The sequence below is a fragment of the Notechis scutatus genome, chromosome Z, assembly GCF_049901735.1.
Source record: "Notechis scutatus isolate UNSWTSFEM ecotype Mainland chromosome Z, rNotScu1.2, whole genome shotgun sequence".
Classification (NCBI taxonomy): Eukaryota; Metazoa; Chordata; class Lepidosauria; order Squamata; family Elapidae; genus Notechis; species Notechis scutatus.
This window is the reverse complement of record NC_142025.1, coordinates 98,028,191-98,172,369: the sequence shown is the minus strand read 5'-3', so window position 1 is coordinate 98,172,369 and position 144,179 is coordinate 98,028,191. Positions and strand designations below refer to the sequence as shown.

The 144,179-nt window shown below is 37.8% G+C and overlaps 5 protein-coding genes and 2 long non-coding RNA genes across 13 annotated transcripts; 3 read left to right on the top strand and 4 right to left on the bottom strand.

Annotated features, from left to right (window-relative positions):
* Positions 1 to 30,019: 30,019 nt before the first annotated feature.
* Positions 30,020 to 60,804, bottom strand: CDK5RAP3 (CDK5 regulatory subunit associated protein 3). 2 transcript variants are annotated; one of them, XM_026669764.2, is made up of 14 exons: positions 60,733 to 60,804; positions 57,474 to 57,519; positions 57,220 to 57,351; positions 56,941 to 57,041; positions 54,075 to 54,123; positions 49,754 to 49,932; positions 49,094 to 49,230; positions 48,287 to 48,431; positions 39,948 to 40,073; positions 39,161 to 39,227; positions 36,458 to 36,546; positions 35,110 to 35,315; positions 31,742 to 31,913; positions 30,020 to 30,341 (listed from the first exon to the last, which is right to left on the bottom strand). In XM_026669764.2, exons 1-14 carry the CDS (start codon positions 60,736 to 60,738, stop codon positions 30,276 to 30,278), a joined length of 1,521 nt encoding a protein of 506 aa, XP_026525549.1. In that variant the 5' UTR covers positions 60,739 to 60,804; the 3' UTR covers positions 30,020 to 30,275. The 2 variants fall into 2 exon arrangements, with proteins under 2 accessions (XP_026525549.1, XP_087801278.1); XM_087945152.1 differs by lacking the exon at positions 57,474 to 57,519.
* Positions 60,805 to 65,250: 4,446 nt separating this feature from the next.
* Positions 65,251 to 71,271, top strand: PRR15L (proline rich 15 like). The gene is made up of 2 exons (XM_087945153.1): positions 65,251 to 65,394; positions 69,019 to 71,271. Exon 2 carries the CDS (start codon positions 69,045 to 69,047, stop codon positions 69,366 to 69,368), a length of 324 nt encoding a protein of 107 aa, XP_087801279.1. The 5' UTR covers positions 65,251 to 65,394; positions 69,019 to 69,044; the 3' UTR covers positions 69,369 to 71,271.
* Positions 71,272 to 74,203: 2,932 nt separating this feature from the next.
* On the bottom strand, positions 74,204 to 79,829 carry LOC148129022 (uncharacterized). Its single transcript, XR_015745582.1, has 3 exons — positions 79,622 to 79,829; positions 75,521 to 75,619; positions 74,204 to 75,283 (listed from the first exon to the last, which is right to left on the bottom strand). It is a non-coding gene; the product is annotated as an uncharacterized LOC148129022 (long non-coding RNA).
* Positions 79,830 to 81,327: 1,498 nt separating this feature from the next.
* On the bottom strand, positions 81,328 to 91,520 carry PNPO (pyridoxamine 5'-phosphate oxidase). 3 transcript variants are annotated; one of them, XM_087945148.1, is made up of 7 exons: positions 91,126 to 91,520; positions 89,623 to 89,747; positions 89,434 to 89,533; positions 87,839 to 87,892; positions 85,937 to 86,065; positions 84,751 to 84,821; positions 81,328 to 83,728 (listed from the first exon to the last, which is right to left on the bottom strand). In XM_087945148.1, the coding sequence occupies exons 2-7, from the start codon at positions 89,676 to 89,678 to the stop codon at positions 83,563 to 83,565; spliced, it is 576 nt and encodes a 191-aa protein (XP_087801274.1). In that variant the 5' UTR covers positions 89,679 to 89,747; positions 91,126 to 91,520; the 3' UTR covers positions 81,328 to 83,562. The 3 variants fall into 3 exon arrangements, with proteins under 3 accessions (XP_087801274.1, XP_087801273.1, XP_087801275.1); XM_087945147.1 differs by having other exon boundaries at positions 90,910 to 91,250; XM_087945149.1 differs by lacking the exons at positions 89,623 to 89,747; positions 91,126 to 91,520 and adding an exon at positions 90,910 to 91,104.
* LOC148129021 (uncharacterized) lies at positions 84,939 to 85,832 on the top strand. Its single transcript, XR_015745581.1, has 2 exons — positions 84,939 to 85,055; positions 85,613 to 85,832. It is a non-coding gene; the product is annotated as an uncharacterized LOC148129021 (long non-coding RNA).
* A 3,146-nt stretch (positions 91,521 to 94,666) lies between the features above and the next one.
* LOC148129020 (uncharacterized) lies at positions 94,667 to 103,925 on the top strand. 2 transcript variants are annotated; one of them, XM_087945150.1, is made up of 5 exons: positions 94,667 to 94,800; positions 95,693 to 95,996; positions 97,085 to 97,147; positions 101,247 to 101,411; positions 103,698 to 103,925. In XM_087945150.1, exons 2-5 carry the CDS (start codon positions 95,891 to 95,893, stop codon positions 103,820 to 103,822), a joined length of 459 nt encoding a protein of 152 aa, XP_087801276.1. In that variant the 5' UTR covers positions 94,667 to 94,800; positions 95,693 to 95,890; the 3' UTR covers positions 103,823 to 103,925. The 2 variants fall into 2 exon arrangements, with proteins under 2 accessions (XP_087801276.1, XP_087801277.1); XM_087945151.1 differs by lacking the exon at positions 94,667 to 94,800 and having other exon boundaries at positions 95,753 to 95,996; positions 101,247 to 101,392; positions 103,698 to 103,816.
* A 6,170-nt stretch (positions 103,926 to 110,095) lies between these two features.
* On the bottom strand, positions 110,096 to 134,983 carry SP2 (Sp2 transcription factor). 3 transcript variants are annotated; one of them, XM_026669775.2, is made up of 8 exons: positions 134,898 to 134,958; positions 126,389 to 126,426; positions 125,909 to 125,984; positions 119,270 to 120,241; positions 118,559 to 118,880; positions 117,456 to 117,630; positions 115,550 to 115,743; positions 110,096 to 111,589 (listed from the first exon to the last, which is right to left on the bottom strand). In XM_026669775.2, exons 3-8 carry the CDS (start codon positions 125,969 to 125,971, stop codon positions 111,489 to 111,491), a joined length of 1,827 nt encoding a protein of 608 aa, XP_026525560.1. In that variant the 5' UTR covers positions 125,972 to 125,984; positions 126,389 to 126,426; positions 134,898 to 134,958; the 3' UTR covers positions 110,096 to 111,488. The 3 variants fall into 3 exon arrangements, with proteins under 3 accessions (XP_026525560.1, XP_026525559.1, XP_087801272.1); XM_026669774.2 differs by lacking the exon at positions 126,389 to 126,426 and having other exon boundaries at positions 134,898 to 134,983; XM_087945146.1 differs by lacking the exons at positions 126,389 to 126,426; positions 134,898 to 134,958 and adding an exon at positions 134,137 to 134,264.
* Between the last annotated feature and the right edge of the window lie 9,196 nt (positions 134,984 to 144,179).

The window sequence follows — 144,179 nt, the reverse complement described above, 5'->3', positions numbered from 1 at the left end:
GCCAAACAACCAAAGACCAAGACACCCCTAAGAACTCAGGAAAATCAAACTGAAAACTGTGGGGGTCAAAATAGCAGAAATCGATGGAACCACGAGCCAAGCACAAAGAGAAGTGAAACGCACCAGACAGTAATCGTGGGCCACTCAAGCATACCAAATGCCAAGAAAGTACATGTGCACATCACAATAGAAGGTGAACCATGTAAAATGGAAGTAGATTCCAGATCTCTTCTATCAATGGTGTTGTGGGACACCATCAAAAGAATAATTCCCCAACTGATAAAAATACAGCTGAAGGAACAAAAAATAACCCTAAAAGACTATCAAAGGAACAAGATTCCAGTCATTGGCATTGGAGAATTCAGAGTATCCTTCAGAAATTACTCTGGGATCCTGCTTTTAACCGCGGTCAACAGGGACCGACCAAGTCTGCTGGGGCTCGAGTGGTTCAAGCCATTGGGAATTGAATTCACTGGCATCCGCAACATCACTGACAGCAAGTGGGAGGACCAACTGATAGAGGAATTCCAGGATGTTTTTGATGGAAAACTAGGCAAGTACTTGGGGTCCCCTATTTCTTTTAATCTAGACACAAATATTGCCCCTATCAGACTAAAAACAAGGCGAGTCCCATTCGCATTTAAACCAAAAATAGATGAGCAGTTAGACAAGCTCATTTTCCAAGGGATTCTAGAACCCATAGATCATGCAAAGTGGGAAACCCCTTTAAAGCCAGTTAGATTTCTGTGCACTGTGCTGACCACCGAGCAACCCTTAACCGTGTTTTACAGCAGAGTGTGTACCCCATCCCAGTGGTGCAACACCTTTTGCACTCCTTGGGGCAGGGAAAGATATTCGCAAAATTAGATCTTGCACAAGCCTACCAGCAATGCTGGTAGATGCTGAAACGGCAGAAGCACAGACAATTGTGACACACAGAGGGGCTTTTAAATGAAACCGTTTGCAATTTGGGGTGAACATTGTCCTGGGACTATTCTAGAGCCTCATGGAATGCTTACTACATGGACTAAAGGGGGTGGTGCAATTACAAGATCGTTTGGGGGAAGTTTTTAACCATTTTAAGGAGGTGGGGCTTAAAGTGAAAAAAGAAAAATGCCAGCTAGCAGCTGATAGGATGGAATTCCTTGGATTTTCAATAGTCAAAGACAGCATGGACAGTAAAACCAAAGCAATCAAGGATGCCCCCAGACCAAATGGTAAAACTGAATTACAAGCTTTCCTGGGGCTAATTAACTTTTACCATATAGTCTTACCACAGAAGGCAACTGTGGTGGAACCGCTCCACAGACTGCTTGACAAGAAAGCAGCCTGGGTTTGGGGACATAGAGAAGAGGCAGCATTAAAGAAATAAAGAACTTAATTACATCAGAATGCGTACTGATTCAATATAATGAGACTTTACCAATAATAGTAACTTGCGATGCATCACAATTTGGGGTAGGCACAATACTCTGCCACCTTTTGCCAAATGGAAAGGAAGCCCCAATAGCATTTTATTCAAAGACATTATGCAAACTGGAACGGAATTATAGCCAACTAGACAAAAAAGCTTTAGCCACAGTCACTGGAATCAAGCAATTCCACGAATACATATATGGACAGAAGTTCACATTGGTCACAGACCACACACCCCTTTTGGGCATCATCGCGGGGGATAGAGCCATCCCAAACTTCGTGTCCCCCAGAATGACCCATTGGATAGAATTCTTCTCTGCATACAATTACAACTTGATCTATAAACCATACTGAAAGGTTGTGTATTGTGGGGTGATCAAATTATAATTCCAGCCATTTTAAGGGATGATATAATGGAAATGTTGCATGCAGAGCATCCGGGGATAGTTAAAATGAAATCATTAGCAAGGAGCTATGTGTGGTAGCCAGGGATGGATAAAGAAGTAGAGGCCTGGGTCTCCGCCTGCCAGGTTTGTCAGGAGAACGAACCAGCACCACCCATAGCACCCAAACATGAGTGGGAATCACCCAGGGGACCCTGGTCTAGAATACATATTGATTTTGCGGGACCAGTAAGGGGACACATGTTTCTTATCGTTGTGGATACATATTCTAAATGGCTGGAAGTCAGCATCATGCAGTCCATAATGACAGAGGCAGTAATAAAAACCCGAAGGAAACTATTTGCTACACACGGCCTTCTGGATGTAATAGTATCCAACAATGGACTTCAATTCACAGCCACACAGTTTGAGGGATTCCTAGCACAAAATGGAGTATGACATGCCCTCTTGGCACCTGGACATGTGTCCATGAATGGATTGTCTGAATGCATGGTCCGGCACACGAAAGAAGCACTTCAGAAATTAGGGCCAGGGGATGTGCAAGCAAAAGTAGATAAGTTATTAAGTATACAGCACATAACACCTAGCACATCAACAAATAAAAGCCCCGTGGAACTTCTTATGGGAAGGAAACTGAGATAACAATTAGACAGCGTACACCCCAGTTACACCCCAGAAAGACCACTAGATTCATCCAGCAAATGTCGGAATTTCAAAACGGGTGACTCGGTATATGCTAAAAATCTAACGGGAACTATTATGGGTACTGGCAACAGTGGTACAAGTAACGGGACCTCGTTCATACAGAGTCGAGACAATCAAAGGCAGATGTTGGAGAAGACACATTGATCAACTACGGAGCCAGGGGACAAAGGGAACAAATAGGGAGGAAGGGGGAGACCCTTCTTACAGATACATTACAAACAGAGAAGAAGGGGGAGACCCTTCAAATGCAGCCAACAATAACAGGGAGGAAGGGGAAGACCCCAACCACCCAGACCACATAAGGAATAACATTGAACAGGCCCTAACAACCCCAACAATTAAAAATAGCTCCGGAAGAACTGAACGGAAGTAACGGACACTCACCAGACACACATAGGCAGCGTCAAACCAAGGAAGGAAGCAAAAGGGCGGCATCTAGTGGAAGTAGAATGGCCACCATGATGAGAAAATTCCAGGAGGTTCCAAGGAGGGGAGCAGGAGAGGCGATAATTCCAACCGAGCAACTCAGAGACCAACCCATGACTGAGCTGCACAGGTCTGGTCACACCCATAAGAGTCCCGCCTACTTACGTGATTACATACAGTAGGGGGAACAGGATTGGGTGAGCTGACTAGGTGGGGAGGGGTGTTAGATATTTACATATATGCCCTGATTGGTTGGCCCGTGGTGGTGGGAAATTGAAGAGCTGTCACTGGTTGCAACCGCAGCAGCCTGGGGTAAAAAAGGAGCTGCCGCGGCTGCTGTTCTTTGTTCTGAATGACGTAATAAAGAAACTTAAATGGTCGGAGCCTCCCATGTCTTCTCTCACCCACAATCTAACAACTACCACAGGGAAAATAAGGAAAAGAATATATACTAAGACAAACGAAAAAGGCTACACTTATGATAATTTTGGGTTTGACAGTAGCATTGAGAAAATGTAGTCTGTGCTTGCTCAGAAATACTTCATTTATAAGTACATCACAGTTCCACTCTTGAATTAGGGTGCTTCTAACCTCTTGAATTTTGTATCTTATCTACCCTGAAAATTGTTAAAGGACAAAGTAAAGCACTTATGTGCATAGTGTACAATCATTTTAAAGACTATCTACTGCATACTTTTAGCATACTTCATGGCAGTCCAGCCTAGCTCTTGGAGAAGACAGACAAAAGCACCAAGCCACTGTTCAAACCTGCCAACTGGGCATCAATACAAGTTTCTGTCATCAGGTAGAGATTGACCAAGGCACCTGCAGCCCACTCCCTCCCTCCGCTAAATCCAGTCAGTACCCAGTAGGTATTTATGATTGCTTTAAAGAGGAGTGACAAGGTCTTTTAATAACCCTGACAGGCCTGTATGTTTTAATAGATTGGGGAGATGGAGGAGAGAGAGGCAAGCTGAATTGTCAAAGCCCTCTTTCCTTTACAGTTCCCCCCATCGACAATATGACACAATAAAAAATGGGACATGATACTTTCTTTTCTCCTTCACTTTAATGTACAGCCTGTCATCTTTCACTGCTAAACAAGCTCCTGGACCACTAAGTGCTTCTTACCTCTTCTGGCCAAATGACAGATGCCTAAGACTTAGAATGGGGAAATTCCTTCTGCATGCAAATGCATTTCCATCCTATGGGATTGTCTAACTTTTCTCTAAAACCTTGTAGGTAAGAGCTGGATTGTACAACAGACATTTGAGATAAATAGGTCTACCTGTATCTTTCGTGTGGTTTACATAATGCTGTGTCAGTTCATTTCTGTCCTAGTGAAACTATAATAGATTTTTCCAATGATTTTTCACTCTTCCTATTAGCAATTTTGGCATGTTTTAAAATCCCCATCCAACCACTACACAATGATATAGATGCACTCCCTAGCAATGGACGGTATTGGTTCTGACATGTTCTACAGAGGAATTATTGAGTCTATCATCTGCACCTCTATAATTGTCTGGTTTGGTTCTGCAACCCAACAGGGCAGACACAGACTTCAGAGGATAATTAGGACTGAATTACTACCCACCTGCCTTCAATTGAGGACCTACTGCACGAGTCAAAAAGAGGGCTGTGAAAATATTTACAGACCCCTCACATCCCGGAAATAAACTGTTTCAACTCTTTCCCTCAAAACGACGCTATAGAGCACTGCACACCAGAACAACTAGACACAAGAACAGTTTTTCCCCGAAAGCCATCATTCTGTTAAACAAATATTTCCCTCAACACTGTTCAACTATTTACAAAGTGTACATACTATTACTGTTAATCTTCTCATCATTCCTTATCACTCATCCCCTCCCACTTGTGATTGTAGGACTGTAACTTTGTTGCTTGTATCCGTTCGATTTACTGTTTCCTAGTATGATTTGATTGTTGATTGTACCCTATGACTATCATTAAGTGTTGTACGTTATGATTCTTGATTCTTAACAAATGTACCTTTTCTTTATGTGTATTGAGAGTATTTACGCCAAGACAAATTCCTTGTGTGTCCAATCACACTTGGCCAATAAAGTATTCTATTCTATTCTATTCTGTTCTGTTCTGTTCTGCTCTATTCATATGTCAATAGGCTGAAAGCATTTGTGGAAGGAACACATGTTCTTAGGAAAGTTTTCTTATACAAATTCTACCGAAACCAAAGGAAGCATAGAAAAGTGAAACCTTGAGGCAATTTCCTTGAATAAGAAAGACAATTTCTTCACAATGTGCCCATTTCTCATAAAATTTAATAAACTTGTATCTGATTGACTGTATCACTTTATATTGCAAACAAAATGTTTTCTCCACTTAAAAATTTAAGGAGCCTGTCAGAAGAAGGATTCTGACCAGAGGTGGTATTTAGCAGGTTCTGACCAGTTCTGGAGAACCGGTAGCAGACATTTTGAGTAGTTCAGAGAACCGGCAAATACCACCTCTGACTGGCCCCACTCCCATCTATTCTCTGCCTCCTGAGTCCCAGCTGATTGGCTGGGTCTTCTTTTGTTGCCCTGAACAGGAGAACCAGGCTGGAAAGCAGGTTAGTGGGGTGGGGAGGGAATGGGATTTTGCAGTAACTTTCCCCCTGGAGTGGGCTGGGAATGGAGATTTTACCGTATTCTTCCCCTGCCATGCCCATCAAGCCACACCCACCAAGCCATGCCCACAGAACTGGGGCAGCTGTTCCTCCGCCCGGGTGCATCAGCTTGCCATGGACTGGAGGAGGAGCTGCTCCGGGATGACCAAAGGGTCATCTACTACCGCAGCTCTGGAATATGGAACCGACTTTCCCACCATTGTCAGCAAGCCACCCCGGGGTGGATTTCCCTCCCCTGCCATTGGTCTTACCTTCCAGTTCCAGCTTGCGTAGCTCTAGGTAAGGTTTGTGCTCGGCCGAAGGGTGAGGGCCAGCGGGTGGGCAGGGAATGTGGGCGGTGCAGGCTGTTCTCACGCAGCCTGGATTAAGTGCTTTGGTGGAGGACATTTCTCTGCAGACCACCAAAATTTTCTCATGGACCACCAGTGGTCCCCAGCCCATCAGTTGGCGACCACTGGGCTAGAGAGTCATTGACACCATGACATTTTGGGCGACGTGCCAGGATTCACCAACGCCTTACAATTATTATCAAAAGAATACCTTGTTCTTGCACAATTGTTTCTCTTCTGTTGTTCTCTGTGAAGATCATGCCAGCTGAATCAAGTTAGCCATTTTCTGAGTTTTTGACATACCAAGCTCAAAAGGTTTGCCATCACTATTCTAGAGCTTCTTATATTGCTTCCAGTTTATGGAACATATGTTCTTAGTTATTTTAAAAATGATTTTATCATTTACTGTTCATTTTAAGTTGCCTTTTTAACATGTCATGTTCAAATTTTGCTTTTTAAGTTTTCATAGCTGCTTTGAATATTTGCCAGTAAAATTTCAGTAATAATGTATTACTGTCTGTAATTGTCTTATTTTTCTCTTAAGCTTTAGTCATCATATACTGTATTTAAAAAAAAAATTGGCCATTCTATTCCACTGTTCTTTTTTAAACTGTGTATATAATTATATTCATCTGTATCAAACATCTCCAAACTATTGTCTCAAGGACTCAGAATTCCAGCTCCAGTAATTCCCATCCAGCACATTAAGGCTGATTTATATTTGTATTTGTGAAATCTGAGATACACATCTTGCATCTAATGAAATAGACTGAGGTCTACAAAAGGTTATTTGTAACAGACTTTAAGACTTTTTGTTATGGGTATGCATGATGTGACAATAAAAATGTGTGCTTCACTATGCAGCCTTTAGCATGCTAAACATTCATGATCATAAATTTTCTCTCTGGCATAGTATCAACAAAACAAAAACTGCTGCATCTAGCTACTGAATGAATTAATGTAGGTTCCCCCTTATTTACCGTATTTGCCGGCGTATAAGGCGACCCGCGTATAAGACGACCCCCACCACCACCAGAAACGCCTCCAGAAATCCCGGGGCTGCAGCGGCAGGGCGGAGTGCCAGGGGCCGTGGGAAGAGCAGGAAGGCTGCAGCCTCGGGCGGAGCGAGGCGAGCAGGATGAAGCGGAAGCGACGCAGGGATCCGGGAAGCCAGAGGCGCCTTCTGCGCGTCAACAAGCATCCGAAAGCCGGCAGTGGATATACCGGCGTATAAGGCGACCCCCACTTGGAGGCATGTTTTTCGGGGCAAAAAAGTCGTCTTATACGCCGGCAAATACGGTAAATACAAATAATATTTCTGTCATTTCCAGGGTTAACATAGGGATTATGGAAATGGAATCAAACATTTCATGAGGACACCACACGGGAGAAAACTTGCAATCACCACCACAATGGGGAGGGGAAGGTTTTGGGGAAGAACTGAAACATGACAGGAAATATATATTTTAATTTTAATTGTTTCATTACAGCACTGATTTTACAGTAGCTTTATAGTAGATGATTCTCTGAGAGATTGTAGCTAGCTAGCAATCTAGATACTAAATACTGGATATAATATATAAGATATAATATAAGATATAATAATATTGATAGATAGATAGATAGATAGATAGATAGATAGATAGATAGATAGATAGATAGATGATAGATGATAGATAGATTGATAGATAGATAGATAGATAGATGATAGATAGATAGATAGATAGATAGATAGATAGATAGATAGATAGATGATAGATAGATAGATAGATAGATAGATGATAGATAGATAGATTGATAGATAGATAGATAGATAGATGATAGATAGATAGATGATAGATAGATAGATAGATAGATGATAGATAGATAGATAGATAGATGATAGATAGATAGATAGATAGATAGATAGATAGATAGATAGATAGATGATAGATAGATAGATAGATAGATAGATGATGATAGATAGATAGATAGATAGATAGATAGATGATAGATAGATAGATAGATAGATGATAGATAGATAGATAGATAGATAGATAGATAGATAAATGATAGATAGATAGATAGATAGATAGATAGATGATAGATAGATAGATAGATAGATAGATAGATAGATAGATAGATAGATAGATAGATAGATAGATAGATAGATAGATAGATAGATAGATAGATGATAGATGAATGGATAGATGGATAGATAGAGAGATGGATAGATGAGATAGATAGATAGATAGATAGATAGATAGATAGATAGATAGATAGATAGATAGATGATAGATAGATAGATAGATAGATAGATAGATAGATAGATAGATAGATAGATAGATAGATAGATAGATAGATAGATGATAGATAGATAGATAGATAGATAGATAGATGGATGGATGATAGATAGATAGATAGATAGATAGATAGATAGATAGATAGATAGATAGATAGATAGATAGATGATAGATGATAGATAGATTGATAGAGAGATAGATAGATAGATAGATAGATAGATAGATAGATGATAGATAGATAGATAGATAGATAGATAGATAGATAGATAGATAGATAGATAGATAGATAGATAGATAGATAGATAGATAGATAGATAGATAGATAGATAGATAGATAGATAGATAGATAGATAGATATGGATAAATAGATAGATAGATGATAGATGATTGATAGATAGATAGTAGATAGATAGATGATAGATAGATAGATAGATAGATAGATAGATAGATAGATAGATAGATAGATAGATAGATAGATAGATAGATAGATAGATAGATAGATAGATAGATAGATAGCTAGATAGATAGATAGATAGATGATAGATAGATAGATAGATAGATAGATAGATAGATAGATAGATAGATGATAGATAGATAGATAGATAGATAGATAGATAGATAGATAGATAGATGATAGATAGATAGATAGATAGATGAGATGATAGATAGATTGATAGATAGATAGATAGATAGATAGATAGATGATAGATAGATAGATAGATAGATAGATAGATAGATGATAGATAGATAGATAGATAGATAGATAGATGGATAGATAGATGATAGATAGATAGATAGATAGATAGATAGATAGATAGATGATAGATAGATAGATAGATAGATAGATAGATGATAGATAGATAGATAGATAGATAGATGATAGATGATAGATAGATTGATAGATAGATAGATAGATAGATAGATAGATGATAGATGATAGATAGATTGATAGATAGATAGATAGATAGATAGATAGATAGATAGATAGATAGATAGATAGATAGATAGATAGATAGATACTGTAGATAGATTATATAGAATATGGCATATCATATAAGTCATACATGTTATATATATTGTTTCATCTAAGTTAGTAAAATGATAAACTAGATAATAAACAGAAGATAGATGAGAGTGGGGGGTGAGAGAGAGAAAGAGAAAGAGAGGGAGGGAGGGAGAAAGTGATCACAGGAGCCAGGGACATTGCAACTGTCATAAATGTGTGCAGTTGCCAAGCATTTTAATTTTGATCACAGGACCATGGAGGTGCTGCAATATCATAAGTATGAAAAACAATCATTAAGTCATTTTTTTCAGTGGTGTTGTAACTTCAAACAGTCGCTAAATGAATAGTTATAAGTCGAGAACTACCTGTGCATATAAATTAGAGATAGGTGGTCCTTGATTTACAAACATTTGTTTAGTGACAATGGGGAAACCAGATTCTCTTAAAACCATATCACTAACTTAACAATTGCAGTGAACTACTTAACAATGTGGCAAAAAATAGGGCAAAACTCACATAATAATTTCTTGCTTAGGAATGGAAATTTTGGACTCAATTTTGATTGTAAACGGAGGACCACCTGTGTGCACATTTTATATAGATATGTGCTTTCCATCATTCCTTTCCATCCATCATTCATGGATTGAAAGCCAGAGTGGTTAATCAGAGAGAGAACAGAAGTTTATTTCTGAGCCCAGTAAAAAATTTGTTACTGAAATTAAAAAGACAAAGTTTTCACCAATTTTGCGCCATAAGCAAATTGGCTTGAGCTGAAACCATTCTTCAAATTCTGTTCTGAGGAGGTTTATGCCTATTTGCAGCACCGTTTTAACTCATTCAACTGTCACTACATTTCTGAGTGTTGTCACTGAATGCAATGTATTCATTTTCTACATCTGGTGATCAGTGTTATCCTCCCCCCCCCGCATATTTCTTAGCACTTGTAGTATTAGATTAGACTGTTGCTCCGCACACTGATCTTTGAAATCCATAGAGCGACAACTGAGCAATATTATGACTTTTGTGAGCACTTTTGCCTTTGTGGGCTCTTCCTTCCATAAAAATAATATTATCAAAATTATATAGGTAATCCTTGACTTACGACAACAATTGGAACCAGAATTTCCATTGTTGAACAAAGTGGTCGTTTAAGTGAGCGACACCTGATTTTACTGCAATCACTGCATTTGTTAAGTGAATCACATAGTCATTAAGTGGGCTTCCCCCACTGACTTTGTTTGTCAGAAGTCGACTGAGAAGGCCGTAAATGATGATCCCATGACCCCAAGACACTGCAACAGCTGAAGATATATGTCAGTTGCCAATCCATGCCCTTGACAAACAAGTTTGTGGGGTATCTTCAAGCAATGGCAAGAAGGCTATGTTGCTGAGCCCTTGGAAGCGGTGGTGGGATTAATTTTTTTTACTACCGGTTTTGGTGCCTTGGTGGGTGTGGCAGGGGAAGGATACTGTAAAATCTCCAGTCAGAGATGGTATTTGCCGGTTTTCCAAACTACTCAAAATTTCCACTACCGGTTTTCCGGAACTGGTCAGAAACAGCTGAATACCACCTCTGTTTGGAAGTAATAAGTAGACCTTCAACAAAATTTACAATTATTCAGAGATACCACAAGGCTGCCATATTCCTTTTTAGCATGGTTGCAGAAAAGCAAATTAAGTCAGTTAACATCTTCTCCTCAGTTTCCCATTTTTATTTTCCAGTGACATTCAGTGCTTTGCGTTTATAGAACATGCTCAGTCTTCATTTCCCTATTTATCTATAGACTATAGGAAGGTAATTTACTTTTTTAAAAACTGTACACCTGCAAATTTAATTTTTTCTCCAAATGTGGTGACATTTCCCTCTTTCTTCTTGGTAGCCTGTTTTGACCCCATTTCTTTTATTACCTGATCTTACAGTTTGATTGACAGAGATTTGGTGCTCATTCCTCCACTTGAGTTGTTCCTCACTCGGGAAGTCATCAGGTAATAAACTGCAATAAACATTGCCTTTGATGGATGACATCCGAACCTTCTCTTTGGGATACATTAGGCCAGGAATAGGCAGTCTTTTTGGACTGGTGGGTATACTTTAGCATTTTGAGAAGATGTCATGGGCGTTCTCACAAAACGACCAGTCACAAACCACACATTGACTAGGAGGCAAATTAGGAAGGTTGCTCCCTGCCACCCTTTTTAGCTTCTCTGAAAGTTTTCTTCCACCCATGCTTACCTTGGTCTTTTTGTTTTTTGCTCTGGTGGACACATTTCCAAACAAAGCACTGCAGCCACCCACCATTTTTATTTTCCAAGAATGCCTATGAGGCCTATGTGAATCGCAGAAGCATTATTGTAAATAAAGATGATGCTTCAGCTTGGTGCTTTGCTTTGCACATACCAGCTTCCCATTGTTTTTTAAATTGAAATAATCTAAAAATAACTAAAGTCTGGCAGGGAGGCTGCAGGTTCCAGAGAAGAAGGCTGTGGAATGTTGGTACTGAGGTTTCTGTCTCAGTCAGGCAGCTCTTATCCTTAAAGGCATCGTGAATATAGAAAAGTTGAGCTTTTTACCGCATTCCTGAATTTGTACATATGTTCCTAGTTTCTCACATTCTTAGAAGAAACTTTTGCAGTGGGAAAAGTTTTACATTTTTTGATACCCCCGTGTGAGATTAACTATAAAAGAAATTAGGTTTCATAAATTGCACAAGTAGAAAAATCTTGCAGGGGCAAAGTTTAGCCATGTTTAGCCATGTTACAATAGAGCTGACATTAAAGATAGCATCTATACATCCATAATGTGGCATGTCCTTACTTGAAGAGTAAGCCTTATAATGTCCATTCATGAACATATAAAATCCATCACCTCCTTCTTTTTCAGTAGCTGGATCTAGATAACATGTTAAATCTTAAGCCATTTGTAGTTCATATAACATGCTATTTTGAAATGAACTAACTTTATTATAGTGTAGTGTATTCATGTACATAGATTCATGTCTATTGGTTAGTCCACATAGCTTAACGATTGGTTAATAACGACAGTTTCGGATTGGCCGCCTAAGCGACGGGAAGTTTAAATAAATGCCATTGGTTGCGAGCCGCGAGCAGCCACTATAAAAAGGGCTGCTGCGGCTCGACTTCAGTTGAAGTTACTGGTTGCTAATAAAGAGCTGAATTCAACTCCACTCTTCGAGTCTGCTTTGTCCTGGCAATAGAACACTGGCGACGAAGGTGGGATCGGAGGAACAAAGACCGTAAGCACGTGGCAACGACAGCCGAAAGACCCACGAGATGGCCGGCAACAATTTGCCACCCGCACCTTTCAACCCAGCCGAAGAAGACTGGGAATCATATATTGACAGGTTCCTGATGTTTTTAGAAAGCAACGAACTGCAAGGAATCACTGACCAGAGGAAGAGAGCTGTATTCCTGACGCATTGCGGCCCGACAATTTTTAATATGGCAAAGGCATTAGCAAGACCTAATGATGTTAAACAGATGGCATGGCCAGACCTGAATCGAATGCTGAGAAACCATTACTCACCAGTCGTGTCCAATCTCATTAGAAGACATGAATTCTACAAGCGCGACCAACAAGAAGGCAAAAGTATTGGAGACTTTGTAGCAGCACTGAGGGACATTGGGGGGCATGCGAGTTCCTCAACATGGATGAAGCCATGAGGGATCGCATAGTCCTTGGATTGAGAGACACTACCCTACAGAGCAAACTGCTAAACCGACCCAACATCACCGCAAATGAGGCCATCGCTGAAGCAACTGCAGCCGAAGCAGCAAAGAAGTCTGCGGCAAAAATGAAGCAAATGAATACAACCAACAGCCCGAGCCAGAATAAAGAAAAGAAAACAGAGGGAGCCCAGAAATATACTACCACAACCTCTCACCATGAAGATATTGAATCATCAACCGACTCCGAAGAAGAAGACGAGGAGATAAACAGACTCCATGCAGAAAGGAACAGGAGAGAGAGACGAGGGAGAAAACCTGAATTTCAGTGTGAGGGATGTGGGGGAAATCACCCGCGTTCTGAGTGTCGTTTTTTGGATGCCATCTGCAGGCATTGTGAAAAATGGGGGCACATTGCAAGGGTCTGCCGAAACAAAAAGAGCTATAGTCCAAAAAGACGAGGCAGTACCCCCGCCCCCAGAACTAAGGAGAAGCCAACCGGAAGTCACTTGAGCCGGGAACATAGGAGTCAACGGCTCAATGAGAAGGAAGAGACACATCAGACAATCACTATTGGACGGCCAGAACAACAAACACTAAGAAGGTTCAAATCAATGTCCTGATAGATGGGGAGCCATGTGAGATGGAAGTAGACTCCAGTTCATACTTGTCAATGGTATCATGGAACATGATAAAAAAATTGATACCAGACATACAACGAAAAGAACTCGAAGAGCAAAGCCTGATCATCAAAGACTACCAGGGTAACAAGATACCAGTGGTAGGATTGGGACATTTCAAGTTAAAGTTTAAAAAACACACCAAAATTCTTCCATTAACCATCGTTGACCGAGATCGCCCCAGCCTGCTTGGTTTGGAATGGTTCGAACCTCTAGGAATCGAAGTAACAGGAATCAACAGCATCGCCATGATGGACTGGGAAAAAGACCTGATGGAGGAGTTCCATGATGTATTTGGCGGGACTTTAGGCAAGTACTGTGGGACCCCTATATCATCTAGCCTAAACCCAAACATAGCCCCTATCAGGCTTAAAGCCAGACGCATACCATTTGCATTAAGGCCAAAAATTGATGAGCAACTGAACAAGCTCATCGCACAAGGGGTGTTAGAGCCAACCGACCATGCAAGATGGGAAACCCCGATTGTGACCCCCATAAAACCAGACGGATCTGTGCGCATCTGTGGTGACTATAAGGCCACCCTGAACCATGCATTGCAACAGAGCGCATACCCCGTCACAGTAGTCCAACACCTGCTGCACTCATTAGGGAGAGGAAGGATCTTTGCGAAGCTCGATCTCGCACAGGCATATCAACAGTTACCAGAGACGGCAGAGGCACAAACTATCGTAACACATAGAGGAGCCTTTAAATGCAACAGATTACAATTCGGTGGCCCCTGGCATTTTCCAGAGCCTGATGGAATGCCTCCTCCAAGTTCCCTACTTCGATGATGTACTAATATCAGCCGAAAATAAAAAACAACTGAAAGACCGATTAAGGGCAGTCTTGTTAAAATTTAGAGAAGCAGGACTAAAAGTTAAAAAAGAAAAATGCCAACTTGCCACAAATCAGGTCGAGTTCCTAGGATACCTTATTGATGAAGCAGGAATCCACCCCACCAAAAAAAAAATACGAGCAATAAAAGAAGCTCTGAGACCCAAAAACAAAACGGATTTGCAGGCGTTTTTGGGACTCATTAATTTTTATCATGTCTTTCTGCCGCAGAAGGCAACAATAGTGGAACCATTGCATAGACTCCTCGATAAAAAAGCTATCTGGAAATGGGGCCACCAAGAAGAAACTGCATTCCAAAGAATCAAGGACTTAATCACATCTAAATCTGTATTGATCCAATACAGTGACACACTTCCCCTGACTGTCACCTGCGACGCTTCACCTTTCAGCGTAGGCGCAATACTTAGCTACACACTACCAGACGGCAGAGAAGCACCGATTGCCATTTATTCCAAAACGTTGTCCAAGACCAAAAGGAACTACAGCCAACTGGACAGGGAAGCCTTGGCCGCCATCTCGGGGGTAAAACGCTTCCACGAATACCTATACGGTAGGACATTTTCCTTAATTACCTACCACAGACCACTGCTAGGAATCCTGGCCGGAGACAGGGCCACCCCCAACATCCTGTCTCCAAGAATGACAAGATGGTCGGAATTTCTTGCAGCCTACAATTACAAGCTCATTTATCGACCAGGAAAAGCCATACCCCACACAGACGCATTAAGCCGTTCACCACTACCAGGTCACAATGACGATCCAGCTCCCACCACGCATACCCTGCAAATTGAAACGATTCTGAATTGGCCCATCACCACATCAGATATCGCAAGAGAAACAGCAAAAGATGCACTGATGGCCCGAATATTGAACTGGGTAGGACGGGGTTGGCCAGAAAATGAAAAAACCGAGACTTTTAAACCGTTTAAAAACCGGCAACCTGAATTGTCAATTGAGAAAGGATGCATATTGTGGGGAGATCGGGTGGTTGTTCCAAAAAAATTACAAGAAGACGTGCTAAACATGCTACATGAAGGACACCCGGGGATGGTAAAGATGAAGTCCCTGGCCAGAAGGTACGTCTGGTGGCCAGGAATAGATAAAGACATTAAAACCTGGGTCAAAACATGCAACAAATGCCAGTCATCCAGACCCACTCCCCCTTTGGCACCGGTCCTTGACTGGGAGACACCCAGAGGCCCCTGGTCAAGGATCCACATAGACTTTGCCGGACCCACAAAGGGATATACTTATCTAATCACTGTGGATGCCTACTCCAACTGGTTAGAAGTCAGCATCAAGAGTTCAACAACAACAGAAGCCGACACCAAACAACTCTAAGAAACTTTTCGCCACCCACGGTCTACCAGATGTAGTAGTATCAGACAATGGGCCACAGTTTACAGCTTTGGCTTTTGAACAATTCCTCGCAGAACAAGGAATAAGACATGCTCTGACAGCGCCAGCTCATCCAGCGGCGAACGGAAGGGCGGAATGCATGGTTCGTTACACAAAAGAAGCATTAGAAAAACTTGAAGGAAACAACATGCAAGAAAAAATCAACACCATGCTCACCATCCAACATATAACGCCATGCACAGCAACAAACAAGAGCCCAGCTGAACTGTTAATGGGAAGAAAGTTGCGCTCCTATTTGGACAGACTATACCCCACTTATAACCCCCAAAAGCCACCAGACTCTTCCAGTAAGTACCGCTCCTTCTTGCCAGGCGACCTGGTATATGCAAAAAATCTTACCGGAGAACCGTTGTGGTTACCGGCAACAATCACACAAATCACAGGTCCCCGATCATACCGACTAGTAACAACTGACGGCAGATTGTGGAAAAGACACATCAATCAATTACGGTCACGACACATCGAATGCAGCACTGTCACTTCCCGAAATATGGAACAAACACTTCCACAAACACCACCAGAAAGTAATAAAAAAACCAGAGGGGGGGGGGGAAACCTTTAAATAACAAAGGAAATGAAAACCCTCCAGTGACAAACCACCAACCAGAAACTGAAAACCCAGGAAAAAATAAAAATTGCTTACAATTAGATGATTTCGAAAAAAGAGAGCTGAAGGAGAACCAGGAAAGAAGCAGCCAAACCGACTCTACCTGCCCGCACACAATGCAGAGGAACAACGGAGACAGTCCAGTCAACCCAACAAGGCACGGCGGGAGTGGCATGGCTGAGGCACTCTTCCAGGAGGTTCCAAAGAGAAGAGCAGAAAGGACAGCAGGCCTGTCCGAACTGGCGGAGGCCAACACAGAGACTGAACTGCGCAGGTCAACAAGGACTCACAAAAGCCCCGCCTTCTTGCGCGACTACGTCACGTAACATTGGAGCAAACCAAGAGGAGAGGGGGTGTAGTGTATTCATGTACATACTTCTAATACCACATTTCTATTGGTTAGTCCACATAGCTTAACGATTGGTTAATAACGACAGTTTCGGATTGGCCGTCTAAGCGGCGGGAAGTTTAAATAAATGCCATTGGTTGTGAGCCGCAAGCAGCCGCTATAAAAAGGGCTGCCGCGGCTCGACTTCAGTTGAAGTTACTGGTTGCTAATAAAGAGCTGAATTCAACTCCGGTCTTCGAGTCTGCTTTGTCCTGGCGATAGAACATATAGGACTTAACATGATGATCTGGTTCATATAATATGTCCCAAAGCATACTGAAGCACAATCTATTTATTTGAGACTACTCTTGTGTAGTGTATAAACTTTTGACAGACTTGATAAAAGTCAAAATCCTCTTCACAGACTAGGAAAAAAAGGTGCAACTCTTGTTTCAAGGCAGAATTTCCCTAAATAGTGCTGGTGTCCAAGAATTGTTAAAACAGGCCTTTTGTAAAGGATGCATGGTTCTATAAGGCGCATCTTTTGGCAAGTAAAGAAAGTGTTAAAGGTGCTGCTTAATTCATCCGTTAATCACAGTTAAGAGGAGTGATGAGTAGCTCTCTGGAGCCTGGGTGTTTCTCCACAGATTAAGCACCAATTTACATAGTGCTTTTATTCATGTTCACCTTCCCCTGCAGTGGCACGGTGTCCTTTCAGAAACAGCCAAGCAGAGCTCACGGGAATGTTTGACAAATGGCTTTAGAGTGCAAAAGCTCCCCCCCCCTCTTTCTTTCCTTCTTTCCTCTTTTTTCCCCCAGTAAGCAGGGAGAAGTAGCGAAGTGTGGATGGTGCATTTGCAAGAAATGGCATGTTTCAGAGGTACTGGATATTAATGAATGAGGGTGATAAATTGGGATAACTTTTCATCTTTTTTTAATGGCTAAATCTCCATTCAAACATGTACATGCTCCATTTCACAGTACAATATAAAGAATGGAGAGGAGAAAACCCTTTGATTTGTTTGTCAACATGAATGTAACAATGATATACAACTATGGTGGGACTTATAAGGAAGAATATGAAGAGAGAGAAAAGTATTTGAATAAAGTTTTCATGAGTCCAAATTATTTTAATATTGTATTATCTAGTTATAACAATCCTGTAAGCCAGAGATAGGTATCAATAATACATATGGACATACAAAGCACATTAATTTTTATGTGTTTTGTCTTGTTTTTTTTAAAAAAATAAGGATTAAAACAAGAAGTCCCTGAATGGTAAATTGCTTCAATCTTAACCCTTAAACTTCCTTCCAAAAAACCTTGAAAACATTATACTACCCAGTTTGGAAATGGTTTACAAATATACATGGGAACTAACATACTATACCAGAGGATTTCCATATATATTCCCATACATCCCATCCTATTTGTTTGAAGTTGTATAAAATTCAGCTCAACCTCTTCAGATTATGCCACCATGTCTCTGGAAAGTTAGAAGCTTCTGATTCTTTGCACATTTCCCTTCCTGCTTTGGGGGCAAAGTGATGATACAGATGCAAAGCCTGCAAAAATTGATAAAATATATTGCATAAAGAGGCAGACTGACATTGCATGCATTCATGGCTACTTGAAAAAACAAACCTGAACATTCTTATCATCTCAAATCCTTCACATTTTAAGTCTCCGTTTCAAACATATTAGACATCCATCTATGCTAAACTTAGAAGTATTATTGTATTATTATTATTTTTAATTAAAAGCAATCAAAATAACCCAAGGAAGCTGGTTCAGTAGAAGTTCTTGCTGGATATTCTGGATTCTCCTAAGTTAGATGACACAGTTATGTAAATCAGGGGTCCCCAACCACCGGTCCCTGGACCGGTACCGGTCCGTGGATCATTTTTTACTGGGCCGCAAAGCTTGGGCGCCGCCATCTTGTTTCGACAGCGCTTCCGGGTTTCCGGTTGCTTCCAGGTTTTTGGTTGGAAAGTGCTTCCGGTTTTTCAGTTGGAAAGCGGCATTTGGGTGCTCGCGCCTTAGTTTCGTCGAAGGGGGGGGCGGCTTAGAACGAAGAGCCGTCCCGATGGCGGTGGAGTCTCACGTTACTCAGGTACCGGTCTGTGGAAGAATAAATAATCGTGAAACCGGTCCCTGGTTCGAAAAAGGTTGGGGGCCACTGATGTAAATGACAGAACTGTCCTTAGTCCTCTGACTAATCTGCTGTCTTCAGATATGATACAGAATGTTACTTGATCGTTGAAGCACAGCCAATACTGCATACAGATTGGGTACTACATTGATGTTTGCTTGTGCCAACAAGTTGATCATGATGTTATTGCCAAGTCTGGAGTTTATAACAGTCTGAAGTACTAGAGAAGTTATAAAGACCTCACACATCCTCCAACTTTTCATCTTGCCAGAAAGTAACATATCCAGCATGCCCTGTACAGTTTTTTTTTATTTTATTGATTCATTTCTTCTACTTTCTTCTCTATTTCTTCTGCCTCTTCCTGGTTTTCACTTGACATCCATTTTGATGAAAAGTATTAGTGAAATCGAATCCTTGCATATTGCTTTGGAGTATGTAAATTGTATGTATTTTTTCTTTTAAAGAAACTTTTTTTAAAATTAAAGAAACTGCAAGGGCAATTTTGGGTGAAGATTATATTGCTAAGCTCTGTCAAGATAATAAATAAGGCTATAATCCTGTATTCATTTACTTCAGAATAAGCCTCATTAAACTCAGAGATTTTGCTGTATATGGGACTGCACTGCATATGGGATAATAAGGAATATAACTCCACGGGAGACTTCTCATGCACAACCTCATTGAAATTAGTGAATTAATAAAGTTAACAGGTGTATAAAATATAAGATGAGGCATGTGCAGATGAATGACAACTAATAATTGTCAGCTGTACAACAAAATAAAATATCAGAATATATAATTAATCTGGAAACAAATTGCTTTGAGTGTACCTCAGGAAGTGTTTGAAATGTCAGTCTGAATTATACAAAATATGATTTTTTAAAAAGTAAACTTAGTTTCTTTATTTTTGATATCCTCTTCATCTTGCGTTATTAATGTGATTGGCCGATGCTGTTTTTAACATCACAGAAGTTCTGTGCTTCAACTCAGCTTTTTTCAAAAATGGTTTTAGCATGATTGTAAATTTCCAAAATGCCATGGACTCCATAAACATTGTCAGAAAAATGAAGATTAATTTCAATTTGGGCTTCTGTTTGACATTATCCAGCAAAAGAAAGAAAAAAGAAAAGAATGGTATGAGGTGGTATGGCTATGGTGATCATACATTGCCTTCTAGTAAAACGGATGCTGTTATGACTGAGCATTTCATTTTGTGGAAGTGCCAGCAATATGCTCTTGAAGTTCTGTCTGTGTTTATTTGCCAAGAAACATCAGATGATATTTGTGGCATATGATAATATAAAATAAGAAAGAATAGTAACTTTGCCAATTAGTCTATTTCATAAAATAATTACATTCTAGATTTGACTAATTTTAAAATATCCTATCATTGAAACAGCACTGCTGAATTGTTATGTACAATCTTCTCTCAACTCCCAGGACATTTTTTTAACTTCCCTAACTTAGCTTTGACTTTTTGGGGGGTTCAGAAAAGTAAACCCATCAACTGAATGCAACCACATCACAGTACTTTTTGAAATGCCTCTCACTCTACAGAGAGATATTATTGAAAATATTATCATGTTTAAAGCTTATCCTTATTTTTCAAATATATTAATTCTCCATTAAAAAAACTAAAGTTATTGTTTACAAAATCAGTGAAAGCAAAATACCTACTCAATATCTGTAAAAATGGCTGTGGGAATATGGGCACTCAAAGGCATCATTTGAAAACCCAAGCAATGTGAACACACATACATACAGCTTTTGCAAAACATAATTTAAATTTGATTTTTTTTAAAAGAATACCAGAAGAAAGTACCTCTATTCTCTCTATATCAAAACACAGGAACATGTTTATCCCTCTCTTTTAAGAGCAAGGGAAAGAAAAACATGCTATCAAAAGGAGGTGATGTTCCCTAGGTTAAAAAGGTTAAATTAATTTACAGTGGTTAAATTTTTTATGTGTATGTATGTATGTATGTATGTATGTATGTATGTATGTATGGTATTCAGCTTTGTTTGGGTATTTTCCCACATCATTATAGTTGTGCTTTTAAAGTTGTAGCAACGTTTCGGCAGAATCTCATCTGCCATCATCAGGCTTCTGTATTGCAATACAGAATACAGAAGCCTAATGATGGTAGATGAGATTCTGCCATTCTGTTGCTACAACTTTAAAAGCACAACTATAATGACGTGGGAAAATACCTGAACAAAGCTGAATACCATAGATAGATAGATGATAGATGATAGATAGATAGATAGATAGATAGATAGATAGATAGATAGATAGATAGATAGATAGATAGATAGATAGATAGACAGACAGACAGACAGACATAGACATAGATATAGATATACAAATAAAAATTGGCTAGTCAGCATATGTGAGTGGGAAGAAAATCTAGCACAGCGGTAGTCCAGATATTCTTCTATGAAAAATATTTTTCTTGACATCTTCAGTTAAAACTTTGGCAAAGTAGATTATAATAGATTTGATGGAGAAATAATTTATCTTGGAATAGTAAAATTATCTAATTGTGAGAACACCCTTCCTCACAAAAGTATTTTACTCTTAAATTGAGTGATGTCTATGTTCTATCTGTAAAGTGTTAATCTGTGACAGTTCTTTCACACAGACATAGAAAAGGAGCAACCTTACTATCTTTCTGAACTGTTGCACTTAGTTCAGCTCCACATTTTCCAACTGACAGGGCTACCAAGTGAACAGAGAAAGGTGGAAGGTGTATGTAGAGAGAACCAGGATTCAGAATTCTGAACTAGGGCATTGAAATCCCATAGGTGCTTTTTCAGGAGACAACTGGACTTCCTTTTTTGTTTCTTTTGAACCAAAAGATAGTTTCCCCACTATCCTGTCAGAGCTGAAGAAACTTCTTGAATGAGAAGTGAAACATCTTCAAAAGAAACAAACAAGAAAGTCCAGTTGCCTCCTGAAAAAGCACCTTTGGGACAACCAAACTCTACAGACTTTTAGTGACACAATTTGGGATGGACACCCTTTGAATGGTGTAGGAGTAGGAATGGAGGAAAAAATGCAGAGGACAGGAACCAGGAGCACTACTCAGGTGACACTGAGGACACAGATAAACCTCCAAGTGCTCCAATGACCCGCTAAAAGGATGCAAATGACCAGCTGTCTGCAAGGAATATAAATCCTTCCATTACGCATCATTCTGTCAGAGCTGAAGGAGCTTCTTGGATGAGAAGCGAAACGTCTTCAAAAGAAAAAAATGAGAAAGTCCAGTTGTCTCCTGAGAAAGCATCTTTGGCACAACCATGACCTGGATGACTGAGAATCTGTACAAACTTAGAGCACTGAAAGCTTTCAAATATTTTATCTGTAAAAAGAAAAAAAAAACCCGTGTTATTCTATGTGAGATATAAAGTGAATGAATTTTGAAATGATAAACTAATAACAGAAAAAAATCCCTTATTTTGTATTTTTATTTCATTTTCATTTTGTAATTAAAAGTAATTTTTAAAATATCATACTTGGATGAATTTCTTCTCATGCCTTATTAACAATTCTGATATTAGTCCAGAGGGTGCTAATTAGTCTAGATTAATTAATTCTGAATAAAGGTATGGTGATTAATACATTTCTTTAGGTCACTGCTTTTGTTCAAACAGGGCAACAGATGTCTGTTGAATACATGAATGAGAGAAAAGGCTAGATGTGTGAATGTGCTAGTTAATATTTGTAAATGTTCTACTCATTTTTAGCACTTTCCATTTAGTAATATTGAATTCTGCCAATAATTCTGTATAGAAGTATGTTCAGCTGATAGTCTGTTTTGGGAAATACCCTTCCTATGAACACCTTAATGCAAAATAGTGCAGGGAAATACTCCCAATATTGTACTAGGCACATGCATAATCAATCAATCAATTGTTCATAAAGAACAACTTCTAAAATGCAGCTTCCATAGGTCATTAAAAAAGATCCTGAGAAAAAGTAAGTAAAGAATATAACAATGAAACAAACAAAGTAAAATATAAAATACAATGCAATCTGTAAAAAATGACTGCACTTTTTGATATCTAAAGTAAAAGAAAACACTGAAATATTCACGAAGTTTTCTTGGTAATAATATGATGTATAGTATAGTGCCGTGTTGGTGAACCTATGCCACGCGTGCTGGAAGTGGCACACAGAGCCATTTCCCCTGGCACACGAGAGGTTGCCTGGAAGAGCCCCACTGCACATGCACGTGCACCGCCGCCCAACAGCTGAATGTCGGGTATCTGGTGCACATATGCAGGGGGTGGAGGGGGTGCGTGGGAGACGCATACACATGCGCAGATGTACTGTGTGCGAGGGGGAAGCACACGCACATGCACAGATGCACGGCACGCGAGCGGGAATTGTGCACACAGATCCGCAGCGCACAAGGGGGAATTGTGCACACATGCGCAGGGGACTGGGGGGGGCAGCATGCATTGCCTTCTGGGTGCTGGCACACAAGCGCGCGCACACACAATTATCAGCACAGGAGCCAAAAAAGGTTAGCCTCCACTGGTATAGTGTATAATGTACAGATAGACTTTGACTTACAGCAGTTCATTTAGTGACAGTTCGTAGTTACAACAGCACTGAAAAAAGTGACTTATGGCCATTTTTCACAATTACAATCTTTACAACATCCCCATAATCATGTGTTCAAATTCAGATGCTTAGTAACTGGTTCATATTTATGATCATGACAGGGTCCCAGGCTCATGTGATTCCCCTTTTGTGACCTTCTGACAAGCAAAGTCAATGGGGAAGCCAGATTCATTTAACAGCCATGTTTACTAACTTATCAATTGCAATGATTCACTTAACAACCATGGCAAGAAACATCGTAAAATTGGATAAAACTCACTTAACAAATGTCTCACAACAACAGTAATTTTGGGCTCAATTGTGATTATAAGTTAAGGACTACCTGTAGTTTAGTATATTAATAATATACTAAAATAATAAGAGCCTTCTTATTGCCTTTTTCCAATGTTTCAGATTGTCTGTCAAACTCCCATTCAACTATCAACCAGGCCTGGTATGGCTTTTATTCTGAAGTCTAGAGAAAAATCAACCAGATTTTGTCATTTAAATCAGGAAGAAAATCTTTAAATGTGGTTGCTTAAGAAATAACACTGAATTGATGGCATGTAAACAATAATCAATCAAAACACCTAAAATAAGGAAAAACAAATAGGCAAGCTACAAACCAAAGGACTGCCTTTGTGGGAACACTCATAATGTACACAAGGGGGAGGGAGACAAAATGATGGTATAGGTGTGGGATCTTTTTCAATCCATTCACTTGATTGGGCTTTCTGTTGATTCTGTAGTTTCTATTATTTGCATCAAATTATTCCTTACTTTTCTGTATGAAACATTCTCAAGGGAAAGAACAAAATGAAGTCAAAGGGGCCCCATTCAGAGATTAAAGGTAAACTAAGAAATTAATTTAGAAAACTTCTATGTTTTGCAAGTAATAGCAAAAAGCCTTGTTATTGGCACCTTTGGGGCATTTGTTTATTCCAAGCTTAGACATAGATCACTTGAACAGATTTCAGGTCATGAATGTTTTTAATCACACAAAAATGTTCTAAAAGGTGTCCAACTTTAGTATCTGCAGTATTATCACAGTATTTTTTAAAAAAATGCTTCTAAGCCTACATAGAACCAAGAGATATATTGTTATGTGTGTACCGTGTTATTTTCAGTAACCTAACAAACCTTCAGGCATCTTTGCAAATAAAGCACATTTCAAATTTTAAGTTCCTCAGGATGGCTCTGGTTTACTGTCACCTGAATTGTGGGCCAGAAGATTCTGCAGGCTTTTGAAATGGCTGTTACTGAGGGGTATTTGTCTAGTATCATCAATCTGAGTTTAACTGTAGGTCATCGCAGACATCCCCCCCTCCCCCCCAAAAAGATTCTGGAACTAGACTTGTCCATGGCAAGGACTTGAAGAAAAATGCTATACCTACCATGTAAAACAATATCTTTCCATGCATTTTATCTGGATGTCATGGGACGGAGGGAGGGAGGGAGGGAAGGAAGGAAGGAAGGAAGGAAGGTTGGTTCTAGATTTATTTTTATTGTATATCAATGTAAATTGTTGTTTTCTTAAACTCTGTACAGAAACTTGGAAATTATAAAAAGTAAATAGGCAATTAGCTCATACCTCCTTTCACTAGTTATTGCTCTAACTATCCACTTCATTCACCTCCAGTACCTCAGCAGATGTTGATGGTGACCCAGACAGATTCTATTCAATGAAAAAGTATGCACATTTTTTTTCCATTTAGGATTCTTAAATATGAAAAGAGCCTTAAATAATGGCACCATCCATGCTACACAGGGCTGGGATTCAAATTTTTAACAATCGGTTCTGTGGGCGTGACCTGGTGGTCATGTGACTGGGTGGGCATGGCTTGGTGTTATTGGCTGGGCGTGGCCAACTCAACATCACTCACATCAAGGCATGCATCTTCTCGCCTGCCTTTCACGACTGTGGGGATGCTGCAACAGTCGTAAGTGTGAAAATGGTCATAAGTCACTTTTTTCAATGCCATTTTCAATGCCACACAAGCAAAATACCAGCAAAGGAGGGGGAAAAAACTCCAGAGACGTTCCAGAGACAGGAAGTCTAGTCCTGCCAAGAATGTAATAAGGGTTAATGGAGAGGCAGTTTCTGTAAGCAACACCAGAATGTTTCCTTCCTGCCTTCCTTACAGGATTAGACCAGTAATTTCTTCTAACAACCGGTTCTCCGAACTGCTTAGAATGTTAACAACTGGTTCTAGCGAATAGGTGCGAACTGGTAGAATCCCACCCCTGATGCCACAAAAAAACAAAACCTTTCCAACCTTAGAAACTATTATAATTCTGGAGTCACTACTATATGTGATGGACTATTTTAAATTGCTTTACTCCCTCTGTAGAGGGACAATGTCACTCTAGAGCACAGTAATTATGATCTAATTTAAAAGTTGTCAAAAGAAATGTAAGACATTCTATGTGAAATACCTTGAAAGTGTGATATAAAAATATACAAACCATTAAGCAATTATCACAATTGATCTGGTTTTTCAGCACAACTATTTACCAAGGTTTTTCCTTGAATTTTTTTCTTTTCAGATCACTTGCATTTGATAAGTATATATGTTTATAGAATTACTGCTAGTGTACGTCAATGTCTGTGTTTATAGTTTAGTCAAAAGAAGAAGCTAATACTGCCTGATCACAGAAATATGTACAAAATACAGTTAATACTCTGGTTTAATACAGGATTAAAACCGAAGTATTATGATCTATTTTAGAAGAGAAAATAGTTACTATGTAAATTTGCAGGTAAAGCTAATTTCATTTGAAATCTCCACATCCATTTAGAATAAGCTCTGAGTCCATACAAGTTAACATTAGCTGGATCCATACAATCATGAAATATTTGTTGGCACAGCAAACATCTTTACATTAATAAAACCTTTATAAAACCAATGAATATGATGTTTCCTCATTGGCGGGAAATCTTATTTCAGTCATCTCCTGGCTCTTTTTCACAAAGCCTTTTTAATGCAACTTGGTCCCAGTGGATTATTAGTTGTGCTCTTGTAACTGCTCTGATCATCTGTGTATAACCAGAGAAATGCATAGGATATAAACAAAAATATGGAAAAAACAATGTACTGTCTTTTACTTTTGTGTGAAATGTACATAAGAGATTTTTTTTTTTTTACTTTGGGACTGGCAGTTGTTCATTAGCAAAGCACATATTCCTATTGATCAACTGGACAACAGTGATTGTCTCTTGATTTTCTCAACATTTCAAGACTGGCACACATGAAGATGAACACAGATCAGTTTTTGAGAGATTTGGGAGTAAAAATGGGGATGGTATGCAACTGGTGGGAGGGAGGAGAATCAAGAGTTTTAAAATGCTTCCTACTATTTGTTAAAAGAAACCATTTTAGACCAGAGCTAAGACAAATTACAAGATAAATGTTAATAAATACAACTGGTGAAAGTTAAGAGCACTAATGGAAAACTCTGAATTGAAAGAATTACTTGATTAATATTTGGAATAATACTTTTGGTATTCCACAAACAGAAATTTGTAGAAACAGAAGAAACTGAATGATAGTATTTGTGACACCAAATATTTTCTTAAATGTGGTTAAATATATAAACTTGAATAGTAATAATGAGATGTTTAAAATGTTTATATGTTTAAAATCAGCTGCCCTCATTAGAGTGACAAGGTCTTATTGGTGTTGAATTGGAATTGAAAGTTTTCTATCTCTGCTTAAACTCTTAAGAAACAGGTATTTTATTAAGTCTTAAATTTATAAAGTTTTAAATTACAAGTCCTGTTTGGATTTTAAAGTCTAATGCTGTCTAAAGTCTTTATTTTTATAATGGTGGGATTTTAGGGCCAAATTAAATATGACATTAAATGTCATATCCAAAAATATAACAAAGTTTTTCATTTTAACAACAACTATTAAGGTGCTTTTTACTGGACTGCAACATGAAATAAATTGTAACAATATAAATCCAACAATAAGTGCAATTGTACATTGTTGTTATTACAATAGATTAGTTTTATTTTTTATTCTGCTACATTCCAATTTCAATGTTCCCCATCAAATCTGTAATTACCAAATGAAGCAATTTTAGCGTCTCCCTTAATATAAGATTTTTGTGGGATGTATTTAGAGTCATGTTTGGATGCCTATATTAACTACCTTTTAAACAATTTTTACACTTTATATTATTCCTTGCGTCTCTGCATCAAAGCATTAAGCCAATGACATAGTTGACAAAACCCCAAAATATAGTCAGTTATGTTCAACAGCATAAAGTAAAAGTATAGCAAGTTTTCTGCAGGAATATAGGTAAAATAAGAGCACCTAGGCCTAGCCAACTGCAAATCAATGTCACATTGTGTTCAATTGGCTTTCATCTTAAATACAGTATATACTCATACCTTGATACAGGAATCATTCCACATTATCCAAGAAATTCATTTTTACCTGCAAATTTTGGGGTTCTGCCAAACATATTTGAAAGTCACCAGATTTTGCAGAGCTGAAATGTATCAACCAAGAGGTGAATCATAAATGATCCTTACAATCAGAATGTGTTTGTAGTGGCCAGTGAATTTTAGAGAGATATGTCAAACAAAGAGGGCTTGGAGGTGGCAAATAAGATGGAAAAACAGAAACTTTTCCCTTTGGAAAAGCAATGGCATAGCAATGGCAATCCAATTACAATCTAAACAACCTAGGAGGCTACCGAGCTTTAATGAAAAAAGTGAGGTTTTTGCTCAGTTTCCAGCTGATGGTCCAAAAAGGTAAAGTCCGTTTGTTTTTCCTCTCTTGCTCCTCCTCACCCCACCCAAAACAACTACCTCTACAGCCACAAGAGGGTGAAAGCAAAGAATGAAGGAGGGGCCAGAGTCCCACTTGACGTTAATGGATTGTAGCGGCTGTTGGTGCCTTATCTCTCTCTCCTTCTCTGCTGGGTAGCGTGTGTCCACCAGAGTCCGCAGGGTCGGTGATTAATAGGGCCCATCACTCACTGTCCAGAATGGTTGAAAGGCTGCGTGGGGGGGAGGGGGTAGCCCTCCCCCCACTGCTGAGATAACAAGCAGCAGGAATAATGAACGCTGTCATTCCACTTTTCATTTTGATGGGAAGTCATTACGAGAGTCAACACCACCGACAAAGAGCAATGAATCAACTGCTCTCCTATGAAATTAAAATCGAATCACCTCCCCCCATACCCCAAAACAATCTCTCTCTCTTCATCCCCACCCCCAACAAATAAGAGAGAAAAAGGGGTGGTACTGGTACTCTTATCATCTGCCAGGGGAAAGGACAATGGGCACAGACTTGAGGCCACTCACACAGTGACTTGCTGGCTTCGCTGTCTATCCACAGCTTAGGGATGACTTGATTTAGCCTCTTCCAGGGTGCCAACTTTGAACGGAAAGAAGGAAAGGGCTGATTCACTATGTGAATGGCTACTGTACCATTTAGTTATCATTCAAAGCTGAATCACAGATGGACAACATGGAAATGGGAGACTTGACAGAAAAACATCTGTTGATCACACCTGATGCAAATATTTCAACAGGAATAGAAGGTATATAGCTAGGGCTTTGTCTCAGTTTGGGGCACACCCTGTATTCCAGATGCATTGTATGTATGAACAGATGCTATTTGGAGTTAGGTGCGTACCTGGAATCATGAAATATAAAGGTAGCAACCCAAAATGCATTTGCTTCCTGTGCAGAAATGGAAGTCTCTTGAAAAGTGGAAGCAACTTGCATAACAACCGGACTCTTTTCTACAGTCAAAATTGGAACCATAAAAATTAGAATGTATAGCTGAAAGTAGATTGAATGCAAATTCCTTCATAGTCTTAAGGGTGCTTTTTCTAAAATACAACTGAACCTTCCTGGGTTTGTTTTTTTGATAATGTTTCGCTTCTCATCCAAGAAGCTTCCTGAGTTAACGGAAGAAGCTTCTTAGATAAGAAGTGAAATGTGTTTTTGTTTTTTTTAAACCAAGAAGGTCCAGTTGCCTTTTGGAAAAAGCACTTTGGGGAGAATCATGATCTGGATGATTGGGAATTTCTATAGATATAAGCTCCTTCATACTTTGTGTGAAGCCACTGAAATAAGTGGCAGTATAAAAGTGTAGAGGACAATGGCAATGATATTATTCACAGACGTTTCTTCCTTAGGATAACTGAAAGTTGAATAAATATCACACAAATAGAGACAAGGAAACTTATTTGTTAAAGATATTAAACAAGAGAAATAGCAGATGGCTTTATAACAATGGGTACAGTATTTCCCTCAGTTCTTTGATCAAGCAAAAAACTAATCATTTACTGGCATTCACAGAATATTCCTGCTACCAAGTAGTGAGTGCAGAAAATTTCCCCAGAAAGCAAGGAAAAATTAAAAATGCAATTAGGACTCCAGAGAAACAATAACAGGGAGATAGTTTTTATCTTCCTCAACCAGAGAATACATAAACAAGAAATTTGGTATTAAAACATCAGCTTTATTGACTCATTAGAAATTATTAAGAAGTGTTTAAAGCTGATACAAAATGGAATCAGAGCATCTTTTCCATTACAGGTCCCAAACTCCTGGAACTTGGTCAGTGGTAGTCCTTGTCCTTAATTCTTACGCTTTTTGATACTTGTCCTTTTCCCCAATTTTCTTCTTCTATTTGAGGTGATGCTTGACACTTTGCTGCTTGGAAGGCTGTCTCTGGCATGTTTGAGGAGGAATAATCAAAGAGAGGAACCCATCAAGTTCACAGGTCGACCGTTATACCGCTTAGAGATGTCAGCTTTTATCTGAAACAAGGCTTCTATCAGTTATAAAATATCCTGGATTTTAAACATACAAATTATATACCTATTGCTACTGAATTAAAGAGGCACAATCTTTCATAAAATTATGGCTGCCATAGCTAACCAATTACCATCTCTCAGTCTCTAATTTATATGTCCTACCCCTCCTTTCAACCTTGCAACACTGTTCTAAATCAGAGTTCTCAAACTCAAATAATCATGAGGGACATATGAGGTTAGATTTGGCAAGCAGACTTATGCAGTAGTCTGGATTCAATCTAGAACAGGGCTGTCAAACTCACGGCCCACGGGCCGGATGCGTCACATGCTGGCCATGCCCACATGCGGTTTAGCAATATACGTCATGCGATGCCACCATGACGACATGAGTTTGACACCCTTGTTCTAGAAAATTGGAACAAAGATTCCTGCAGTGGCACAATCCTGGAAAATGATATGGTTGTTTTTAATGGGTCTCAAAGTGGAACTGCCTTAACACTCCCACATATTCTGATTTACCTCTTATAAGACAAATTCAGACACTCTCAGCGTGTTCAATAACTCTCAGACATGCTACTAATATAAACTTTTATCAGGTTTCTATATTTAACAGGCCCAGAAGAAACTGGTCTAAATGTTAATGGTCTAAATTGTTCACTGCAGTACAAGCATTCAATTGTAGTTTCCAAAAAAAAAAAAAAAAAAAGGAAAACTGAATTCAGTCTAAGGATTTTCACATCTCCCCCAAAAAAAAAAAAAATTTGTCCTTAGAAGCAAGGGTCATGAAAATATCTGGCAGAACTTGTGTGCGAAAGGGCAGATCAAAGAAGTAAAGGAACATGTGGCCTTGCAGCCTGCCATCAATTCGTTAATCATGATTAAATATATTTTCTCCAGAGGCACCAGCAGTTGCTCAGAGAGGGCCAGTTTTCAGTCATAAATAAGTACATAAATAAACAAGTAAATGATGAGGCAGGGTTAATTCAAATTTTAATTCAAACAAACCCAATAATTTCTCCAGAAAGCATAAAATATTTTTTTAAATGTCATTTCAACCCGTTTCATCTTTCATATTGAAGGCAAAACTGCTCTGACTGGTATTTCACTTCCCAGATTCTCAGCTTCACTTTTATACATACACATTTAGTCACATACTAGCTTAATGCATTTCTGTTCTTTGTGGCCTAACAGAATACCTTCTGTTTGCAAAGCTTTCCTAAAAATATCAGGTAATGTTGGTTTACATTTTCTTTTCATTTTTCAGGGATATTATGACCCAGGAGGAAGATGCAGTTTATGGTAGAAATGTAAGATATAGTAAATAAAGAAATAAACTGTATGCTGAACTACACAAAAACACAAATGATCTAAAGATCTTATCACATGACTTCCTGGGTACTCACCAGTTTCTGCAAATCTCTGGTTTTTTCTAGAAGTAAGTCAACTTTTGGCTCCAGGTTAGCTTGCTCTTCTAGTGCCTCCTTCTGCTTCTGCATCATTACCTCCTTCTTCAGGAGCAATAGATTTGCTTGCTTCAATTTTTGGTGCAGGAGCTCAGTCACTCGGTCCACATACCTGAATCATAATGACATCCATATAATACCTACAAACCAATTCTTACCCGCTATATGTCTAACTACTTTTAGAATGAAATTTCAATTTAACAGACCTCCATTTACCAGACTTTGGATTCAATGGGCCACGTGTTTGTTTTAATGTCGTCAAAATTACAGACCATTTTTACTTGAAATGGTCTGAAGAAAGCGGCTATATTTGCATTGTTTTTATTTTAACACAATATACATATAACAACATCACATACATAACATAAAATAATGCATTGACCCAGTGTATAACTAATAGACAGCCTCTGCTGTACCACTGGCCTTCCGGAACATTCACTCCCAAAGTTCCATCCCCTTTAATGTTTAGAAAGTCCCTAAAAATCTGATTATGTCATCAGGCTTGGGAGTCCCAGGGAACCAGCAACATTTTGGAAGTTACTCTCCTATTGAGGATGGTGTGGTTAATATAATTACTCTCTCCATTAATGATTTATATACTTTATTTTTAAATAATATTTTAATGTTTAATAACAAATGTTCATATTTTTATATTGATTGTTTTTATATATCATTATTTTATTGCAATGTTGTATGTTGCCCAGAGTCATGTCTGCTGATGTGGGTGGCTATATACCTTTGATAAATAAATATATTCAGTAGTAACAGAAACCCCTACCCAACAAATCAAAGTTCCATTGTATCATTGTGATATCTCAGAATCAGAATATTTGACAAGTCTGGCTGATCAGTCAAACCATAAAACTATCAGTAGACATCAGAGCATTCAATTTAAGTGTGGGAACCACGTCATATTTTTGTTTTGTTTCATAGAAGTGATAAAATAAATAACCTGACAACTGAAAATAGGCAGGGGATGGTCTTAGTTTAGTTTAGTTTACTTTATTGTCATTGCACCTGTACAACAAAATCCAACACCATCTTCAGTGCACATCATGACCATGAGCATAAAAATAAACACAAACACATAATCCTTCACACACTGAACCCTCGACACCACACCAACACTGCACTATACAGCAGAATTCAAAAGAGCTACTACCCTGGGATAGAAGCTGTTTTTCAGCCTATTTGTCCTTGTTTTTATTATTCTGTACCATCTGCCAGATGGTAATAGTTCAAAAAAAGGGTTCCCAGGATGACATGGATCTTTGAGAATGTTTTGAACTTTCTTAAGGCAGTGGGAGTTATAAAGCTCTTCCAAAGAGGAGAGAGGACAACCAATGATCTTCTGGGCAATGACATTAACCCTCTGGAGTGCTTTCCTATCTGCCACTGTGCAATTGGCAAACCATACAGAGGTGCAGTATGTTAAAATGCTCTCTAGGGTGCAGCACTAGAAGATCACCAGCAGTTTTTCATTCAGTTGTTGTTTTCTGAGAAGTCTCAGGTAGTATAATCTCTGCTGGGCCCTTTTGACCAGGGCTGCAATGTGGGCACCCCAAGTCAGGTCCTCTTTTAAGGTAACGCCCAGAAACTTAAAACTGGCCACTTGCTGCACTCGGTCTCCATTGATAAGCAAGGGCTGGATGTCTGATCAGTTCCTTCTATAATCCACTATAAGCTCCTTGGTCTTATTGGTGTTGAGGACCAAGTTGTTGTCTCCACACCACGAAAGCAACCGGTCCACCTCATCTCGGCAGGCCGACTCATCCCTCCCCCGGAGATAAGTCCCTTAGAAGTAACCTATGCCAGAATAATTTCTTTGAAGTAGCTATAAGAACAAAGGAAAAGGAGAGGAAATGCAAAAAATGTTGGTTTAATATTTGGAATGGAGAAACACATTTTAATCTATTGACTGAGATAATCCAATGAACTAATAACTTGACCATAAAGATATTTACATGAATATAAGATCTACTTGGTTCACCAGAATGAATTTCTAGCCAAGTATATGTTAATGCTGAATAACTGGCAACACAGGTTGTTTCCAGTTCGTGACTTGGCAGAAACTCAAGATTCCAGCCACTCTTCCAAGAAAACAGAGTATATATGATTAACTGATTATATATGCACTGTGGTTGTTATCCCCCCAAAAATACACAGCAATGCACACGTAGGAGATTGTGGCACAGTTTACCAATGTTTTATTTGTCTGAGAAGCACTTTGGTGTGCAGATAGTTTTCAATTTACAACTATTTGTTTACCTATTTTCAATGTTGCAACAGCACTGAAAAAATGAACTTACTTATGATGATCTTAGCATCCCCATGGTCACATGATCAAAATCCAGGTACTTGAAACTTGGATGTATTTATGGGTGTGGCAGCATCCTGGGTCACATGATCTCCATATGTAACTTTCCCAGTGGGCTTCTGACAAGCAAAGTCAACGGGAAAGCCAGATTTGCTTAATGACCATGTGGTTCAATTAACAACCGGGGTGCTTAACTTAATAATCATGGCAAAAAATGTCATTAAAATGGGCATAATTCACTTAACAACCACCTCATTTAGAAATTCTAGTCCCAACTGTAGTCTTTAGATGAGGACTCCCGTACCACTTGTATAAGAAAAAAAAATCCCCTTGCCATAAAGAAGACTTAAAAAAAAATGAGTCTGAAGCACAAAGCCATATAAATCACAATTCAGTCCATAACACACAGGACTCTCCTAAGTAACACTGTATTTTTTCCCAACAATATAAATGAATACTAGAAAATTGTTTTTCTCCCCATGACACCAGAACTTCTACATAAGTTTAAATTCCAGATTATAGAAATATTTGATCTGCATTTAGCTATTATCCCAACCAAAGTTCAATTGTGAGAACATTGGGTAAAGGTAAAGGTTCCCTCGCACATATGTGCTAGTCATTCCCGACTCTAATGGGTGGTACTCATCTCCGTTTCAAAGCCAAAGAGCCAGTGCTGCCCGAAGACATCTCCGTGGTCATGTGGCTGGCATGACTAAACACCAAAAGCGCTTGGAACACTGTTACCTTCCCACCAAACACTGTTACCTTCCCACCATTTTTCTACTTGCATTTTTCATGTGCTTTCAAACTGCTAGGTTGGCAGAAGTAATGGAAGCTCACCCCGTTACCCAGCACTAGGGATTCAAATCGCTGAACTGCTGACCTTTCTGATCGACAAGCTCAGCGTCTTAGCCACTGAGCCACGATTAAGCACAATTAATTTGACCAACCATTATTATCAGGATTGGAATAAAAATATTAGTTTACCTACCTTGGAGAAGCAAGGATCATAAAAAGATGTTGCATTCTCAGGTTTGTTAACTGTCCTATTAGATTCTGGATGACTGCCATCATGGCTTCTAACCTCTCTTTGGTCTGGTCTTGCAAGATAGGTGGCGCTTGCTGGAACTGACTCACAGATAGAATATCTGCCTCTTCACTCATCTCAATAATGCGCTGGGAAAGGAAGATCTCCAGCTGGGAAAGCAAAAGAAAAGTAAGAAATTAAAAAAAAGTCACTGCCATTATAAGAAGCTTTTCACACTTGGTTCAATTCTTAGAAATAAGGTATATGGTGTGACTGCGGTGGAAGATGGCATTCTCTTTCTCTACTGTATGCATTTTTTTCTCTATGGTAGAGGGGAAAAGCTCTTGCCAGACATTTGAACAATGTCTGCATCTGATATTAAGGAAGCACACTGATTGCCTTAAGTTGCCATTCTCAAATTCTATTCTATGATCTTAAGGATGGGCACTACTTTGTTCAAAATTGAACCAGCACATACAACCTCAGGAACACTGACAGAAAAGGGAAAAGGTAACCTTTTATTAACCTATTAACCTTTAATTTTGTCAGTCCGCCTACCACCGCAAACTGGAAATTCAACTAGAGATGTCAAGTACCTGACTGCATGTTCAAATCATTTTGACTTTAAAGTCAGGATGCACCGCTTCCCAAGTCCTCATTCACATGACTGGCAAGTAAAAACATATCTTAGCTGTTTTTGCATAAATCACTGTTGATCCAAAAACAAATGTTCATCTGCATTAGATGAAATACAGGTTTTCATTTCAGTGAGAACTATTCTATGAGAGCATTAAAATAAGAAAAAACAAAAGGGTTTTTCAGAGGCTGACACAGAAGGAATTAGGAAGCAAGGTTCCTGAATTTCCTTCAGAATAATTAACAAAAAGAGACATTTATGCTCCTTGCTTTACCCAAAGATTAACATTTTCAGATATCCTCATGCAACATTACACAGTCTATCAAAATATTCCAATAGGTGAAATCCTGCAAGAAACCAATCATCTGACATTCTAATTTTTCATAACCTATATTATTTCTTTTTTAAAAAATCTAGTGAGATTTGTATGAATTCCATAGATTTTACAGGATTTAGCAATACTACAAGATTGCAGCTGTTTTAAAAAACAAAAATTGAATTATAATTATATATAGATATTTATTTTAGGGCATCTTGGGTGTCACTTATCTTGAAAGGCAAGGAAACCGAAGAAACTAGGAAAGTAAGACACAGATGGCAAAGATAGTTCCAGGATGGCTTTACAACATTAAAGAATGGAGGCAAAAGGAATAAATTAAAAATATCAACCATTACCTCCATGAGTTCGTCAATGAACTGATTACGAGTCTCTGGCATTTCCAGAAGTGTGAAAGCATCAGGACCTCGTGCAACTCCTTCAAGGTCTAGATAAAAATAATACGGGACATAGGTAAAAGAGAAAAATACCATTTGTTGCTTTTTATATATAAAATTCCAAAACCTATGACACCAAAGCTTAGTTTCCTTCTGTGTCCATTTCCCACAATCAAATTCAGAATTCATTCATTCTAAAAGGTCCCAAGCAATTTCAGTATTCTACCTAGCTCCATGCCCCCTCTAAATCGCCAATGGAAGTTGCAGACAGCAAGTGCTGTACAAAGAGGGGAACTAATATGAGTGAATTATTCTGTCTGAGCTTACTGCCTAATGTCTAATTCTCGTGAGAATCATATACATCTGTTTAAAGCCTCTAGTGAATATTAGAAACCAAATGAAGTGGGTTATGATGCTTTATCCATTCATATGAGCAAAAACAAATGCAAAATTCTGTATGCTTAATTCTGTATCATAAGGATTGTGGATTCCAGCTTTCTTGGTGTGGAATCTGAATTAACAATTCCCAAATTTAAATATTATGTACCATATAAGAACATAATTTCTGATTATCATAAAAAGAATGCACAAGGAAATCCTATTTCTACTTAGTAACTGGGAAGGATTTTGTACATATTTTAGATTTTCTTTGCAAACATCGCTTGAAAGCTGGCTGGGTGACTTTGGGCCAACCACTCCCTCTAAATCCAATCTATTTTATAGGGCTATTATAAGAAAGAAATATTATGCATGTTTTTTACCTTGAGTTACTTATAAAGTAATAAAAGTGAGATAAAAATCTAATAAAATAAATAAAACCTGCTATTAATTCAGATAGAAACTTGTATTAATGGATATCAGAGGTGAATAACAGAATGACAGAGTTGATAAGGACCTTGAAGGTCTTCTAGTCCAACCCCAGTGCTCAAATAGCAAACCCTATACCATTTCAGAGAAGTCACTGTCTAGTTTCTTTTTAAAAGCTTCCAGTTTTGAACATTCATAACTTCTGGAGGCATGTCATTCCAGTGATTAATTGTTGTAAATGTCAGGATTTTTTTCTTTAGTTCTTGGTTGCTTCTCTCCTTGGTTAGTTTCCATCTATTGCTTCTTGTCCTGGCCTCAGGTGCTTTGGAGAATAGACTGACTTCCCTCGTCTTTGTAATAGGCCCTGAGATATTGGAACACTGCTATCATGTCACTCCTAGTCCTTATTTACATTAAACTAGACTTAGTCAATTCTTGCAACTGTTCTTTTTATGTTTTAGCCTCCAGTCCCCTAAGTCAGTGATCCCCAACCTTTTTTACGCCGTGGCCTGGTATCCCCAACCTTTTTTATGGCGCGGCCCGGTACCGACATCAGCTGGGCGCTGCCATCTTGTTTTGATGAAAAAGTGCTTCCGGTGAGCTCACCGGAAGCACTTTTTCATCAAAACAAGATGGCGGCGCCCAGCAAGCCAGCGGCCCGGTAGGACTTGTTCCACGGACCGGTACCGGTCCACGGACCAGTGGTTGGGGACCTCTGCCCTAAGTGATACCAATAAATTGTCTGTGGTCATTTCCAACCTGCTTAGCTTTTATCCCTCCTTCTAACATTGCGTAGATCGATAGTCCATCGGCAAAATTCTGACCTAGAAAAAGTGTTCCATTCTCAGATTGTGAGAAAACATCAATGCCAAATCAACTCCACTTCAAGTAGTACACTTCCACTTTTTTTTTTTTTTTTTGAGAAAACCAATGTCAATATAAAAGCTTGCATTTTTGGCAAGTCTTTTGTGATTGCAAATTAGCTAGTATAAGGAATTTTGACCCCTATTTGATATTGGTTTCAAATGACATTTTGAATTCATTTGAATTCAGATTTCTCAGGCTGCTGTTTTAAGAGGCAAATTAGCAGATTAACAGCAAATTAGCAGATTAATCGGTCTACGTATGACTGGAAACCTACCCTGTTCTTAACCAATCAGCCATCTCTACCTGGTGACCTTCAGATGTGTTTGAATCTATCATCCCCAATCATCATAACCAAAGACAAGTGGAACTATATCATAACCTCATATATTATGAATGATGACTTCATGTAATAAATCCAGCATTGAAAGAAGCAGCCCCCAAACAACTCAATTAGATGTTTCTAGTTCATAAACTGGCAAGAGAAAATCCACTTTTGATGAGTCAAGGTGTTATCACCTGCAATTTCAAAACTACCAGCAAAAATCCTAGCATTGATAGTTATATCTCTGTATCACCAATGGATAAAGCAAGGAACAACCAGCACAACATGAGAATAAATAGAAGAAATACAAAAAGGATCTTTAGATAAGGATCCCACAACAGGAACAAGAATCGCATATCCAATACCGCCCTCTTGTGTCTAACTTCTTCACTTCTCTTTCACATCAGGCCCTCTTAAATAAAATTTCACAGATCTTTTTTCAGGAAGAAAGCTAGAAGTGCCTCACGAAAGGATGAATTGTTCAAGGAAATGGTTCATAATGCTTCCATGTCTGTCAATTCTTACCTTCAAATGGCCCTGGGGTTGAGAAGTTTCCTCATTGAGGCCAGTTTTGGAGGGGGAAGACTTTTTCAGTTTGTTCCCCAATGAGTTTCATTCTAGCTCATATGAACATATATTGCTCTCCTCTTAGCAAAACAGACACTTACCCTCACTTAAAACTTGAGCCATATCATCCTTCATATCTCCCCAGTCAATACCTGAAGAGCTGCTCTCCTATGGGAAGGAAGGTATAGGCTATTTCAGTGGACCTGGTTCTGCAAAGATGCCACAAGCAGGTGATGTTGATGTGTGGCAACAATATACAAGGCTAACAGATTCACAATCAAAAGTGTTAGTTTGCATTCCTGGCCGATTGCTATACGGATGCACATAATGTCTGCAGGGAATATGGGCCAGTTCATATGTAGAAACAAGGTCTCCGTCATTCGGTTCAACAAAAAAGATTTAAGTCTTCCATTTAAATTTAAACCTATCATCCTTTACAATTGTTGATCCAATTTTAAGTATGGCTTAGGTATATTACAATCTAGTATAATTCTGGCTTGTTTATGTATTTCACCCATGAATAAATTGGCAATCACAATCCCCTGGCTGTCTCAAAGGATATTTGCAGCTTGTTTAATAAACATGGTTAAAATAAACCCCAGCCTTGTGCTGTATTGCAGGGGTGTCATACATGCGCCATCATGTGACGTATCGTGACTTTTTTCTCCTTCGCTAAACTGGGTATAGGCGTGGCCACTTCATGACACATCTGGCCCATGGGCTGCAAGTTTGACAGCTTTGCTGTATTGGAATACATTCCTTCTTAAAATTGTGTGGCTACGCACCAATAGCATCCACATAAAATGCACAGTCAACATGTTTTGACACAGTGAAACTTGCACGAATACAAACTTAATATACAAACTGGCAAATATGGGAGACACCCACTTGAGCCTCTGGTTCCAAAGAAATTCCCCAATCTATCTCTTCACTTCCTCCTTCAACTGAGATACCATAATCTGTTGCCTCAGAGACAGATACTGTTTCTTCTGTTCCAAAGTCACCCCAGTCAATCTGCAACAGGAAAACAAAGCACAGGATCTGTCACTAAATAATTTTGAAGATATCTTATGATTTTAAGATGTTTTTCCCCTTTCAAATCAACTCCTATGCTTTAAACTCTTATGTGTCTTCTTTTTGAACTCCTATACACAGTTACATGGCCATGAATTTCATGCTTCTTACTCTTGTTTACAGAACATGAAAATACAAAATACATCCCTTAACAATTGAAAGCTTGGGACTTTCTGCGCTGGCCACTTAGAATGTTGATTATCTGGGCACCCATCTGGCCAATAAAATTAGACAAATTTCAGATATATGAGGACAACGTGGGACTATTGTAGGATAATTATTTCTACAGATGCTGCATTTCTGTTACAGTAAGGATTCTTCTTTGTGAAATACCGTTTCCTTAGAGATTAAACCCTCTACCATTTTTATTACAATTCTGGCACATATTTTTATTCATTTCTGCATCTGATACCTCATGATGGTAATCCTCTGTTAGTCATAACTACTGATTTATATTGTTTGCATATTTTAATATATTTTAATCTCTTTAATGTTACATCAGTTTTATGACATTTTAAATTATGTAACAGTTAGTATAAATACCTTTTTTTGTGCAAAACATATTTTAATATTTAATAGTGCCTGGAATTGTATGGGTGGCCTGTAAGCATGGCTGAGCTGAAGTCCTGCATTCTTCTTCTTTTTCCCATTAGCAGATGTATATAAATCAATAAAAGCATTCAAAGGTTTCCATTCACATTTCGTCTAAACACAGAACTGAAACATGTAGGCATTGAAGGAGAGGAAGACCAGGTAAAAGGACAGGTCAATAGAAATGGCAACTAAAGAGACAGAGGAAGAATTGAATGGCCAATGGCACATTCAACATCTAAAAGCAGCATAGTGAGTGCAGAGATGGGGGTCATGTGAAGGAGGGGAAAGAGGGCCGAGGGCCGAGATGTTCAAGCCTTCTTCTACTCACCTCTGGATTTATTATCACCAATGCCCAGTAAAACAAAGTTGGTTTGGGTTTAAGTTTGGCCAGACTGAAATCCCCTCTCAGAATGCTCTGGCCAAACTTCTGAGTCCTAATACCGTGTTTCTCATATAATAAGGCCGGGTCTTATTTTTTTTTTGAGCCCCGAAAAAATGGCTAGGCCGTCTTTTGGGGGGTGACTTAATTCCCCCTCCTTGCATCTTCGGGCGGGCGGGCAGCGATGGCTTGAATGTTGACCTCGGCGTTGGTGGGGCACTTCATATTGGGGGTCAATGCAGGCAGCACCATATCCGGGTGTGCAACAAAAGTACTTCCTAACGGCAAGCCCCCCCACCATTCCCTCCATTTCGCATGTTTTAATATAGGCCTTAATTTGGGGGGAGGGGCTTAATTTCATTTCATGCCTATAAAACATGCTGGGACTTCCTATTGGGGGAGGCCGTATTGTTGGAGAAACAGGGTAGATTCATTTTGTCAATGGAACAAAACACATTTTTGTATTTATAGGCACACCCCTACAAATCATACATTGTATTTTGCGAAAAAGAAGAAAATTCTGAATTTAAAGCAGACCTTCAAAATGGACAGAAAAGAATTTATATCAAAAACATAATATTTTAAAGATTAATTTGATTAACTTAGGGGGGAGATAGAAAGGCATCATACTCTGATTAATGATTTCAGGAGAAACTGATTTTCTTTTTTTTTTATAAGGGATGAGACAAAGGGATGATAAAAAATGGACAAAAGATACAAATATAATGATTCAAACTAAGATGATTAATTAAGGTAGAATTAAGAAGTGTGAAATATGTGGAGAAGTTAATATAGAAGGCTTAGAATGGTAAATAAAATAAGTAATGATATGTAAGATGAGCATGAATATAATTGAAGTCCATGAAGAGAGAGACACCTGGGTCCAAGTTACTTTCCAAAAAGATATTTTTTATGTTTTGTGTGTTGTGTGTATATGTCTTTTTTGGGGGGAGAATTGGTAAAAACTTGTAGAAATATAGAATGAGAATAATGGTAACTAAGTCAGAAAGAAACAGATGAAATAATAATAATGATATTGAATAAGAGTAAAGAGAAGTAAAGAGAAATTGAATAAGAGGTTTTGGTATATTATATGGAAATGGTTTAAAACAGAATCATAATTTATCTGACTTGTTAAATTTATAAGGGAAAAAGGTTTAAACATGTAATGAATAATGATAATTTGTGTGTTTTAAAAATTAATAAAACTTGTTTAAAAAAAAAAAAAAAACATAATATTTGGTGGAGAGAGAAAGAGGTGTTTTTCAGATAGTTTCAGTATATGTTATCATGTCCCTTCAGACAGTATATGTTATCTTGTCCTTTCAGACATACCGCTTCCTGTGATGGTAAATGGAGATATGACTGAAAAGGTTAATATTAAGAAGGGTACAAGACAAGGATGTCCTATGTTGCCATTATTATTGGTATTGACTTTGGAAGTATTGAATAGAAATATTAGACAAGATAGGAAGATAAAAGGCATGGAAATAAAACAGGAAGAGTGTAAGTTACAGGCATTTGCAGATTGCAGTTTTTATTGTAGACGATCCACAAAAAACATGGTTGAAACTAATGGAAAAAATAGAAGAATATGGGGATGTGGCAGGACTGAAAATAAACAGAGAAAAAACTTTTAGTGAAGAATATCACAGATAAGCAAAAAAAAAGAGTTAATGAAGAGATTAGATATTCAGATTACCAAGAAAGTTGAATATTTAGGCATCCAATTAACAGCAAGATGTGTAACGATTAAAGAAGATAATTATTATAAATTGTTACAACAAATTAAGATAGACTTGGAAAAATGGAACCGTTTGCAACAATCGTTAACAGGAAGAATAGCTACAATTAAAATAAATATACTACTGAGATTATTGTATCTGTTTCAAACAGTCCCGATAAAGGTGGAAAAAAATATTTTGAGGATCTAAATAAAATAATATTAAAATTTATATGGCAAAGGAAAACAGCAAGAATTAACTTAAAAATGCTACAGGATAAAAGAACAAGGGGAGGTTTGGACTGCCAAATTGGGAACTATACTATCAGGCAGCGGTGCTAACATGGATGAAAGAATGTGTTGTACTGAGGAACACAAGACCTTGGAGGGACATGATTTGCAACTGGGCTGGCATGCCTTTTTATGATATGGGAAAAATAAGGTACATGGTTACTTTTAAAGACACTATATAAGAAATGCTTTATTGCTTTTGAATTGGACTATGCTAATATATTTATAATGGGAGATTTTAATGGAATTGTAGACAATGAATTGGACTATACAGCAAAAATAACACGACAAAATAGGAAGACCCTCCCTAAATCCTTTTTTGAAATGATAGAGGAACTAAATTTAAAAGATATATGGAGGGAAAGAAATACTAAAACTCAACAATATACTTTCTATTCGAATAGACATTCATCATGGTCCAGAATAGATATGATTTGGACGTCAACAGAATTATTATCTAATATTCAAGAAATAAATATTGAAACAAGTACATGGGCAGACCATAACCCAATGACAATTAAATGGAAAGGACAAAAAAGAAGATCTAGATGGACATTAAATAATACTATTTTAAAGGAAAAAGATTTTACACAATGGATGGAAAAAGAACTGGCCTTCTTCTTTAATGAAAACAGAAAAGAAGATACTTCAATACAGAATGTTTGGGACACAATGAAGGCATATGCAAGAGGATTGATAATGGATTATACAAAGAAAAAGAATATTAGGAAGAGGCAAATGATTAAAACTTTAGAAGATGATTATAAAAAATTGGAAAAAGAATTACAGAGAACGCCACAGAAAAAAGATATTAAATTTAAAATGGACATAATCAAACATAAAATGGATCAAACAGAGAAAGAAGAATTGGCGCAAAAAATCAGAAGCGTTAAACAGAACTACTTTGAGGATGCAAACAGGCCAGGTAGATGGTTAGCATACAAACTGAGAAAAGAGAAAGAATCAAGGAGAATAATACAGTTAATGGACGAACAAGGTCAAGTTTGTCATGGTAATAAGGAGAAAAAGAGAATTATTCGAGACTTTTATGCACAATTATATAAGCAGGAGGATTTTGATGAGGGGAAAATCAAACAGTATTTACAAAATGCCAACCTACCTAAGATACCTGATGAAACTGGGAAAATGTTAGAAAATCCTATAACAATGATGGAATTAACTGAAGCACTCAATAGGCAGAATAACGGGAAAGCACCAGGACCAGATGGTTTCCGGCAGAATTTTATAAAACATTACAAGAATCGTTGAGTATTTCATTGTTAGAAATTATGAATGAAGCTATGATAAATAAGAAAATATCTAAAACATGGTCAGAAGCTTATATTACGCTTATTCCAAAAGAAGGGGCTGACCCATCACAAATTAAGAACTATAGACCTATTTCTTTACTGAATGCAGATTATAAAATATTTGCTTCAATTTTGGCAGAAAGGCTTAAAAATACCTAAATAATTTTATCCATCCTGATCAGAATGGATTTCTACCAAAGAGACAAATTAAAGACAACATGAGAGTAATTTTGGACACTTTGGAATACTATGAGGCACACCCTGAAAAAACAAATGGCTTTGATATTCTTAGATGCCCAAAAGGCATTTGATAACGTGAATTGGAAATTTATGTTATTATTATTGGAACAGATGGGCTTTGCTAGAAAATTTATTCAAGCAATAGAAGCCATATATTACAAGCAAACAGCAAAAGTGATGATAGACGGAGAATTTACAGACCCTATCAATATTAAAAAAGGCACAAGACAAGGATGTCCATTATCCCCTTTGTTATTTGTATTGACTTTGGAAGTGTTAAATAGAAATATTAGAGAGGATACAAATATAAAAAGGAATGAAAGTTAAAAAGGAGGAATTTAAATTGCAAGCCTTTGCGGACGACTTGGTCTTTATTCTGGAAGACCCTCTAGAGACAGCTTTAAAATTACTGGAAAAGATAGAGACGTATGGTGAGATGGCTGGCTTGAAAATAAATAAAAACAAAACAAAGATTCTGACAAAAAATATGTTATTAAGGCAAAGAGAAGAGTTGGCAGACCTATTGAAAATTCAAGTTACGAATAAAGTTAAATACTTGGGGATATTTTTGACGTCAAGATGTACTACACTGAAAGAGAATAACTATATTAAACTTAAACAGCAGATAGTATCTGACTTGAAAAAATGGGAAAACCTACAATTATCTTTGATAGGTAGAATTTCAACAATTAAAATGAATATTTTACCCAGAATTTTATATTTGTTTCAAACAATACCAATTAGGCTTGGCAAAGACTACTTTGATGAATTAAATAAAATTGTGTTGAAGTATATATGGCAAGAAAGAAAGCGAGAATAAAAATAAAACTTTTACAGGATGCTAGAACTAGAGGAGGATTTGGCCTTCCTAATTGGGAGTTGTATTATCAAGCTGCAAACTTAATGTGGGCTAAAGAATGGATAACGTTAAGAAAGTCTAGATTACTGGCATTGGAAGGACATGACTTATTATTGGGTTGGCATGCTTTTTATGGTATAAGGGAACTAAATCGCAGGGTTATTTCAGAAGGCACTATATCACGGGAATCGTTATGGTTGAATTGGGAGAAAATTAAGAAACAATGTTATTTGAAAATACCAGTTTGGTTATCAACTATCGAAGCTTTTTCCTATCCCATAATTTATAAGAAGGAACAAACAGTTAGATATGGGGAAATACTGGATGAAAAGGGTGAACTTAAAACGATGCAAAAGTTAGAAGAACAAGATATAAAGATGAATTGGTTTTCATATGCGCAAATACACTCAAGGTATCTTAAAGATTCTAAAACAGAAGGATTTTATGATAAATTGACTGATTTAGATAGGATTTTGACAGGTTCTGATGAAAAAGTGATTTAAAAACTATATAGTTATTTGTTGGAAATTAAATTAGAGGAAGAACAAGTCAAAGAAACAATTATTGTTTGGGGGAAGAACTTTGGATATGGGATTGATTTAGAGAAATGGCAAAAATTGTGGTCTCAAAATTATAAAATGACAATGTCAGTAGCATATAAAGAAAATTTGTATAAAATGTTTTACAGGTGGCATTTTCCCCTGACAAGAATAGCAAGAATGTTCAAGAACAAATCTGAAAAGTGCTGGAAATGTCATCAGATCCCTGGCTCATATTACCATATGTGGTGGACTTGTGAGGAGGCCAGGAAATACTGGACTAGAATTCGCATATGGTTGGAAGAAATGACAAAAGATTTGAAACCAGAGATTTTTCTATTGGGAATCTTACCTGATACATTTAATAAAAACTTAAAGTATTTGATTGTAAATGTGTTAACAGCGGCTAGGATTGTATTTGCTAAAAATTGGAAGAGTGAGAAAATACCATTAGAGGAAGAAATTATTAAGAAAATACTGGAGTGTGCTGAAATGAGTAGATTGACATTTGAAATTAGAGAACAAGAAGATAAACAATTTTATGAAGTTTGGGATCTTTTTTATCAATGGTTAGATAATACAATATAATAATAGAATATTTAGAAATCTGGGAAATAATGAATATACATTTTTTTTGGTTTTGATAACATTTTTAGAATATTTTATTAAGATAGATTTGGTATGATTTTACGATCTGTTATAAAATAAATTAACTAAATTATAGTTATCTCACTTAAGTATGAATTAGTAAAATTATAGTCAAATGATTGTTTAATAATGATATTAGGATATATAATTGTTGATTGATAATATGAGTTATTATGTAACATAATTATTATGATGACTATGAAATGGATGCACAAAAAGGAGTGGTAAACCAACCGATACACTGTCTGTAAATTTATGAAGAATGATGATGTTCTTATGTTATGTTTTATGTTTTATGTGTTTTTATTTGTTGTTAAAATCAATAAAACTTTTACCAAAAAAAAAAAAAAATGCTTTATTGCTAGGGTGGGAGAAAATTAGAGAACAGCACTATTTGAAAATACCAGTTTGGCTTTTAACAATGGAAGCACTTATTCATTCAAATGTTTTTAATATTGGAAATTTGTTAGATATAAAGATATTTTGAATGAAAAGAGTGAGCTCAAAACTAAACAAGAATTGGAGGAGCAAGGGATTGAAGTGGCTTGGTATTCACACATGCAAATACAATCTAGATATAAAGAAGATACAGAACTATATGGTTTCTACAGAGAATTGGCAGAATTGGACAAGATACTAACAGGAACAGAAGAAAGATTGATTAAAAAATTGTATAGTTATTTGTTGGGCATTAAATTAGAAGAGGAACAAGTGAAGGAGACAATGATAGCATGGGAAAAAAAATTGGTTATACAATTGAAATAGATAAATGGCAGAAATTGTGGGATAGAAATTATAAGTTAACAATGTCAATTGCATATAAAGAAAACTTGAATAAGATGTTTTATAGATGGCACTTAGCACCAACAAGGTTGGCAAGGATGTTTAAAGACAAATCAGCTAAATGTTGGAAATGTCACCAAATACCTGGGTAATATTCTCACATGTGGTGGACATGTGTAGAAGCCAAAAAATACTGGACAAAAATACACATGTGGTTGGAAAAGATGATACAACAGCATATTTATTTAAAGCCTAAAAATTCCTGTTGGGGATCTTACGTGAAATTTATAGTAAGGAGAATATATACTTGATTATTCATGTACTAACTGCAGCTAGAATTGTATTTGCTCAAAATTGGAAAAGTGAAGATTCCTACTGAAGAAAATGTGATCAGAAAATAATATTAGAATGTGTAGAAATGAATAGATTAATACTTGCAATTAAAGAGAAGGAGCAAATATTACCAGATATGGGAACTATTTTATCGATGGGTAGAGAAAAAATATAAAAGCTAGAAATAGCTAACAGACTAGTGAAATACAGAAAATATGTTAATAGAATTAAACATGTTAAGAAGAGGAGTGTTATAGTAATAGAAATATTACATATATCAATAAGAATAAAGTAAGAATAGAGAATTGATATCAAAGCAATAAATATGGTTGTAAAAATTAACTGTTATTGCACAAGGTATTTGTACCCAGATGACACACCATTAAATGAAAGATGAATTGTATGTATTTTAAATAAAATACTTAAAAATATTATTATTAAAAAACAGACATACTGCTTCCTCCTCGACCATTTCTTTCACTTCCTCTGTCTTTGGCCGTTCCACCGATATTGGTTTGACTCCTCGCCTCCACTCATATACGGTGGTGTTGCCTTGAGCCTGCACATGTCTCAGTAATGGGACTACTTGTTCTGTAGAACTAGAATGCACAAAAGAAGCCTCAGTTTGCCCTTTGCTAGAGTTTGTAGAAGCAAAGATGATTGTCACCCTCCTGGAAATACATCTAACTTTACAAATGGAAGTAGCTGTAAAAATAACTCTACATGTAGGTTGTGGGGTGCTTGCAAACTTCATCCCAGGATCACAGGGATTCGTTACACGGCTCAAATAAATGGATCAGCTCAAATACTTTTTAAGGGGGGGACGGGACTCTAACTAATACATGTTTATCTAATTAGCAAATCATTGACCAGGTCAACATTTCCCAGGGTTTCTGACAACAGCCTTTCTAACTTAGCTTGAATATGCCTATATTTTTCTTCTGAAGTACAGCCTCTCTTTTCAACCACATACATTACATCATACAACCTGATCTATCTGAATTGGACCACTGGGTTACCTAAATCTATGCAGTCTTTTCTAGCCAGCCTCTTCAAGCTGGACATTTTTGCAGTCCTCTTAATTCAGATTTTTTTTTTTACATGGAGACCCTAAAAGCAGTGCTTCACATTTTTGGCACCTCGTGTTTTGGCATAGAGTTACTGTCCCTTTCCAGTTGCATCAGCAGATTTTAAGTAGTGAGGAAGACTGTGTAACTCTCCCAAAGTTATTCCAGACCATTTTCAGCTTAGAAGCACCTACCCCTCACAAACAAATTGTACACAGGCCTGGTATAGGTTGATGGCTTCCAAAAGTCCCTTGGCACCACCTCCAATCTCTTCCAGTTGTGATGGCAAGTCTTTCACTAAAGCCAGGAGCTCTTGGTGTATATCATCCCCCTGATAAAAATGGGACATATAAGAACAAATGGATAATATTCAAAAGAAGGTTTGCCAAGGCCTCGTGCGTTTAATTTTGAAGCTGCAATAATTTAGCCTCTGAGCATTATTCATTCATGAGAAATAAACTTGATCCCTGAACTTTCTGCCTTATCTCCCAATTCTTTAGTGGGAAGGGATCCTGAGGTAAGGTGACTGTGGGATCATAGCACATGTCTGCAGGGAGTCCAGAGTTTCCAATCAGCCCTATATTCTAAATGTAATTTACTTATTTTTTTAAAATATATATATAATCTGTCCCACCTTCAATACACCCAGATACATCACAAGAAGAGGATGCAATCAAATTTAAAAAATACATCAAGAGCCATTTTTCTCTACTGCAGAAAAACAACCATAACAACTCAATACATTAGTTGAACTGGGGGGAAACTTTCAAGGTTTTAAGCAGTCTCCATCTCGTGCCAAAATGTTCAAGGTAGACTAAAAGTCTGGGCTTGGGGGAGGGCATCCCCCTTTATACCGAAATTCCATACTGCTTGCAGGAGCTGCAGAAACGTTCCCGCATCTCAGCAGCCGCCAGCTGACACTCTTCCTCCTTCCGGATGTATTCTTGTTGCAGTTGCTGACATTTGCTGATCTGTTTCTTGAGGGAAGGGATCTCGTAGTTGACATTTCGCACCAGAAGGCTGGACAGTTCCACTGCAGGAGAAAATAAAAAAAGACGCGGTGTGTTTCACCCTGCTTCTGAGCAGAATGATGTTATAGTACACAAACTGTACACACTCAAAGCAATACAGAACAGGAACAGGCAATTTTTCATTGGCCAGGAAATATACCTATGAAAAGCACCATGTTTTTCAGCTGAAGGCTACAGCAGGTGGAGTGCAAAGATTTACAAGAAAGGAAGACCACTCTGATTTTAAGTCCACCACTACAAGAAATGAAGAGTGTAGTGAAAAAAAAAATGATTAAACAGAAAAAAGCACAGGACAACACCCAGCTTCCTTAACTTGTCAAAACTCAATTGCCAAGGCTAAATGCAACTAATATTAGAGATACCTAATCAAGGGGAAAGTGTGCATTTGTATATATTTATAAATGCATGATGAACATTCCAGAAGCCATGCCCCCCCCACCCAAAAAATGGCAAAGCTGGACCAACATACACATACCTCCCACACACATGAATTAATAACTACCAATTAAAATTAATTGCCTATAAATAATACACTCCCTTTATAGAATTAATTGATCTCCATCTGTATATACCAACCTACTCCCGTAGTCTACTCACATGGCTGTGCACAAGCACCTTCTAGTATAAAGGAGCAATAAAAAGAATGGATAGTTGCATTGAGACAGGAAAGAAAAGAGGTTGTGCAAATGGGGGTGAAGCGAGGGAAGCATAACTGGACTGGGAGAAAAAAACAGGGAGAAAAGCTCTGTCCATATGGTACGCAAGAAATTCCAATTTACAGCATAATCATCCCCTGCCAAGAAAAGACTAATCTTCAAGGGAGTCATACTTTCCAGTACTGGTAATTTGAACCTCCTATCCACGACAGTTGGTTAATATAAACAACTGAATACAGAACTAGCCATTTAGTAAGAATAAAACAGATGCTGCTTTAACTTTCATGACAAGCATACTAGAAAAAGAATTGAGGTGGGTTAATTTAACTCTGCCTATTTCTTCTTCTTTGAAGAAACAAACTTATTAATGAGAATTTGGGGAAGGGGGAGCTAAGCCACGAAGCTTACTTTTAACCAATATGTTAAATGATAAATTCCCAAATATATTTCTAGAAATGAAAAGTCACCTTCTAAACTCAAGACAGAATCTGACTCATGGAAAGATACACAAAATAAATCTCTTGTAAATTTACATTGAGTTGTTTCTAAGGCCTTTAAATCCTTGAACACACAACCATTAGATATAAACCAACGGCTCAATACCTTGGCCTTAAAGAATTTTATTGCTGCAGGGAGAAAATTAATACCCATGCAAACTGTTGGGATATCTCTGAGGCTTGAATGAATCTTTCATTTGGTTCTTCAAATATTAAGAAAGATTGGAAGATAACTCCAAATATTTGAATTGTTTATTCATTCAATACTGATTCAGTTATCTTATAATTATGTCTACAGTTATCCTTTGAACAGAATCAGGGAAAATTTTAGTTCTGGAATAATTATTGTCCTCTTTTGCTTTGCTTAGGCCTATCTGAGTCAAAAAAAAAACCCCTGCTTTGTAGGTATATAAAAATATTGAAAAGGTTTACCTGCCAAACACAGAGTATGGGTGATGGTTTTTTGCTAGTATGCATGCAGAATTACTGTAATAATTAATACAGTAATAAGAAAAGAAACCTTATTTAAAATTGGGGGGCTTTACTGAGTTGAATAAGTTTTCAGGAGAGGCACATCAATGGCAACTGGGATATCTTTAAGGGTTAGATTCTGGATTTGTTTTCAAGACACTCAAATTCTAAATTAATCCTTGCTGCTGAATTTAACATGAGAATTACCCTCTTCACTCCCTGTTATAATAATTTGCACCTCTTGACCAACACACTCCCATACTTTAGGACATGTAATGCAAAGGACAATGAAATTAACAAAGAAGAATAGAGGTTGGCCTTGATAACTTTGAAAGTTGGTCTCCTCATCCTAAATATATACAGATTATTTCGGATACTGAAGGGGAACATGTAGAGAAAGGGACCCGAAAGAATTGACAAAAGGAAATGAGAATCATCTATATATTTTGTGTATCACCTCTATAACCTGACTGAATTGTCAACTGCAACTTCTCATATAGAGCTTATTATTTATAAATCTTTCCATATTAATTAAAACATGTCTTCAGCAATATATGGTGCTGCTTAGAAAATCTCCAGCCCTTTTGAACTGCTGTCCCCCAGACATATTGGAACAATATTCATAATTCTTGTTCAATATGGCTGAATTGAACAATATGTTCCAGGTGATCCAATATATCTAGGGAGCACCACACTGAGGAAAATTTTCTCAGAAATCAAAAGAATCCATGTGGCAATGTTTCAGCTAGGCAACAGAATAGTTAATTCTATTCTAATACAATAGTTATTATTAGTTCATACTATAATTAATAGTTAATACTATTGTAATATTATAATTAGTACTCCATAGGAAATACCAATCACTTAAGATTAGTATTCCCTGTGGAGAAACGATCATTCACATATAAACTGCATAAACCTGTAGGATCCCAACCCCAAATAATATGACAAATAGTGAAGGAATGACAGAATGACAGAGTTGGAAGGGAACTTGGAGGTCTTCTAGTCTAACCCTCTGCTCAGGCAGGAAGCAATGTATCATTTCAGATAAATGGTTGTCCAATCTCTTCTTAAAAACTTCCAGTGTTGGAGCTCAACTTCTGGAGGCAAGTTGTTCAAGGAATTTAAATATGTATTCTGTAACATAAAGAATGCCACAGAATGTTCCTACTCTGATGCAGAACTTACTAAACAAGAATCAGAGGCTTGAAGATAATGAAAATATTCCGGAAATGTGCAGATTTGCAAAATTATAAATATCTAGTTATCTCTATTGAAGATATATTTCTACTCTGGCTAGGAACCCAAAAAAGCCACTTGTCACTAAGAAAACCTGTAAGACCTGCAAAAAATATTGAGCCTAAAAAGGTAATTCATAGGCTGATATAAAACAATAGACAAGAAAAAGCTAAAACTCAAGCTTTCAGGCAGGGTGTAACTTTCAGGTAGGGTAGAAGAAGTCTTGCCGCTGACCCTAGAACAGCCTTCTATAGTCTGGACTCCTACCAGATAGCAATAGCACTTAAGACTTATATACCGCTTCACAGTGCTTTACAGCCCTCTCTAAGCACTTTATAGAGTCAGCAAAATGCTCCCCAAAATCTGGGTCCACATTTTACCGACCTCTGAATGATGGGAGGCTGAGTCAGCCTTGAGCCAGTGACATTCAAACTGCTGAACTGCTAGCAATTGGCAGTCAGCAGAATTAGCCTGCAATATTACATTCTAACCGTTGCGCCATCCCAGCTCTTATATGTAGATTCTCTATTCAGGGTGGATGTAGGAGATAATTTGGAGACCTGAAGTTTAATAAAGGCACCTAGATTGGAAACGGCTGCTCTAAAACCCTTGTATCTTTTTAAAGCCTCAAACTCCTCTGTGCTTGGGGACTGCAGACATTAAGGAAACGCTACCAAAGGAGAGAATGTACTCTAGATCAGGGGTGTCAAACTTGATTTCATTGAGGGCCGCATCAGAGTTGTGTTTGACCTCGGAGGGCCGGGGTGGGGGGACAGAGTAGGCTTGGCAAGGATAAGCGTGGCCAGCTCACTCGGCTCTCTGGGGCTCAGTTTTTGGCCACAACAGCCTCCTGCAGCCCTCTGACAGCAAAAAGTCAGTTTTCACTGGCAGAAGCCTGCAGGAAGCTGTCGTGGCTGAAAACGGAGCCTCTAAGGACTGCACGTGATCCTCCTGAGCTCTGTTTTCACTGTTTCCAGAGCGGGCCTGTGGGCCAGATCTAAGCACCCCGCAGGCCGGATCTGGCCCACGGGCCTTGAGTTTGAGACTCCTGCTCTAGATTAAGAAAGGACAATATGAATATGGAAAGCTTTTGGAGTGATCTTCAAATGTTAAACCTTCTGATCTCTGAAGGTGTTTCTAAGAGGGAGAAACGTGATTTTAATTGCTGGTAGGCAAGTAATGTAAAAACCTGAATTTATATAGCCTTAATTGCAGGCTAAGGAGTGGACTTAAACTCATTATGAGAATTGTGCAATGCATGGAGGCTGCCTTTTGCCTTACCCAAGTAAGTGTTATCCTTTTCATATAGTGTTACAATTTCTTGCCAATCCTGTAAAAGAGGAGCAGAAAAGACAATGAAATGAGAATATTGCTCTGACATACAGTTTGCATCCCATTTTCCAATCATTCTAAGGGCCAGAATGCAATCTCTCAGAGATGGGAAAGTATAGATACTACAGCATCTCTTGCACTTTGCCAAAACTGAAAAAACCCAGAAGATGCTTAAATAGAAAATAAACCAGGAAGAAAAACTTAATATACTGAATGAATAAATGAAAATAATTCAAAATTATAAGAAGTTGAGCTAGCTCTTTGAGGATTCCCAAAGCACTATTAAACCAAGCAATAATAGCTCGCTGCTTTATCTAAATAGACTGAAACTCATGTAAATTAGATTACTTTCTCTTTCAAGTTTGTTCAAATATTTTAGGCTTATCGGTTATCTATGGAAGGGAGGGTGTTACACCAATCTGCACCCATTGCAATATAACTTGATTCATACACAGCCTTAATCTATGATTTATCTAATAATGGTTTGTTGAACAGTGATCTGATTCACATTCAATGCTCAAGTTTAACCCATGTTACATGCTATACTGAGCATATTTTCATTAATAAAAACTATGTGAGTGCTGTGGATTTTAGGTCTCCCCTCACCCAAATATCTAATGGTATGCCATATTTATGTTTGGCAGGAGCTCCACTCTTCTGGGGTTCTCTTGGACTCACAGCTCCTGATCAAATGAGAAAATGGCAGAAATGAGAAAATGGCAGTTGAGGCTTGAGGCCTTTGCACAAGTATACTCTGAGGGCCAGTTACCCCTTCTTGGTTGGGAAGTACTGCTCAGTCACCTATGGAATCATCTAATTCTAACCCAACTTGCTGTACAAGTGGTCTTCGACTTACAACCACAAATTGAGCCCAAAATTTCCATTGTTAAGCAAGGCAGTTGTTAAATGAGTTTTGTCCCATTTTATAATCTTTCCTGCTACAGTTAAGTGAATTACTGCAGTTGTTAACTTAATAACACAGTTTAAATGAATCTGGCTTCCCGCTGACTTTGCTTGACAGCAGGTTGTAAAAAGTGATCACATGAAGCCAGGATATTGCAACCATCATAAAATATATAATAGTTGACAAGCACTGAATTCTGATTACCTGACCATGGGGATGTCCAGTATGAAAAATGGTCACAAGTCGCTTGTTGTACCCTCAGTCACTAAATGAATTGTTGCTAACTCAAGGACTACTTATACATTGGACTACCATTCAAGTTTGCAATCTGCATCTGTCCAGAAGGCAGTGACATAGACCAGTGATCCCCACCTTTGCAGCTTGGTGGCCCCAAGGGGGAGTGTAGAGGGGCATGTGCAGTTCCATTCATGAAAGAGACAAGAGAAACCTTTGGGGCACTGTTTTGTGCTCCTTCAACCTTCTCCATGACAAAAGCTTTTACAAAGGGACAGAAGGCCTGAAGCAGCGTGAAGTCACTTCCCCAAAGCTTCTTGTACATTTCCAAAAGCTTTTGGCGCACAGAAGCCTTCGGGGGCACTCTGCTTCTTCAGATCACCAAAAGTGGATTGGGCAACCTGCACAGGCAGCCTCAGTGAGTCAGCAAAGCTGAGCAGGGCGCCCTCATCCCAGTCAGTCTCTGATATCACTGCTTCACTTTTGGAGTATTGGAGCAGGCATCTTTGTGGCCTAGCTGGGGAGGGAGAGGAGAAACAGACCATGTGAGTGGTGAGCCAGCATGTATGCGCACAGCTCCTCTCATGCGAGAGAAGCCTTTAGGGCACTGCTTGCGCAAGTGGAGCTGTATGCACGCAACGTGCACATGATCCGCCTCTTATGTGGCTGTTTCTAAACACCCCACGCCTGGGAGTTGGGGACCCCTGATATAGGCAGTTGTGAGCAAATTATAGCATACCCACATAATTGTTGAATGAGCTGCAATGACTCCCATTAAGCTTCCAGATGCAATTCAAGGAATTGATCATCACCTTTAAAGCCTTACATATGACGCCAGGCTAGTTTTAGGACCACTTATCCCCACTGGTTTCTGCCTGTCACACCAGATGTTTGGGTTGGCATGCTCCAAGACTCCTTGGTGTTACCTGGTGAGGCCTGGAAAGCACGTGTTCTCTGACATGCACATGCCTTATGAAACAATCTCCTGCAGAGATACAGATGGCGCCAATCTCTTCAGGAAACCAAAGAAAACCTGGGTTTTCCCCGATACTGGGTCCAAGATTTGGTGGGCCAGGCTATCGTAGTTAATGAATGCAAGTTTATTTATGCCTCAGTGTTGTGGGGTTTTTTGTTCTAATTTGATTGTGTTTCTTATTATTTTTATCAAAGTAGATAAATGAACCATATAAGTTTGCTTAATAATAAATACTGTATAAATAATATTTCAGATGCAAAAGTTCTCCACATTGTGTTCTGAAAGATGTTATATTTTGGTATAACTTCTTGGACAGTCTTCCATCCAGAGTGTGTTTCTGTCTAGATTTATTGGATTACTATGGCTTTCATCTCTGATTCAATTTAACCAATACTTTTGTTGGAAGTGGATAAGAACACTGGCATTCTTGATTCAGCTGTTGAAAAATCCAAGGTTAGTAAATTGCTCTTATTGAAGGAACTTTAACAAACAATAGAGTTCATGTGTCATGTGAAACTATATGAGGTTCTTTTGGTTTAGCACGAAGAAGTGAATCTTAGTTAATTAAACTTTAATGTTTTGTATTTCATGGGTATAAGTTTGCAGAAGTAATAAAGAGGGGACAGCCAACACTTGGAAAATGTAGAGTTCATTGAACAGTGGATGCAAACTATGCTGTTCTCCTCCTCTGATTTACTCACTTTCATTCGCTGCGAAGAATAGCGACCAAATATGTTTTTAGAAGAGGCTTCAGTCCTTTTGAGGATCTCCACAATTCTGAGGCAATGAAAATAGTGAATATCTGGAATCAGAGACAGAAGGACTGTGAGATTTTGATTAACACATTTTATTCTGTAAATCTCTTATTTTTCTTTTAAAAATAAACAGCAAAAATCCAAAGCTTATTATTTAAAGTTAATTATGTATTCTAAATACAAGGTTAATTATACATTCATTTAACAACTTTCATAAATACTCACAGGAACCAGAAAGAAGACATTTGATCTCTTCATTTTCTGGCATGTCCTGGATAGCCAAAGCAATTTTTTCACGGATGATGCGGACCTGAGCCTGCCATTTCAAGCTGCAATGTCGCCTATCCACCAGCCAATCTTCAAAAAGAAAAAAATACACATCCAAAAAAAGCCAGAAAGATCACATACCTATTCCAAGTCATATTTAAAGTAGTCACTTGTTTCAACAGGGCAAGTAAAGAACACAAAGAAAGACCTACCAAGCAACTTGCTGGTCTGTATATCAATTGGCAAGTTCTGATAGTCCTGTTGAAACAGAAACAGAGTGATTTAACAAGAGTCTCAAAGAGATTTAACTTAGTGAAATTACTACGTCAATAATATGCTATACCCCCCCAACATATTAACTCACTGAAGATCTAAAGGAAATAACATGTCCAATAATATTAGCCAATTAAACTTATATTAAAATATATTGAACTAAAATGATCATTACATGCTTAATTCTTGCTCCAATTACAGTTCAATTACTGGTGTCACAGACTATGATATGCCAGTTGTTGTTTTTTTAGCAATGTTGACTTCAATAGGTTACAATTAGTTCGGCTTACACAACACACAAACCTATATCCATGACTTACAAAACATACCATGGTTCACTTCTTTGTGCTAAACCAAAACAACCTTATATGGTTTAATGTGACATGTGAACTCTACTGATGATTAAAGATTTTACATTATTCATAGAAAATGAGAAATATTTTGATGCAGTTAAATCATTGCTATAGGATGCAGCAATAAAAGTGAAAATAAAAGTGAATTTAGCAAAATCATGCCTAACTCTTCAGTTCTGTGCTTAATTTTCAAAATGAACACCTTTCAAAGCTTATGACAGAAACATCTTTAGTTAAATAGCTGTATAGATTTTTAATATCTGGAAATTCATATGTGCTAAAGAAGGTTGTAGCTTACACCCACTACGTGAATTATCTGTCTTTCCTCCAAATGCCTTAGAATTCTGTGACCATATTAGCAACCTGCATGCTTACACTACTGTTTCTCAACCTCAGCAACTTTTAAGTTGTGTGCATTTCAACTCTCAGAATTTCCTAGTCAGAATTCCCCCCAGCCAGCAATTTGGGGAATTGAAATTCACACATTTTAAAGAGGCCTTGGTTGACACTGTATTACCCAAATGTGAATAAAGCCTTTAAGAATCTGCAGCTTCCAGGGTACAGTATTTTAATTAATTAAATAAGAAGGGAAGATGCCTCTGTCACGGACAATAAAATAGCAATTTTAAAAAGTAGAGCGGCTTTGAACAGGAAAGGTTTTGGAACCTCGAAGTGGAAGACTGCCTCTACAGATAGAAAACCCTGAATGAAATCAGAGGTCTTCGTTTGAGCAAGAGCCTTCCTTAGACTTTCTGAAAGATTTGTCTTAAGAATAAGTGTTTCCAAACGTGTTATATTAGTAATTGCATCCAGGGAGCTAGAATTGATCTAATACATATTACATATCTAATACATATTACATATTAGAAATGATCTAATACATATCGATTTCACAGAAGACAATGTTGAAAAAGCACTACGCAACCTAAAACCATCTCTATCTATTGGACCGGATGGAATATGTGTCTACTTCTTAAGAAAGCTATCCACTGCCATAGCCAAACCTCTAAGCATAATCTTTGAAAAATCTTTCAGAACCAGCTCCTTGCCTAACCTATGGTCACAAGCCACAGTCATCCCCATCTTCAAAAAGGGAGACCCAAGCCTAGTTGAAAATTACAGGCCAATCTCCTTATGCTGCGTCACCTGTAAAGTCATGGAATCAATTATTAACCAATCCATCATCCTCCACTTAGAGACAAACAACCTACTCTCCAATAAACAATTTGGTTTCAGAAAAAAACTATCCTGTAATCTGCAACTCTTACACTGCAAAAACATATGGACGACACAACTCGACCAGGGCAAAGCAATAGACGCAATCTACATAGACTTCTGTAAAGCCTTTGATTCAGTGGTACACGACAAACTACACCTAAAAATAAAATCCTATGGTATCTCTGGACAACTGAATAACTGGATAGAAGCATTCCTGTCAAACAGACAACAAATGGTCAAAATCGGGAGCGTACTATCAAATCCAGTACCTGTCAATAGTGGTGTTCCCCAAGGCAGTGTTCTAGGACCAACTCTCTTCATACTCTACATAAACGACCTCTGTGATCATATTAAGAGCAATTACGTTCTCTTCGCTGATGATGTAAAGCTGTTCAATACCACAGACAATACTGCTACCCTACAAAAAGATCTTGACTATGTATCAGAGTGGTCAAACAAATGGCAACTTCAAATCTCAACAAATAAACGCTCTGTCTTACATATTGGCAAAAAAAATCAGAAAATAAAATACAAGCTGAATAGTCAAGATCTTGTTGATGACTCAAGCTCTGTAAAGGACCTTGGAATACTCACCTCTAATGATCTAAGTGCTAGAGCCCACTGCAACTACATAGCCAAAAAGGCATTAAGAGTTGTTAACCTAATCCTACGTAGCTTTTTCTCTGGTAATATCACACTACTAACCAGAGCATACAAAACATTTGCTAGACCAATACTCGAATACAGTTCATCAGTCTGGAACCCACACTACGTATCTGATATTAGCACAATTGAGAAAGTCCAGAAATATTTCACAAGAAGAGTTCTCCACTCCTCTACTCGTTGTAGAATACCTTATGCCACCAGACTTGAAATTCTAGAACTTGAAAACCTTGAATTACGCCGTCTTCGGTCTGACTTAAGCATGGTATATAAAATCATACATTGCAATGTTCTACCTGTCAATGAATACTTCAGCTTCAACCATAACAACACAAGAGCACACAATAGATACAAACTCAAAGTAAACCGCACCAAACTTGATTGCAGGAAATACGACTTCAGCAATAGAGTGGTCAATGTCTGGAATACTCTACCCGACTCTGTAGTTTCTTCCCCAAACCCCAAAAACTTTAACCTTAGACTGTCTACTATTGACCTCACCCCTTTCCTAAGAGGCCTGTAGGGGGCGTGCATAAGCGCACCAACGTGCCTACCGTCCCTGTCCTATTGTTTCTCTTATTCTTCTTTTATTTTTCTTATATGTACCCATTTCATGTATTCACAACTATGTATACATTTATACTTATTATCTTGTAAACAATTGGCAAATCAAATAAATAAATAAATAAATAAAATAAATTAGAAGAATTAACGGAGGAAAGTACGTGGCATTCATGTTAGAATTAAACAAGGGGAGTTTATTGTAGGTGCAAAATAGGGTCTCCTGCTTGAGTGAAGAGTTGGACTAGAGGACCTCTAAGGTCCCTTCCAACCCTGTTATTCTCAAGTCTAGAAATAGTGATTGCGAAATAATCGCAAGACGAGGTAATTACCTACCCACCCCAAATAACCCAAATGCTGTTTTCCACCAACTGCCCCGTTATCATTACATGTTCTTTCCCACCTGCATAATTTTTATTGCCTCCGCAGCCAAAAGAACTCGTTTTTCTTCACGATACTACTCTTCCGCCTCAACAACCAATCGACGCAGACGCAGGACAGAGTTCTTCCGCCGTAGCCAATAACGAACGCAAGTTCCAACACGCAGAGCCCGCCTTCTGTGGGAAGTGAAATGAAGGAGCTGTACAAGGCCACGCATCATTTTTGTGATTGGCCAGCAGAAACTCACACCGTAAAAAATTCACCTATACCAGAAACGGCGGGGAGCGGGGGGGTTGCGGTCGGAGCGAGTGAGGATAGAGGAAAGGGAGTTAGGAAATGATAGTGGTCGGCAGGTGGCGCTCAAAATTTGCAGACAGATTCAGATTCTTTGACGAGGCTATTTTTGCATGAGCTAATTGTGCACGTGTGAATTGGAACCCTACATTTATTTATTTATTTTTATTTACTTGATTTGTTAATCGCTTACAAGATAATAAAGATAAGAATAAAGTATAAATACGGAAAATAGGTACGAATAATTGTGAACAATAAGACAGGAATGGTAGGCACGATGGTGCGCTTATGCACGAATGTAGATGAAGTGGAAATGCTAAACCGTTTCAGCTAAGGACATGGCCAGTGGTAAAAGGATTATCTGCATACGAAAGTTATAAGTCAATCCGCAAATTCTCTTAAGGCTAAAAATTATCTTTTATTTCCTAGAAAACCTGTCAGAGAATAGTACAGTATTCAGAAATTCGACAGCTCGAGATAAAACGATAGTCTAATTCCTTCATATTGTATAGTAATTCCAAGGCTGCCTACTACATCAGCTATTTAATAGTTAGATGCTGAGAAATTATTACACAATGAGATTGCCTTCAAGTAAATTAAAGAATAACATAAGTACAAGGTCACATTGGAAAATTAACTACTAATATTTTTGTTTTTCAAAATTAGCCATTTCTTCCAACCAGAAGTTAATGTTGGAGTGGCATAACCTAGTAATAATAATAGTAATAGCAAACAATGCAAAAATATCTATTCCTCAAGTCGAATTGTCCAGCAATTCTAATGTTTTATGTACATGGTAGAATATTTGGCACCGAAGTGTATAGTAAATTTCCAAATTGAACTGTGAATATTTTCAGCTTTTGTTTTAGTAACACTATTTTAAGATGAGGCTGCCTTTGATGAAAAGGTGAAATTACAGAGCTTGACATTCAGTTCATGTGTTTGCCTATAGTAAAGGTCATAAACCTCTCATAAATGGCTTACTAGACCACATACAAGAAATTTTATTATAAGCAATTATTTTATATTTCAGAATCTGAGTGAGAATTAAGTACATTTTGACATTCTAGATCAAGGGTCTTCAAACTTGGCAAGTTTAAGACTTTGTGGACTTCAACTCCCAGAATTCCTGAGCTAACATGAGTGGAGGAGAAATTCTGGGAATTGAAGTCCATAAATCTTAAAGCTGTCAAATTTGAAGACCCCTGTTCTAGATAGTCTCCAATCTCACTACTATTTATAACTTCCAGGCAGATGACGGGGAGACAGATATTCCTTGTATGACGTGTGTCAGTTTTCTCCAGTCATGCTTTCCTGTAGATATATTAGATTATATAATTTTTTCCTCTTAAAAGCTCCAACATATCTAGGGCATCAGGCAGTGGAAAGCAAATTTATAGTAACAAAAACATTTTGCCAACTATTATTGCTATATCCCAGATTGTTGGTGTTGAGTTTGGACTTAAACATGCCTGGAAAATAGATCTTAAAATCAGTGGAACTTCCACTTGATTTGGAAGGGCTTCTCTAAAAGGTTTGGATTTAACCCATTAAACATATATACTGTCCAGGGCTCAGAGAATTTTGGTGATATTATATTTAACTAATGGCCCATTCTTTTGAATGGAACATAAATGGAGTTAAATTTGTCTGGAATTAGAGTAGTGGCAACAAATTTAAGAATGCTTAAATAAAATCCAAGCTGGAAATAAATTAGTATGTGGGTTATTGATGAGTGAAGGAAACCCAATCTTTCTCACATTACCTTTGCCTTACCTCTAGTTTCCGAAGTTAGAAGGATCATGATTTTATTATGATTAGGAATGGGTAACCAAGTGGCTTTGGAATTTCACTAAGATTCAGTCGCAAAATGGTGCGCTGATATAAACTTGAATTACTGGAAATAGATTCAGTTCTGAACAATTCCTCCTATAGATTATTTTCCACTTTATATATTGTACAATGTTCACCTCTTGGAAAGATATGCTGTTTTGGGAGAATGATTTGCCTGGGAAAACAACTGAATGGTCTCTAACCTGGATTACTGGAAGCTGTTGGCAGTTGAACAGGAAAAGGAACAAATTATTCCCCCTCACCCCAACACAGAAAGAGAAAGAAAAGAAAAGAAAAGAAGTCTAAACCGGTCTGATGAGTGCCTGAGCCAGAGTCTAGTCTGACTAATCCTCCAAAGAAAAGAATAGGTGTAAAAGAACCAATCTAGTAAGAACTAGAGATGTTAACCCTTTCGTTTCAATGAAGGATAAAGAAATAGAAGTAGAAGATTGTTTGGCACTGGTAAGAACTAGAACCAGGAAGCTCCACCTGTTCATATCAATTTAAATGTCAGTTTAAGAGTTATTTTGTTTTATTTTAACAAGGAGTTCTTTGTTTGGTGGATTAACCTGAGAATTAGTGAGTGGCTCCTAGTTTTCCAGTGGGTATATTCTGTTGTTCCCATATTGCTCTGACATCTAGAAAATTACATTTTGTATCCCACAAAATTGGATTTGGAGGATTGCATAGATGAATAAATCGGTCCCAATTAATCAGAACCTTTTATTGGGCTTATCTGTCTTGGGAATTTTAGCCAGGAAAGGATTGGAGTTTTTTTTTTCTGTTGTCCAGTTTAGACTGGAAGCACTTTGGAAACTCAAAACTATATTTTTATTGGTGTATTTATACTGTTCCACGAAGAACCAGTACCTTGAGACACTGTATAAATAACAAATAGCCACAATTGTTGAAAGCTTTGCAAACATCATGGTAGTAGCAGGCAAGACTTATTTCCTTATTTAAAAAAACAACAACCTCCAATTAACCTTTCCCAGTGTTCCAGAGGCCCAAGCCCCAGCATGAACTGAAGCAGAGCACTTGCAAATCTCTGGAGGGAAAATTTTTCTCCCTTTCTTAAAATCTTCAGGTGAAAAAATTATTTTAGGAAGAAGCTTTTCATGTGGTCAAATCAGCTTAATATTTATTTATTTGAAAATGAATTAATACCTACAAAATTAGAGGATATGCCAGTGGCATCCTTCCCATCTCCTTGAAGCCCACAACCACCATTATAAAAGCTTAAAACTTTAGTAAGGCTTTTTGGAATACCCTAAATATTCAAGGCAAGTTTCCAAAGGTATTTATTACTCCACCAATTCATGAATAGAACTATGTGACTAATCTCTAAATTTTGCCTTCAAACATTTTGTTTAGTGTAATAAAATATGACCAACAGGAGGTTTACACGCTATGCTACAACTATAAATACCTAACACATTATTTTTCATTTCCTTGCCTACCTATATTGCTGGGTGATTAGAAGGATAAAAGAAGTGTCCGATTATAATAAATACAGTAACTGGAACTAGAAGTCACAAAACAAGTATTTATAAAACACTAGTTCATACATGTCGTTTATTATTTGATTACTGTAATATAAAATTATATGTATAGTATATATGACTCTGGATTAAAACTCACAGAAGAAGTTTGGTGAATTTTCAATTAACTGTATAATTGACATGGTTTTCAGTGATTGATTCCCACATTTGATTCTGGCAGAAAAAATAAATAAACCAGCCAGATTACTAAAAATTGACCTTGACGGAAATTATCTTCAATAGATTGACACTGTATTATGAATGAAAATGGGTTTTACTTTCCTGAAGAATAATCGTGTTCCCATTTGAGAATTTGCACCCTGCAGGACCAGGTATCTGGGTGCAATTCTTTATAATCTTGGTGTTTTAAATTTTGCCTTGTTAACTCAGTTTGGGTTATAAAGTCTGAGCCTCTGTGGGCATGTGCATTCAGTAATGCATTTATTGCCTGTGGTTATCAACACAATCCACCTGAGGAAGTAAAGTGTTTCCCTTTTTAAAACTTTGACTCAGTAAATAAACATCTAAGGCTTTAAGGGATGCATTCCCAACATCCAAAAGAGCTGAAATTCTAGAATTTAACCCCCCTCCCTTTTTTTTTGAAATACCACCTCTTCCTTCTCCACAGGTAAAGTCAAATGAAATTGCTCTAAGCCAGCAAAGGTCTCAGCTTAGATTTCCCTCATCATGAATATTCAGATCTGTCCCTGCTCAGCCACTGTTCACTCCTGTTTACTTTATGCAGGAGTGGCTCAGTCCCTGGCTAACCTTGACATACAGAGGGAGGGAGGGAGAGAGAAGTGAAGCACAAATAGGTATGTGGCACCTCCACACACCTGAGATATGAGAATCACATTTTTACCGGTTGCCAAAGCCAACTCTGCCAGTTTTGCACAAAAGTAACAACGTCTAACTCAGTGTCTCGTTCTACCTCACGTTTTCTCCATATTGATCTTTGCCCACAAGAGTTGAAGATACTGTTCAGTGACGAACAAATCAGACATCAGACGAAACAGGTATGTTGTTAACGGCACTTTTAAGGGAAGAGGGGAAGGAAACTCACTCCACACCTGGGAAAACTGAGTTTTATAGCCTTCACAAATGTTTAATCAATCACCATAGCAGATGTAAAGATGTAAAGATAAAATGAATAGAACTTCAGTGGATAATAGTTTTGAATCTAGATGGGGCAAACACATGTTTTCATCCATACTTACTCCTAATCTCTGGATGATATCAGACCAAGATACAATTTCTTGCTCTAATCTTTTGCAAGATTGTTGTAAGCATAGAACAAGAAGGAACAACTTTATTCGGCTTTCAAATAAGGGAAACAAAAACATTGCAGATGATCTGCTGAGTAGCTATCTGTTTTGCATATTTCACTTTTACAAACCTGAGTTACTGCTAAAATACACTTATCAGAGAATCTTTAGCTCAGAGGTTAGGCAAATTGATAATTTTAGGTGAATGAGAATTTCAGTTCTCATTCACCTCCAACCAAAATAGCAAATTATTAAGGATCATAAGAACTGTAGTCCAAAACATGTGAAGAGCATTAGTTTGTTCAATTCTGTCTTGATATATTTATTTAGTTAACTGACTATTTTAAAGGTGTCCATCAATTTGTGAGTTTTAAAAATGTTCTGCTTTCTGTTATTCATGTAAAACATTGAATTAGAGTCAAATATTGTCATGCCATTCCAATAAAGAGGTTTTTTTTTCCTGGCAAATGAATCCTTCTCGCTCTCTTTATATGGAAAAAAGGAAGGAGAAAATGAAAAGATATATCTGTGCAGAATACTTCAGTTTTTGATCTCTTAGACCTATTAGATTCCTCTCAAGGATGGATGAAATCAAATGCTGTATTGGGTGCCCAAAGAAGGGCACATCTAACACCTCCATGAACTATATTGGGTGCCAGTTTGCTTTGATTCAAGATGTTGCTTATGACCTATAAAGCCCTACATAAGCATAGAGCAAGGCTGCCTACAGACCTAGCTTCATCCCACTCAGTCCGGCAAGGAAGGTATGTTGTAGACCCCCTCCCAATCAAAGAACTCCGATTGGCAGGGTCTAGGAGAGAGCCTTCTCTGCCATTAACTCCACTCTATGGAAGTAGTTAATATTTGGTGTGAGGACATGGTAATTTATCTAGTTACCTAAGATTCCCACTAAAAGATGGGTCATGAACCTCTCCTTCCTTCCTTTTCCCAATCTGCTACCCTCTACGTCTGTTGGAACAACTCCCATAATTCTGAGCCAGCATTGAAGTCTTAACACTTTGGGGGGGGGGGGCATTACTAGGTTGATGGACAAAGAGAACATGAGTGGAAAATGAAGTAGATCATGTGCTTCAGAGAAACATTAAATGTCTTAAAATAAAGTTTAAGCATGGTTTTGGAGATAGCATAATTGAATCTGTAACTTAGTGGCCAAGCATAAAAATAATCCAAAGCACCTGGAGAACGCTGGTACGAGTGATATAGTAATTGTTAGATTAGAGATTACCATTCATCTATGTTTCTAATATCACTTTCTGGTGCCACGTCTGAGCTGGAAGATAAAGTTAGATTTTAACAGCTCCCACAGAAATCTATGGACAGAGTGAATGGGCTCCAATATTGGACATACATGGATGGGATGGAAGAAAGGCTGTTTCTCATCCTTTTTGCTTGGCTCATAGGGAATAGACAGGCCTTAAAACAGGGGGTTGCATTCAGTCTGTCTTTCAGTGAGGTGTTGTCTATTTATAAACTATTATCATGGTATCTCAAGCTACAGTATCCTTAGATCATACACAGGAAACAAATGTTTTAATGTAGAATAAACAAAATCACCTACATACAGTAGTTCCTGCTCTTGCTCTTGATCTGAATAGATTCAGAACAAGAAGTTACACCTTGAGCAAATATAAAACCCTGAGACAAGCTAGAAGCTATGAAGTAAAATAATAAAATGCATAATAATAATTTAAAAATAAAGATTCTTCCAAGTTGAATTTTTCTGCTGAATAAGCATTCCATGCAGTTTTGTTCCCTATTCCTTTTTAAGGATTTTTTTCAATATTTCACAGTCTAGCCTTAAAGTATCCTGGTGGTCTCCAAATGCTAACCAGTTGTAATTCTACTTAATTTTTCAAGTTACAACCTAGATGGAAAGAATAAAAATTCTTGTAGTTCTTTATGGACATTTTTGTTATTCAGCAAGAAGATATAACTGTTCTTCTATTAACTATTTTCCTCTTATCCAAGGCTGGCCCATATCTATCATTTAAAAGGATTCATAAGACACACTGGTGTTAGCACTTCAAGGTACACTGGATTAGGAAACCAATGTCATGCATGCAACACTACTTTCATTAGATTATAGGAACAGAATATTGTGAGTCTGAATGTCCTTCCCTCCCCTCCATCCCCCCATTATTATTTTGAGAAATCAGAAGAACCTTGTCTGATGTGATTTCTCAATTCTGGCCCGGCCTCAGATTTCTTTTATCTGACTTGTTTTGATTGTGGCTCTTCCTCCTATTCCTTAAGGTTATTACTTCTGCCCATTATAACTGGCTTGAGTTGTTTAGTTTAGCATAATGCATGAATTCAATCAACATGGTTCTTGGGAATACTGTAAATTGTTCTCAAACCAAATGTGGCTTAGTAAAATGTATGGATCCAAGAACAGGAATCTGAGAAGCACATTTGGCAGTGCCTAAGTGCCAGAAAGAACTTTGCTCTGCCTACAATGCAACATTTATATAGTGCATTTAATTTTTTTCACAATGATAACAATAAGTTCATGAACAGATGGAAGAATTTAGGCACAGACGAATTGGCTGAGCTAAGATCATTCAGACGTATGCAAACAAGTTAAGCTTTATCCAATATTTTCCTGACTTAATATTGATACTTTAACAGTATGTATACTGTGTCTCTGCCACCATCAGTGGGGGATAAACACAACTAGAGTGTGAAGCAACTGAAAACAAAGGGGGGAAAAGATAAGATGCTCCATGTTTTAAAGGGAAAGCTTAAATGAAGTGTTTAATTTCTCTTAACATTTTGAAAAAAGGTGGGGGGAGACATTCAAACCAAGTAATCTTTTAAGCAACATCTCATCATTTTAAGTACTCCTTGCAAGCAATATATGTTAGCAATGTGGTGGCTGTGGGCTTTATAAATTGTCTTTAAAGTTGACTTTTAAAGATGCCCAGAGGTTGCCATTCTCTACAAGTAGCCCAGGTAAAGAAACTATTCTCAATTTCAATCTTTCCCTTCCAACTGAAGCTTCAATACCTGCACTTTAAACATCAAAAACATCTGAAAATAAATCTTTCCCACATACAAGGAGTTTGATTTTGTCCTCATTATTTGTATTACACTTTTTTTTCTCTAAGGCACTAAGGGCATAGGCACAGATCAAGAGAGAAAGTTCATAGTTTCTTGCTTATATTATCCATCTAACTTCCATGATTTATTTTTGGAATGAAAATAGGGATTTGGGGTGAGGTGTTTATTATGTGTACATGAGGAATATGAAGCTCAGAATTCTAAATATGGTCTTCTTGACCATTTAGGGGGGAAGAAGAACCAGCCAATGTCACAAGATCATAACAGATATGTGCTTTTTTCTCCTTTCCCAAGAGTGACTGATCCTTCCTGTTGGCTCCATGGCAGAAAATAATTATAGCTGGTGGAAGTTAACCTTCCTTCGAAAGAAAAAATCAACTCCAAAGGTATTGTATGAACGTCCAGATATTTATGGAGTGGCCAATGATGAGAGTCTACAAGAGGGCATGCCAGCAGATGGGAGCAGTGGAAGCCGCAATGAGCAGGAATTCAATGCCCGGCTAGAGAAAATTGTGGACAAAAGCACCAAAGGGAAACATGTCAAAGTTTCCAATTCTGGACGCTTCAAAGAAAAGAAGAAAATCAGGGCTACTTTGCCCGAAAACCCCAATTTCTTTTCTGATGGGGAACGGGAAGAAAAGTAATGGCCAAGTGAAGGAGATGCTTTTCATAAGCCCTTTTCTGAGGACATTTCTCTGCTGAAGAGAAGCTGATGTTGACAGATCAGGTTCATTACATTTGCTAATGAAGTTAACGAGGGAGTCCTCGGAAACTCTAGGATCAGATCCTGATTTTCATGTAAAGTTTCCCCAAAGGATGAACATTGTTCTGTTTTGTTTTCCTCTTTTTTAATTTAAGAAACAAACAATACAAGATTTGTATTAAACACAAGTTTATGAGGGACTTATAAATGAGAAAGGAAAATTGAGAGGTAGAGAACATACACAGAATAGGGAACATACACAGTACTGCTAAATTCAGATAAATTACCCCTCCTTAGCTACCTTGTTAACCTTTCTAATCGGAGTAAATAGAAAATGTTTGTTTTTGCCTCTCAGGCTGCCCAGCTCTTGGCACACTTGGGCAGCTGCTCTGATAGGCCTCATTGGTACTGGTACCTGCTTTCATCTTCCTACTCTCCTCCCTGCTGAAAGCTTTCTTGCAACAGCAGTTGAATCTGACCATCACTGAAAATTATCCAAACATTCACCTTATATAGTTGTGTTCTAAATCACGATAGAAAATGTAGATGGGAAATGTTTTTTATAGATTAAGTTGCTTCTGCTAGGTAAGCTTTGGTCGCCTCTTAGATACCAATAACTAAGGCCAATAAATCTGATGTACATGGAAAGATTCTACAGCAGTTCATACAAATCTTTATTTTTAAGAAACTTGAAAACTATCTGCTAATTACCAGCACTCAGCATGACCTGTCAAAAACAAACCTTGCCAAATGAACTTAAGTAAAGGTTTTGTTTAGACAGAATCCTTAGATTGAGGGAATGCTGGAGATGTAGTTTAAATTAATTGCAGAAACAGCACTTTACAAAACAGCCCATATTCTGTCTAGCATGCTACTTGAATGTGAACAGGATGGGTGGCTACGCACCTGACTCAAAAATTGAGCTCAGAGTACTAATAAGTGGTTCCTTATCAAATTGGAATAAGGTACTATAGGAAGAAAAATCCAGTCCAGTTCCAAGCCAGGAGAAAGGCACTGGAAATAAAATGGAGGCTGATTGGCTGAAAGGAAAGAAGGTTCATTTGGTTTCTAGAAACTTCAGTGACAACAGCAATGTTTCTGGGTTGGCAGATCCCTTGGCTGAATGAATGGATGGATCTTTATAGGGTTCTGGGATTTTGTGATTGAGATGTTCTAGGGCAGGGATGTCAAACTTGCATCCTCATGTCATCATGTGACGTATAGCGACTTTTCCCCCCTTCACTAAACCGGGGATGGGAGTGGCTAGTGCTTGATGCACCTGGCCCGTGGACCTTGAGTTTGACGCCCCTGCTCTAGGGGTATGTGCAATGTAGTGACTTGCTAGTCTAATGATGGTGGGTTAATCCTAAAAGTGATGTCCTGTCTTTAGAATTAATAATAAAGAACATTAATAATAAAGAATATTTTAATCTGGGAAAGGAGGGCTTCCTACAGTACCATGTGTGTGTGGGGAATATCCTAGATCCTGAACTCTGAAATATTTTTATTACTTGGATAAAGAGACGAAGGGAATACTTTCCTGAATTTACTGACGATATAAAACTGAATATGATATCTTTCAGAACAGAAATAAAATGTACTAGTTTTTATAAAAGAAATGGGATAAAAATATTAATATTATTTAATAGAGATATTGCAAAATTATTTTCTAAGGAAGCAAAAATTCTATGGACAAATTACAGTACTAATAAATTGTAAACTGAATATGGGATTTGGGTCAACAATGTGATATGCCTGAGGGAAAAAAAACCAAACCAAAAGGCAAATATAATTTTAGGTAGCATATACAGAAATACAGTTTTTAAATTAAAATTCTACTTGCACTTTGTTCTGCATTTCATATGTCCACTCTACCTTGAATACCATGACTAATCTTGGCTTCTGATTCAGGCAATCTTTAACATTTTAAAGTATACCAATAAGGATAATAGGTGGCTGGGAAGAGAGATATAATCAGTGATTTTCAAACTATCGGCAATGTAGACTTCAGTTCCCATAATGGACTTCACATATTTGTGAATTCTGGGAGTTGAAGTCCATGCATCATGAAGTTGCAAAGTTTGAAAAACACTGGATTAAATGAAGAGGGATGGTTATCTTTGAGCAGAGACTAACAAGAGCTTTGGTCATGTTTTTTTAAATACTTGACAGGATATAACATAAAATAGGGCACTGAATAATGGATTTAAATTACAGGAACAGAGATTCTGATTGAATATGTATGAGGGATAAAATTACTTCTGAATTGTAAGCGCTGTTTGACAGTGGAATCTCCCCTTCGTTGGATGCGTTCAGATGAAGATTAGATAAATGACCTATCAGGTGAAGATTAGAGAAAATTATCTATAATTGAAACAATGGACTGGAACCTGTTGGCTTAATAGCATCTACCATAGTATGGCTCTTGAACGTGATGCGTGTGGACAGCATCACATTACCAATTTACCAAAAGGCAACGGAGATTCATCTAGTAATTTTGAGTATAGTCTTTGACTTATGACATACTACATAATGAAGCCTGTTCATAATGGTTGTAAGTCATGATAGTCATTTAGCAGGTTGATCATATAACCAAGACAATTTTACAACTTAAAAATTGTGGCAATAATTAAACAAACACCATGGTCATTAAGTAAATCAATGGTTTGCTTTGGGCCCAGTTTTACAAAAACCCTGAAATAAATGAGGGTGGAAGTTCTTTCTCTGAGCTTGAGGGTTGGTTTCCGAACGTTTCATTACCAGGCAAGGTAATCTCTTCACAGAGTTAATAGAATACCCTAAATTCCACTGAAGATGTTGCCTAGTCTGATAATAAAACATTTGGAAACCAACCCACAAGCTCAGAGAAAGAATCTTCACCCTCATCCTACACCCAAGCAACAGATATTTGTCATTGAAAGTAAATGCTGGTTTTCAGCAAAATTATCATAAAATGTAATTATATGATTGTAAGATGCTGGAGCCAAGTTGTTGAACACCCAAAGTTCTGTCACATGACTGTTGGAACTTTGAATCCAGGTTGTACATAGCCCTGAGGTAGGACCATTATAACTTTGAATGATCACTAAGCAACTGATCGTAAGTCAAGAGCTACCTGTACATTATTAAGTTTTCTGGTACATGAGCTGCCTAAGTGTGAGGTCCACCAACCCAGCTGTTCAGTCCATACTGTGCATTGCAATGTATATACAATCCTGTTTATGTTTTATACTCCTAGCAAGAAAGAGGGATACTGATCTTAATGCAGGCCAACAAATAAGTAGGGTCATGGGGACACTGGTCCCCAAAATATATAAACTTGCATTCAAATAAAATGGGGTGAAACTGTGGCCACACTTTTATGAACCCCAAGGCCAGTGTTTTTGAAGGACAAAATGACAGCTTGTCTCAGACAGGTTTCATATAATCCACTAGGTGATGTGATTGTTTGGTGTTGTTTTAGCATAATGTGTGAACCAAGACACAGAAACTTATAAACCATGTTTTATAGTTCAAAACCATCCTTTATAGTACAAAACCAATATGTGTTTATTAAATAACTATGGCTTAATATAATATATGAATCCAATCACTATAAGGTTGAGAAGTAGGGTCTCTTAAGAGGGCAGATATTTGGTTTCATTTATTAATCACATTTACAGTCAGAGAAAATGAGACTCTGCTTTTGGATCCCACCAAATTTTTCTGCTGTCCTGTAATATAATGAAATTTATTATTTCTCCAACTTTGAAGTAAAAAATTTAACTGTAAAATCTGTTGGATCTAGTCTATAAACTGGGAAGAGAAGGCTCTTGTGCTCTGCATCAGGTGGTAAAAATGCTGGATTTGTCCTGCAGAATTACATGGATCCGATACAAAACACCATCTTGATACCAATGTACAAATAATATTCATCTTCAAGCTCTATTAACTTCTTATATTATTTTTTATTCAGACAATAATTTATATTGGACCAGATCCAAATGTGACTCAACAGACTATCAGGGATTTATATCAACACCACATGAAAAAGAGCCAACTAAAGAGGGAACTGTAATAGGTGAATTGGTGCCCCATTAAAATTCCCCTAACTTTGATTACAAAGTCCCCTTTTATGATCCTCAGTTTCCTTCTAGTGCAGTATTACATTGTTTGAAGCTATTAAAATATTACATTGTTTTAACATCTCCTTTGATTTGCTGGCTGGGGAATTCTTGGAGTTGAAGTCCACTGGTATATACCAAGGTTTCTTGAAACAGAAGTAGTTCCTTTCCAGCTCAAACTGAACAGCAATTTCAATGTAAAAGATTTCCTCCTCCTCTAAATATAATGTATTTTATTAGCTTTAGTCGTCAAAGACTACTTTTGCAAATCTTTCCTCATTTTGTACCACAGTATCCAGGGTTGAATAGCTTGTGTGGGGTTTTTTCCTTGATGTGTCAGTGAAAATTCTGAGGTGAGGGGGTTGGTGTTGGATTGGCTGTTCTTTCTTATACAGAAAGTTAATTAGGAACTTTATATTGTAATTCATTTGTTATATTCCAGAAAGGGTGTTGTTAAATATAAGGAATCAAAAATAGCTTTGTTTTTGTCTCTCTCACTCCGTAACTCAGAATTCTTTAAACTACCTAGAATAACTTCTTCAGAATTTCCCCAATATCTCTTGTTAGATATCAGCAGGGATAATATTTGAAAAGAAGATTTGAACGTTTTCCCATGCATTTATAAATTCAGCCTCAAGCTTTATCTTTATTCCATATTCACACCTGAAATTCCATTTCCTATGCATCATTTCAATGATGGCAATCATTAATTTACCTCTGATTTTGTAATTCTGATTCACTAAATCAGTAGAAATGCCTTTAAAATATTTGCTTGCTACATATGTTCAGTTCAAGGTTGTTCTTTTCCCACATTTATTGCAATAGCCTTCAGGCTATTTCCTTTCAAATTTGTCCAGCAAGCCACATGAACTTTAGCTGCCAAGAACTACATTAATAACTCATCCATCAACCTCATTTTGCACTTGTAAAAGTTACAATTTTGATAAACTTTGAACAGCAGTTTTGTTGAACTCTGTAACAGTTTGTCTTATAATCTGGCAAAAATCACGTGCTATGTACAATTTGTTCCAATTGTCCTAAATGGATTTATTAAGCAAACAATTAAAAAGTGGCCTATTTTGTCAGAATTATTAATGCAAACTCCAAAATTAGCTGTTTTTGCAATAAAAGAGATCATTTGTATCTCAGGGTTGAAATGAGAGGTCCTAGAGCATGGTTGTTTTCTTGATGACTTTTCACTACCAAATCATATCATCAGTGCTAATAGGGAGTGGGGTGTGCTCTGTTTATATTCTACTGACTTGCCCTGCTAAGTATTGGTGGGTTTGTGGCTGGGGTGTGTGTTTACTGTTGGCTGATTGGGCAGTTCTTTAATTGGAATATTGTTCACTTCTTGACTGTTGATCTGATGTCACTCTTGGTGTTAATCTATGCTCATCTAGCTCTCAACTGCTTTTCGGATGTATTTTGGTTTTTTGCTCCTTTTTTTGGCCTGTTGATCAGCATATAAATGTTATTGAAATCTGTTGATGGATCAGTTGCCAGAATGCCAACTTCCAGGGATTCTCTAGGGTTTTTGGATGTGGCTTGGTCTCAAATGGTCACGATTTCCACTTCAGATTTAAGAAAATTATATGGAGAGAGTTGGTATGAGAGGCCTTTTGATGTGGTGGTTAAGGTGCCAGATTAGACCTGGAGAAACCCAGTTTTAATTTTCTCTGGGAGTCAGCTAGGTGATCTTCAGCCAGTCACTTTTCTCAATCCAAAACAGGGGCTGGCTATGACAAGCTGGCTGAAAAACAAAACATCTACAATATCCATCAGATACTGATGACTTTGTTGTACAAATTGAGCAAGTGTGGTACCAACAAATAGACCCTGCATTGAGTGAGACAAATGTAAGAGGGGAGGAGGAGGAAGGGAAACATAGTCAAAGATGCCTGTACTTAATATCAAATCCTGCCTTATGTTACAGCCCATATGTCAATATTACATTTATCTACAGGTGGCAATACTTAACCAAACTTACCTGATCTCAAAAACAAGCCAGGTAGGGGATGGTTGGGATTTCAACAGGATATTGCCAGGAAATCCTGCGCTGTAGGGAAATTGAAGTGTGAAATAATTCCTGGAAGAGGGCAAGGGAATGATAGCTGTACAACTGGTTTGATTATTTATAGCAATGAAAGAGAAGAAAATGACAGTCTAATTAAGCACGTATAGGGTGTTTTTATGTGAACACAGTTCTCACATTTCTGACTGAATTTTTCAGAATTTCTCCACTGAGAAATAGCAAGGGCCATATGTTTCTTACTGAGTTAGCAGGGGGTAGCATGGCATGGCATGGCGGGACAGTGCTGATGTAAAAAAAATGGAATGGATTGTATGGCAAACAGATGACAGCAAAAATGATTCTGATGGTTGTCTGGATTTTAGCAGCCCAGTTGTGGTCACCCTAGGTCTAATTATAATCTAACTTTCACAAATCTGCCAAAATTTGGTGCAACAGATTACTCCTTTTAGGAGTATGGTTTATAGCTTAGTACAATCTAGGAACTTTCACTTTCGCCAGCAATGAACTGCTGGCACTAATTCTGTGTTACTATAATACAGGAGACACTGGGTACCCAAGCTCCAGTTATTTCTTGTGCTTTATAAAATATGTTTTAATTTTTTCACTTGCCTTCTTCTAATCCAAAAAGGCTACCTTTCCAGGCAGTAAAGAAGGATGATGGACTCATTCTAGGACAAAGCAATCTCTTATTTTGATAATAGATAAGGAGAATGGGAAATAAAGAAAATGCATGGAATTCCCTTGGGGAAAACTTGGAGCCAGTAAAAAACACAAGTTCATACAATGTAGTCTTTGTTCATAGTGAAATATCCCTGCTTTATTGCTCATTCATTTCAGAAATGGATGCACCATTTTAAGTGTTTAAAATAGGCTCTTTATGTAGCTATTCCTGTTTTGGATCAGCACTTATAAAGGAACCTACCCACTTGCATATGAAATTATCTTCCTACTTATTTCTCTTCTCTGTTTTGATCAAAAAGCATCTAGGCTATCAGCAATATGATGCTTTTCAATGATCATGTTGGATGAGAATGACATTATTTCTTGTTCATTTACCAAAAGTGGTTTAGGTATAAAGAGTTTATTTCACAGTCATTTCTCATCCTGCTAAGAGAAGACGGCTATTAAGCTTCTGGAAGGTTTTCTTAAAAAGAAAAACAAAAGCCACCAAGCCTTCAGTTAGAATCACTATTACCCCAAGGTCTGACAACTATGTTCAACCATATATTTACTTGAAAGGAAATGCATAGTCCCCACCCTACCCACTACTGCCTGGCCATTTACTCCTAAAGTCCTTGTATTTTCTAATACATTACAGACAGATTAGCTTTTTTGCTTTTGCTTTTCAAGGAGTGGGAAGCACTGTCTTCAATTAAATTTAGAGTAATCTTTCTTTTGATTCAGAACAACACATGGATATGAATCCTTTACTAATCTAAAGTCTATTCTTGTCCTTTGCAATGGATGCAATCACTTCTATTCAAGGCACCCGACCTGATTATAATTCTTCCACTCAGATGTAAAACGCCACCTGTGTTTCTGCTTAGTAGATCCAGTTACACAGAGATACAATAACTCAAGGGCAAATGTGATGTTTATACCACATGTCACCATTTTTAACAGTGATTTTACAATTTAAACCTAATCTTGTAAAGGTTAGTTTCGTTCCGAAGTTGTCTTGTTAAGCAGAAGTTTGTGATGAAGAATCCTACGGTCAAGGTCCAAGACAGATTGAATGTCCAACTGACATAAATTAGAACAAGATTCCTCCTCCCCATCAAAATAAGAATTTTTAAAAATCTATCAAATTTCATGACAATAGGGCTGAAGGTCTTTAGTTGGGCCTTTAAAGATGGCTTTTTCTTCTGAATTGCATCTAATCCCACCAAACTATCAAGAAAGAAATACTTCAAGTTATAGAATCCAGTTTGAAAAGCCCATTCATGCCATTCAATTAGTCTACATCTCTGTCCAAAATGTAATACCATCTCCCAGGCCCATAATTGAAATCTTTCTTTCCAAAATTGGACTCTCTTGGTATAGAGCAGAAGTATGGACTTCATCTTCCAGGATTCCCCACCTAGCCATTCTGGAAGTTGAAGTCCACATATCTAAAGGCTCTGAGATTTGTGTGGATAAATGATAGTTTTTTTTTAAAGGGATTCGAAAGAGAGTGGGGAAACCTATTACATTTAATTGGAGAGGAAATCTCATCTGATTTTTTTAAAGATAGATTGGCTTTGGAAATTGGATTTATTCTATGTAATCAATCAGCAATTGAAAAGAAATGTTATTAAGAAATATAGGTATTTGATCCAGGACCAAGTCACTTTAATATTTTGGGATGATTTTTGAAGACATGGTAAATTTTCTAGAAGTTGATTATATTGAGTTTGTTAACAGAGTTTTGGAATTTTAAATTGTCTTTTGATTATTATTGATAATCTTTATTATTTTTATATTCCTATACATTATTAAGATTACTTTTCCTTTAACTATTTTGTTTATTGATATAGTATATAGATGACAGGCTAACAATTTGTAAACAGATTTAGTAGTTTAAATAGTTTAAAATTCTTTTAGCCTGTTTTGTAAGTGGTAGGAGATTAATATTGTTGTATTAATCAGCATTCTGCTAGGGAGGATGTTATGTGTATAAGTGTTAATCTTTTTTTTCAATACACTTTTTAAACATTTGCTGTTTTTTGTTTTTAATGTTTTGTATTTTAACTTTTCTTGAATAAATTAAATGTTATTCTATTCTTAAAGTCTCTGAGATTGAGAAACATGGTATAGAGCAGGGGTGTGAAACTCGTGTCCCGTCATCACATCGTCATGTCATTACATGACATATCACAACTTTTTTTCCCTTCACTAAACAGGATGGGCATGGCCAGCACATGACACATCTGGCATTTGACATCCGGTATAGAGGAACCACAGTTCTCAAAATTCCAAGATGAAGACCAGATTAGGGAAGCAGATTGGCTTGGGAATTCTGGGAGATGAAGTCTCTTAGAGCAGGGGTGTCAAACTCAATTTCATTGAAGGCCGCATCAGGATTGTATTTTACCTCGGAGGGCCAGAGTGGCGTGGCCAGAGTGGGTGTGGTCAGCTCGACATCACTCATGTCAGGGGTGCCTGTGGTGGTCCGAGCCCTCTGCCAGAGAAAACAGGCTCCTGAGCTCTATTTTCGGCTGCAACGGCCTCCTGTAAGTAACCCTCTGCCAATGAAAACAGAGCTCAAGAAGGCTGTGTGCAGCCCACCCGAGTTCTGTTTTTGCTGGCAGAGGCCAGTCTTTCGCCATTTCCAGGGTGGCCCTGCGGGCCAGATCTAATCACCCCGGGGGCTGGATCGGGCCCCCGGGCCTTGAGTTTGACGCCCCTGTCTTAGATGCTCTGAGACTGAGAAATACCAATATAGAAGAACTACAACTCTTAAAATGTGAAGATGAAGATTACCATATTAGGGAAATCAATATCTCTTATCACTATGATAATCCCTTAATCCCTTATGTACCAAGATAAATTCCTTGTGTGTCTAATCACACTTGGCCAATTCATTCATTCACTAAATTGTTGTAGCCCAATATTTGGAGCCTCAAACTTGAAAAAGGTTCCCCGCTGATCTTGTGATATGCTTAGTGTAAGAAAAAAGGTTGATCTATGGAAAAGCTGGCATCACAGCAGATGACTCAAGGTTCACACCCCTCTGTAAACCGCAAACCAACCCCACAGGCATTTGCACAACTAGGATAACAAGTGATTGGCTTGTTTGTGTTCCTACCTGTCAGAGTACAGCAATATGTTCCTTTCTAAAATCAATAGCACTAGTTCAACTGGGAAGCCAGGCGGACCTCTTTTACAATCCCTAATATATAATGGAGGAGGTGAGAACTGCTTCCAATTGCTCAGCTGCTTACTTGTTCTGCACATGGGCAGAGGCAGAGTTTTCTTCATTACCAGGAATAGGAGACTGACTTGCAAGCCAAGAAGCCACAGGCTAAAAGAGGAAAGTAGATATCCAGGAAACATTCCACAAAGCAGGGGACTCACCTGTCCTTTAGGGAATCCCATCATTCAAAGGACTTTTCTGCAAGAGATCCTGACTTGTGATTAGAAAACAAAAGAGCAGTGACTCAGAAGGCAAATACATTCCGGAAGCTCAGCAAGGGCAAAAGGTTATCATAGCTGCAGTTTCACTGGGACACAACCCAAGAGAACCGATACTCTTGAACAGTCCCTAGAAATCTTCTAGCGCCACCTGGTGGAAAACAAATTTAAGGCACTCTTTTCCCTTTTTCTCTAAGCTGTTACAACTTACCACCACAACTGAGCCCAAAATTTCTGTTGTTAAATGAGACATTTGTTAAATGAATTTTGCCCCATTTTAAGACCTTTCTTGCCACTGTGGTTAAGTGAATCACTGCAGTTGATAAATTAGTAATCTGTTTGTTAAGTGAATCTGATTTCCCCATTGACTTTGCTTATCAGGCTGCAAAAGATGATCACATGACCTTGGGACACAGCAACGGTCGTAAGTGTGAACCAGTTGCCAAGCATTTGAATTTTAGATCACATGATCATGGGGATGCTGCAAAGGCCGTAACTTTGAAAAATGATCATAAGTCATTTTTTCAGTGCATTGTAACTTTGAATGGTTACTTAATGAACTGTTGTAAGTCAATGACTATCTTTATTAAAATAACGATTTTCTATAATTTTTTTTTTTTGGATCTTGATTTCAAAACATTCTGCAAAACACAAAAAGCATTGTAGTTGTTCCATTCTTTTGCCCTTCTCAGGTTCCGAATCCCAAATTCTAGACATGGGTGTATCTTAGAAGACAGATAGAGCTAGAAGTAACAACTTGATTTTTGCCCTTCATACTATACGTTGCCAAATAGGTTTCCATAACTGTGGGAGAGATGGCTGCATCATCGAGGAGTTAAAACTTCTATTAGCTGCCTGACATTTTGGAACCATTATATTGCTGAGATTTTGAGACTTCTCCTTAATGGATAGATCAATAGATAAATAGGTCTCTTTAGAATGTAAGTAGCTTACTTATGTTAGGTAAAACCATTTATTCTTTTGTTCCAATGTTGTCTTATTCTTAGTAGCAACATTTTTCCAGAATTCTGTAATAGCAGCATTAGTTTCACCAGCTTCTGTGTACTGTTTTCTCGGATGAAATCTGGGACTGGATTTCACCCAAAATTTGCTGCACTCTACAGACAAGGCACCTACCTTTGAGCCTTTCTTTGGAAAAAGTTGTATGTAAATGATACTAGTTAAAAATGTAAGAAAGGCAAATGTTTTTAGGATAAGGATATCTAAAAGTATGTATCTGATACTCTTATTATGCTGGCTGGGAAATTCTGGAAGTTGAAGTCCACACATCTTAAAAGATTCCAAGGTTTAAAAATATGGCTCTATTATAAGAAGGAAAACAACCACAAAAAAGGATTGTTAATAGTAGCTGATCCAGCCGAGTTTAGTTTGGAGTATGGCTGATATAAAGTCTCAGAGCAGAGGTAGGCAATTAATTTTTCCAAGAGGCCACATGAAAAACAGGTTGTGGAGAGCTGCTTCTGCCTCCCCTGCTTCAGTGAAAGAGCAGATGTAACCCAAGGGCCATAAAATGTCCAGATCTGTCTTAAGAGCATATGAAATACAGAAGACACATCCTTCTGTACTGAGAAAATTAAGAAAGCAATAAAACAGGACAAAGTTAATATTAAACTATGCTCACCTTCAACTATCATTCACTAACTTTTATTGTCCAAATGTACATAGTCACATAATCAACTAAGTACATAAGAGCACAAAGATAGGTCAGTCAGACAGAACAACAATTATTAAGGTAATAACACCACTTAAATTTTTTTTTTTTACAAATAACATTAACACAAAGTGCATAGAACCCCCCGACCCACAATAACTGCTTGCTGATGTAGAACTTGCACATCCAGTTCTAGCATGAAAGAATCACATTTCTGAAAACAAAAGCATACGAAGTGCTTATAATAGTGGAGAGAAAAGTATATGGAGACCAAAGAAGGTGGTTTCCTTGTTAACTATTACTGCAGGATGGATTCAGTGATTGTGATTCTATTTTTTCCTGTGCAAATTGAACACAACTGTTCAGAAAACAAGGCTCTTCAGGTTCAACTTTCTTGTAGTAATTTCCAATATCACTGAAAAACTCTTGGGCTTGGAAAGCACTCTGAGTGATGCAACACAAGTAGTCCTCAATACTTACAACCATACCTTGGGGCAGGAATTTTTGTTGTAAGTCATTGTGGATGTAAGTCAAGAACGACCCAATTTTATAACAAAGTTTACAGTAGTCATTAAGAGAATCCAACTTCTCCAATGGGTCTTTTGTCAGAAATGGGGGGGTGGTGGGGAGAGCACAAATTGCAATCATGTGACCACAGGATGCTGCAACCAGTCTTAAATGTGAACTGTTTGCCAAGACTCTGAATTGCAATTATTTGATTTGGGGAAGTGGGGATGGTAGTTAAGTGCGAGTACAGATCATGTCGTTTTTTCTAAGGCTGTCATATTTTGAAACATTGTTAAATAGTTGTAAGTCAAGGACTACCTGTGTGGTGATTTGCAGATGGAAACAGAGATGCAAGATCTACCCTTGCATATTGTTTCCAAGGAACAACTAGAAATTATAGAAATTGGATATCCATTTTCACTTTTCAATGTCTCTATTTTTTAAGAAAGCATCTCTCTTCTAACGCATAGTTGGCTGAATAAACTGTCAGTGGCCAACAGCTACTTCTAACAAAGCTGAAGACTATGGTTGGCAGGCTAATTATGCAAAACACACAGAAACATGCTGCATATCTTGCCAAAGTTGGAAATTCCTGCTTTTTCTAGGTTTGAGTCTTGCCTTTTAAAAATATGCTGAATTAGGGTTTACATTACTGTGTATTTCTTAATTCAGACTGGTAGGAAACTATGATCAATCTTCAGCAATTCTAGTGAGAAGGGATTTCGTTACCTCAACCCTCTTGAAAAGGTCGCAAAGTTTAAAAACATAGGCAGTGAAAGTTCAGGAGCAAAAAGGCTGACCTTTCGGTTGTTATCCCCTCCCCCATATTTTTAACTTTACAGCTAGTTATAGTCTTGTTTATTTTATAAATGTCAATTGTTTCATTTGGCACTGATGATCTGATCTTGTTTTTCCATTAGTTCTAATTATGGCTCCAGAGTTCACATTGCTTCCAATGCATCTTAAATTCTGGTTTGAATCAAAAGCAGGTGCTTTAGAATTGATTTTTTCTTTTTCTTTTAATACCTTCCAATAAGTCTGACTTCCTGGGATTGCCTGGATAAGTTTATGCATTTTTCTTGGCAACATTTTCAGAAATGGTTTTCCATTGCTTTCTTCCTAGGACTGACTAAGCATGACTAGCACCAAGTCACCCATTAGTTTCTCCTAGTTTCTGGCTCAGAAACCCCTTTAACCATTACATCAAACTGTCTCTCCAGTACAGAACACTTTAAATATCCTAGATAATGTAATGAACTTTTTGAAAGCCAAATCCAATCTATTTATTACAATTAAATGCAGAATTATACAGATTTAACTGCAAAATATATACTATAAAACTAGGCCACTCTGTTATGTTAATCCACTAGGACTACTCCACATCTCTGGAACGTTGTTTTTTTTGGGGTGGTGGTGGTATGGTTGTTGATAATTCAATCCTTTTTCATTAAGATTCCTCCATTCTTACATGACCTTAGGATAGTTTGTACTGGAGAAACCCTCAATCTGTTCTTACAAAAACTGTGACATGAAATAGCTTAAGGACTAATCCAAAGTTACTTATGGTTGGCAGAAATCTGAATCCAGGTCTTCTTATAGCAGATGCAGGATTTTATCCTCTTGGTTCTTCATCTGTTCTGTCTCAAGGGAAAGTTGGGATCAGATATATTGCCGTGTATATTTAAAGACAAACCCTGCAAGCTGTTTAAGGAGAGAGTCTCTCATATACCCAGTTGCCTTCCCCTCTGTGAGTCATAGGGTCCAAGGATGTGCTGCTATCCTGGAGATGTCGGAAGACGATGCGGTCATGCAAGCGGTTGGTCTGGCCCTGCCAGAACTCTATGACTTCTGGCTTTAAAATGTATCCTCCCCTGGAAAAAGAAAAGAGGACCACAGCTAGTTGCTGGACAATAAAAGTTAGGCTGATCTACAAGCTGCAAGTCCAGGCTAGGCTGAACAACTCAGGCCAGAAGGTCACATCCAATAAGACAATGGGTTGAAGGCCAAATGAGCATGCCCACAAAGGCTTCCTCCGGCTCAAGTAGGGAAAATTTATCTCCTTTTAACAGAGATGGACCAAGGGGTGGGACATAAGCAGGGAGGAAATGGCCATCTTATCAGGATCTCTGGACAAGTATAGATACTTTCAGCATTACTCCTCTTGGCAAACTTAAGGAAAGTATTTTGTAGTCTCTTGCTCCGTGTAACTAAAGTAGCAAGGAAAAGAATGTAGAGGGAAGGAGAAGCATAAAAAAAGTCCAAAGGCTGCACTCAGTCAGCAGATTGTCCATGCCATAAAGGGGCAAGCTTCATAAGATAGTCAGTCTTAACTTAATAAAAGCAAGCCATGGCAATATGACTTTATCACTCATCATTAACCCAGAACTAGAGGCATGACCCACAAAAACACTTGTCAATGACAATATTGAACCCTGGAGAAAAACTATCCAAGAATCCCTGTATTGTTGGACACAGAATATTGCACTAAGGCTAGAACTCAGTTATCCTTTAACCTTAAATTCCTATTTTGAAATAAAATAAGTTTCCTGGTCCCTGTGGTGAAAAAAATACTTGAAACAGATGACAGTGAGTACTGTGCTTAAATATGAATTAGAATAAATTGGAATTTGTTTTTATATTCCTCTTATGTCTATCATAAAATTATACAAAACAGAAATGACAGAGTTATATAAATATGTTAATTTGACATAATTATAAAAGTTTGTAGCTTCCCCTGAAGTGGAATCTGAATTGCAAAAATATGGAGTTGAGGACTCTATCTAGGAAGTACAGATATACCCAAATGACAATCCAAGAGAATGGCTATAGCACAATTTTTCATATTCACAGTAGAAACACCCATTGCCAAAATGCACATGAAGGTCCAACTCACCAGTATACTGGCTTAGTCACTTTGGCATCTCGATATATTTCCTCTAGTTCTGCATTCTTCTTCCTTAAATACTAACAGAAGGGACAGTACTATAAAGTCTTTAAAAAGATCATCACAACAAGCAAAGAAGAAGAAGCTTGGTATTATGTTTAAGTTGCTAACAAAGACTTCTGCATATATTCTCATAGATTATTGAGGTGCAAATTTACTTTTCAAAACCATAATAGAAGAGTAGAAGAGTTTACACTATTTTGCAAAAGCATGTATGTGCTCATTCTTTTACACGGATTTCCTGGCCACAGATGGTAAGCAAGCATGTTCTGCTATCAATAGGTCTTGGTATGTTTTTAACTTTTAAGACGCTGACTAACATCCATTAAATCTGTTTACATTAAATTCAACATTCTGAACTTTCTAATTTTTTTTTTTGGCGGAGTCATATGCATGAAAAATTATATCTCTCATATCTTTCATGTTTAGCCTGTCTTTCTATGTTCCAGCCATTACCTAGTTACAGTGACTATCTACACAAGCACAGATAGGCAACCTATCATCCATACTTTGGATATAACTTCCATCCCACCCAACCAACAAGGACTATTTAGGTTATAACATCTGAAGGGTGTCAGATTACCAACTATATCACAAAGTGATTCAGATTTCACCATTTTTTCCATAGACCGATGTTTAAAATGTAATTCAATCATTTTGATGAAGAATATTCAATCTGAACAACTCAACATTTATATGCATTTGATGTACATCCAGTTTGCTTTTGGAATTATCTCAATCCTTCAAGCTTATTATAATTAGTTTTTATCCCATTTTTAAATATATCCTTCTTCCTCCTATTTTCCCACAGCATCAACTCTCTGAGAGGAGTTGGGACAAGAGAAAGAATGACTTGTCCAAAGTCACTCAGCTTGCTTTCAATGCCTAAGGGAGACCTAGAATTCAATCTCATGGTTTGTATGCCAACAGCTTCACCACTATACCAAACTAGCTCTCTTATTATGAAAGTTTTATAATGAAAAGAATCATGGCAAACAAATTCAAGGAGACTGACTGAATATGTGATTGGGGGGGAAATGTAATCATACATGTAAAGGCAGAAATGTTTCAGTGTTGGTTATCCCTTTTTTCTCAAAAGTCTGTAGCTGAAAAACATAGCACTACCATTCCTCACCTCTCTGTCTGCAATCACTGTACTTTGACGGCTCACAACAGCCCCAATTTGACTACTTTTTGGACGTGAATGAAAGTATTTCTCTGATTCCTGTTCTGGAAGCCTTTCTACAGAGCCTTCAATCCGTACCTGCAGGAAGTACAGTTCAAGGGGTGAAAGAGAAGCAGAGTAAGGCTGTGCTTCTGTTACAGGACAGGGAGATTTCTATGTGGTTAAAATTATAGCTCACCTCAAGTTTTCTCAGTACTACAAATGAAAAGGGAATGAAGCCTTCCCCATCACCAGAGCTTAAGTAATTAAGTAGGGAAATCCATTGAGATCAAGCTTTAATCTTTATAGTCCTAAAGTTACAATTTTAATGGCATCAGAATTTCCATCAATAATCACTGTACTCATAAAGTTTGATGTCACATGACCACATCATTTAGCAATAGCAGAATCCCTGTTGCTATTGTTAACTGAATCCCACTGGTCATTAGCAGAAGACTTGTCTCAATCCAGACCATTTCTGGCTTGGTCCTTCCCAGACTCAACCTCCTTTTCTATCCAAGTAATGAACTACATCCCTTACTTCAACCCCCGTAAACTGCCTATTCCTTCTAGCCATCTCTGGCTTTTGGCCACCCTGCATCCCGTTTTGCATGGTGGAATGCAGCCATAGAAACCCATGGCTCTTGGACTGCTTGCCACACTGCAGTTCAGAGGATTCTGGCCACCTGGGCTTTGGGGCTGCAAGACACTCCTGAGCCAAAGCTGCTCCAAGAAGCTGCAGCCCCACCCTCCACCCACCTCAGTCCAGGCCATTTGTTAATGTGAACCCTCAGCAACCCTAGCCCAACAGTATGACACAAAACCCCAGTCCCAGCACCCCTATGTTCTGCAGCCCCATTTAACTTTTGTTGTCTTCCTTCTCCCACTGCTGATGAGGAATGCCCAACCAGGCCCTCAGTGAGGGAGCTGCTGGCTATCTCCAGGCATTGCGAGGAAACTGCCACACATGAAGGGGCTAGCAGCTGCTTCACAAAAGGCCAAGCCAGGTACACTAAGTCAGCACAGAAAAAAGAAGATGGAAAGGTCTGTTGGGGGATGGTGGAGTAGAGGGTGTGCAGCTCAGGGGGACCAAAAAGAAAGAGATGGGGGAGAGATAGGTGTGTGGGGGGGGGGGCAGAAGAAATATCCCTATGGTCATAAGTGCAGGCAGGCTGCCAAGTGCCCAAAGTTTGATCACATGACCATTGCAATTTCCATAATTTCAGAGACCAGGTTAAGTACCATACATTCAGCACCACCATAACTTTGAACTGTTGCTGAACAAATGGTTTTAACTCAAGGACTACCTTTTTTTGCCACAGAGAAATATCCTTTGCTTCTAAACTGATTCCCTAAAATGAACTAACTATTCTCCAAAACTCCAGCCTGTCAATTATGGATACTATCTCTTGGCTTGTTATGTTTTCAGGGCAAAGAAAGATAAAATAAACAGTTCTTTGGTCCCATATACTTTCTGAAGACTAACATTAGATCCAATCAGCAGAATCATTACTCTATTTTCAAATTACCCCAGTCAGATCAAGAAGAGTAAGAAGTTTCTTCCCATATTTCTCTTAAATGATGGTTTCACTGGCACCAGGCTAAGAAATTCTGAAGCAATCTCAAGTATCAACATCTCAAACTCATCACCATCTCCAGCTCTGGAAACACAAATGCAATTCCCTAATAAAATTAGGAGTCAACTTTCCACATTGAATAAATCAGAGGGAAACTACAAAGAAAGGTAAGATTGAAAGGACAATCTGTGATAACCTTTCCTGAAGTTTTAGCCTTCAAAAAGTTCAAGTGTGACTACCAGATACTTCCCTTTCCCCTGCTACCTATATTAAAATAAAAAAATACACACTTTACCTGGCGATTGAGAGGCTCCCAATAGAAGACCATTGAAGCAAATGGGTTGGAATCCTGTAAATAATGGGGGAAAGAGCAATACAAAACAATTGGGAGGGGAAACTATTATTGTCCTTTGAATAAAAGACACCTCTGAAATCTCTAAAGTGAAATCGAGATGATAATTGATTTTTTTTGCTTTTTTTTTTGCTGTTTTGATGGAAGGCCTGTGCTAAGAAACATAAAAAGAAGTATAGATAGAAGCATATCTGCCTTTCTTGTTTGTTTTGCACATAGAAAAATCCTTGCTGTTAGAAAACAATATTACCCTTGGTTAGCTCTAATTAGCTCTTGGCTAATTAGAACAACAGTTGTTATAAAGTGAAGGATTCAAAAGACAGAAATGGTTTCTGTGATATCTCCAATAGCACTGCAGCCTTTTTGTTTCTGGTGTTTAAAACCCAGAAAAAGACAGGAGATGCTGCGCCTGAACTCAGCATTTAATGAGCATGTCAGTTCATTGAAGCCTCCTTCCTTTTAGCATTTTATAGTTAAAGGTCGCTAGCCAGCAAGTACATGCACACTCATTTTATTATCTTTACATTATCTTTATTATATTTAAATATTTATCATATTTAAAGAGAATTACATTCTCTCACACCTTAAGTAAGTTTAGAATTTGTGAAACTAGAGCAAATATCCATAGAATTATTTACCTAACATTGTAAGCACGTACTCGGAGCACAGCTCCCCACTGTGTGTTGTCCAAGTAAATTTGGACAACTCTCATTACAATTAGCCAAGATGGAAATTACAAGAACTGTGGTCCAATGCATCTGTAGCCCAACACGCTGCAGAAAGGCTGCTATAGCATATGTAGAATGTAAAATATGGAAATGAGAGAAATAAATCTCACAACTTCAGTAATAACAAATGGGGGAAGCTCTGGTTAGACCAATACCATTCCGGTTCTAGAGCAGGTGTATCTAACCCCCGGCCCATGGACCTCATGAGGTCCTGGAAGTTTATGGATCATAAACTTCTTACACTATTATGTGATTTATATAAATTAAAATCCCCTTTTTTAATGATCCTATAGTCCCTATTTAGAGTAGAGTCAGAGAAACTGGATGGATCTCAGCATTTACTGGCCAGAAGCCCTTCCTGATGCTTACATGGAGTTCGCAGCAGATATTTCTTCTTTGTGCCCTAGGAGATAATCGTCTGCCCCTACAGTATCTAGGATTGAACTCTCAGCCTTCTGAGCGGGAAGGCCACCATGTCGCTCTTGTGATTTATACATATTAATTATATTATATATTTTATATGCGGCTCAAGGTAATTCCTGTTCATTCAATGCGGCCCAGGCAAGCCAAAAAGTTGAACATTCATGTTCTATAGTGCCTTCATGGAATCATGACTAACAAAAACAGAAATATGGAAAATAAGCAAGTTCTCATCTTTCCTTGAACTGCATACAATAACTGGAACAAAATTCTGACTAATTTGTTACTTCCCTTCCTCATCCCTGTTCACAATGCATACATAATTAAGACTTTTAGCATATGAGCTTCAGTCTTTCTCCAATAATTATTCTTCATTAAGACAACACTCACCAGTTCCCTTCCTTTCCTGCTCTCATGATTGGTAAAGAAAAGAAAGCCTTCTTGGTTAAATCCCTTCAAAAGCAGCATCCGAGCAGAAGGTCTCCCCTCCCTGAGAAGAGGTAAAAATCAGGTAACAGAAAGAAAAATAAAACACAGATAGAGCAGCAGAAAGACAAGCCATAAGAATGCAAACCTTACTTGGTACAAGTGGCTAAACACATAGCATTGACTTCTCCAATAGATGGACACCTCATGGCCTCTTCAAACCATGCAGAGAATTGTATAATGGGATTAAGGGAAGTGAGATGTTTCTCTTCAAAAGCCTAGAAGGGTGGAAGTAGAAAGCATATGTGTTTTTAGCAATCCCTTTCGTTCTCAAGTACCAATTTCCTTTTCCTTGAAATGAGGCTGGTCTATCTTCGTTCATCCATTCCCATCGCTTCTTCTATTTTGAAGCAGTACATCCTTTCCAGTGATGTGGAGATATCCAAAATCTGAACAGCTTCCTACTCCCCTCTGCCCCATTACAATTGACAAGTTTGCTGTAATAGTTAAGGTGTTCTTGCTTTAGGCATGAAAAACAGATTGGGCAATTTTGGGTCAGTCATTCTCTCTCAGTAAAATTCATCTCATAGACTTGTTGTTTTGGGGAGAATAAGAAGAAAACGGAGTTTTGGTAAGTTTGTCATCTTAAACTGTATATGAAAAAAATATGTGATAAAAATCTAAGCAACATAAATTTGTTGTTGTTGACTGGAGAAACATAGATGCAATTGTAAAGCAACAAGGAAAGTGGTTCAAAGGGAAAGGGAAAAGGAGTCCTTTATAACATAAAAAAATGGACAAAGTGGTTTAAAGATTCCTCTCCTGTAAGTTATTCAGTCCCAAACCTAAAATTATCTACCAGCACTACTGCTCCCTCTTTAATTTTTCTTATCACAACCTGCAGTTATTCCATTGCTGCCTCTTTGGGTTATAACAGTGCTCAAACATTTCCACTTATACATCCTTGGTCGATCTACACATTTGACACCCGACCATCTCACTCTTATTTTAACTAAAAAGCAAGTCTTCGGTAGTTAGTTTCAGGAGCTACCTCCTATCCAAACATTTGAAGGATACGTGTCTTCTCAGCCACTTTAATTTGACACACGGTATTTGTTTAAATTGTTTCATCTCATTGTTTATTTTACTATTGCAAAACTATAAAATGGTTGTATGCGATGCTGAAATCCTGCACCCAAGACCCATTTAGATGCATCCCCGAGATCCGATCTCCCAACAAAAAAAGGGTACTCTGTAAAACATCACCTTTAGTATCCCATTGTTATTTTTGGCAGAACAAGCATCGGTCCTGAGAGCAGATCCCAAGATTAGTACTACAAATAACGCCACGCACTTTGCACAAATTCAGAGGCTGTCGCCAATCCCTTGCTAACATTTTCTCTATGCGGAATCCTTGAAATACATTAAGATGTCTCTCACCTCTTCATCCCCCCTGTAGTTTTTCCGAAGAGATCCTAAATCCATAGCACGAGAAGAGTTTTGAACTTGACCCGAACTACGAGGGATGATTGGATTCGAAACCCGAAGCCACAGAAGACCCCTGAACCTAAACATTAAGGTCACATTTCACTCACAGAGCGCATGCGCGAAAAGAAAGGGAAGCGGCCAGGCTCTGATATTCAAAGCTGTCTTTACCTTCTCTCGTCAGAAGTTGAGGGGCGGGGGGAAATGTCTAAACTCCAATCAGACATATTGCCGCAGTACTCAACCCCTCTCCCCTCTTCCGTCCTCTTCCTCTGATCATGGTAAATTAAAGAGAAGAAGAACTCTACAACAATAGGAAGATAGAAGGCGGGGTTCGTGAACCCAATGAACAGCGAGCATTTTTAATTATTATTATTGTTCTGAAGGTTGCAATCGAACGATGGAAGAAGATTTTGTGCTGTCGGAAATATTGACTCTCAACCAATAGGAATACAACCCGAAATTTCTAAAAGGAGAATTCGAGGAATTTAGAAACAGCAAAAGGGCAGGATATAAAACTACGTATAATGTGGAAGGCTAGCAACCAATTTATACCAAAGTCTGGCAATGAGAAGAGGTGAACTCTAGTTGTTTAAGGGGTTAATAAATTAAAATTATTGCATAGGATTGGTAACACAAAACTCTAAACTGCCATCTACAGGTCTAGACCTTTATACCTTCCATAATGTTAGCAGCCCATTCAGGTTCCTGCGTCCATATTAAGTGAACTGAAGATTTACTGCTTTCAGATTTCTCTAAAGGGGGGAAAGGGGATGGTGGTGAAATATATGTATGCATTTAAATGCTGGAATCATGAAGAATATCTGCAGGTGTATATAGTGCACTCATGAAGTAGAGAACTGGTGTTATACTAAGGACTTTGCCAAAATTTTGTTGACTAAAAGTACACAGTTCTTACTTCCACATGTTTAAAAATAAAATAAAACTGAAGCTCTTTCAGGTGAAAAAAAAAGCCAACTAGACACTTTCTATCAGTATATCTTAACCCTGGCAACTTCAAGATGCCTGGCTTTCAATTTCCAGAATTCCCCAGCCAGCATACTGAGAAATACTGCTTTATGTTAAAGCGTTCTGTAAAAGATTGCATATTCTGGAGAGAGGCAGTTTATATAAAGTGTTCCTTTGTGCAATGCATGCTTTTTATTCAAATTCTCCCTTGCATTTGGTGTATATTCTGTGCCAGGGAGCCTATGACTAGACTCTTTTGAGAACATACATGGATTTGAGTACTGAATCCTGCACTTTGCTGTGGCAACCCAAGTGGGTTAACTGGGGAGAGGACTGTGTTTAATTATATTTTCTCTTTCACAATTTAAGGAGGTTAGTTCCTTTTGCCAAATCTGAAGCTTATACTCTTATCAAGGGCCGAGAACAAGGGAGTCTTCCATGTGGAATTAGGTTGTTCCTAATGAGCGCTTTGAAACTAAGTGCAGGGAGATAGAGGACCAACAGAAGAAAAAAGAACCTAAACTGAAATTCATTGTCAGCAATAATAGCACAGATTTAGGGATGATGAGGCTACCATTAGCTATTAGCTATTTTCTTTATTAGAAGCAGTGTGCTTTAAATGTTGGTTGATAGAAGCAACAATGGAAGGGGGCTATCATTTTCCAGCCCAGCCCTGAACATGCATTGAGTTGGCTGCTGTGGTGATACACCACATCAAACTATGAGGCTTTTGTATAATATCTGACAGAACAGGGTCTCCAAATCACTAGAGCACTATAGTTCAGGAGTAAAATTTCCCAATTTTTATGTATACATATAACCCTCCCTAGAAAGATGTGTGTTTTCATATATAAAAAGAGTTTGATGATACAAAAGCAGCACTATGGTGTATGGGCATTAGCATGTATTATTTTATGGAGTCTTTCCCATTGTAAGGCATGACCTTCCAGTTCTATAAATGAACATTGAGCTGCCAAGCAGTTCTAGCCCAGCTCAGAAGCAAGTGGGTAAATAAAACAGGCTGAAAGAATTAAAGCCATAAAAATGCTTATGGCTTAGATAGGTTGCTAAGGTAACAGTGACATGGCCTCTATTGTGATACTTTTCCCTGCTGGTTCATAAGTCAGGTAGCCAGAACTCCTTTCAGGAAGTAAGTATTTGATATTTTTGTCTTCTGTGTTACCAATTTCCACTGATGGTATACTTGGAGCTTCATTATGTACTAATTGTTCTGGAAGTAATTTTGGTCTGTGATTTTGTAATGATGCAAGACTAAGAAGCATAATTTGCATACATGTATTAATCACTGTCAAACTATTTTTATTCTTGAATAAGCACCAGGCTTTAGATAATTGCTTCAAAAAAGCATGGAAACTTGGTATCTATTCCATATTCTCAATATGGTGTATCTAACATAACTTAATTGTACCAACAAATACTGCACCAAAATCTGAGTTTCTTCTAACTCCAAAGTCTATTTCTTAGCAAAATTTATTCTAAACTAAGCAATAAGTCACAGTGTACGATTTCATATCAGGTAAACCCAATGTTTTCTCCTTCATATCTTGTAATATCTTAGATTTAAGAGGGTGCTTCCTCCTCCTTCATACAAATTTAGATACAGTATATGTTTTTGCCATTGCTTAAATGTGCATCATTTCAGACAAAACAAGTGTTATCTGAAACCAAAATAACATTCTAGGCAAAACATTGGTTTTAATCACATAAATTCTTGCCTAACAGTTGTAATTTCTCCTGTCTTGACAGATCTTTGTAATTTTATTCAGTGTTTTAAAATAATTTGAAATAACATATCATTCATATTTGTCATAGTGATACACAAGTATTTTACCTGCTTCTCAATTTTAAAGCCTAATTTATTACAATTTTATTTCATTTTATATTCTCAATTTCTTTTTAACATTCTCATCTTCTATCTATTACTCTTAAACATGATTTGTCCAGATTGTAACACTTTTGTTGTTCTCAGCACAAGAAACATTTTATAAATGTGAAATAATAAGCAAACATAAATGGCTAACATCATGAGATACTAGAATTTTGTTAAGGGAATTGTAAGTAAAAATCAAAGTAAGATCTTGTAGCAAATGGATATGCTTGTCAATGGTTTTCTTATTTACAATTATTAGAAAGATTTAAAGTAGATAAAATAATGGTTTTGAGCATTGCAAGACTGAGTCTGAAATAGAATTGTGTACAATTGTGAACATGTTATTGCTAAAATGTATAACAGAAGAACAAGGGAAAGAATGGAGGAATGGTTGGTGAAAATGACAAAACTTGCCAAGATGGCTAAACTGACTTCTTTGATTAGAGACAAGGAACCTTTTATAGAGTTTTTGTAAGAAACAGGAAAAAAATGAACATGATTCAGTTTCAATGATTGTACAGAATAGATGATAAAAAATTGAGTTACCTTATAATTGTACTTTTAACTGCTATAAAGAAAATCAGAAGCTACTTTGTATTTTTCTTTGCACTTTTTAAATTTCCCTTTCCCTCTCTTTTTCTTACTTTATATTAGTTTTTAACTACTTTCATAAAAGCTTTAGTAAAACTTTTGCAACTAAGCAATGAACTTATGTTTAAAAAGAGAAGCAACCTAGCAATTGGGATTTGGAGTAACAAACATTCTTTGCACATGCTTAGAATTGTGCTGAACAGGTATACTTCAGTGTAAGAAGAAGTAATGTTCCTTTGTATCACATATGGATCAAGAATGGAAGCAGAACTGCTAAATTTGAAAATAGCTTTTTCTACCACCTTATCCAGGTACAAGTGAAGATATCAGCAGACTCTTTCTGGAAGAAAGCAAATGAGAGCACGGGAAGGAAGGAAGCAACATTATAAATTTGGGTGTGTAAGCTAGATTTTATATAAGCTTTTGAATTCTAGTTCTTTATTTACTCTCTCTGTGATAATTGAGAGTAGCCCACCATTGAGACCAACTACTCCAGAAATATTTAAAATTTTGGACTTGGATAGGAGAGATGCTGATTTGCATCCCCCACTTAATAATGTTCATTAACAAGATAATGAACATTATTAAGAGAGAAATGCAAACCAGAATCTCCCCTATCCAAGTCCAAAATTTTTATCTCAGCTCAGCCTACTTCAGAAGAAGTGGGGATAAAATAGAATACTGTATGATTTCTCTCCCTCCCCCATTTTTTTAGTTTCAAAACCTTCAAGCTTTCTTTAAGTATGGAACCAGGCCCTTTGTCCTGGTTGAAAGATTTTGTCTGTGTTTTGTAATATTTTCGCAGTGTGTGTTAAATGATCCTCCTTTTGGGAGTTTGCATGACACCTTGAATTCTAAAATAATCATGCAGGCTGAGTGATTACATAACATGTTGGGCTAAAATATGGTTGCCTAGTTTGTGGCTCAGTGTGTTGGATGAACAGATCCTGAATCAATGTTTCTCAACTTCAGTGCCTTTAAGATATGTAGACTTCATGAGACTGGGGAATTCTAAGAGTTAAAAATCCACAAAACTTAAAGGTACCAAAATTGAAAACACTGGTCTAAATAAAACAACTGTTTAGTTTAGGGGCCCATGAAATAGGCAGGAGACATAGAAAACTCTAAGAAAGCAATACATTATTTGGTTCAGGAGAAATAATTGAGTTTTCCAGCATTTGCTTTCTCAAGTAATGTTTGCTTTATGGGAGGTTTAAGGGGAATGCACTTTCTAGAGTTGGCAGGCACTAGCTGCCCTATTTCTCACTTTTCTATACTCTGTTCTAGGCTGGAAAAGCTGCAGATCCCCATTCAAAGTAAGAATGTCAACGCTATCCAAAAGAGGTGTGAAGCAGTAGGCTCCAGGAATCCTCCCCTGGGTTGGGAGTTAGAGATTTTCCATAGACGATAGCTCCTGTATCAGAGGACCAAAGGGGTTCTTTTCTGCTTAGAAAATAAGGACTTATCTCTGAAGGATTGGAATATATGGATATGTCCTGGACTTGCTGCAAGGATGAACTCTCAGAACCTCAACGTCCAAAGGTTGAAGATAGAAGGCCAACTCCCAAAGCAAATCGTTTAGATGTTCCAGGTACAAACATAATTTTTATCTCTGCTTTAGAAATAGAATGCTGGCTAAACTATGATATGCTTGAACATGGCTTATAGAATATGCCATAGTTAGTTACAGTGATGGAGGACCACAAACTTTAACCCCAGTGAATGGGTTCACAGTGTACTCTAAGCCTCAAGCAAATAAATCACATTATATCTGGGCTTGTTATATAAACCCAGCCACTGTACTTGCTGGATTTTCAATTGAGGCATTTCCCTTCTTAAAATAGCCCTGAAAGATTATTGAACATTTTCATGGAACTCCAGATATCAGCTAGGCTAGGGTATCCATTACTTGTTGAACTGTAGGGTTTTTCTTTGTTGACACCAAATACAAAAAGTAAAAGGATCTGTTGATTTTTTTTGCATCCTTGTACTATAATGTTGATATATCTCACCTGAAGACATTTCATGAGTTTGAATTATGCCATAGGATTTCTCAGAGAATGGTTTGTAAATAAAATTATTATTTTTTCATAATTTTCTTATGTGTCATGTCCCCCCTCAAAATGGAACCCAAGAGATAGTTTTTTGTTAAAGATAGGAAGAGATGATGAATAAACTTTCTGGCCTATCCTGTGGGAAAATATGAGACAAACACCTGCCCAGAGAAGGGTTTATGGTTGAGGCCAAATCTAAATAAATAGGAATCACATCATAATTTTTGTTCTGCATTTATGTTTGTCCACATGATTCATCTAGGGGAAAACCTGGGTGACATCAAGTAAGTATAATGCAGTAGATGTTGGATAGTACATTGCTTAGAAAGCTCACTCTCTCCACTTTATGGGATGCAAGGAGGGTCCCTTTTGCCAGAGGCCTCAATTTATCACTTCCAGGGTTTTCAGGCTATATTTTATATGTGGCCCATCACCATTTTATAATATATACAATATATTTTATATATTATATGTATATATTACATTTTATAATATATAAACTTAATTACTTATTTCATAAATGCTATCTTTGTATGCATAATGACATGGTCATATATATAGTTTAATATGTTCAATAGAAAGTAGGATTGGTGACTTATTCAACTATCCTTGCTATTTTGGACAGTTGCCTACATATTTCACCATGAGGAAGATGATGACCAAGAACAGCCAGGATCATCCGGTCAAGGTATGTGCCCCAAATCAACAAAACAGTTACTGTGTAAAGTTTTGTATATTAAAACATCTTTCCTCTACCAATGAAATACCTATTCCAGCACCACAGATCAATAATACAACAATAAGAAATTCTGTTGGAAATAGATACAAGTTTATATTAAGAACTCTTTCTGAAAGGAAAAATGTATATAGGCAGTGTTTCATTCTGTCATGCAACAAAGAAGCTCCAGTCAGGTAGACTGGTGAAGACCAGATTGATGGATTTCCTTTACCATGAAGATAGATCTATGGTTGAATGAACACATACCTTTCATTGAATAAAACCCGGATGCAAACCCTGATATCTGTAGGTTGACACGGTAATGAATCAAAGGTAATGAGAAAAATTCAAGTTATTGGTTTATGCAGTTAATATATTTGAGCCAAAATAAGGTGCTGTAATTTTTTCTTGAGCTTTATGTTTCTCTTGAGCTTTTAATAAAAGACGTTATTTTGTAATAGTTCAAACATCAGAACTAGAACATAAATTGCAGGAAAGCAGATTTCAGCCAATTATTAGGGTAAAAAATTATGTAGAAGTTGTTTAGAAACAAAGGATAGATTGACTTTATGGGCAGTATTTAAGTGGATGGTGAATTATCCCTTGCTTTAGATATTATAAAATACATTCAGAGAGGAGGTTTAACATGCTTTCTTCCTGTCCATGAGGTGATATTTATTTTTCTGCATAGCTAATCTATACTTGCCTTAGAAATGTGACTGGGAGTGGTACAATCCTAAAATTTACTAGATGATAACAATGACAGTGATAATATAGCTTTATTTATAGTCAAAGACCAAATAATAAGAGCAGTATAAATTCCAAAATACAACAAAAGATTGAACTAAAAATGGGAAAGGTAAAGGAAAATGCAAGAACATGAGTAGCTAGTAAAGGGAAATAATTTAATTCAAAATATAAAAATTATTTAATGTTACAATGGCATAGGAAAGATAAACATAAAGATATATAATGTACGATAGCGGAAAAAATTCTAAACTGTCAATCTCCCAATAACAATGGCAATTGCACAAAATTTAGTTGCCTTTCTAAATACTTTGCTAAATGTGTTGGCCAAGAGATGGCACATTTCATTATCATCAGTTCAACCATAGCAGGTTTTCATTCAGATTTAATAATTCAATCGTCAAGCTATGTAAAAGGCCAAGTTCTCTGAATGTCATGGAGGGACTCAATATTCCCCACTTCCCATATCTAATTGTGTACTGCAGAGAAATACATTCTTTCAAGGAAAAATGTGTCACTCTATCTCAGCCCTACTCCCTTCAATGGGCTGCTGTTGTGAGAAAATAGGAGAAGAAAGGTATCTTCACTCCTTGATTTATTGATAAAAATTATGAAGATGTGATACAAATAAATAAAATATTGATTAGGTAATTGTTAGGTAGTTGTAAATGGCCTTCCACTTGGCCATCCCCATGATTCAGGAAAGCAGGGGCTGATGAGATGCAACATTTTCCTTGATACCCCATCCATCTGAAAAAATCTCAATCGGTTGCTTCTTCTAATGTTGCCTAGGGGAATGGGAAAGCAAGCTTTGGCCATTCGTAAAGTGACAGGTTCAACTTTCTGTTTAAATAATCAAGGTTTGTTTTTCAGAGTTGCTGCATTATCAGTTTCTCTGACATTAGTCCAGATCAGTGTCTGTATAGTTAGAAAAAGTGGTGGATGAGTATCTCTACCACTTTCTCTAGCTTTTTGGTATTACTAGACAAGGTAGGAGACTGGGACAACTCTAACCACTTTGAGAGATCCTAGTCAACCTATTCTAACAGTAGCAGTACCAAAAAAGTGCTTGGAAAGCATTTTTTTAATGTTATTGTTGGTGTTGCTTTTATCATAATGCCATGTCAATCCAGTCTAGTCAATCCAACATGAGTACCATGGAGGCTCCCATACTAGCTTGTTATCAGCCAACAGGAGTTGGGTAGAATCCAGTTCCATCACATAGTCTTCTCAGATATTTCTGTAGTGTCCCATGTTGTGGGAATAGGAACATTTATATTAGGGAAAGATGGAAAACACTACTTGCATTTTAGACTTGAAATACATCTGGGAATTAGAAGAAGGGTATATTATGTAGATGTGCCCTTAAGGAATGGTTAACAAAGCTGAAATGAAAGAACATGTCAATGTGTCCATAGATGCTGGATTCCTGCACTGAGCAAGAAATTGGATCACCACTTGATTTCTGTTTCCTTTGAGATTTTTGCACTATGCATCACTTTACAACCAGCATTCCATTTTTGTTGTTGCCATGAATTATTAAGAATATTATACTTCAAAAGTACTGAATTCAGCTTTATCAGACAGCAACAACAAAGTACAGCTAATTTGTTGTGGCTGAATTCATACAATACATTTACCTATAAACCATGATTTACATGCCCAAGCCTAGAATCATATATCAATTTAAGCCCCCAAACCCCGCTACATTGTACTGTAATACATGAACAAACCAAGAATGTGGATAGATCTTAGGTCTCTAAAAATTATTTGAAGGGTTCTCTTGCAACACAAGAAAGCATATACAAAGTACTTCTTACCTTAGAAGTTGTCCTATTCTCTCCTCTAAGGAAGTGCATACAAGTTTATATTAAGAATCAGTAACAACTTCGGAAACAACTGTACAGTCTTGAAGAAAAGATTGGGCTGCTTGAATAATTTGGGAAGATGTTCTTTTTTTGATTTCTGCATATAGTGAAATATCTTTTTAGAAGGTACTAAAGAACAGCCTTTCTAGATTCCAAGTTCTCCAATAATGTATACCAAAGTTTTCTACAAGGAAGACATTTGAAAAGAATTCTTGCTTTGACCCAAACTAAGCAGTCCTCTTGAACTGATAAAAGAACCTAGAAGGATGACATGGCTACTTCAAAGATTTGTCCTGTTTGTCTGCATACAAAATAATCTTTGGTTAATAATAGTAATTAAAACCAGAAACTCTGTTGCCAAACTATGCAGTTGTAAACTGTAATACCACGTGGCCACATTGCCTTACAATAGCAATTCCAATGCTTAAGTGAATCCCATACAGTCATTAAGTGTGACCTCATATTTCCATGACTTGGAAATTGACAGTGAAGCTCACAAATGGCAATTGTATGGTTGTTTGAGAAATCCTGCTATTGTTATAATTGTCAGCTGGTGGAAAAGCACCTGAATCACAATCATGTCACTGCCACAATTTCGAGAACTGGCCATAATTCTCATTCAGCACTGTGATGACTTGAAATAGTTACTGAACAAATGGTTGTTAACTGAAGACTATCTGTATACACATACTTCCACAGCCATTTTTCTTCATCGATCATCCCAGCAGTAGCATTGTTCATGTAGAACCGTCATGGTGAACCTATGGCACCTGTGCCACAGGTGGCATGCAGAGCCATTTGTGCCAGCATGCAAGGCAAACTTACCTCACAGCTGATTTTCGGCTGGTTTGAGGCCTTTTTCGGAAGGCTTCTGCAGGCTTTGCAGACCGAAAACTAGCCCCATTTCATCACTTCCTGTTTTTCCAAAAATACCAGAAGTGATGAAATGGGGCTAGTTTTCAGCCTGCAAAGCCTGCAGAAGCCTTCCTCAAGCCTCTGGGAGGCTGAAAAGGCCTCAAACCAGCCGAAAATCAGATATGAGGCACAATGCAGGTAAGGGGGTGGCGGGGGTTGGTGGGTGGGTGGGGATTGTGTGCAGATGTGTAGGGGGCATGGGGGGCGCGCATTGCCTTCTGGGTGCTGGCACGCATGCGCGAGTATGCAAGCACGCTCACAATTTTTGGCACAGGAGCCCAAAAAGGTTAGCCACCACTGATGTAGATCATGTCAGTACAGAAAAATTCCAATGACAATGGCCTTTAGCAGATCCAGAAAGATTGGGGGTGGGGGGGTGTTACATTCTACAATCCAGTTTCACCAGATTTCATCAAACAGTATAATCACTGTGAGTCGGTCCTGAACCCAGACCTAATCCTGATTGATAGAGGTCTAAATAATCCATTTCTTCTAGGAGAAATTAATTATTGTGCTATTATTTTTTTCTCCCTTGAAAGATGATGGTATTGAATACCCACTCTCCTCAACCAACAATGATTTTGGAGCCAAAGAGATAGGGACACAAACTAATCCACGCTATTTCAGTAGATCTCCAATGAAGGCTACATTGGATGAAATCCAAGTTGGGCTGCAGAACATCCAGGTAACCTTGGATTGCACAAGTAAGGAAAAATATTTTTAATATGATTTGATCAAGAAGTTAGGGGCAAACAATGTCGAAGAAGGATTGGGGGAAATTGATTTTTAATTATATTTTTGTTCTATATTGAGCTTTTTTGTTTCCTACCTATGCACTTCAGTCCTCTGGGAAATCAGATAACATGCTGTAGTAAATATGCTAAGACAATATTGTAGTAAATCATTAAATTTATACTAAAGGCATAAAAAAGTGAATTACGATTAGTGCTTGCACTTACGACCATCATAGCATCTCCATGGTCACATGATCAAAATATGGGTGCTTGACAGATGAGCAACATATGCATTAATTAAACAAATAAATGTATTTAACAATAGTTTTAGCATCCAGGCTTATGTAACCTTCCCAAACTGGCTTCTGACAAGTAAAGTGAATGTGGGAAGCTAACAATATCATGATTCAATTAAAACTCTAGTAATTTGCTTAATAACTATGGCAAAAAAGATTGTAAAATCAAGTGCAATTTAACAACTGACTTGTTTAGCAATGGAAATTCTTGTCCCAATTGTGATCATAGGTTGAGGACTACTGTAACTTAAAAGAGTTGATGACATCATCATCATCATCATCATCATCATTATTATTATTATTATTATTATTATTATTATTATTATTATTATTGTTATTGTTATTGTTATCTGTTATCTGTTATCTGTTATCTGTTATCTGTTATCTGTTATCTGTTATCTGTTATCTGTTATCTGTTATTATCTATTATTGTCGTTATTGTTATTATTATTATCTGTTATCTGTTATTATTATCTGTTATTGATTAAACATGAAACTCAGTCAACTGAACATTTACAACGTATCACAAATACCACTGATTGGTGCTAATGGTTGATATGATTTGCTCCCAGAATCCTATGTATCAACCAAATAGCTTCCTAAAATGTATGATGTTCCGAGTAGCACAGTTTTTTGCAGTTCCGCTGGTGTTATTGCAGGAAGCTGCAATTTCTTGATGTATTTTGTAAAATTCTTGGACATGGTTCCAAGTGCCCTAATGACGGTGGGTATCACTGTATTACATGTTTCATCCATAACCATGTAGTTTCGATGGTCAGGACACGATATTTTGTAATTTTTCCCCCAGTTCTTTTTCTATTGGCCACCCAACTCTAGTGGACTCTGAAGTTGGGAGATCAATGAATTCATCTGGCCTAGAGTCTTCATAAGATGCGTTGAACTGGAAAATGAGCTACTTTAATGTTGAACAAAAAAGTTTCAAAAGGGAACAAGTTTGAAACCCAATTTTCAAGAAATTCTTTCACTAAACTTGATCTGAGATAATTAAACTTATTCCACTTGATATATTAATTCACCAATAATAGTGTATTTGTAATAACTATAACACTGCTTATTAACAATTGTAATTGTAATTTTGCAGACATGTTGATTTCTATATGATTATCACAGCTTGTATAAATACATTTCATTTCTCTCTTAGTTTCTTGTAAACCTTCAGCTCACAGATATCTATGTCTTGTCAATCTAGAATGCTTCTATAAAGTGGACTGTAGCTTAAACCATAAAAGAGGTTCAAACTTCATTCTTTTTATCTGATCACTCTGCTATAAAACATCAGGCAAAAATCACCAGGAACAGGAGTTGGCAGAAGTAAAATCAACAGTCACATGAAGTTTGGCTTAACATCTGTTTCACTTAATGAACAAGTGGGAAGTCAAGTCATAAATCCAGCATGTGGATTTGGGAGCATGTTATTTTCTGCTGTTTTTAGCAGTGGAGTTTTTGTCCCAATTGTGGTTGCTAAGTGAGGACTTCTTGTATTATTACACTGTTAATAACACTGTTATTGTAATTATTACACATTATTACATAAATTTTTGATAAAGCCAGACCAAGGCCAGCTTCTGAGAAAAAGTTTCTTAAAAGTTTCTTACATGTACCTACCTATACACAAGAATCCGATCTACTAACAGTCAAAGCAAATTAGCACTAGATAAGAGTCAACTGAATTTACAGGAGTCTGGAACTTACTGGTAGGTCTCTTTTGGGAGCATAGTTTTAGCATAGACTCCAAACTGATTGTGCATTTGACCCCACCTTCAGCCTCTGCCTGGTTATCTCATACAGAAAAAGCACCATCTTACTCAGGTTGATTTATTTTTGGGATAACAAACACAAGATTGCACTAAAACTTTATGCTGAGTAAATTGGCTGAACGAATGCCTTGTTGAAAATAGTTCCGGCTACTAAAAAAAACCCTCTATGCTGTTTTTTACAGTGAAAGATTTGGAGCAGCGTATATCCCGCTTGGAGCGGATAGTTTTAAAAATGAGGAATGCATGGGTCCATCACAAAACCTGCCATTTCAAAGGTCTGGAATATGATGATAAACAGGAAAAATAATTTTAAAATTGTATTTCTTACAGTTCAATTGGTTTTGTAATGGCTTTGCATGCTTGTAAATTAACATCCTTTCCTGCCCCAATAAACCTTGTGTATTTAGCAATTCATGAGTTTATATTTTTCTGTTAAAAACATACCATTCAGTAAAAAAGAAAGTTATATTTTATTAAGAAAATTAAATTATTAATTAATTTAATAAACTATATTTCATTATTTGTCAAGATGACTTTTGATTGGTTTGGAATGTAGGTTGCCTACAGGTAAGCCCTCTTTTACCAACTACCTCATTTAGTGACTGTTCATATTTGCAACAGTGTATAAAAATAGCTTTGTTACCAATCTTCACATTTACCATGTGTTGTAGTATTCTGTGGTTGCACGATTGCTGTTTCTGTGCTTTGCAACTATCATGCATTTACAACCATTGTAGTATCCCACAGTTGTGATCTTCATTTGTGTGTTTTGCAGTTGGGTTTAAAAAGCAGAGTTAAATAGAGTTGGGAGAAGTAAAATCATCAGTCACATGAAGTTTGGCTTAACAACTGCTTCAGTTAATGAACAAGTGGGAAGTAAAGTCATAAATCCATTGGGATCATGTGATTTTCTGTTATGATTTTAGCAATGGAGTTACCGGTCCCAACTGTGGTCACTAAGTGAGGACTACTTGTATTACTACACTGTGTGTGCAGATTTTTGATGAACCCAGACCAGGGCTTATTTTCTGAGGAAAATAAGTATAGGTCCTAGTGGACGATCACTTAAATATGAGCCAGCAGTGTGAAGCAGTAGCCAAAAAAGTTAATGCGATCCTCAGTTGTATAAACAGAGGCACAGAATCAAAATCACGTGAAGTATTAATATTGCTTTATAAAACCTTAGTAAGACCACACCTGGAATACTGCATCCAGTTTGATCATCACATTTCAAAAAAAGATGTTGAAATTTTGGAAAAAATGCAGAGAAGAGCAACTAAGAGGATTAAGGGAGAGACACTGAACCATATGAAGAATGCAGGAAATGGATATGGCTAGTCTGGAGAAAAGAAGGACTAGGGGTGACATGATAACAGTATTCCAGTATTTGAGGGGCTCTCACAAAGATCAACTTATTTTCCAAAGCATCAGAAGGCAAGACAAGCAACAATGAATGGAAACTAATCAAGGTTTCAAGCAACCTGGAATTAAGGAGAAACTTCCTAACAGTGAGGACAATTAATCTGGGGAACAGCTTGCCTTCAGAAATTGTGGGTGCTTCATCACTGGAGGTTTTTAAGAAGAGCCTGGACAGCCACTTGTCTGAAGTGGTATAGGTTCTCCTGCTTGAGCAAGGGTTGGACTAGAAGACCTCCAAGGTCCCTTCAGCTCTATTCTGATTGACTGAAGTACTAAATAAAATGTACGTCTGATATCGGTAACCATGAACCAAATGTCATTTTCTATTTGGTTGCTTACTTCTAGTGACCTAAGAGGCTTGCTTGTTTGCTTCCTCCCTCCCTCTATACTGTTCCATTTCCAGAAATTGAGCAGCTTTCCAGTGAAAACCTTATCTCACAGGATGAGTTACTGGACAATTTATCTTGATGCATAATAACAAGGATGCTGTCATCTCATCAGCTACTCAAAGCAAGATGAAGATACCTCAGAATTTTGCTCTTCTTGATGTGAGTATGAATAGACAGGGTTAAACCCATTTCTGGATAAATCTGCCACTGGTTAGCAACTATCTCAGTAAGCTTGCTAATGCCATCCACCAAACTAGTGATGGGGACTCAAGGTTACAAGCTCTTTTTTTTTTTTTTGCAGGACTCAGAATACATCTGAGATGTAGATGCTGAGGAATAGTGGCAAAGTTTTCTGGTATTTTGAGATAAGAAACATTCAGAAAGTTCCAAAATGCGCTTAACCATTAAAAAAATAAACAGTGAAATACCGTCCTTAGTTCAGAAAAGAAGCAGTATGGTACTCTGCTTTTCAAATGTTACCATACCACATTAAGCAGGGATGGGATTCAAATTTCTTAACAACCTGTTCTGTGGGCATGGCCTAATTTGTGGGGGGTGGCTTGGTGACTGGGCGTGGCTTGTTCACATGACTAGGTGGGCATGGCTTGTATGTAAATATTGTGAATATTTATGTAAATATTGAACTTTTTATTTAAAAAAGAGCAACTTTTACCCAAAATCAGGCAAAGCAGGCAGGCAGATTGAGTTGATCCCAGAATCCCAGATTCACTTAGAGATCTACCATTCTGCAATCTGCTATCTGAGTCTGTCTCATAAAATTTGCTTGCAAGCAAACTCACAAAATTAATTCACAACACACCATTATAATATTGTAAATATTGAATTTTTTATATATAAAAAAGAGCAACTTTTACCCAAAATCAGACAAAGCAATCAGGCAGATTGAGTTGCTCACAGAATCACAGATTCACTTAGAGATCTATCTTTCTGCCATCTGCTACTGAGTCTGCTCTGAAAAATAGAAGCTTCAGTCCTAAGAAAGGTTCAGCTCTGCTTTTAGATTAGCTAATGATTTCCTGCTTTCTAGCTAATCTAAATCCTTGGCACAGCTGATAATAGGAACAGCTGATGATCGGAAAATAAAAGGAAAAATAGCAACTTACCAAAAATTAGGCTAACGCAGGCTAGTTGGATGGTGTGCACGCCAGGTAAGGAGTGAGTGGGCGGGGTGGGGTGGGGCAGGGCCAGTCAGTGGTGCAATTTGCCGGTTCTCTGAACTGGGCAGAATCATAACAACTGGTTTTATAGAACCAGACCGACCAGGAAGAATCCCACCTCTGACATTAAGCCCATCATTTAGCTCAGAGCTGATTCCACCATTATATAAGGGAGCTGGCTGCTAGAGGCAGACAATGCCAAATATCCTGAATATGCATGAAGATTTTAGTTACTTAATTTGTTACTGTATTTTTACTGATAGCAATAGAAGAAAAAAAGATACAATTTTCTGCCTTGTGCAGCACATTTATTTAGGTTGTCTTTGTATACAATATTGTGAATCTTGCCTAGGGCAAGTAGAAAATGTCATTTGCTCCTCTAGCTTAGACAGCAAATCAACTGTGTCTCATCCCGATTTCTGCCGTGGTCAAAATTTATACTTATTGCTTCTTTCTTTTCTTGCCTTTCCATATGTCCCTTTTTTCTGTCAATTCTTTGAATCTGCAAAGGGGATTTTTAATGAAATTTTAGAGCTACCAGAAGAAAAGTTTGAGTCGTTTCATTTATTGCATCCTCAGGAGAATGTGTTATATGAGGGCTTGAAACCCAAATCCCTTGATCCCAGAAGCACTATACAGATAGTTCTTGTTTATCAACAACTGGGATTAGCGATTCTGTCACTAAGTAACATGATGGTAAAATGTGATGTCTGTGATCATGCCAACTTACAATGGCATTTGCAGATGTTCTGGTTCTGCCATTAAGTGAATCCTATACAATCATTGAGATGACATCACACGATCACCATCTGCAATTCCTGCCAGCTTCTCTATAGACTTTTGCTTTTCAGACTGCAGCAGTGAAAGTTGCAAATGGCGATCACATGATTGTGAAGTGCTGTTACCATTGCAATTTTGAGCTGGTTGCCAAGTACACAAATAGTGATTACATAAAAATTACAACTACGAGGACTAGTCATATGTCTTTTTGTTCAATGCCATTGTGACTTTGAACAATTGCTGAACAAGTAGTCCATCAATTAGGATTACCTGAAATGCACTGAAATTGGCAAATTACTCTTCAGCCAGTGTAATTAATTTACTCCATTTTAGTGACCCAAAGGAAGAAAAATAGTAACTTATTGCTTTCTGTTGCCTGAATGGTAAAGTAAAGCATAGGAAAATATTATACTTTCATATTATTTCTTCCATAGCTGGAGATTTGTTCCACAAGGGTTGTTCAGAAAAGATTTTCTGAGATTTTCTGAGTTGGCCTCACTCATCAAGAGTGTCTCTAAAATTTTGGTATCATTTCTAAAGGCAGTATTTAAGTTTCTCTGGTGACCAATGGCTTCTGTAAAAAGCATCATTTGCCCAGATTAGCCATGACTGGCTTCACATAACTAGATTCACCTAAAAGAGATTGGATAATTTATTGTTCTGCACTGTGAGATCCCAAGTATTATTTCAGCATGCTGTCAAACTACCTCACCACATTAAATTGCAATGTGGATTATTTGCTTCAACAAAGCCTTGTGAACCACAGCAATTGCTTTTTGATGACTTGGATTGATTTAGATAATAAGCTAACCTCAAGGATTTCATTTGTGTCCTTTTGTGATTTTGTATCTGTGATCTTATTATCTTTTTTCCTTAGAGACGTTCTTGTGATGATATTGCTGACTTTCTTTGGAGATGGGGCAGGCTGCGAGTCTTTAAAGTCAATAACAATAACATGAAATTTGAAATAAATGGAAAAAAGGGGAACGAATGGGTTGGAAATGTGGTTTGCTCTACCATGCTGAACTCTCACAGTGCAGGAACTGAAGCCAGGATGAAGCAAGTAAAAATAATTCATTAACATTTTGATGAATTTAGATCACAATATTAAGTTTGTATCAGGTAGTAATTTGTAAGCTTGCAATGGAATATTGGAGTTGTTATTTTGATAATTAGGGCTAAATTAGTAGCAGATAAAATATCTAACCTTTCCTCCATCCAGGACAGTTTAATTTGATGTTTGTGTGTGAGGATGATCTGTGACATCTGTCTCCCAATGAAGTGCCAAAGCTGATCCAGCTGACTATCCCTTCCTCTCTCACAACTCCATGTGTATCTGCTCAAGATCTAAATTGTTCTTTGGTCAAGGATACACAATAGGAGGAATCTGATCTGGTATAGTTTCCTTATACCTGAGGTAAAATTGGATTTATTAAGAACACCTAGGATAGGAAAGCTTTCTTTGAGAAGAGACAGGAAAATCCCTATTCCTTTGGTCCTTTTATAATAATAGATCGTGAGAAAACTGTGGTCAAAAGGCTTATACATGTAGATCAACTAAAGAATTTAAGTGATAATTAATTAATTAAATGATTAAGTACGGCAAAATCCCTTACTCAAAGGATTTTCTCAACATCTTGTAAAGTTGGATCAATCCACAAAAGCATGATCCAGGTGTTCTTTCTCAATGAATCAAATGACACAGAAACAGACCTTATCTGTCCTACCCCTTCAGCTGGCTCTGAAAACTGTGGGCTCCATACTCCTGATTTTATGCAGCATTGCTCCTTTATAAAGTATTTGAGAGCAATATCTGCAATATGGATTATCTTTAACTCTTGCTATGTTCTTTACCTTTTTCTTATCTTGGTATTATTGTGATATTTATGTGGTAATTTTATTTAAATGTTAGCCACCTTGAGTGTTGGAGCTGAACAAGATATGTTAACAAGTATGTTCTTCAGGCCTCCTTTCTTAATTAATACAGTCATCAAACACTATACTTTTTACCATTTCAGGACTTCAGCTTTTAATATGGGATTGCTTATACATAACATTAGTTTCAAAACTGGAGTATAACGATATGGATTTATTTTTCTTTCTTGCCTGCCCACCTGCTACTTAAATCATTGCCTTTCCCCACCAGGATGGGGAAAAAAGTAAAATGTGTGAGCATTTCAATAGGAGAAAACGTTTTGCTGGATGGTACTTCAAATCCTTGATAAAGCATTTACTTTATAGAATAAGGCAGCTTTCCTTGCATTCCACTATGATTCACTGTCACTATGGATTAAGCATGACAGAAGCATGATCACCATTATAAACCTAAGAGCATTGCACACTGTTATGTAATGAATATAACAGGTCAAAGATCATTTTCATATACAAAGTTCGCAAGTGTATTTTTGAAAGTTGTTACTTCTTTATGAAGGGAGTGAGAGGGTAACGAAAGAGACATCATAAAATCAAAACATTCTGACCAACTTTTTATATCTGCATGACAAAACAATCTGAGCATGAAAATGCCTTTGAGCAGTCTTTAAGGAGTAAAAATACTTCTCTTTTACATTTTTATTGTCAACAAGCCACCTAAACGACCCATTTTCCCATTCTTTCGTCTTAAGAAAAATAATCTTTTGTTCTCAAATGATGGTTCAGTATGAGATTCTAACATTTCAGTTCATCAAGAAATGCATGGTTCTCCTTCAATCTAGCACTCCCTTTTAGGCAAGCTACATGCAGCTCTGCCAAGTTACACCAATTAATTGAAAACAAGAATGATTTGTCATTTAAAGAAACATAGCCAAGCAGTTACAACTAAAAAATAAAATGGATTTTTGTTTTAATTTAAAAGGTCAAAAATAACAAAAGGTATATTTTTGAAACAAACAAACACTTAAACGCAATATATAGTTTATGATACAATATACACTATAGTACACAAAAAGAGCTGCATTGGATATTTAAAAAAAAGAGGCAGGGGGAATCAAGTGAAGTAAACAAAATAAAAAAGGGGAGGGGGGACTGAGAATATTCCATTTTTGAAAAGGATTTTTTTCATTTCACACACCAAATCATTAATAATGACCAATAGAACTTGACAGTGCAAATCCGCACTGGACTTTTAACTCTATTTTTGTAACCAAGTAATTCAGAATTGCAAACAGGTTGCCCTAGATTTTCCATATGGCTCATACATAGCTTTTGCCCGCACTTTTTACTATGTACATCAGGATTTGTGGGCTACAGTCCCACAGCTCTGCTTCATATATATATATATATATATATATATATATATATATGGGAGATGCTCTTCCTTCCTTGAACAAAGTGCTGCTGCTACACATACTCTAGAAATCCCTGTAATATACACAGGGCATATCTAGTTTATAGACCATGGTCAGGTCACAGACTCTGCGTTTTGACAGAGTGCTTTCCCTGCTCTGTTAGGTAGGGCAAAGGATTGTTTTGTTTATAAAGAAATTATTAAATTAAAAAACGCTCACAATACATAATTTGAACCTGGGGTAAATATAAGGCAACATTCTCCGTAGAAAAAACATGAAGCTTCCTAAGGAGGTTATTTTATATGTGTGTGTATATATATATATAGATATATATATTTATATATATATATATATATTTATATTTTTAAATATAAAGTAGGAATGTGCTAGGAGGACTGAGTCCCATTTTGGATGGTTTCCCTGCCTCTCATTCAAAAGCTTCACAAGCACATGGGAGCGAGTGGGAAGAGGAACCCAAATTATAAGTGGGGTACGGTTTTGCTGGTGCTACTCTCAAACCCATAAGGAGTTCCTTTGGTGCAGCAGAGGAGGGCCTTGGCTCTGCAAGCTCCTGAGGAAGGTGCATAAATGGGTTTTGCCGTGCTTTTCTAGGTCTGCCACTGGGTTTGTGCTGATTTTAGCATATTTGGAAATGGCATTGCTCTTCCATCTCAGGTTCAAACCTTGAAGTCTGATGCATTCATCAAGAAGTTCCAAAGGAGTATGCCAGTCTGAAGGCAGTTTGATTGAAGGAGCAGCAACCATTCCATTTTTCCTTGGGCAGATGTGGCTGGGAAAACAGTCACACAGTCAGGACAATTATTTTTTTCTGTCCTTTGCAGAGACCATCTTTCATGATGAGGAGTGAAAAGTGGCTCATCACCATACTGCTTCCTTACTTTTCCTGCTTGCATCCCAACCTACAAGTTCTTGATGACTAAGTGGGTTTTATAATGCTTTGTCAGATGATCACTCCTAATGAAGCGCTTTTGGCACTGGGCACACTCAAAACGTTTGTCACCTGATCAGGGAAAGGAACAACAACAATGAGCACAAATGACAACAGCCATATAATAAAAAGCTAATGCACAAATAGCTTACAGAGATCGCTTTTTAAAAAAATCAGGTACATGATAAAACTAAATCCAGAACTAAAACTAAGACCCAGTTTTGTATGGTGATTAGGGCTAAAACATGGAGACAGTAAGGCCTGGTCTCATCTTAGGCACAAAACCAGCTAGGTAATATTAGGCCAGTCTTTCTCAGCCTTATTAAGGAGATAATGGCAAACACTTCCAAAAAACCTTGCCAAGTCCCCCATTGCAGGGATTGTTCTAAGAATTGGATATGATTGAACCAATCTCTCCCCCTCCCCAATAAAATCTAAACGTAAACTCAAGTAAAAATGCATGGCAAGGATGAGGGTTCATGTGCTGCCTGTAGGCATCTGATAAACCACTTTTAAAACCAGAATGCTAGACATAGGTAATCTGATTCAATATTGGAACAATTTTCCACTCAGACTGAAATGTGTGAGTTTCTAGTTAAGGTTAAGTATTTTATGAACAATGGAGATGGAATGATGGCCACTGCAATTAAAGAAAGCTGAACGTGTCAGTACCATAACAGAACAATTGGATTGTGAAATGTAAATGAGCAGATCATGAGATAAAGTGGAGAATACTAAAATCAGTCTAGGATACAGGATATGAATTCTAACTGTGAGCCTAGCAAACTTCTATTCTCAAACATTTAAAGCTTCTAGGATAGCCTATGGAGTACAGGGTAGCCTATGGAGTACATCACAATATTTACAGTAAGTCATGAGGTACCTAGGGAGATTGTCTGAAGGGATTCCTGATGCAAAAATATATGCAATGGGTGCCCCAGTTGGAATTATGCAAAGGCCTTTGTAGCACTTCAGGAACTGTGAGTCCAGGTCGATCCCCAAAGTGGGTTCTGTTCATAAATGGAAAAACTGCAAACCCATCCAAGATTAAAGATGGAGTATTCCACAACAGTTACCTTTTAGGGGACATGGGTAGCACAATAATTTAATAATTCACTCAACAAAAGGAAAGGGAACATTAAACTCCATGGCATCCACAAAGGAGGGACCTAGGGAACAACCTGTCCTCACCAGCACATCAACTGGAACAGGCCTCAAAGGAAGAAAAATAACCATTGCAAAACAGTGCTACCAACTTTTAAAACTAGTCCAGATGCTCCCATGATCAATGGTAGTGAAAGTCACCACTGAGTTCAACAATGGAGGCACTATCTCCATCCAGATCGACCCCATATCATCTACAAGTGTGACCAAGGTTATTGGTATACTAAATTCTGACCTAAAACACAACTAAAATGGGTCTAGATAAGCTGTTTCCTCCAGGGTCCTCTGCAATTGCAGTCCAATTACCATCTCAACAACTTTCCTTACAAAGAGAAGGCTAGAGACAGCTATCTTAAATTGTTGGGTTCAAGGTTGGGTGTTTAAGGTGGGGGACAAACCACTGCCCAATTCAAGGCTGAAGGTACCATCTCCAGTCTCATAGAAATTTTCATCACAGCTCAACCACAAGTCTCCCTGGCCTCTTTAACTAGGAAGAACTGATTCTAACTCACTATTGGCTAGATTAACAGCACAGAAACTCCTGCATCACGTGGGCCCTCAAGAGATATCTCGTACTGATGTGCTCTTCCACATAAAAATGTGAATACAAACACAACAAAGGGGGAAAATTATAGATAGATAGATAGATAGATAGATAGATAGATAGATAGATAGACAGACAGACACCCCTTGAATTGTACTTCAAAGCATACTAGAAACTATTATATTTCTAGCGTAATTACACTAAAAGTATTGCTAGGAATCTGTCCAACAATTAGTTGGGTTGGCAATATATAAACCAACAATGTATGTTTTGTAGCTTTAAGACAAAATCACTGTATTGATTTGTACTGTGTTCCGATTGGTTGATTGTATTGCAGATTGCCATAAGAGGGAGCTAGAGATCATGGCTTGCTCTCCCTAACATTCTGTCTCTCTGACATTCTGTTGCTATCTAAGGTTTATGCTGTGCTTATACTTTGATATTTTTGTTTACTAGAAATGACAAAGGCAATCGGTAAGAAGAATTTTGTAATTGGATATTATTGGGGCTGGAATTGGATATGACCTGGACCGTTTATTGGACTGTGCTATTTCTTAAAGTAAACTTTAATTCAATTCAATTCAGTGTATGGCTGTGTGTGGCTGAATAATTATAACTACTCTCATAAACGTTTCCATGTGCATATCCTTGTTATTCAAGGGTTATTCTGTACATATCATAGCAAGTATAATAGCTTTTAGTGTGCTTTGAAGTACAATTCAAGGTGTAGAATCATCTATAAAGCCCTTCATATTATCACCTATAAAGCCCTTCATAGTATAGGACTACAATATTTCTAAGACTTCCTCTCATTACTTCTATCCACCACACTAATACTGTGTTTCTCACAAAATAAGGCCAGGCCTTTTTTTTTTTTTTTGACCCCCGAAAAAACGGCTAGGCCGTCTTTTTTGGGGTGACTTAATTCCCCCCCCTTGCATCCTCAGGTGGGCGGGCGGCGACGGCTTGGATGTTGACCTCGGTGTTGGTGGGGCACTTCGTATCGGGAGACCTTCCGCCACTGTTGCTTTCTCTTCTCCTGTGCTGCTGCACGTTTAGCGCAGCCACGCGGCCAGCCAGGGCTCCTCCCTGCAACCGGAGCCCGGCAGAGACACCCGGCTTCAGGTGCTCCTGTCGCCACCTTCCCTTCACCTTCGAAGGCAAAGCCAATTCTTTTAAAAACGACGCCTCCCCTGCCCGAAAGGACAGCCCAACCCCACGTGGGGAGGCAAATCTCCCGGGCTGCAGCGCAGGAGCGGCCCACCCCGGGAGAAGCACCCAGACGCCATCCCTGTGCTCTGCCCGGTGCCAGGCAGGGATGGTGGCTGGGCGCTCTCCTGGGATGGGCCGCTCCTGCGCTTGCAGCCCCGGGAGATCATCTCCCCACGTGGGTTGGGCTGCCCCCGGGCAGGGGAGGCGCTGCATTAAAAGAATTGGCTTTGCCTTCAAGGCAAGGAAGGCGGCGACAGGCGCCTGAAGCCGAGTGTCTCCGCCGGGCTCCAGTTGCAGGAGGAGCCCTGGCTGGCTGTGCATGGCTGTGCCAAACACCGCGGCGTTGCTCTAAACATCGCGGCAGCATGGGAGAAGGCAAAGCAACAGTGGCGGAAGTTCTCCTGATACGAAGTGCCCCACCAACGCCAAAGTCAACGCAGGCAGCACCATATCCGGGTATGCAAAAAAAGTACTTCCTAACGGCAAGCTCCCCCCGCCATCCCCCCCCCATTTCACATGTTTAATGTAGGCCTTAATTTGGGGGGAGGGGCTTAATTTGATTTTATGCCAATAAAACATGCTGGGACTTCCTATTGGGGGAGGCCGTATTGTTGGAGAAACACGGTACAATGGGAAAGGCATGCTCCAGATTCTGTTTATTACAGAATATCATCAAATGAGACCACGGAGCAGGCATTTTTGGTGCAACACCTGCCCCAAGGAACATCACACTTTCCAATATCCAAGTCTGCTAGTATCTCTTAAAAACATGGCTATTTTTCCAGGTTGGAGATCACAAGGTTAAGGGCCCATGTGATTGATGCAATTGTTGTTTTCTTGATTTTATATGTGCCTTCAATTCTGTTACCCAACCAGAACCACTGTTTTAGAGGGAGGTGGCCATATTTAATTTATGACTTATCTAAATTAACTGAAATGATTTCATTCTTTTTTGAAATCAAGTCTTTCAGCATTAAAACAACTCAGCACATCTTTATTATAAAGGTAACCAAGTTAAGATGAAATGCCTTTTAAGTGTTTAGTATTCACATTTCCCCCCTATCCAGCTGGGATACAACAGAAGAGAAAAGCAGAGAAATGACTTGACAGACCTGTATGTGTTCGGGCATGCCGTTGCAGTTCATCACTGCGTGTGAATCTTTTTCCACAAAAGACCCAATTGCAGGCAAAAGGCCTCTCGCCTGTGTGTAAACGTACGTGGGCCCGCAGAAGGGAAGTCTTGCGGAAAGTCTTTCCACATTCAGGCACGTGGCAGATGTGCCTCTTCTTCCCTTGATCCCCCAACCTACAAAGAAAGAAAAACAGAACAAGGGTTCTTTTAATCTAGATTAATAAAGATGTTGATATCTTTACTGGATTTTACTGTGATGGCATCTCAGGGATCAGATCAATTATGGTATCCTGCAATGATGACTCAAGAAGCAGAACTATTCAAAACCGTTGAAAACATCAAACTAATTTCATATTGATTATCCCATATAGCTTCTGGGAAAGGATCCAACAATGATTCAAAGTACTTTTTATAAAAATACATTGGCTCTTCTGGCATTTACCAAGAATCCATTTCAGTCTTCCAAGCGAAAACACAACACTGCTTGAATAAGTCAACCCCAATCCATTAATCTATCAATAATTTCAGACCTGTCGCTCAATTTAGCAAGGAAGGTACAACCTTTTCAGCTCTGAGATCACATCAATTGTTAATTTTATACATATGCATATGGATACAAGTTTACATCAATTCAAACATCACCCACAGACAGAATTTCAGAAAGCAGGTTCATTCCCTTCAATTCAACCTGCTTAAGATAATAACCAAGTGCAATGTGAAAGAAACTATTTGTTTTCTGCAACTGAACTGATCCTTTTTAATAATCTGATCAGCTTGGTTCTGAAAAAAAGCAGACAAAACTCCAAGTCTTTCTGTTAAATACAATACAAAAACATTATTAAACCCATCCATTACGATGAATATCTCTGTACTGTCCCAGATAACAATTCAATACTATTTCAATTTTCTCAGAGGTAAGCAATTTGGGAATAACCCTGTCTCTTCTTCATGCAGTTATTTTATTTAACATAAAAAACTGCAAAAAGTATTATAGGAGACAACGTACACATATTCAATTATTGGTGCTATATTTCTAAAAGGCTGAAGACATTGTAGGATGCCAAACAATCTCTGGACAAGAAAACAAGAACACTCTTTCTTCTGAAAAGCTTTCCTCAGATAATAATTTAACAACTAGACAATAAAATATGATTATCATAGAATATCTTTCATACTTAATGATTTGTATCCTGCTTGATGGAAAATCCATTTTTTAATCACCTACATATTAATCACTTTACCACAGGCTACGCTCAAACCTATGCAGTTTTTTGTAGGCAACTAATGGAATAGGAAGATATGCATTAACAATATCCATTTTTAAAACTTGTATATCTAAAGGATTAAATGCATCAGAGAACATTATGACACTTTATCTTGGTATTTTAAATTCTGACTTCACAAGATTCAAAATCTTATTACTGTAAAAGTATCTGTAGATAAAGGAGATTCTCAGATGAACTAGAAAACTGACAATGAGGGCAGGAGATGACATGGATGGGCTCATACTCATTTGAGTCTTCCATGTAGAGGCAGGCAATACAGTTTTGAATGCCCAAAGACTGTTAGTAGTCTTAATATTCTTATTTGTTTTAATATTTACATATATTCACCCCCTTCCCAAATATCTGTAATAGTTTTAAAACTGATTCAAGGAAATTTCCTTAATCTCACATAAAAAAGCAAGCAAGGATTCTACTAAATTGGTTTGTTCAGTAGGGGTTATCCATGTTTAAAATGCTGCTTTTATTGTTATAAAGGACTGAATACTATTTATTGATAGCAAAAGGGGAAGGATATGAATTAAATAATTATATAAAGCAGGAACTGAAGTTGGCAGCCTTTGGGTTTAATGCTCCTTTTTGTTCCCAATCCCCACACATTACCTTTTCTCCCCATCCTTGCAATTCGGACAAGTGCAAGCCATTCGCCGTCTCTTTTCCCCAGGCTGCAGGTCCCCCAAGAGTGCTTGTTCCATTTGCAATTGGATTTGGGTAGGGTTCAGGCCACTGATGGTTAGATTGTTGCCTGAAACATTCTGCACTGTTAACTGCTGTTGGCCTACAGAAAGAAAGATGAAGAAACTATGGCTTGAGAATTTCCACTGTTAAAATATGAAGACTCAAATTATTCCAGGAAACCTCTAGGCAAATTCAGATTAAAATACCATGTAATATGAGTTCCATTTTTTCTTGTTGCCTTTTATTGCACAAGGCTTGAAATAAAACCCAGTTTAAGGTTCCAACATTTCCTTCTTGCCTGGCTCCAGAAGCCCAACTTCTCTTCCTAAATTACGTACTAACATTTATATTATTATTGTGTTTACTTCTCTCTACAATATTATTATCCCACTCCAGTACACATTTTCAAATTTGCTACATTATGAGGGAGTTTTCATACCTTTCCCACCCTCAGGAAGATAGAAAGTATGGAGTCCTTCACTGCCATCTCCCCAGCAACCCACCAATATACAGAACAGAAAGAATGCAATGTTTATGATTACAAATTACAATTACTCTGAAAATAAGCAAGCCATTTCCCAGTAATGATAGCATCGTGATATAAACTGCAATTGTATTTTGACATGTCCCCTATTATTAGAGTGAAGCAAGAAGAAATTAGTCTTTGGGAGTACAAATGTTAAAATGAACACAAAATGCTTTACACTTTTCTTCAAGTGTGTCCATTCATCAAGACCTGGCTCTTTCCCCAAGAATTAGGCCAGGATGGAATTTGAACTGGGGGCTTGTTTAGTCTAGCACCTTTGAGGAAGAATACTTTGGGTGTTTTTTTTTTAATCGTTATGAGCAGTCTAGAATCATTATGAAGATGTGGTCATATAATTCCTGTAGATATATACATAACCCTACTTATGCATTACTCTTCTTTGTTACTGACGCTAGAACAAGAAATTTTAAAAAATGAAGGAATTATTATATCACAAATTGAAATATTGCACATCACAGGTTTGTTACATCGTATTTCCCACCTCCGGTATTGGTGATGGTAACAGGAACACCTTGAACCTGCACACCGTTGATGCTGATAGTTTGCATTGCCTGGGCAGCCGCAGCAAGCTGGGCAGCATTCAGGCTGATGATGCCTCCAGCAGGGGCAATCTTTGGCAGAGCACGCTCTTTACGAGCCCCTGTCTTTTTGGTACTCCCCCCTGACTGGGAACTGCGGGGTACAGGGCTGCTGCAGGTTGTGGCTGAGGAGACCGCAGGGGCAGGGCCCATACTTAGGCCCCCTCCTGAGGCTTCTTGGAGCAGGATTGTCTGTAGTTCACCAGTAGGTGTCTTAAAATAGACCTAAAAAAAAGTGACACAAAAGTGAATCACAGGATGCCCCTGTGTATGGAAGGAATGTAGAATTTGACCCAAGTAGACCTTCCCAACCTTTCCCCTCCCCCAAGTTCTGATAGATTATAAATCACTGTACCAAAATAAATGCATGCCAAATTGTTTATATCTCTTGAATGCTTTTATAGGAAACTGGCATTTAAAAAAACATATTTATAGGGAAAAAAAGTAATTGGACAAGTTGTTTTTTCTATTAGAACCCCTAGCCTATTTGTACCCAAGAATTCTAGTAATTATGTATTACTTGGTAACTCCAAATTGAGTGATAGTTTTAACTAATAAAAATATTTAATTTTTTTAAAAAAGCGCGGGGGGGGGGAGAACTTTCAATAAAATACCTGAGTGGGAACTGGCTCCGTTGTCTGGATCTGGAAGTTTTGTTGGGACTTTTGGGGAACTGTAGGGAGTGTGGCTGAAGCTGCCTGGACTACCCGTAGGGCTTGCTGTGGTATCTGAACTACCTGTTGCTCTTGTTTGGGCTGAACTACTTGCACCTGTTGGACCACAGCTGGCTGCCCAGAGCCAGGACTCTGCACAATCAACAGATTGTTCCCTGCCTGGATAATGTTGTCAGCTGTAGTCTCTATTAAGACTGTTTCCACTTGCTCTGCCATAGCCATTGCAGTTGTCTGAGCTTGTGATACCATTTTCTTTCGGGATTTTCTGCTTGGTTTAGAGGGGCTGTCGGGCACAACTTGACTTTGAGAACTAGTCTCCCCAGCAGTTACAAGATTGCTCACTGGAAGAGTAAGTGTAACATTGCCACTGGTGCCAGTTAACTTGACAACACTACTTGCGTTGTGGAGACTGGATGCTGATGACTTATGAGCTGGAGCTGGCTTTATTGGCACAGGCTTATGAGCTGAAGTAGAGGACGACGATGATGAAGAGGAAGAAGAAGGGGTGATATTGCTGGGAATAATCTGTATTTGATTGCCCAAATTTTGCTGCACCTGAATCGTCTGTCCTGATGCTGTTTGGATCTGTGGTACCGTCTGATACTGGATATTGGCAGGAGAGCGGGTTCCTTTGCTGATTAAAGTTGGGTTCTGGATTGTAAATACTAGCTGTCCACCAGGATATGATGTCCCCAGTTGGGAACCTTGGATTTGAAAGAGATTTCCTTTTGACGATAGGATTCCAATGCTGTTCTTATTAGAACTTAATGGGAGCGGAGCAGGTTTAATAGGAACCAATTTCCGAGGGGCAGGCTGAGGAGGAGCCGGAGAAGTAATTGCTGCTTCTACAGCTGGAGGACCAATTTTGCTACATGTGGCTGCAAGAAGGGCTAATGGAGATGGCTGAGAATCCTACAGGAATGGAAGAGAAAAGGCTTGGGTCAAAAGCAGAAGACAAAAATAGTTTGTTCCAATATAATACAACCCAGAAGAATGAGAAAACCCAGATTTTTATAATACAGGGTTTTGACTTTGTATTAAAATAGCATATCATATTCTTAAATCAACAAGTATCAACATAATTGGATCCAGACTAATTGTGAGGTGCTATAGGCTCATCAAGTGCAAAAGAACTAAAACTTGACTAGTTTAGGATCTATTCCACTGAATTTGAGTTCTGCAAACATTCCAGGTAACATGTATTCAAAATATGAATTATAAATGTATATGATAGTTTGAGAGATCCAAAATATTCTGTATATAAAACCCATACAAGGGAGAAATGAAGCATTCCCAAATACTTTAAAAACTATCATTATTTATTCTTATTTTTGTACTCATTCTGCATTTAATACTTTTACCATTTTCAGCAATCAAACCTCAAACTGAATATCTGTGATAAACATTTTATAAACAAAAATTAGTACTCTGTAAGACTCATACACAGTAAGAAGTGATATCGTTGTCGTATATAATGGTGGTCATTCACTGACTTCGAATGGAGCTTGGGTGCCAAGACAGAACAGATTTAGAAGATAGTCCACTAGTTCTCTCAAGGAACTAATGATTTGAAGCTGATTTTTATCAAAAAGAAAAAAAATACATTCATTTATATGAAGTAAATAAGAAGCAGACTTCTCCTAACATTGTCCACTTCCTTTGTGGCAAGGATGAAGGATCTCTCTTTTTTTCTAACCTATAATATAGGAAAATAGATAAGGCAATCCTTTCCTAGCTTGAGAGTAGATTAAATCTTTTTATTGAGACCTGGCCTGCTGCATGCTGCTGTATTTTACAGTTACACTGTGACCTCTCATTATGCTCTGTAAGTTTTATTTAATTCTGCCACAAAGAAAAAGTTACAGCCAAATAGATATAGGGAAGTAAAATTATGTGACAAATATTGCAGAAGTCGGTTAAGTTTCCCACTGGAAGTATGTAAACAATGCTTAGTGGTAAAATGAAGGGAATATAGAATGTAGACAACAAAATAAATTAGAGAAAGCATGTTGATGAAGAGTTCTTAATTATTTTGTTTAAAATCCTTTATCAGAAGAAAGCATCCATATTTTCTTTTATGTAATGAAATAACATGTTCTGTTTGTGTATGCAGTTTTGTGTTTTTCCTTTTTATCGCATCTGTGTTTGCAGGCTTCACATGCTCCACTCTGGGCCACCTGATCAGAAGGAATAAGAACTTAGAATGGAGCGATCAGCAGCATTCTTAGTTGCTGCCCAACTGCCTCTCCAACAAGGTTAAGGGGTATAAACTACTCTGCAGCCCCAAGCCAGATAGGGCTCTTAAAAAAAAAAAATGCTTCTTTTAGGATTTCTCCTATCACATGAATTTTGTTTCTTTCTGTTTAGCTTTTTACAGGTTTATGTTTTGGATGGGTAGACCATCTGTTCAATCCAGGAGAATAGGGAATGCCTGATGGAGGTCCTGCCCTATCAGGAGGTATGAAGAAGGATCACTGAGCTCAGCATTCTTAGTAATTGCTTTCCTTTGATGACCATCCAGAGAAGAGTTAAAACCTGATTTGTTGGCCACTTTATATATAAATTTTTTCCAACATTTTACTAGGTTGGAAAGAATAAAAAAATGCATAGAAAAGACAGTTTTTGAGAGAAGCATTACTACAATATATAGGAAAATACAGTTGTTAACAAGGTAAGTCAAAGAAAATAAGGACTGGTTAAGATTAAGAGGCACAGGAAATATAGAGTGATTCTGAAAGTGAAGAGGGCTAAACATGCATAAAGTGAAACCAGTGATGTACCAAGGCGTGAAGTTGCAATGAATGCTAAATGTCAATGTCAAAAAAAAAGTAATAAAGAGATGCCATGAATGCTGTGCCTATGCTTAAATCTAAGGTTGCAATTATTTAAGGAGTAGCTATGCAACCGTGTGTGTTGTCCATGTGCGTGCATGTAGAAAGACTGAAATTCCATCTGATGATTGGAACAATGTCTTATTATTCCCTCTATAAAGAGAAAGGGAACAAGAGTAAATGCAGAAACTATCTGTTAAGTGTGCCCAGAAAAGTGTTTGGCAGAATTATAATTAAGATGATGCAAGAGGTAACAATGAACAAAATTTGGGAAACAAAATGTTCTTATGTTAGGTAGGAGTATTCTGACCTGAGTACTAGTATTTAGTAAGTAATTGTGAAATATGTTAAAGTAAGACAGTTTATTGTGTGTTCATTAATTTACAGAAGATGTCTAATAAAGTGAATAAGCAGACTGTTTTGCACAAATACAGAGTTTAAGGTTATTTGTTAAATGCAGTGAGAGGATATATTATCTAACAAATGTATGCATGAGAATAAATGGAATACATAGCAAATGGTTCAGTCCTGAATAAGAGAAGAATAAATTATGTTTTCTTGGTTGTTTAATGTATTTATGAATAAATTGATAAGGAATGCGTTAGCAAATATTATATGGTATACTGCAGTGAAAAAAATAATGAAGATCAAGGCAATAGTATTTGACATGTAAAATGGAATGATTAATAGCTAATTATATGCAATGCCAAAAAAGCTGGAGTAAATTAATAAATTTATGTAGTTTGGTAGAATAATTACAAAGATTAGAAAATGGACAATGAAATTGTTAGGACATACAAATAAATGTTAGTAGGACAGTAACAGGTAATTTATTATCAGGAGAATTTGTAAAAAGAAGAAAACACAGCTGTGTCTAGGACTTTGTTTCTGCTCAGCTTGGTTTATGAAAGCGAAAGGCTGATATGTCAGGTTAAAAAGTAACTTGAATGCAGGGAAAATACAGAACATAGTACATATTATTGTAAAACAAAATAGGGTCAGAAATTATTAGGTGATGATGAATGAATAAGGACTGGATACAAAAATGAGTGGCAAGTACAAAAAACACATTCTTCTAGTTTGTTCCTGGAGAAAAAAAATTAGAACTGATTAATGTGGGGGACATATAAAGTAATAATAAATCAGCTGATGTCATGCCCCTGGTGGAGACTGATGCTGAGGAAGAGGAGGAACAGCCAACAGGGAGTGGGAGTGTGGCTCCAGAGGTGGTGGAGGAGGCTGGGGAAGGGCAGAGGCCGGCTGAGCAGTCAGAGGAGGATCCAGGCCCATCTCCTATCCATCCTAGGTCACGCAGGGAAGAGAGGATCAGGGAAAAGCGAGGTCTACTCAAGAGGAGATTACCATGATCCTCCTCGTGGCTTGCAGGTGGGAGCTATGTATATAAGTTTACAACTGCGCAGTTAGAATTTGCAGGAGTTAATTTAGTGTTCACCTTGAAAGAGGTTTATCTTTGCTGGCGTTCTTCTCATGGACTTTTCTCGGTTATTTTCCTGGAGTTTATGATTAGTTATCTTGGCTTGCTTCGGAACTCTCATCAATGCGGTTTGTTTTGGTTTTCTGTTTACCTCATTATTTACTTTTGTGACTTTTAACTGTGTCTAATAAAACAGTGAGGTTAAGTTGAAGGCTTTACCGGACTTTAATGTATGTTTTGGGTTTTGGGTTATTTTGAGAGACTACGGGTCATCACAGCTGCATAGAAGAAAAATCCTGAGAAACTGGGGCTGGTTGCAGTTGATAAGTTCTTTTAAAAAGTAAGGATTTTAAAGAATAAAAGCCAAAGAACAAAGTCATGTGTGGACATGATGGATTTCCAAGGGCAGAAAGAATATAGTGAATGGTAGGGGTATAAACTACATTTAATCATATTTTATTCTTTTTTCTTATGACTTAAATATATTTGGCTATGTGTTATTTCCTTTTCTTGCTTTGAATAATAATGCTTACCATGATGGAAACAGATGAATGGGTATGCATGTAAGAAAAAAAAATGCTATCCCTTTCCCAACCGTTTCTTCATTATGATGCAATTATTTCTTAATGCATCTACATTTCAAAATATAGAATTTAGAGTCCTACTAAATCTCTAAGAAAGTAGACTTAAGGAATATTTTCAGAAACAAACTAAAGTCTAAACCTTTGGGATGATACAATGATGATATAGAACATCTTAGATGTTTCTGCTGAAGGCAGTGGGATGGAAGCTATATTTAATGAAAAGCATTCTTGATTTTGCTTTGTGAAAGGGAGCCTCTTAAGATACCTGAAAGCTGTTACATAGAAAAATCTTCTCTGGTAGCCAATAGCATATAAAAGAAAATATTTTTATTTTCTACCAGATTTTGTAGTCAACATGCTTTCTCATGAATCTTTCCTCTGAAAGATTCATAAATGAGTTATTGTCCTAGTTAAAACTGGAAACTTTCTTTTATGGGAAAAAAGCAAAGAAATATTTTTCATTACAATGCTTTTATTAACTTGATTTTTTATAAAACAGAGAGTTCTATGTTATTATGAGAGTTCATAATCTCATATTTTCTATGTTCCTAAGAGAAATTATTGCATTGACCTTGTGAATCCTTCTGTGTGTTTTCAATGATTGTTAATCATTAAAACTGTGCATACTTCTTGCTTCAAAAATGATATTGAAGATGTGCTTCAGGTTGTGTAGTATAGCATCTCTTTAAACTTTCAGAGTTCTGCTCAAGCTTGAAAACAAATGTGGCTACTTTAAGGAGTTGCATTAAGGGTGTAGTCCTTAAAGCAGTTGTGCCTCTTTTCAAGCTCGCATGGAAGCCAAAGAAGACACAGCTACTTCAAAGAGATACTGAATTCATGATCCAGCACTTTTGGAAATGTATTTTCTAGATCATTTTCAAAGCATGCACACTCCTATTTCTCTGAAAATTCCATTTATAAATATACTGATTAGTAGCCATAAATTTTTATCTATGTTACTCTCCAACAAATATCCAAATCATCTATACTACTGGTAGTCTTGATAAGTGAATTATACATCTTTTATCGGTCCTAAATTATGTACTTGGGTTGGGGACAATCCCAGCTGAATCTTTGGACATGCTAAGAATAATTTTCTTAAACATGAAAGAGAACTGGTTTGTCACTGTCTTCTTTTGGGATTTTTTTTTCAACTTTCTAGTTTAACCTACAGCCCTAGGAATGTCTGATGGACTCAATTTACGTATTAATCAAGTGTAAACTTTTTTTTAGTAGATGCTGCCACTTGTGAATAACAATATATGTAAAAAAACTCAACTGTTCTCTCATTTTTTTCACTTCTGCCACATATACTTTCTCATTTGCTGTGCCAAATTACACATATTTTTACATGCAAGATATCTTTAAAAAAATCAAGCAATTGCTTAGTCCACCAAACCATTTCGAGACAAAGTTTTTAACATTGGCAAACATCACAACATGTTGTTCCAAATATGTTTACATATGTATATCAAACAGTATAATGCCTAATAATCCATACTGGAATATCAACACAAGAACCTAAAACACTGACTACAGCATGCAAACATCTTACACAGTATTATAATATAAAGTTATGTTCAAGAACAGCATTGGAATTTGAAGCATAATAACATTATTTGCATTAATCCCTGGACTTTTAGGTAAACTAATTCTTTTCTATAGTAAACCCTTTCATCAGAGAGTATATATATAAATGAAGCAATGCCATCAACAGAAAAAAACCCACCTGAGCTGCTGAAGCAGCAGGCTGTAAGTAATCACTGGGGCTTACCGCAGCAGTGGCAGCCATACTGTCTCTAAATCTGGAAAAAAAAAAGTTTGGTTAATCAATTAATAATCTAAACTGTTTTTCAATACTGATAGTAAGATTTATAGTGTGTGCAAAAAAGAGATATTAGTACAGAATGTGTCATAATACACTAGTCTCAGTTAAAATTATTCACAGCATAAAAGTAGAGTACAGAATTTTATCTACAGCTAAAGTATTTATTTAAATGAATCTATCTTAAGCATTTTTTTGCTAGTGGACCTGGCAGATATCAGAACAATAAAAAGAAAGTTGGGTTAGAAAAGTAGTGTAAAAACTATTAGAATGAAAAAAAATGCAACATATTTGAGATAATTTGACAGTGATGCCATCAATACTTAGTAGGACTATTTTGGGGCATATTTATCACATCTGGAAAGGAAAAAAATATATTCTGACCTTCTGCTACCTCATAATAGAAACAATCAGCCAAATAACTGCAAGACAGAATTTAAGCAAAAGTTTTTACAAATTATGAGCATCAATATAAAAATATATGCATTGTTTTATGGTGCTTACACATTTGTTGCATGTAATAAACTAAAAAAATAGTAATATTGGCTTTGACACATTTTACAAATATCTATTTTAAATTCCTAAGCAGCAATTACATTCTAATTATGACAACTTATTCATGGAATTCTGTATATGGAAAATATTCCAAAAGCAAATAACTAGATTTTACAGTTGTGGAGATAAATTTGAAACGTAGAGATGATGATTATCAAAATGAAGGAAATGGGGAATGCAAATATCCCTGTGCATTTGGAATTACCTCTTCTCCTCCACCACCCTAATAACACCATACTTGTCCATATCAAGTATTAGCCTACCCAGTACCCATTTAGTTCTTCAAAAAAGTAGTTCAGTTACTAAAGAGTGATGTTGATCAATTAGCAAAGCCACAAGTAGAAGGCTCAATATGGATCCAAGTAGACTATAAAAATAAAATGGCTCACCAATGTTTCCTACATCCATAAAAGAAGCATGTTTATAAGAAATACAACCAAAATTACAATTAGTTCCTTCAATAGGCACAGACATCCTAGATGGCAAATCTAGAGGAACACATTTCATCTAGATTTGCCATCTTCATCAATAGTTCTTCATCAACAATTGTTACCCTTTCAATGGAAGCAAATGTAAAGTTGGTAACTATGACTCATTCTACCAATTTCATAAGATTAGGCAAAATGGGATAAGGTTTTAAAAGAGGATGAGAAAGAGAAAAATATCCTACTCTGATCATTACTTTTAACAGGCAATTCGGTTTCTAGATAGATTTGTTTATTTAAATAATAAGATTTGTATGGCTACCCATTTTAAATAACTCTGGGGGTCTTACAACTACTGTTCATGTTATGTCAATGTTCATGTGACATAAATGTCCATGTGACATAAACTGAAATGTTGGTTCATAGGCTTTCAAAAGGACAACGGAATAAAAAAAAATTATAACTTATTTTTGATAGGATTTTCTATGTTCTAATTTACATTCATAGTGCAAGATGGCTTTCACAGTTTAGATTAAACATGGTGTGCTGAAAGCCCATACCAGGAGCTCTAATATAGGTAGTCCTTGAGCTACAACTACCATAGCCCAAAATTTCTGTTGCTAAGTGAGTTTTGCCCTATTTTATCTTTCTTGCCACACTTATGTGAATTTATTGAAGTTATTAAGTTAGCAACTGTTAAATGAATCTGGTTTCCCCATTGACCTTGCCACTCAGATCACAAAAGATGATCACATGACCCCAGGACACTGCAACCATAATGTAGTCAATTGCAATATGTCTCCATTTTGATCACAAGACCATGAGGATACTGTAATATCGTGTTCCCGAAAATACGACCTATTCGGAAAGTTAGTCCTACCTTGATTTTTACATGCGCCCAATATAAGCCCTACCCCCAAAATAAGCCCTAAAGACCTCGCCCACTCCAGGTTACATGGGTAAAAATTAAGCTAGGGTGGGGATGGAGGGGTGGACTCCCCTACTACTTACCTTCAGATAGTTATAGCCAGGCCTCGCACACCTTGACCCATTTCCTCTGCAGCTGGCAAGACTTTACTGAAGCTCTGTTATCAGCTACAGGGGCCTTTCCTGAAGGAAAGCCTTGTTTTTCTTGCCAGCTGAAGAAGTTCCTGAAGGCCTCTGACAGCAGAAAGGAGGCCGGGAGCAACGCGTGCAAGTGAGGTGAAGGGTCTTATTTTGGGGGGAAACACGTGAAAAAATGGTCATAGATCACTTTTTTCAATCCTGTTATAAATTTGAACAGTCCCTAAACGAAACTGTTGTAAATCGAGGACTACCTTTTATAGCAAATTCTTATTTGTAAGATCAAGGTTAAATATCACTCAACCAGTGAGGAAGGATTTAGGGACTTAAAAGCAAGTTTTTGAGTTCAGAAAGAAAAACCTCAGCCACAAACTTTTAATGTCATTTTAAAAACTTAAAATATTTTATTTATATTTTATGCTAAAGTCCCAAGTTTTTAATTCGAGGAATCATCATTACTGAGATCCTTAAATCCCAGAAAGCAGTATTTTGAACTCATTTTCTTGAAAGAAATAAACACAACTGTCAGCCTCCAAGAATTTTCTTCTGCTTGTCTCTTTCCAGCTGCCGTAGAAACGGGGGAGGGAAGAATAATTGGGCCTCGTGCGGGAAAGGGTGCTGAAGGATGAAGTTGATAAATTATAAAAAGTTGGGATACTTTCTTGATTATGTTTACTTGCTTACTGTGCAGATGTATATAGATGCATACCAGATATGTAAAATGCCACCTAAAGATGCACCCACATGACATGAAACCCACCTCAGATTGGATGGCCAGTTTGAACTATTGGGGGTGGAGACATAGGATAATTTTCTATATGTGATTTTCGCGCCTATTGCTTCAGATCTTGTATTTCTTCTGATGCTACCACTTCAAATTCAGTAAATGTCCTTTTCTCTATAACAATGGTTTTCTTTGATTTTGAATGGAGCTACACCTGACATTATACAAGATCTCTGTTTTTACCAGCCCACCTGGAGATTTACTTTTTTATCTTCTTAGGGGGTCTGAAAACAATGTCTAACTCAGCCAGCGATCAAGAAGATCTGGGGGCTGCTGGAACTACAGCCTCACTGCTTCTTGACACTCAAAAGGAGGCCAAGTTGCTGGTGGAGTTGCAGATCTAAGAGAAACCGGTGGTCCGACCCAAATGGTCTCTGGGATGGAAATTATCAGAAGAAACCCCCTCTGGGGGGATGACTGCCAGATGCCAGAGTGGAGAAGCTGCATGGCAGGAGGAAAACCAAAAAAAAATTCGGCTGACCCAAGCATTGCATCTGTTTAATGAGGCCATGGAGGACTGTAGAGCTGAAGAAAGTGGATTACTGACCCATGAAGAGCCTGGGGGAGAGAGGAGAGGGGCAGAAGCAATTGGAGCTCCACTGGCCATTCCCATAGCTCAGCCCTGGCTAGCTCAAGCAGCTGCCATAGCCCAAGCCCCTTCCTGAGAGGGTAGCACCACGGAGGCGCCAAATTCCAAAAGTTCCTCCGCTGGAAGCAAAATATGGAAGGGATCCCAAGGAATTGGGATTCTTCCTAGCCCAAGTTTGGAACAATATGGAGGAATATGGGGATGATTTCGCCTCAAAGGCAGCTAAAGTGAGATGAGGGGACCGCAGCAAAATAGTCACCCTGCATAATGATGATGCCCCTCAATTGAGGAACTATGACCTTTTTATGGCAGCCTTGTGCGCATGTTTTGAAGATTGCAAGGCTAGGATTAGGATGAAAACCATAAATCAGGGGCGAAGGTCTATGGCTGAATACACCCAGTAATTCAGAGAGCTGGTGTGCCATATATGAGGGTGATCCCAAGAAGCCCTGATAGAAGCTTTCAAGGATGGGCTGAAGGAAGATGTTTATCAAAGCTGTATCTCCAGAAGAGATCTTAGAGACCTACAGCTCTGATATGTGTTGGCTGCGGATGTGGAAATCAATCTGACCAGAAACAGATGCAGGGGTGGTCCCGTCTGGAACAAGCCCTCTCCTACCAACCCTCGAGAGGCCTCTAAAGTTCAAAAGGGTGGATCGGCTGTGAAACCCAAAACCACAGCGTGCTTCCGATATGGGAAGGAAGATCACTGGGCTGCAGATTGCCGTGCTAAGCTGGATACAAAGGGGATGCCGGCAGGAGGAAATTTTTTTGAAAAAAATCCAGTCAAGCCATGCAAAACAGCCCTAAAGGTGATGGAGGTCATTGAGTTCGCTCCTTTGGGAAGAGAGGAGCTGGACCCCTGCTGGCGAGAGTGAATCCAACTCCGATGACAATCCTCTTTTAAGTCCACAAAGGGGCCCCATGACCATCCCAGGGGAATTAAGGGTGCCTACCTCTGATACCCGGGGGAGAATGTTGACCCTGCTGGACTCTGGGTATACTAGATGTGTAATTAACTTAGAAGTCATGGAGAAACTGGGATTGAGGCTAAGAACTTTAAAAACTCTCATAGCCTTTTGCCAACTAGATGGGTCAGTAGCCGGCGGTGGCCCTGCTCATTTTATAATGGAGCCAGTGGAAATGTCGATGGAAGGACATCAAGAGACTTTATGTTCTATTGTGGCCCCTGGGATGGAGTGCCCCTTATTACTTGGATTGCCCTGGTTTAGGAAATGGAATCCCCAAGTGAACTGGAGGAAAGGGCTGCTGTGCATATGCACCGACCAACATTGGAAGGGGAGAAGTTGTCTCTTGTAAGGCCCCAGAATTCCATGGAGTGGGTGTCAATGGCTAGTGAACGCATTGTGGGAGAAAAACAATCCCTGAAGAATATTGGGACCTAAGGGAGATTTTTAGCGAGAAAGTGTCAGATGTGCTCCCCCCTCATCGCCCCACAGATTGCAGCATTGAGATTCTGCCAGAGGTGAAGCTCCCTAAGCCTATTCAATGTATTCAATGACACAGTGAGAATTGGAGGAATTGCGTTTATCATAAAAACCTTAAGTGAGGTTTCATCCAGCCTGCCAGGCCTTGAGTGGCGACCCCAATATTGTTCCGAGAAAAGATGGCTCTCTTCACTTATGTGTTGACTACCACAACCTTAATGGAATTTGCGTAGAAAACGTTTATCCACTCCGCTTAATGAAGGACATGTTAGCTCACCTTGCCAAGGGAAAATTTTTCACTAAGCTTGATTTGAGAGAAGCATACTACCAAGTCCGAATGAAGGAAGGAGATGAATGGAAAACTGCATTTAACTGCCCTTTGGGCTGTTTCCAATTTAACGCATTCCTGTTTGGTCTGCAAGGAGCCCCTGCCATATTCATGCAGTTGATAAATGAAGTGCTGCATGAACATCTATACAAGGGGGTGTTGGTTTATCTTAATGACATCCTTATCTATACAGACCTTGGAGGAGCATGTGAAATTGGTGCCGTCAGTTTTGAAAAAACTTCAGGCAGCTAAACTGTATGCTAAGTTGTCCAAGTGCGAATTTCACCAAGAGAAAATTGGTTATTTGGGTTACCGCATATCGCTGAAGGGATAGAGATGGACCCGGAAAAAGTGCAGACCGTTTGGAATGGGCTCCCCTTGTACCAGAAAACAATTGCAGACTTTTCTAAGGTTCGCTAATTTTTACTGTCAATTTATCCCAGCATTCACAAAGATTGCATTACCTATTACAAATCTCCAAAAGACTAAAGGAGAATTGAAACCAAAGCCCAATTGACTGTTGGAATGGTCCATGGAGTGCCAACTGGCTTTTGAGAAGCTGAAATTACTGTTTGCAGTTGAACCAGTGCTTAAGCATCCAGATATGGATGCCCCTTTTGTGATCCAGGCCGATGCAAGTGATGTCGTGGTGGGAGTGATGTTGCTTCAATCAAATGAGAGTGGAACTTTACAACCTTGTGCTTACACCTCCTGAAAACTGAGACCAAAAGGAGATGGGCTATTTGGGAAAAAGAAGTGTTTACTGTCTGATGGGCATTAACTTGGAGGCATTTTGTCAAAGGAGCAAAACACCCGAGGTGTGGATGGATCATAAAAACTTAGAGGCCCTGAAAACCCCTCGAAAATTGTCTCCCAAGCAAATTCATTGGGCACAATATATTAAGCGGTTTAATTTTTAATTGAAGTACCTGCCGGGGGAAAAAAATTTATGGCTGACACTCTAGCTAGACTGCCCCAATATAAGTGTCCGCCCAGAAATGATGTCGTATTGTTCCTACAAAGCAACTGGCTGATCCATTGGTCACCAGAGCCCAGAAACCTTTCAAAAGATCTAACCTTATAGTTAAAGGAAGCTTTAAAATTGGATGGTTGGTTTTTAACCCACTCAAATGATTGTACTATTCACGATGGTCTAGCATGAGTGGGGGCCAAATTATATGTCCCAGCTATCCTTATGGGGGCCATCTTAAAACAAGGCCATGATTTGAAAGCTGCTGGACATTTTGGCTTCGTGAAAACCTTACATTTGGTCAAACAGCCTCGTAGTCACCATTCCCCCCTAAAATTTGGATATAGTCATACCAGTATAGAAGAATGTAGATAAAATGATTGTTTGTAAGAGTATATAATGAGTTGAATAATTTTTCAGTTACATTTTGCCAAGTTAAAATACACTAGAGTACATGGGTATGCATTTTAAGGAGGGTGAGGAATATTACTAAACGCTTTCAGAGTATCCATTCTTTTTCTTTATATTTAACTTTCTATTTGCCCCACTCCATTTAGCATCGCTGGTAAATCTTATTCTGCTTTTTCCACAATTTCACCCCTTTTCCCTAAGAAGTAGGGACTTTAGCATAAAATATAAATAAAACATTTTAAATTTGACATTAAAAATACTTGAGTTACTTGTGGCTGGGATTTTTCTCTTTGAGTCAAAACTTGCTTTTAAGTCTTTTATGTGATTTAGGACCTATAGCCAATTTGGATTAGTAGTTAAGATATTGGGTAGAAATTAGGAAACTTCAATTCTAAGCTTCCTTTAGACCAGTTTCATCATTTTGGACCAATCACTCTTAGAAAGCTGTGTCACTTTAGACCACTCACTCTCTCAGCCCAACTCACAAATTAAATGTTCACAAAAAATATTTTTAAAGGTTTATGTGTGTTTATTTAATGTTGATTCTCTGTATACATTGTGCACACTTTCTTATTTTCCTTTCTTTTTTATTTGCCTGTAATTTGTCTTTTTTATTGTCTTTGCAGTTATTTATTTAATCTTATCCTTGAAATAATTCAGAAAAAATATTTTAAAGATGGGATCCAATATAATAAATTTAGGATTTACCTAAAGGTTAATCACCATTGCAAATCAGAATCATATCCAATAACTGTAATAACAATCACATAGTACAATAAAACATGCCTTGTTGCTAGATTGTTTAGTCTTTTTAACTGGCTGCATAGTACTGATCTCTGAAGAGTAAACAAAGACTTCTAATTCAACATACCAAGCATTTAGCCCCGCGATCTGTGCTACATCTTTAGTGGAAGATGTTTTCTTCTGGTTATTCTTTAGGATCCTATGGACCACAATTTCTTTTTCAATTCCATTGGTTAGGTCTGCAGAACACACTGCCCCAAACTACAGTTGGCTAATTTGTGTTTCAATGTGTTGCGTTGAGCATTATATTATAAACAAAGTTAAAGCAGAATAATCAAAATCTGAACAGGATTTTATATACGCATGTTTTACGCATCTGAAGCATGCATACAATAGCAATTGGGACATGCACAGCAGTATACAGTATATGAATCGATTTTGCATTCAAAGTAAACTAAACTGAGGTCAGTTAAATTGAGGGGGTTCTATGACTAGCTTAGACTTCTATGTGCTTCTAAACTAAGCACATTGAAGTCTAAACTGGATTAATTTAAAAACAATCATTGTGCAAATACAGTATTTGTACTGTATTTGCAGCAAGCAATCTAAAAGCACAGCAAAGGATTGTCATCATCCCTTGCACCCCCACCAATTATATTTTATTCTCAGTACATCTGAATACAGTACTGATACTTCAGGAAACTTGCTTGTTAAGTCCAAAGGTTTGAAATGCTAGGCCTGCCTTATTAACCTGATAGTCTTGTGAATTTCCTCCATCACTTACAGTCATCTATCTCTTTTTCTCTACTGTACCTTTGTGCTGTTCATCTGTCCAAGGTTAGAGGCAGCATTATCTCAGTCCATTTTTTCTTCTCTTTACAATCCTAAGCCCATCTCTTTCCCTTCCCTGGTTCCACCATTCTGATTCGGCATGCCCCCCCACCTCCGCTTAGGCTTGTCCCAGTGCCCTAAAACCACATATTCTCACTGTCGTCTGGGTTGGGCGACTATCTCAAGTCTTTTCATGCACACATTCTCTACTGTAATTGACAGGACGGTCACTGTCCGTCCTCCAGTTCCTTTAATTCTCCAGTCTTAGACCGTTTTGTTAATCTACAGACCTTTCAAAATAGCCTGGCATTGGAGGGGGGGCACAAGTCAACATATATTTGAACCAATAATATTACAGAAAGGCCCACTTGTTTGCTGTCAGGTTATTGTTAGAAAGTACAGGTACACCTCCATTAAAAAAAAAGGAACTCAGAATATCCCGTCGTTTCCCGCCTCCCGCTCTCTGAACACAGGAATAATGAATGGACACTCTCGTTCTTCCCCCGTCACCCATGCCTGTTTTTCTTATGGGTCCCCGGAGGCGGGCTCTCACCTTAGCCCCGCCCCCTTCCGGTCCCATTTGCTTCAGCCCTGTTCGCGCACTCGGGGGGGCCCCTCCCAACAAAGGCCCCCTACTCGCTTTACAGATCCCACCTCTTCCTCCATTTATCGCCCCACTCCATTTCTTGATTTCTCCTCCCATTTCTCCCCGAGCACGAACTCGGTCCTCCGAGCTCGCTCACCTGCTAGAAAGGAATCGGCAGCGGTACGGACCCCCCTCAAGGCGCCATTTTCATCCTCGGCAGACCGGGCACCGCCCTGTAATCCCCGCCTACCCCGCTGAGACGTGACCAATCGCTTTTCAAGGATTATACTGCTTGATCAATCAAAATACACGTTGTTCGTTCAGATGACCGCCTCCAAATGACTGGCATCAGTTCTTACCAATCTTTCCTGCCTACTGAAACGTCGAAGTTTAGCCAATGTAAAAGAACGCGTTTGACAATGATGGACGTCAATGGAAAGTCCAATCGCTTGGACGGAATCACAAATTGACTTGAATCCTGACCAATTGATCTTCAGGGTGGTGTCACGCTTATAATTGATTGATAGGCAAGGACCTGGGAGAAGAGGAAAAACAAACAGAAATACAGAGCTCAATAAAAGGGGCGGGATTCTTTCGCAGAGAAGTTTCATTGGTCAAGAAATTACCCGAGAAGCCAGTAGCAAGCACGCACACTCATATACGCCATAAGGAGGAAAAAAATTGTTATTGCTGATGTTTGGATTTAGATAGAGCTGTCCAACCTTGTGCTGCAATTTCTGGGTGCCCACTGGGGGCAGCAGCGGGCCAGACTTTCCTTTTTTTGTTTTCTTCCTTCTCCAGGTTCTGCAGCCCTCGTTCTAGGATGCGGGATGAGAACCAACATCTGCGCTGTTTAGGGAATCTCTTAGATGGCGCGGTCAGAAAGTTAGAGCGCGCCGAGGACCCTTGCGAGGTAACGAGGCTGGAGCTCAGCGCGCAAACCTTTTAACCTGCGAAACCCACATTTGGCCTTGGAACCTCAATTTATTTATTTATTTATTTGACAAGCAAGTACTAGATAACATAAGTAATAATAATATAATAATAATAAGTAATAATAAGTAATAAGATAGATAATAGATAGGTACTAGATAAATATGTGATCATATCAAGAGCAATTGCGTTCTTTTCGCAGATGATGTAAAGCTGTTCAATACCACAGACAATACTGCTACCCTACAAAAAGATCTTGACTATGTATCAGAATGGTCAAACAAATGGCAACTTCAAATCTCAACAAATAAATGCTCTGTCTTACATATTGGCAAAAAAAATAAGAAAATAAAATACAAGCTGAATAGTCAAGATCTTGTTGATGATCCAAGCTCTGTAAAGGACCTTGGAATACTCACCTCTAATGATCTAAGTGCTAGAGCCCACTGCAACTACATAGCCAAAAAGGCATTAAGAGTTGTTAACCTAATCCTACGTAGCTTTTTCTCTGGTAATATCACACTACTAACCAGAGCAAACAAAACATTTGCTAGACCAATACTCGAATACAGTTCATCAGTCTGGAACCCACATTACGTATCTGATATTAGCACAATTGAGAAAGTCCAGAAATATTTCACAAGAAGAGTTCTCCACTCCTCTACTCGTTGTAGAATACCTTATGCCACCAGACTTGAAATTCTAGAACTAGAAAACCTTGAATTACGCCGTCTTCGGTCTGATTTAAGCATGGTATATAAAATCATACATTGCAATGTCCTACCTGTCAATGAATACTTCAGCTTCAACCATAACAACACAAGAGCACACAATAGATACAAACTCAAAGTTAACCGCACCAAACTTGATTGCAGGAAATACGACTTCAGCAATAGAGTGGCCAATGTCTGGAATACTCTACCCGACTCTGTAGTTTCTTCCCCAAACCCCAAAAACTTTAACCTTAGACTGTCTACTATTGACCTCACCCCTTTCCTAAGAGGTCTGTAGGGGGCGTGCATAAGCGCACCAACGTGCCTACCATCCCTGTCCTATTGTTTCTCTTATTCTTTTATTTTTCTTATATGTACCCATTTCATGTATTCACAACTATGTATACACTTATACTTATTATCTTGTAAACAATTGGCAAATCAGATAAATAAATGAATAAATAAATAAATAAATAAATAAATAAATAAATAAATAAATAAATAACAGGTATAAGCATAAGCATGATTATGAATACATGAAATGGATACTGTCATTTTCTCAGATTCAGAATAATGTCAACTGGTGCTCCATTCAAAATCCAAGAAAGAAATACTTAGACTCTTTTAATTAGAGAAAAGATATCTTTTACTGGAAATCAAGTGGTAGCAACAAAAGAATTCTGAATCTGAGAAAATGGGCGCGTAAATCACATATACAAAGTAATGGCAATGTTCCCACCCCCAATAGTTCAAATGATTCTTCCAATTAAAGACCAATTGAAGACCATTACAACATATTTTTACTTGAAGTCAAAAGAGTCATCAAACTATATGTACCAACAACAACTCCCAAAACAAAACAAAAAAGCAGATTACCCATAACAATAAGGAAATTTCAATCCAAAAAGAGATCACTCTGGCGGAAAAACAAATTTGGTCACGTTGCCAATTTCAAAAGCCGATACAAAAATTTATGCCACCAGATAAAGACCGAATGCACCAATTATCACATTAAACAAGAGGAAAACTTCCTAAGCACCAATTCCACCAGTGCTTTCTACAATTTTGTAAACAACAAACTAAAAGACTCAAGGTCCATCCCACCCCTGATAGGACCTGATGGTAAAGACTGCAACGATGACACCATTAAAGCCAACATCTTTAACACATTCTTCGGCTCAGTATTTGTAAACAGCAATGTATCATGCCCAGTATTTCCTAGCCGTACCACAGATAACCACAATGATCTAATATATATCGATTTTACAGAAGACAATGTTGAAAAAGCACTACGCAATCTAAAACCATCTCTATCTATTGGACCGGATGGAATATGTGCCTACTTCTTAAAAAAGCTATCCACTGCCATAGCCAAACCTCTAAGCATAATCTTTGAAAAATCTTTCAGGACCAGCTCCTTGCCTAACCTATGGTCACAAGCCACAGTCATCCCCATCTTCAAAAAGGGAGACCCAAGCCTAGTTGAAAATTACAGACCAATCTCCTTATGCTGCGTCACCTGTAAAGTCATGGAATCAATTATTAACCAATCCATCATCCTCCACTTAGAGACAAACAACCTACTCTCCAATAAACAATTTGGTTTCAGAAAAAAACTATCCTGTAATCTGCAACTCTTACACTGCAAAAACATATGGACGACACAACTCGACCAGGGCAAAGCAATAGACGCAATCTAAATAGACTTCTGTAAAGCCTTTGATTCAGTGGTACACGACAAACTACTCCTAAAAATAAAATCCTATGGTATCTCTGGACAACTGCATAACTGGATAGAAGCATTCCTGTCAAACAGACAACAAATGGTCAAAATTGGGAGCGTCCTATCAAATTCTGTACCTGTCAATAGTGGTGTCCCCCAAGGCAGTGTTCTAGGACCAACTCTCTTCATACTCTACATAAATGACCTCTGTGATCATATTAAGAGCAATTGCATTATTTTCGCTGATGATGTAAAGCTGTTCAATACCACAAACAATACTGCTACCCTACAAAAAGATCTTGACTATGTATCAGAATGGTCAAACAAATGGCAACTTCAAATCTCAACAAATAAATGCTCTGTCTTACATATTGGCAAAAAAAATAAGAAAATAAAATACAAGCTGAATAGTCAAGATCTCGTTGATGACCCAAGCTCTGTAAAGGACCTTGGAATACTCACCTCTAATGATCTAAGTGCTAGAGCACACTGCAACTACATAGCCAAAAAGGCATTAAGAGTTGTTAACCTAATCCTACGTAGCTTTTTCTCTGGTAATATCACACTACTAACTAGAGCATACAAAACATTTGCTAGACCAATACTCGAATACAGTTCATCAGTCTGGAACCCACATTACGTATCTGATATTAGCACATTTGAGAAAGTCCAGAAATATTTCACAAGAAGAGTTCTCCACTCCTCTACTCATTGTAGAATACCTTATGCCACCAGACTTGAAATTCTAGAACTAGAAAACCTTGAATTACGCCGTCTTTGGTCTGATTTAAGCATGGTATATAAAATCATACATTGCAATGTTCTACCTATCAATGAATACTTCAGCTTCAACCATAACAACACAAGAGCACACAATAGATACAAACTCAAAGTTAACCGCACCAAACTTGATTGCAGGAAATACGACTTCAGCAATAGAGTGGTCAATGTCTGGAATACTCTACCTCAGGGATCCCCAACCTTTTCGACGCCGCGGCCCGGTTCCGACATCAGCTGGGCGCCATGCCCGGTATCAGCGTCAACTGGGCGCCGCCATCTTTTATGACGAACGGCGCTCGGTGAGCGTCATCGAAGCGCTGTTCGTCATAAAAGATGGCGGCGCCAGCGCTTCTGGTGAGCTTTTTCGGTAGAAATGGCTTTCTACCCGGAAAAGCTCACGAGCGCTGCGCCGCCATCTTTTATGACGAAACAGCGCTCCGGTGAGCTTTCTACCCGGAAGCGCTTTTTACCAAAAAAGATGGCGGCGCCCAGCAACCAGCGGCCCGGTAAGGGTTGTTCCGCGCCCGCACCGTCCGCTGGACCGGCGGTTGGGGACCCCTGCTCTACCTGACTCTGTAGTTTCTTCCCCTAACCCCAAAAACTTTAACCTTAGACTGTCTACTATTGACCTCACCCCTTTCCTAAGAGGTCTGTAGGGGCGTGCATAAAGCGCACCAACGTGCCTACCGTCCCTGTCCTATTGTTTCTCTTATTCTTCTTTTATTTTTCTTATATGTACCCATTTCATGTATTCACAACTATGTATACACTTATACTTATTATCTTATAAACAATTGGCAAATCAGATAGATAAATAAATAAATAAATAAATAAATAAATAAATAAATAAATAAATGTTGTGAATATCATCGTGTGGACATCTCCAGGTGGTGATGAGGCTTCTGTCAGTTGACCTTGGCATAGTTTGATAAAGGTTTGCAGCTGCGCATAGCATAGAAAAGAAAGCTAAGCAAGGAATAGAAACCTAAGCAAGAATGTACTCCCCCATCCCCAGTTTATACAGTTCTAGTTTGTAACACCTCCAGCTCACTTCCCATAATTTCCCCCCCCCTTCCCCCCCGTTACTTATGACAGCCGAAAGATGCAAAGCAAAGGGAGAAAAGGGAGAAAATCTTGAAGGCTGACAGATACCAATAAAAAAAAAAACAATAGGACAAGGCAAAACACATCATTCGACAAACATGCAAAATGTAGAACTAATTGGCAGTGATGCCTTTAATTTGGAGATAGCCATGGGAAACACAATCTAATGAACACTTAAGTTATTGCCACCTTATCCAATCAGTAAAGGTTATATGACATTTTAACAGGTTGTCCTAAGCATAACTGGAATAGTACTTAAGCTTATATATTGCTTCACAGTGCATTAAAGCCCTCTCTAAGTGGTTTACAGGGACAGCATATTGCCCCCAATCTAGGTTCTCAGATTGTAATAGAGAAGTAGAAAATCCCTGTTATTTATATTCTGTATCTGCAACTTGTTCCCTTAATGGCAGTGAATAGTTTACAAAATGTAGCAAAGGTACGTGTTAAAAATAATTCAAATTAAAACAATATATAACATTACCACTAAGACAGTGAGCATTTATCCCATAAAATGAATCCCATAATTGAGAAAGCTACATTGGATGTAGTATTTTTATAGTACCCTGTTTCTCCAACAATATGGCCTCCCTCAATAGGAAGTCCCAGCATGTTTTATAGGCATGAAATGAAATTAAACCCCTCCCCCCCAATTAAGGCCTATATTAAAACATGCGAAATGGGGGGGAATGGTGGGGGGGCTTGCCGTTAGGAAGTACTTTTGTTGCACACCCAGATATGGTGCTGCCTGCATTGACCCCAATACGAAGTGCCCCACCAACGCCGAGGTCAACATCCAAGCCATCGCTGCCCGCCCGCCCGAAGATGCAAGGGGGGGGGAATTAAATCACCCCCGAAAAGACGGCCTAGCCATTTTTTCGGGGCTCAAAAAAAAAAAAAAAAGACTCGGCCTTATTATATGAGAAACACGGTAGTATGTAGTATGAGGATTTTTAATAATAATTTTAATATTAATATTAAAAATGCTTAATTGATGAGATAAGATGTCAAGACTATTCACAAATAGGTCTTACCATAAGAATACATGTGCAAGACTTTAAGCATCACAGTTTAAATGCCACTGTGACTATGTAGAATAGCTCTGGAGGATAATTTTTCAAAAAGGGATAATGAGAGACCTTAGTCACCATCCAGCCATATTGCCACATTCTCCTTGGCTCTGATTTCTAGATTGTCTTGGCTCTGATTTCTGATTTTCTGATTTCTGATTTTCTTGGCTCTGATTTCTAGATTGTCTTCAAGGACCATCATACAAAATCTGTATTGGTCTTATACATTTACTTTTATTCTCCATGTAAGAATGTATTTGTTTTATTGGCCACCTATGATTAAAATAATCTACTTGCCATTGATGTCAGTCCTTGTATTATATAAATTGGCTAGCAAAAAATAATTCCATTTTTTTCTTCAATGATATCCCCTTCTCAGAGAATATCTGGAGAAGTCCAGATATTTTGTTGGTAAGGTTTTTCAGAAGTAATTTGCCATTATTTCCTTCCTAAAGCTGAAAGTGACTGATCACCCAGCTGGCTTTGTGCTTTGTGCTGAAGACAGAATTGGAACATTGGTTACATGGAATAGATAGGGATGTCAATCTAGTCACTCTAAACATAATTTGTACCTAGGAAAGTTATCATATACCTTCCTAATGAACTCCTGTAACTTCTATACATTAGTACATGTGAGCAATCTCACACATCTTTTGCTCAAAATATCAGCATCTAAATGTATATCCTCAAAGTTCAAAAATAATGATATGGGACTTTTGAAATAAATGTATTTAAAAAGAAAACCCCAAAATAAAAGCCAGGGACATTTCCAAAAGTTATCTTATGCACAACCCTTTTAATGAATGAGGACTATGGAAAAGAAATCTTAAACCCTATGCATTTTAATGACTTCTGCATTGGAGAATATCCTCTTGGAATATCCTCTCATTTTTAAACTGGACTGCAAGGTAATAATGTAAAATAGCAGCTTGTCTTTGAATTAACTTTGGCCATCAAGAACAGCATTCCTCTTCTTTTCAGCTGTGTTGGACTTCAAATCCCATTATGGTTGAAGTAATTGATTGGTTTGAACACTCTACTTCTAAAATTTAATTGCAACTATAATTGTGGTTGCGGAAACATCATGGACATTGTTCAGCCACTTGGAAGTACAGAAAAGTGCACTAAACTGTAGTTGATGGATTTAAACATATTTAAATCAGTGCTGCTGGTAAGTAACAAAATAGCTAACAAATGTAATCTGTGACATAGTTTATGATTTAGAGCAATAAAATCTCATTTCCTTGCTTTTCCAATTAATTACAGTTTTGTTTTGTTTTTTGCAAATCTGCGGTGGTTAAGGCATCAGGCTAGAAATGGGAAGACTGAGTTTTATACCTCTAGAGGGTATAAATACTTGAAGTTATAATAAGTAGTCTTAAAAATTGTGTAGATTATCTTTGACATTTACTAATGATATTATTATTTAAATTACTGTTAGTGGATGGAGATCATGAAATTGAGCTTAGTTAGCACTTGACTACCAAAGCTAGATTTAGGTTTTGGAATGCAACCTGTAGAATTGAACATGACAAAAGTGACTTGGGTTGAAAGACTCTATTTTCCATAGAGAAGGGACTGTGTTTCCTAGCTGTAGTAAAGTTAATCCTTTTTCATTAATCCATTTTTGTCTGTTCTATGATTCAGCCAACTTTAAATTAAGGATGGAAATCTTGTGACTTTGAAAGTGTTACTGAACTATAATTTCTACTGTGATAGTAGATCGTTATAATGAGGAATGTTGGAAATTCTCTTTCAGAAAAATCTTGATGAGAACAGTTACCCGTGTGTGTGTGTGTGTGTGTGTGTGTGTGTGTGTGTGTGTGTGTGTAATAAACAGGAAACAAAGATAATTGTGTGTGTCCCTTAAGGACAAATAGTTGCTCTTCTAAAACTGAAGTCCATTTGGAAAATACGTATTAAGGGCTGGGTAGTCCATGGATTTAAAGGCAAAATTTCAGAGCGTGCAGAGAATGTAGCAACTGTGAAATTACAACTCATTAAACCAAACTCATGTAGCTACAGAGGGCAATTGTTCAATTTCTAGAAAATATTCAGCTCCTTTTATACAGACATTGCAGAACATATCACAACGTGTGCTAAAGAGAAAACTGGGGGTGGGGGACAGAATTAAGCGTGTCAGCAGCTACATATTTGTAAAATCTTTCAGGACCAGCTCCTTGCCTAACCTATGGTCACAAGCCACAGTCATCCCCATCTTCAAAAAGGGAGACCCAAGCCTAGTTGAAAATTACAGACCAATCTCCTTATGCTGCGTCACCTGTAAAGTCATGGAATCAATTATTAACCAATCCATCATCCTCCACTTAGAGACAAACAACCCACTCTCCAATAAACAATTTGGTTTCAGAAAAAAACTATCCTGTAATCTGCAACTCTTACACTGCAAAAACATATGGACGACACATCGACCAGGGCAAAGCAATAGACGCAATCTACATAGACTTCTGTAAAGCCTTTGATTCAGTGGTACACGACAAACTACTCCTAAAAATAAAATCCTATGGTATCTCTGGACAACTGAATAACTGGATAGAAGCATTCCTGTCAAACAGACAACAAATGGTCAAAATTGGGAGCGTCCTATCAAATTCTGTACCTGTCAATAGTGGTGTCCCCCAAGGCAGTGTTCTAGGACCAACTCTCTTCATACTCTACATAAATGACCTCTGTGATCATATTAAGAGCAATTGCGTTCTTTTCGCTGTTTATGTAAAGCTGTTCAATACCACAGACAATACTGCTACCCTACAAAAAGATCTTGACTATGTATCAGAATGGTCAAACAAATGGCAACTTCAAATCTCAACAAATAAATGCTCTGTCTTACATATTGGCAAAAAAAATCAAAAAATAAAATACAAGCTGAATAGTCAAGATCTTGTTGATGACCCAAGCTCTGTAAAGGACCTTGGAATACTCACCTCTAATGATCTAAGTGCTAGAGCCCACTGCAACTACATAGCCAAAAAGGCATTAAGAGTTGTTAACCTAATCCTACGTAGCTTTTTTCTCTGGTAATATCACACTACTAACCAGAGCATACAAAACATTTGCTAGACCAATACTCGAATACAGTTCATCAGTCTGGAACC

What these genes read in the sequence shown, in the direction of transcription:
- CDK5RAP3 (XM_026669764.2), bottom strand. An exon ending in CTTTGGAACCAGAGGCTCAA is followed by an intron (nt 39,228 to 39,947) that starts GTGGGTGTCTCC and finishes TCCTTCCCATAG; the next exon opens with GAGAGCAGCTCTTCAGGTAT. An exon ending in GGCTCAAGTTTTAAGTGAGG is followed by an intron (nt 36,547 to 39,160) that starts GTAAGTGTCTGT and finishes ATTTTTATCTAG; the next exon opens with ACCTTGAAGGAGTTGCACGA.
- LOC148129020 (XM_087945150.1), top strand. Translation starts at nt 95,891, where the DNA reads ATGGATATGTCCTGGACTTGCTGCAAGGATGAACTCTCAGAACCTCAA. An exon ending in AAATCGTTTAGATGTTCCAG is followed by an intron (nt 95,997 to 97,084) that starts GTACAAACATAA and finishes TATTTTGGACAG; the next exon opens with TTGCCTACATATTTCACCAT. An exon ending in GGTAACCTTGGATTGCACAA is followed by an intron (nt 101,412 to 103,697) that starts GTAAGGAAAAAT and finishes TGTTTTTTACAG; the next exon opens with TGAAAGATTTGGAGCAGCGT.
- PNPO (XM_087945147.1), bottom strand. Translation starts at nt 91,044, where the DNA reads ATGTTTAGGTTCAGGGGTCTTCTGTGGCTTCGGGTTTCGAATCCAATC. An exon ending in ACTACAGGGGGGATGAAGAG is followed by an intron (nt 89,748 to 90,909) that starts GTGAGAGACATC and finishes CCACCCTTCTAG; the next exon opens with GCTTTTGAAGAGAAACATCT. An exon ending in GGGAGCCTCTCAATCGCCAG is followed by an intron (nt 86,066 to 87,838) that starts GTAAAGTGTGTA and finishes TACTTCCTGCAG; the next exon opens with GTACGGATTGAAGGCTCTGT.
- SP2 (XM_026669774.2), bottom strand. Translation starts at nt 125,971, where the DNA reads ATGGCTGCCACTGCTGCGGTAAGCCCCAGTGATTACTTACAGCCTGCT. An exon ending in CGGAGCCAGTTCCCACTCAG is followed by an intron (nt 118,881 to 119,269) that starts GTATTTTATTGA and finishes ACTTTTTTTTAG; the next exon opens with GTCTATTTTAAGACACCTAC. An exon ending in TGCAAGGATGGGGAGAAAAG is followed by an intron (nt 115,744 to 117,455) that starts GTAATGTGTGGG and finishes CTTTCTTTGTAG; the next exon opens with GTTGGGGGATCAAGGGAAGA.
- PRR15L (XM_087945153.1), top strand. Translation starts at nt 69,045, where the DNA reads ATGGCAGAAAATAATTATAGCTGGTGGAAGTTAACCTTCCTTCGAAAG.